Source organism: Nicotiana sylvestris, chromosome 6, assembly GCF_000393655.2.
Source record: "Nicotiana sylvestris chromosome 6, ASM39365v2, whole genome shotgun sequence".
Classification (NCBI taxonomy): Eukaryota; Viridiplantae; Streptophyta; class Magnoliopsida; order Solanales; family Solanaceae; genus Nicotiana; species Nicotiana sylvestris.
This window is the reverse complement of record NC_091062.1, coordinates 21,106,353-21,250,531: the sequence shown is the minus strand read 5'-3', so window position 1 is coordinate 21,250,531 and position 144,179 is coordinate 21,106,353. Positions and strand designations below refer to the sequence as shown.

The 144,179-nt window shown below is 39.0% G+C and overlaps 6 protein-coding genes across 7 annotated transcripts; 2 read left to right on the top strand and 4 right to left on the bottom strand.

Moving 5' to 3' along the window:
• The first annotated feature begins 34,319 nt into the window (after positions 1 to 34,319).
• Positions 34,320 to 46,473, top strand: LOC104245738 (peroxisome biogenesis protein 22-like). Its single transcript, XM_009801427.2, has 8 exons — positions 34,320 to 34,652; positions 37,220 to 37,456; positions 37,551 to 37,598; positions 38,847 to 38,903; positions 38,985 to 39,086; positions 39,931 to 39,987; positions 45,311 to 45,412; positions 46,119 to 46,473. The coding sequence occupies exons 1-8, from the start codon at positions 34,560 to 34,562 to the stop codon at positions 46,221 to 46,223; spliced, it is 801 nt and encodes a 266-aa protein (XP_009799729.1). The 5' UTR covers positions 34,320 to 34,559; the 3' UTR covers positions 46,224 to 46,473.
• Positions 46,474 to 47,335: 862 nt separating this feature from the next.
• On the bottom strand, positions 47,336 to 54,797 carry LOC104245861 (zinc finger CCCH domain-containing protein 13). The gene is made up of 11 exons (XM_009801653.2): positions 54,483 to 54,797; positions 52,659 to 52,769; positions 52,349 to 52,382; positions 51,628 to 51,763; positions 51,421 to 51,477; positions 50,394 to 50,491; positions 50,237 to 50,308; positions 49,894 to 50,102; positions 49,107 to 49,282; positions 48,207 to 48,413; positions 47,336 to 47,785 (listed from the first exon to the last, which is right to left on the bottom strand). The coding sequence occupies exons 1-11, from the start codon at positions 54,610 to 54,612 to the stop codon at positions 47,726 to 47,728; spliced, it is 1,290 nt and encodes a 429-aa protein (XP_009799955.1). The 5' UTR covers positions 54,613 to 54,797; the 3' UTR covers positions 47,336 to 47,725.
• Positions 54,798 to 72,601: 17,804 nt separating this feature from the next.
• Positions 72,602 to 79,524, bottom strand: LOC138870352 (uncharacterized). The gene is made up of 5 exons (XM_070148150.1): positions 79,049 to 79,524; positions 78,589 to 78,828; positions 77,270 to 77,300; positions 72,862 to 72,916; positions 72,602 to 72,741 (listed from the first exon to the last, which is right to left on the bottom strand). The coding sequence occupies exons 1-5, from the start codon at positions 79,522 to 79,524 to the stop codon at positions 72,602 to 72,604; spliced, it is 942 nt and encodes a 313-aa protein (XP_070004251.1).
• Positions 79,525 to 117,753: 38,229 nt separating this feature from the next.
• On the top strand, positions 117,754 to 124,098 carry LOC104245995 (uncharacterized). 2 transcript variants are annotated; one of them, XM_009801808.2, is made up of 10 exons: positions 117,754 to 118,125; positions 118,218 to 118,345; positions 119,162 to 119,209; positions 119,323 to 119,382; positions 121,048 to 121,131; positions 121,241 to 121,345; positions 121,804 to 121,917; positions 122,178 to 122,278; positions 123,216 to 123,327; positions 123,474 to 124,098. In XM_009801808.2, exons 1-10 carry the CDS (start codon positions 117,798 to 117,800, stop codon positions 123,600 to 123,602), a joined length of 1,209 nt encoding a protein of 402 aa, XP_009800110.1. In that variant the 5' UTR covers positions 117,754 to 117,797; the 3' UTR covers positions 123,603 to 124,098. The 2 variants fall into 2 exon arrangements, with proteins under 2 accessions (XP_009800110.1, XP_009800045.1); XM_009801743.2 differs by having other exon boundaries at positions 121,804 to 121,965.
• Positions 124,099 to 129,690: 5,592 nt separating this feature from the next.
• LOC104236914 (peroxidase 3-like) lies at positions 129,691 to 131,343 on the bottom strand. The gene is made up of 4 exons (XM_009790960.2): positions 131,069 to 131,343; positions 130,712 to 130,909; positions 130,466 to 130,628; positions 129,691 to 130,288 (listed from the first exon to the last, which is right to left on the bottom strand). Exons 1-4 carry the CDS (start codon positions 131,276 to 131,278, stop codon positions 129,873 to 129,875), a joined length of 987 nt encoding a protein of 328 aa, XP_009789262.2. The 5' UTR covers positions 131,279 to 131,343; the 3' UTR covers positions 129,691 to 129,872.
• A 10,792-nt stretch (positions 131,344 to 142,135) lies between these two features.
• On the bottom strand, positions 142,136 to 142,702 carry LOC138870351 (uncharacterized). Its single transcript, XM_070148149.1, has one exon. It carries the CDS (start codon positions 142,700 to 142,702, stop codon positions 142,136 to 142,138), a length of 567 nt encoding a protein of 188 aa, XP_070004250.1.
• Between the last annotated feature and the right edge of the window lie 1,477 nt (positions 142,703 to 144,179).

The window sequence follows — 144,179 nt, the reverse complement described above, 5'->3', positions numbered from 1 at the left end:
CTCGTCTAGGGAACACGTAATAGACATGTCGGAAATGGTTGTGCCTAAAGCCAAGGCTCCTTTGCCAAGGCCACCTCCACCTTATCCTTAAAGGCTCGCGAAGTAAAAAAATGAGAATTAGTTTAAAAAGTTTATTGACATGATGAAGAGCTTATCCATTAATGTGCCTTTGGTGGAGGCTCTAGAACAAATGTCGGGTTATGCTAAATTCATGAGGGACTTGGTGACAAAGATAAGATCCATGGATTGCAAAACTATCAAGATGACCCACCAAGTTAGTGCAATAGTGCACTCAATGGCCCCGAAGCTTGAAGATCCTGGTGTTTTCACCATTCTTGCACCATTGGGAGTGTGGACTTTGCAAAAGCTCTATGTGATTTGGGGGCAAGTATCAACGTGATGCCCTACTCAGTTTTCAAGACTTTGGATATTGGGCAATCGAAGCCGACTTCCATGAGATTGCAAATTGCGGATAGAATTATGAAGAGACCATTGGGTATTATTGATGATATTTTTGTCCGGGTGGAAAAATTTATCTTGCCAACTGATTTTGTGATCTTGGATTGTGAGGTAGATTATGAAGTTCCAATCATATTGGGAAAACCTTTCCTTACTAATGGGAAGGCCTTAGTTGTGTGGAAGCAGGGGAACTCACCTTCCGGGTGGGTGATGAGAAAGTGGTCTTTCATGTATGCAAGTCAATGAAGTATCCCAACAGTTTTGAGGTGTGCTCTTTCGTAGACCTTGTCACAGCAATGATAGTTGATGATACCCGTGCAATAATCAATGTGGAGGATCCTCTAGAGGCCGTATTGTTGAATCTTGATGTAAATTACGATGAAGGCCGAGTGGAGTGTGTGAATGCTTTACATGGAATGGGCTCTTACTCTAATGAGCCTAGGAAACTCTCTTTGGATCTTGAGAATATGAAGACTCCACCAAGAAAACCTTCAATCGAGGAACCTCCGGTGTTGGAGTTGAAGTCGTTGCCTCCACACCTCAGGTATGAGTTCTTAGGCCTTAGTTCAACTTTGCCAGTTATTCTTTCCTTTTGTCTTACTAACATGCAGGTTGATGCCATATTGGCGGTGCTTCAAAAGCAGAAGAAGGCAACTGGATGGACTTTAGCTGATATTGGGAGATAAGCCTCGCATTCTGTATGCACAAGATTATTTTGGAAGATGATGCAAAACCCTCCTTAGAAAATCAAAGGAGGTTGAATGAGTCAATGCAAGAAGTTGTGAAAAAGGAGGTGATCAAGTGGATGGATGTCGGGGTTGTGTACCCCATCTCTGATAGCTCTTGGACTTCGCCGGTGCAATGTATGCCGAAGAAGGGTGGCATGACTGTGGTTGCAAATTCGCAAAATGAGTTAATTCCTACCAGGACCATCACCAGGTGGAGGGTATGCATGGACTACCACAAGTTGAATAAAGTGACCCGCAAGGATCACTTTCCATTGCCTTTTCTTGATCAGATGTTAGATTGACTTGTTGGGCGTGCCTTCTACTGTTTCTTGGATGGGTATTCTGGACAAAACCAAATCTTGATTGCTCCAGAAGATTAGGAGAAGACACATTCACTTGTCCATATGGCACCTTTGCCTTTTCTAGGATGCCTTTTGGGTTGTGCAATGCACCGGCTATATTTCAGCGGTGTATGATGGCCATTTTCACTGATATAGTGGAAGATATTTTGGAGGTGTTTATGGACAACTTTAGTGTTGTGGGTGATTCGTTTGATGAATTGTTGAAAAATCGTGATAGACTGTTGGTCATTTGTGAAGAAACCAATCTTGTTCTTAATTGGGAGAAATGCCACTTCATGGTTGAGGAGGGCATAGTTCTTGGGCATAAAATTTCAAAGCATGGTATAGAGGTGGAAAAAGCAAAAATTGATGTGATTTTAAGGCTCCCTCCCCCTACCTCTCTCAAGGGAGTTAGAAGCTTTCTTAGGCATGCGGGGTTCTACCGGAGATTTATCAAAGACTTTTCGAAGGTAGTGAATCCCTTATGCAAGTTATTGGAAAAAGATGCCAAGTTCGTATTCAATGAGAGATATATGTAAGCCTTTGAACTTCTCAAGCACAAGTTGACCACCGCTCCTATTATTATCGCACCTAATTGGAGCTTGCCTTTTGAGCTCATGTGTGATGCGAGCGATGTTGCGGTTGGGGCGATTATGGGTCAAAGAGTGAACAAAATATTTCATCCGGTGTACTATGCGAGCAAGACAACTAATGATGCTCAAGTGAACTACACGGTGACTGAGAAAGAGCTTTTGGCTATTGTGTTCGCGATGGAGAAATTTCGGTCATATCTTATAGGTGCCAAAGTCATAGTCCATACCGATCATGCTGCACTCCGGTACTTGATGGTGAAGAAGGATTCCAAAGCTAAACTGATGCGATGGGTCTTGTTCTTTCAAGAGTTTGATTTGGAGATTGTGGACCGGAAGGGTGGTGAAAACCAAGTGGCAGACAACTTGTCCCGCTTGGAGGCCTAGAGATCAATGATTCATTTCCTGATGAGCAACTCCTTTCGGTGTCGGTGAATGGTATGTCATGGTTTGCGAACGTGGCTAATTTCCTTGTAACTGGTATAATCTCATGTGAGCTCTCTTATAACCAAAGGAAGAAGCTCAAACGGGATAGTTTGGATTTCTATTGGGATGAGCCGTACTTGTTCAAGATTTGCACGGATAGTGTGATCCGAAGGTGTGTCCCGGAGGAGGAGCAATTGAGTATCTTAGAGGCTTGTAATTCCTCTCCCTATGGTGGCCATCATGGTGGGGCGAGGACGGCCTCAAAGTTCTTAGTTGTGGGTTTTATTGGCCAACTTTGTACAAAGATGCAAGTGAACTTGTGAAGAGATGTGACGAATGTCAAAGAGCGCATGGAATTTCGAAGAAAGATGAGATGCCTCTCAATACCATTCTTGAAGTTGATATTTTTGATGTATGGAGCATTGATTTTATGGGCCCGTTTGTTAGCTCGTGTGGGAACACTTACATTCTTGTAGCAGTTGACTATGTTTTAAAGTGGGTTGAAGCCGTGGCTTTACCCAACAAGGAGGCCCAGAGTGTTGTTGCGTTTCTCAAGAAGAGCATTTTTACAAGGTTTGGCACTCCTCGTGCAATCATAAGTGATGGGGGTCTCATTTTTGTAATAGAGCTTTTGACACTTTGCTTGCAAAGTATGGTGTCAATCACAAAGTTTCTACCCCTTATCATCCTCAAGCGAGTGGCCAAGTTGAAGTCTCAAACAGGGAAATCAAGAGTACATTGTCAAAAAAGGTCAATGCAAATAGGACCGATTGGTCAAAGAAGTTGGATGATGCTCTATAGGCTTATAGGACTACTTACAAGACTCTGATTGGTATGTATCCGTATCGGTTGGTGTTTGGGAAAGCTTGCCATCTACCAGTTGAGTTAGAGCACAAGGCCATGTGGGATTTGAGGAAGCTGAATCTTGAATGGGATGTGGCAGCAAATCTTCGTGTGGAGCAGCTTAATGAACTTGATGAATTCTGATTCCATGCCTACTCCAGTTCGTCCTTGTACAAGGACAAGATGAAGTACCTTCATGATAAACATGCTCGTGCCAAGGAATTCAAAGTGGGTGATCTGGTTCTCTTGTTCAACTCTCGGTTATGTCTATTTCCGGGAAAGCTTAAGTCGAAATGGAGTAGACCTTTTGAAGTGGTGTTTGTGACTCTGTTTGGTGCACTCGACTTGAAGAACAAAAATGGGGAGGGTTTCAGAGTTAATGGGCACAGGGTCAAGCACTTCCTGGGCAAGATTGATGATAGCCATGTGGTGGCACTACTCCATCTAAAGTGATTTGATAGTAAACGGCGTCGTGCCGCGACATTAAATCAGGCACTTCTTGGGAGGCAACCCATGTGTCTTTCTTTTTGTTTTTCTTTGATTCTCTTCTTAGTGTAGGATTTATTTTTGGACTGACTGGTTGTGAGTTGTTGTAGGATTGTTTTGATGCAGTGCAGGACTAAGTTGGAAAAATGCACACTCTCTGAAGTTTGCACTGCGGCCATAGTGCATTTTGTGCGGACTGCAGTGGCCTTAGTGCGGGGGAAAAAATTCAATGCGGACCACAGAGTTGTTTGGTACAAAATGAGGAGTCTATGAAGTTTTCCACCGCGGCCGCAATGCATTTTGTGTGGTCCGCGGTGGACCACTGCGGCCGCATTGCATTTCTTGCGGTTCGCAATGGTCATCTCCCCAGTGCCACTTGTTTTTGAGTATCGCGGACCGCATTGCCATTTTGTGTGGTCCGCGGTGGGTAGGTGAGATGGGCCTCCGTTCCTTTTTCTATAAATAGGACATGAGGCCCTCATTTCAAACTTTTCGACCCTTTGAACTCAAAAGCTAAAAAAATCATTGTTCATCTCATCTAACTGCACGATTCAACTGCTAAGTCTCATTAATCAACATTGCATCTCACTTCTGGTAACTTTAATTCTTTCTTCGTTGTTTAATTTTGCTATTTTCTTTTAAATTTTATTTTTCTTAGTTTTTCTTTCAATTCTGTATGGTAGGTTTGTTTAATCATGTTTAAATTAGGACTAGTTAGCTAAAACACTGATTCAACACCTAGGGGATCAATAATAGGTGAAAAATTGGACTAAAAATGTGAAAAATGGAACCCTAGGTTGGTGTTGCTTGGTACCACTTACCGCAGACCGCGATGAATTTTGTGCGGGCCGCGGTGCTACTGTGCAGTCCGCAATGCTATTTTGTGCGAACCGTAGTGGTGAAACTTCTGAAAGCTGACAATTGAGGACCGCAGCCGCACTTCATTTTCTGCGGTCCGAGGTCTGCAATTCTGACTGTCTACAATATTATTCTGCAATGCTTCACTGATTCTACTGATACTAACAAAGCTCAACTAAATGTTCCTTGCAGATAATGGTGAAATCACGAGGCAGAGGCGATAAACAATAGGGAAAAGGAGAGTCCTCCCGGGGTAGAGGAAAGAGCATGATTAGATTGACCTCTCAAGCCCGGCAAGCCATCAAAAACACCAGAAAGATCATAAAGGCTGCTAACAGAGCTATTGACCAATTGGGGAGTAAGTATGTGCCTTCTGGGGAAGCGTCCGACTCAGATTCCGTGCCAGAATATGTTCCTGATTGGCCGGAGAGGAACAGATTAAGGGATACACCTCTGGGCTCTCCTACTGCCCAAGCATCAGTGCACATATCTACTGAGTCGTCTGAGGGCTCAGCTGCAGGCAGTGACAATGAAAATTCCACCTCACTTACAACTTCACTATCCGAGGAGGATCCCGTAGAAGAAGAAGGAGAAGAAGTAGGAGGGGGTGAGCCCCAAGTAGGAGGGGTAGAGAGCTCTAGGAATCCGGAGGCATGGCAGGACAGGTTTGTGAGTGAAGTGGCCTACCACAAGTTCAGAGAATGGTGGCCCGAGAGGAAGTTAATACCTAAGCGAAAATTCATCACACGGGACCTTTTGCCTTACAACCCCAATGTGTTGAGGCAGTTCAGAGAGAGAGCAGACTGGGACTACTTGATAGGCCACATGGAGGATGTCAATGAGCACTTAGTCAAGGAATTCTACACTAATGTTGCCCCACATCAAAAGGGTACCACAGTGACTAAGGTGCGGAACTTGAAAGTGAAATTTGATGGCAAAACTATAAATGACTACCTGGGCTTCCCAAATGAGGATGAGACCTTGTACTTAGACAAGGTAGCTTTGGGGAGGATTCCCATCATAACTAGCTGAGTACTTGGCAATCCCATGTACCACCCCAACATGGTTGACAGCGGGGATAAAAATTCTGAGGAGAACATTGAACTTTGAAGCAAAAGGGTAGGAAACATTTGTTTGTAGCCGGCTAGACCCACCACTCACGACAACTCCCTTCCTATCTCCCGGGCTATATTGGTGGCATCGATCATGGCGGGGTACCCAATCAACATCGGGAATGTGATGTTCAGGGTAATTACACGGGTCATGAACGAAGGCGATAAATCCTACCCCTTCCCCAATTTCCTGTCCATGTACTTTAAGGACCTAGAGGTGGAGAAGCAGAGATTTGATGTGAAAATCACCAAGGGTCCTGACAACCCCAAGGACCCTAAGGGCAAAGCCACTACTTCAACTGGCCAGTCTGAAGAGCCAGTAGTAGTAGTGGCTCCTACTCAGCCTCTCTCTGCCACTCCATATAGGGCCCCAGGACCCTCCACTTCTATAGTTCCGGAGATCCCATCATCCGCAGCATATCCTTTGACTACCCACCTCCTGAGCCATACCCTTGTCAGTATCAACAACTAGATGCAGACAACTACTTCCAAGCTGTATGTACTTTCTACTTCGGTGGCAGGCCATTCTGCACCTCCTCCGCCACAAGTTCCACAGTCCATGGAGAACACTCTCAAGGAGCTTCTGGACAACCAGAAGAAGCTCCTAGAGGACCAGAAATTGATCATGGATGATGTTGATTCTCATGGAAAGGCATTGAAGGAGCTTGCTAAGGAGGCAAAGAAAATGAGAAAGACTCGTGCTTCAAAGGAGTCGGTGAAGGAGTTAAGGGTGGAGCTAGAGAAGTTGAAGGCTGATCACTTGCCTCTGGATCTTCTATTGCATGACCCGGCTTCAGCATCCCAGCCCTAGCCAGATCAGGAGACAGAGAGGCCACCCAAGAGGAAGAGGGTAATTCCCCGTACTAATGATGCAGTTATAGAGTTGGAGGACCCGCAGGGAGGTTCCTCTAGCCAGCCCCAGATTCCAGTACAGGCCTAGGACTCGGTACAAGCCCAGGTCCCAGTGGAACACAGATTACAGGGAGCCAGTCACAGGTTCCCGAGCAGATCGAGGACCTAGGGGCCCAAACTCAGGATCCTATGCAGACGGAGGGCCAATAGGGAGTTTCTTTTTCCTCTCTTTCTTTTCTTGTGCTTATTTTGGTTAGTTAGCATTGAGAACAATGCTTGCTTTCATTTGAGGGGATGGCCCTATTTGGATGACTGTATATATGACATTACTTTTTCTTTATGCTTTCTTTTTACCTTTGGTTTGTACATAATTTTATCATTTGATTGCACTTTTTGTACTTTTTACTTTTGGTCTGTATAGAAAGTTACATTCTAATATATATATTCATTCTCCCTTATGTATATTTGACTAAATTCCCTCTTGTATATATTTATTTTACTTTTAGCATTTTTCCTTTCATAGCTTCTTATTTTATGTTCATAGCTTCTTGTTTTGAGTTTTTGCAATAAGCCTTTGGTTTTCTTAATGCCACGGTTCTTTCCAAAGGTGGAATTTGTGTGAACCGGGTGGCTCTTCCCGATGATAGACGGTATGACAACCTTCTTAAGGGTTTGAGTCTGTTTTCTTTTTGCTTTTAGTATAAATAGTAGCTAGTTGGTAAGGGTGCCTCAAACAAAGCTTCACTTGGGCCTAACACATTTGCCTTTGATCCTATGGTCAAAAACAAATTGTTGTGTATAGAATGGTGAAAGTTGTGACCTTGAGACTCTTGTGTTGGCCGATAATCCTAAAGTGGTTTTTCGGGACCATTGTGTTGCTCAAATCTTAGCTAAGGTTGTTGTGGGCCCCTGACTCTGTATCTTTAGCAATCCCATAGCTTGTGTGGTGAGAATTTGAATTGCAAGTCCACGTCCCGAGCCATTAGTCTATAACTTGCCCTGAATGTTTGTTTAGGCAAAATCCTAAGTGTAATTTGACTTGAGATGTGATTATAGGCTCTCCTTGATCCGAATAATATCTTGAACACTTCCATAACCTACCAATTATAATATCCCTAGTCAACCTTTTTGATCCATAGACCTTTTTCTTTCAAAAACCACGATACAAGCCTTTACCCGTTTTAAAAATACCCTCTCTTGGCACCCGATCTTTCCTTAACACAAGGCAAAAGCATAAGTTTGGGGGAAGAGACGAGGAATGCAACAAAGTGGTAAAAGCTACAAAATGAAAAAAAGGAAAGGCAATGAAAAAGAAAGAAAATCAAAAAGACAAAAAAAAGAAAAAAGAATGATCAATGTAGAAAAGAATGAAGGGATTCAATAAAAGTGAAGAGATGAAAGGTGTGGGAAGTTGAGAAAGGAGAAAAAGGTTTGAAATGAACAAGAAAGAGTGACAGTGTGTCTCTTTAACCCCTTAGAAAGAAGTTAAATGACTTAAAAAGTCAAGAGAATATGTGCCAAAATGAAGCAAAAGAAGTGCTGAAGGGAAGATTGAACCTACTTAGACCAAACATTTCCCCTTCACTATATCTCCACAAAATCCCTATATGATCTTGAGTTGAATGAAGCTTACATTAGTGGTGACTCACATAAGAGGCAATCTTATGGTACTTAGAGCCACACTTGTGACCTTTCTTTGAGAGAGATGAGTTTGTTTCCACTATCATTTTGAGTGCTACAATCTAAAAGTGAGGTTTGCTTAGGGAGAGTCAAGGATTGTGAGTTTGGGTTCCACAATGACCAAAGTAGTAGAAAGAGTTTCCCTTGATGGGTTGAGTAAATTCTTGATGATCTTGTGTCGCACTAAAACCATGGTGCTTAAAAGAGTGAATGTTGTTAATGATTCATTTGAATTGAGAGCAATTGTTAGTCCCAATTGATGCTAGATGAGGTCACTTTAGGTCGGCTGAATTTTCTTGGATTTACTCTTAAGGGGTGGGTCTTATTTTGTTTGCTTGAGGATAAGCAAAATCTTAAGTTTGGGGGAGTTGATAACTAGGGATTATGGTTCATTTTTACACTCCTTCTTACTTGAGTTTTGTTTAAAAATATATACAAAATAGTCTCAAAGGCTTACATGTTGTACTTGTTTGCATGGTTTGGTCAAAAAGATGACAATTAGTCAAAACTAGCTCAAAAAGGAGTGAAACATGCACAAGTACCAAGAACAAGTCCAGGCACAGTGCAATAGGTCCACTGCGGCCGCACTCCATTTAGTGTGGTCCACAGTGAGGAGCTTCAGAGAGGTGCTATTTCAGAGACTCAAGAATTACGGCTTCAAAGCATTTTATGCGGACCGCAATGGACTCACCGCGGCCACACTCGATATTGTGTGGTCCGCAATAATGGAGTTCAGAGAGTTGGAGTTTGGAGATTCATTGCCAATGCGGTCCGCAGTCCTTTTTGTGCGGACCGCAACAGAAGCCACCACGGTCGTGGTGCATTTTGTGCGGCCCGCAGTGGCCAAGTTCAGAAAGCAGAGTGTAAAGCCAAGAAGCTTCACTGTGGCCGCACTCGATTTTGTTTGGACCACACTACCCCTGCAGGGGTATTTTTGTCCAAACAATTCGGCCTAGTATAAATAGTTTCTTTTCCCATTTTTAGGTCATTAGTTGTAATTGAACGATCAGTTGTGCTCGTGAACAGGGTTTATTAACCTTTTTGAGTAATTTTAGAGTAGTTTTATCATTGAATCTTCAAGTATTAGTTTGTAATTAAATCTTATGGGTTTTTCTTCATCTATTTCTTTGTTTTCTTCTATTCACATGAGTAGCTAGACCCATTAACTAGGGTTGTGGCTCAACCCTAGTATGGGTATTTGATGGGTCTTGAGTTTTAAGGCTTGAATGTCTATGGGTGTTTGATATTTAGACTAATTTGTATTTTCCATGTTGAATTAGTGGTTGCAAACACTAATTTATGCCTATTTGACTTGGGTTCTTCTTGAGAAAGAGAACTTGAGTCTAGGAAAATTAGTCCAACAAGGAATTGGGGCGTATTCAAGAGATTGATAGCCTCAATTAAAGGGTTAAACCTAGAGATAGTAATACCCGACTTGAACCTAAATTGCTTGCACAAATTATCATACCCAATTGGTCTTAAGAAAGTCAATTAGGGCAAAATCACTCAAACTACCGAGAGGTATAGAGTGAGAAGTTTAGTGCATTGGTTATATCGTAATCCCCAACATGACAACCTTGCTTTAGACTCGAGAACCTGTCAAGTATCCACCTAGGAGAAAGTCACTTCCCTAGTGCCTCCTTAACTATTTAGACAACCTTTCAAGTATCTTACTCTTAGCTTAATTTAGCATCTTATTAGTATAATATTAGAAGTAATCAAAAGATCAATGATGTTTAGAAGAGTAATTAAGAGCAATTACGCATCTCTAATTTAGATAGGAACCCAATTCCCATTTCTAGCTCCATGTGGAAATCGATCCCGACCATCTCGGGTAAAAGCTGCTTCGACCACTCTTGCTACTTTGTAGTAGTGCAGGGTTGGCACCGATCAGGGACCCACCATTGTGGATCGCGAGGGGTGCCTAACACCTTCCCCTCAAGGTTATTTTGAGCCCTTACCCTAATATCTGGTAATACAAACTAATTACATGAGTTAACCGCTCTAGGTTCCCTAACGCACCATAATTAGTTAGGTGGCAACTCTTCAAATACCCAATTCCCAAAAGGAAACGAGTTGTTCCCTCATAAATGTCGAAACCCGGACTTTCCCGCAAAAAGGGAAAAAAAGGGGCGTGACAGCTAGTAGTTCAAGGCTATAATCAAGAAGAAGGGAATGACTATGATGAAACATTTGCTCCAGTTGCTCAAATGGAGGCCATCAGAATTCTCATTGTCTTTGCATCTCATATGGAATTCAAACTATTCCAAATGGAATGTCAAAAGTGCATTTCTAAATGGCTTTCTAAAAGAAGAGGTCTTCGTCAAGCAACCACCTGGATTTGAGAATCATGAGCATCCTGAGCATGTCTTTAAACTTGACAAGGCTCTGTATGGGCTAAAGCAGGCTCCTCGTGCTTCGTATGAAAGATTGTCAAAATTTCTTCTCGAAAATAGCTTTACAAGAGGAAAAATTGACAAAACCCTATTACTGAAGAAACAAAGAAGGAACCTGCTCATTGTGCAGATCGATGTTGTTGACATCATTTTTGGAGCAACAAACGATTCTTTGTGTGAGGAATTTGCAAAACTCATGGGGAGTGAGTTTGAAATGAGTATGATGGGGGAACTAAATTTCTTCTTGGGTTTACAAGTGAAGCAAACTCCCAAGGGGACAATGATAAGTCAACAAAAGTATATCAAGGAGCTGCTTAAGAGATTTGACATGGAAGGATCAAAGATTATTGATACTCCCATTGCCACATCCATTCGTCTGGACATGGATAAACTTGGTTCCTCTATGAATGAGACCATGTATAGAGGTATCATAGGATCACTCCTGTATCTCACAACAAGCAGACCATATATTATTTTTAATGAGGGTCTCTGTGCCAGGTTTTAATCTAAACCAAAGGAATCTCATTTAAAGGCAACCAAGAGAATCCTAAGATATCTCAAAGGAACATAGGACCTGTTTTCTACTATCCCTCAGGAGACAATTGTGATTTAATTGGATATGTCGATGCTGACTACGCTGGGTATATGGTGGACAGGAAAAGCACTTCTAGCATGGCACATTTTCTGAGTTCATGTCTGATTTCATGGGGCACAAGAAAATAAAACTCAGTGGCCCTCTCTACTGCAGAAACTGAATATGTGGCTGCTACATCTTGATGTGCTCAACTGTTATGGATTAAACAACAGCTGGAAGATTTTGATGTGTTCTCTGAGTGTGTGCCCTTACTATGTGACAATATCAGTACACTCAACATGGCCAAGAATCTAGTCCAACATAAGAGAACTAAGCACATTGATGTGCGTCACCACTTCCTTAGAGACAATGTTGAAAAATGACTCATCTACATGAAAATTTGTAGCACAGAAGATCAGATTGCAGACATATTCACCAAAGCCTTGAGCGGAGAGAATTTTGAAAGAAATCACCTGGCATTGGGGTTGCTAAAACCCAACTGAGAACCTAGTCCCTCAATGAATGAAAGAAATGTACATGTAACATTAGCTAAAAAGTGTTTTCTGGCAACGTCTAACTTATCGCTATATCATTACATGTAGACAGTTATGATGATTAGAGAGCAAATAAGCAACTAATGCATTGAACAATTGGTCAAAAGGGTGAAGCTTACACTTGCAAAATTTATCAGGGAACCTAGTTCTCCTGACACAGGTTAGTAGTTTCTCTGCTCTCTCATGAACAATTTTGAACGGTTAAAATAGTGCCACGCCATCATGGTGTTAGTTTCTTTTTTTTCATCATTTGAACCCAAGAGTCTCATCTGTTAGCAAGTGACACGACTCCCAAAACTGTCGCCTTTTCTTAACCGGTCTCTCATCCCTCTTAAATACATCCCTTCACCATCGCTTTCACTACTATTCACATCAAAACTTCAAATTTTCCCTTTTTCTCTTTTCAAACCAATATTCTCTCCTCTCCAACTCACCGCTTCCCACCATGTCTGAACACCATGTATAAGCAAGGAATATGTTCTTCAGTAAACCCCAATTCGGGGGTCCATTTGTGATTCCACGGAATAGAGAATTCAATGAAGAAGTATATCTAATCAATCTTTTCTAAATAATAGATATGATCTGTATGATATAAATCTGTTAAGAATGGAGAATTTTTTGTCCATTCTTTGTATAACTTAAGAAATGGCTCAGGAAAGATCTTTGTTGTGGGGTCGTGATGTACCCACCAGTTCAGAAACCAATTAGGGATAGGTTCTGCAAATATCTTTGCACATATTTTAATAAACCAAGTGTGTTTATGTCTATCATTGTTGTAATATAATACTATATCGAATGCCTGGATATAATCCCAGTAAGTAAAATTCATGGGTGATTTATTAAGACTTATTTGTCTCTCTTTCATTGTGGATATCCCCCATTCTTCAATAGATATAATCTGCTTGATAATAATTTTTGAGAAGTTATAAACGTTCTCACTTGTGTTATAACCGGAAAAGTGCTGGAATTCTGCACTACATGTGCTGATGAGGATGGTCTCATAATAAGCGCGGGTTTTATATGATTCACCCGGGTAGTATAACCCATTAATCAGGTATCTCTGGAATATCTTCCATGGTTCATCCTTTCGCTGAATCGCAGAGTTTTCTAGGAGAAATATTATTTCTTTCTTTGATAATTTTCGTAGGACTTGATATCATCGTTGTCCTCTTCTTTGGCGATTGAAGCAAATGTATTACTTTGCTTTTTGGCGGCCAAATATGTCTGTAGATGACCGTATAATGGATTATCTTCTGGAATATCATCCAAATGTATAGACGGACCTGATGAGGAATCTCCTTTATGATCTTTGAGTTTATTAAACTCTTTTTTCCTACGTGTATCACCGGAGAATTTGATGAGGATCCATATGACGATCCTTGAAAATATGATCTACTAGGGGAAGATCTTCCTCTACCTCTGCCTCTGGTGGCCCATGAAGGGTCCATTCTGTATAAATAACAAGTTAATTTATTCGAGGTAATCCAGCATATTATCCCTAACAATTTCAGCATAATCATGAATAGAAAAATTATTTTCAATCAGGTTATCAAGGATATCTTCAATTATCAATTCAATTATGAGACTTTGTAGATCTCGATTTAATCTAACCACCTTAAGGATAGTAATTAATAATTCTTCATCTAGAAAAGTCGTATAGAAATTCATAATTAATCAAGGTATTCTCGGGATAAGAAATCCGGAAGGGAATTATCAATTCCTTTCTTGTATTGAATTTCAAAATCAAAAGGCACCAGTTGAGCTTGCCATCTAGTAAATATTAATTAGACGCATCATGTTTTAAATCTTTGTCAAACATATATTTAACAGATTGAGCATCAGTTTTTATTAAAACTTTTGATTATATAAATCGTCTTGAAATTTTAAAACACATTTAACAATAGTCAACATTTCATGAGCCACAGTAGCATATTTCTACTGGGCTTCGGTCCATTTACCAGAGTGAAATCTTATCAGGTATTCACTCTTATTGTTGGGATTTACTTGTTTTAAAATCCCACCGTAGCCAACGTTGGACGCATCAGTCTCAATAATTTTTTGCCATGTAGGATTAGCAAGAGTTAAGCAAGGTAAAGACTTAACACGTTGTTTAATACTTTTGACTAACGCAGTATGCTGGTCAGTCCAATGCTGCTTATGATCCTTTTTTAGCCTGTCGTATAGAGGGGCTAGATCACGAGATAAACTTTTGTAGAAAGGAGATATATAATTCAAACTTCCCAAAAATCTTTGTAATTGAGTCCTGTCAGTAATAACATCAGGAAATTTTGAGGCAAAATCAATCGATCTTTGTATCGGGGTAATTTTTCCTTGGCAAATATTATGACCTAAAAATCGAACATTTGTTTGGAATAGACTCATTTTTTGTTTAGAAATTACTAAACCTTTTTGTATTACAATTTTCTTAAAAATATCAAGATGCTTAATATGCATCTCTAATGTTTTAGAAAATAGTAATATGTCGTCAATATAAACGATGATAAAATCTAGATAAGAGTTAAAAATATCATTCATAATTTTCTGAAATTCAGAAGGGGCATTTTTTAAACCAAATGGCATGACATTCCATTCATATTGACCAAATGGAACATTAAAAGCAGTTCTATAAGTATGCTCTTTAAAAATTTGAATTTGTCAATATCCAGATTTTAAATCGAATTTTGAAAATATATTGGCGTCATATAATCTAGATAGCAAGTCCCTTTTATTGGGGATAGGATATCTAATCCATTTCAGATGTTTATTCAATGGTTTGTAATTTATAACTAATCTAGGAATACCACGTTCCTTTTCTGCAGTCTTATTAACATAAAAGGCAGAACATGACCAAGGAGATTTTGAGGGTTTTATCAAACCCTTTTGTAACAAGCTGTCAATCTCGTTTTTGCAGAATTCGACTAATTCAGCATTCATCTAGCAAGGTCGAGATTTAGTAGGGATATCATCCTCGGAGAAGTTTTCTTCGTATGGAAGAGTTACAATATGCTTTTTTCGGTTCCAAAAGGCACTAGGGTGATCGGCGCAAACATCAACAGCCATTTGTTCAGCAATCAATTTAATCTTTTGCTGAACCTTAGCAGATTGTAAAGCATCGAATATATTCATGCTCAATATTTCTAATTGTAATGAATCAACATGCCTTTGTTTCATATTAATCAAGGCGTTAATATCTCTAGTTATGAGATCTGTAACAAAAGAATAAATTATCTCTTTATCTTGATAAGTAGCAGAAAAACCTTGTGCATTTATGTTATTAAAAGGGTAAATAGCATTAATAAAAGGGGTTCCAAGTATAATCGGAGGGTATAACTGGTTTTCTTACCAAAAAGAAGAAATGAGGAATACAAACTCTATTTTGGCAAATACGAGTATTTGGTAATTTATACTCTATATCTAAAGCATGACCAGAAGCAGATTTTACCAAATGAGTGGTCTTTTGAAAATATTTAGTAGGAACAAGACCCTCTTGAATACAACTTACATCTGCTCCACTATCAATCATTGAGAATTTCCGCGGCATTTTAGGATAATTATTTGTATTTGTTCATGCATGTTTATTTGTTAAAATTAATAAAAAAAAATACAAAAATATGTCGCATTTGCATTTAGGATTTAATTCTACAATTAGGAGTAATTAAGTTTGCTTTACAAGAATGAAAATTACAAAAAAATATGCATTGTTTGCATTTTTAGCATTCAATGTCAAATTGTGCAATTTTCTTTTAATTGGTGTTTAATTATGTATGATAAATGTTGCTAGGAATTAGTTAGTATTTTCGATAAGTTAATTTAGTTTATAACTTAATTTAGAATTTTAGTTTTATTAATTAGAAAGTAAAAGAAAAGAGAGCAAAAAATAAAGAAAAATTCAGAATTGGGCCTCTACCCAAACTAAATAACCCCTTATCCAACCCAAAGACCCACTGGGTCGACCCGACCCGGTCCGCCTCATAACCCCAAATGAACTAACCTCTCCTATCTTCATTTCATTTTTTCCTAACCCTAAAACTAAACACATCCGCCCCCCCCCCCTCTCTTTCTCTCCATCTTCTCCAAGATTCCAAGCTCTCAACCATGGCTGCCTCGTCTCCTTCACTATCTCCAAAACTCCAAAACACACACACACACTCACACCTCACGACCAAATGACCACCTGAAGCAGCCACCTGCTGCCGCTGCTTCATCTTCTTCGTCTTCGTCATGGACCTCGAGCTCCCATGGCCGCCTTCTTCGTCGAGCTCGAGCTCCCATGGATGCCTTCCTCGTTGACCAGTGGCGACGACCAGCACCCCGGCTAAACCTACTGCTTCTTTTGCTTTGTCTTCAGCAGACCAGCTGACCCCATTCTCGTCGAAACCAAACGACCACAGTCCTTCAACACCAAGCTCCACCGCTGTTGTTTCTTCTGCTATTAGTTCTTCATCTTCGTCGCACAGCCCCTCCATGAACGACCACTGCCATCTCCGAGCTCTAGCCATGGACGTGGGGTTTGCTTCATCTTCTCCGTCTAAACGACCAGCAGCTCCGCCAACAAACCTCACCTGCTGCGTTGCTGCTGCCTTCAATTTCGTCCAGCATCTGCTTCTGCTGCGTTGCTACTGCCTCGTCGAGCATCTGATTGAAAACCAATTCTCATCGCTACTACTTCACCTTTTTCGTCGCCTTCAGTCCAAAACGAGACCCCACCATCTCGTTTATTCGAGCTTTGGTCGGGGTCGTCGAAACAGTTCATACGCAGTCGAGGTCCGGATTGTTAAAGGTTTTTAAGGTCCGCCTCATCTCCCTTTATCATTTTATGATCTATATGTGAGTAAGATAAGAGCTGCTAAAATCTATTTAAATATTATGGGTTAAGGAGTTTGAATCTTTCTTAGTTGAATCTTGGTTGTAAAAAAATTCTTTGAATTCTGTTTAGTCGAATTTGAGTTCGATTGGTTTGTCATTCGTGATTATTAGTTGTAGAATGTATAATATCTTTGCTAATATTGAGTTGGTTCGGATAATTTCGTTTTGTGTATTGTTTGGTTTCCTGCTCTTTGTTGTTCATCATATGATTTCAGTTTGCATTTCGATTCGGTTAATTGTGATTCATGTTGTTTTAGTTCACTTTTGTTGTTAATATTGTTGTCTCCCTGCTCATTCATTTTTTGTCTAAGTTAACCAGGATTGGTTCCCAATATGGTTAACTTATTCCCATTAATCTGATGTTGTATGATTCAATCTGTGTTCATGGGATTTGTTGATTGAATTTGTTTAGGAATTGGTTATATTTGTTGTATTTTGGTTGGAATTGATTAGGTGAATTGGTTATAGCTGATGGGGGTAGATTGGTAAATTGCAATACTTTCAGGGGTAAAATGGTAATTTCAGTAAGGTCGGAGGGGTATTTTTGGAATTGAAAATTTGAACAATTATTTAATATGAGTGCTCCGTCCACTAGGCATTAATAATATTAAAATAGAACATGGTGGGGGACAAGACATGAGGTAGTGGGGGTTGATATAATTATTTAATATAGTGGGGGACAAGACATAAGTTAGTGGGGAATAATGTAGTTGTTTAATATAGTGGGGGACAAAACATGTAGGCATGGGGGACAAGGGAATTAAATAAGAAAAATATTAAGTAGTGGGGGCAAAGCATGCAATTAGAAAAATATTTCGGGTTAGTGGTTCAAGACAAGAGTCTTGCTATAAATAAGAGTCATTTTGACATAGAAAGGGAGGACATTTTAGGGGAGGACATTTTTAGGAGAGGTTTTTGAGAGAGGATTTTTGGAAGAGGAAGACATTCTAAAAATCTCAAGAGTGTCGGAGAGTTGAAAAAGAGAAAACAAAAACAAAGTGAGAAACGAGTTTAGTTTCGGGTTTAATACATGCTTGTTTCGTCTGTTTGTGGTAATATTGGTTATTGTTGTTTAGTCTTTTCACAAACTTTTGGGGTTGTTCTCTCGAGCTTGTTTGGTTTTCTTCAAATTTTTCTGAGCCTTGAAACTGGTTCGAATTGCGATTGTTGGGTTGCTGTTGCGTTGCTATGTTATTACTATTGCTGACTCCTCCTTCTCTTCTTCTTGTATTGCCATTTCCAGGTACACAGTTGTACACTCTTGGCTTGAAGCGAAATGAAATATTGACCAGGTTTTGTTCCTGTTGAATTCCTCCTGTTTAGATTTGTGCTTGAATAGAATTTTCCTTTCTTTGTATAAAAATGTAGTTGACTGATTAATGAGTAATGGAGTTGCATATGTATAATAACTCCTTCATCTAATAATGTTAGTTTAAATTAATCAAAGAATAGTTAATTTGTTTTGATATTATTGTGTGTCAATCTCATGTTCTAGTGTTATTAAATAATAGAATATAGAATGGAAGCAATCTCTCTTTGTACACACTCGATTGCAATTTTCCATTTGCATTAGCCGTAAACTAATAACTAATAAGTTACGTCTTTTTTTTATCATGTAATTAATTGGGAGATTTTCTTTTATTTTAGAGACGAACTTAATAGAAAAAATGTAGCCACTGTAGGTTTATCCTTTTAAATAAAAATGAGACGAGCCTCGCCAAATAAAATGCACAGATTGCGGGGCCCTCACAAAATGTATGTGTTAATTACTTAGAACTCGGGATCGGCCGCTTAGCGAACTTCACGGCCGTTTTCCCAAAATAACCACGCGTTAGTCTCTTTATGCGCGTATTTAATAATGTTACCTCCCTAAACTCGAGTGCACATTTATGTGACTCAAATCCAAATCGCAACGACGTTGAAATATGTCTCTAACCACGGGTACATTGATGGTGACGTGGTTCGAGATGCATTTTCACGACGTTGCAAATTCTTTAAAAGAATAATGAATGAGACGAGCCTCGACAAACAAAGTGCACAAGCTGCGGGGCCCTCCATACGTGTTGGTAAAAGTACTTAGACTTCGGGACGAGCCGTTTAGTAAAATTCCACGGCCCTACCCAGAATAATAATACGCTAATCGCTTTAGGCGCGCATTTTAATAATTTTACCTTCTCAAACTCGGGTGTGAATTTCATGCGACCCAAATCCAAATCCCAAAACATTGAATAAAAATGTGTTCCGGATTGCGGGTACATTTCATGTGACGCAATCCAAAGATATTTTTTTTAAACGATGTTCACATTCTTTTAAAAATATAATAATAAAAGCGGTAAAGAGTTAAAACTTGCACATGAGCTCATAATTGTATAAAAATCAGATAAACAAGCTGAATATGACAGTTGAGCGACTGTGCTAGAACCACGGAACTCGGGAATGCCTAACACCTTCTCCCGGGTTAACAGAATTCCTTATCCGGATTTCTGGTTCGCGGACTGTTAAACAGAGTCATTCTTTTCCTCGATTCGGGATTAAACCGGTGACTTGGGACACCCTAAATCTACCAAGTGGCAACTCTGAAATAAATAAACAAATCCCGTTTCGATTGTCCTTTAATTAGAAAAACTCCTTTCACCCCTTACGGGGGTGAAAAAAGGAGGTGTGACAGCTCTGGCGACTTTTCTGGGGACGTTAACCCAGAACCACTGGTTCAGGGTTAGAAATTCGAGCTTAGATAAATTGTTATATTTGGTTCTATCTGATTTTGTTACATGGTTGGGCTCAATGTGCTAAATGATGTTTTTACCGATTTTATATTATCTGAATTGTGTATAAAACTGCTACGAAACTCTTCTTCTTTCTGAGTCTTCTAAATTTATGGTGTACACGTGCGCGTGACCCACCTTTCTGTTAGAAGTCATACCAAATAAGACGAAGTTGGGACAAGTAACTAGGCCGGGCAGACTTTCGTGCTCCCGGTACGTTGCCCCCATTTCGGCTCAAGCTGTCCACTTGGGTAAGCCAGGGCTAGAACAATATGCCTCAGGTTTTTTTTCACTTAGAATAACTCAGCTTCATGCCGGATCCCTAGTAGGAACGTTTGTTTGCATCACGTGCATTTGACTTTGGAGGCTCAACACAGGGGTTGGGTCTGTCTAGGACAGGTGTACCAAAAAATGAAAATGACCATCCTGATGCATCTTACTTGCTGCTACTTGTGCATTTATTTGATTCGGACTTGTGTGTTGACCGGCTTTGGAATATAAGGAATATTGTGAAATTGAGGAAAAGAAAAAAAAAGAAATAGTGGTTAGGGAGTTAATTGTTTATTTTTGGAAAAAAACCCAATGCCCAAATACTGTCGAAACTCTGCCGAAATTTTGAGAAAATGAAAAAAAAATGTTTTATTAGTTTGTTTTACTAAAAGCAAAGGAAAAAAATGTTTTATTAGAAAAAAAAAGTCGTTGTTCTGTGTTGTTTTCAAAAATAGAAAAGGAAAATAGTTTGTCTTCCCATGAAAAATGAAAATGAAAAAGAGTCTTGTTTTTAAAAAAAAAATATAGTTTGTTTTATGCCCGAACTACGCGGGTCTGATTCTCACCGGATGTGAGATACGTAGGCAAACTTCTTCGGTTCCGGCCCACCATATTCCAAAAAATCCAAAAAAATATTTTCTATTACTCAGTCTTTTAGACCTCAATTAAAAAAAATAATACAAAAATATTTCCTTTTAATCTCTTTCAAAATCCAAAATATTTGTTTGAAAATTCAAAATTCAAAAATATGTTTTCTTTTCTTTTGTAGTATTTCTTTCAGAAATTCAGAGTAATAGTCCAAAAATATTTCCTTTTTCTTTAGAAGATTTTTTGAAACTTTCCAAAAAAAGAAGAAGTTAAAATCCGAAAAAAAATATTTCTTTAGTCGTCGTTTCTTTTCAAAAATAATAATAAAAAATAATAATAATAATAATAATAATAATAATAATAAAAAATCGAAAGTCAAAAATATTTTCTCTCTTCTTTGTAAGTATTTTTATTCGGAAAAAAAGAGTTAGTTTATTTCCTTTATTTCTGATGGGCGAACTACGCCGGTTTGATTCTCACCGGATGTGAGATACGTAGGCAGCCCTAATCGGGTCCAACCTCCCCTTATGCTAAATAGCCAAAAAAAAAAACATGTCAAAATTTTAATTTTGTCATAAATAAATCGGGTGATATCCAACCTCCCCTTTTGCTAAAATAGCCAAAAAAAAAACATGTCAAAATTTTAATTTTATCATAAATAAGTCGGGTGATGTCCAACCTCCTCTTTTGCTAAAATAGCCAAAAATATATATATATATGTCAAATTTTAATTTCATCATAAAGAAGTCGGGTGACGCTGTTTTGTCAAAATATAGCCGAATGTTCCCGAAAGGGACGCCGGAAGGCTGACTTTGCATAAACAGTCACCTTTGGGTCATTGTTTTAGATTTGGTCCAGTTGACCCACACAGCCTTAAAAATCTTCGTCCCCGAGGCGTTGAAAGGCCGTGTTTGCAATATTGAGTTTTCTATTTTGAAAAACAATAAAAAGAGTCATAAATAAGTCGGGTGATGCTGTTTTTGTCAAAAATAACCGAATGTTCCCGAAAGGGACGCCGGAAGACTGACTTTGTATAAACAGCCACCTTGGGTCATTTGTTAGGATTTTGGCCGGTTAGCTAACGTAGCCTTAAATTCTTTGTCCCCGAGACGTTGAAAGGCTGTGTTTGCAACACCAGGTTTTTTATTTTAATTTTAAAAAAAAAAGTCAGCGGCCAGGTGAATACTGTTTGGATTTTTAGTCAAGATAAGCCGAGCCAGCCTTGGCAGTGTCTTAAACCGTTCTTGCCGAAATAGCCTTAGAGTATCTTTCAGTTGTCGAAAGGCTATTTTCGTAAAAGAACGGACAAGTTTGCAAAGTGTCATAAAATAATCCTCCCCGACCTCAAAATTCATGTGAAATTTGGAAGGGGTCACATTAGCAAAAATAACTGTTTGGTTGCATTTGTCAAACGGAGAAAGGAAGCTGGCCGTTTGTTTTTGAGTTTGTAAATCTTTTGATTAGAATATGTGGGTTGTTTGATTTTCGAGTTTGTAGGTCATCTTTAAACCTTTGAAACGCAGTTTGTTTTATTATGAAAATTGATAATTCCAAAAAAAAAAAAAAATTGGCCGAACTACGCAAGGTCTGATTCATGCGGGGTCATGATACGTAGGCAATCTCCATAATATTTGACCACCACTGAAGAAAAAAAAAGGAATAATAGAAAAAAAAAAGAAAGAAAATAAAGGAAAGCGCGGGAGATTTTCAAAGGGGCACAATTACAAGAAGTCGGAACGACGCACGTAACTGAAGTGAATGCATGATAGAACGGTTTAACTGCTTAGGTGCATTGCATCTCTGATATATGATTATCTGTCAAATTCCCTAACACTAACGTGATGGCTTCACTTTGCTGTGTTCATATATAGAAAAGTGGTTGGTTGTGGTAACTCCTCCCTGCAAAGCAAAAAAGGACAATGACACAGAACCTCAGAACCGAGTGGGTCGGTACCGATGACCGACAACAACTGGTCGAACGGAACAACGGGTTGGTAGAAGAAGTGAAAATGCTGAGACAGCATGTGGCAGACATGTATCGGGCGTGGATGGCTTGGAAAGCACCACCCCCGCCACCACCTAGCTTCCTGAAATATGTCCTTACCCAAGCACCCAACACCATAACGGATGATCCCCCATACTCTCCATCCCAACCCACTTATGATAGCTTTCTCAACCACCCGAGTAGCTCCATCACTTGTCAACGCTACTCCCCTCCCCAACGCTACTTCTCTCCACGAGACTCCCAAAGACATGCTTCGCTTTCCCAATACCCAGCTCCACAAAATGCCTATCCACCCTCATAAGCCTACCGAAAGCCATCTGGATCAGGTTTTCGGCCCAATCAAGCATTCAAGAATGAGAGGTTGTTGAAAAAAAGAAAGGCTTTCACCCCTATTGGAGGATCATATGCCGGTTTGGTCCAAAAGTTGAAGCAATTGGACATGTTGAAGCCGATTCATATAAACATGCCAAACCCTCTGTCAAAAAAGCTTGATTTTTCTAGAAGGTGCGCATATTGCTCAGATGCACCGGGGCATGACACAGAGAAATGTTGAAAGCTGAAGGAAGCAATTCAGAAGCTTATTGATGCAGGTGACATTGTCGTGCAAAATCCGGATGCAACAGACACTAGCCCAAGTCCATCGCCTATTCGAAGTGAGATGCATAGGTTGAATATGACTTGTTTTGAAAAGGAGTATGAGAATTCTTCTGAGATCTTCGGAGGTCCGCGCATGGCAAAGTTTTCAGTGCTATCAGATGTTGTTCTTAAGAACAAGCCCGCAAAGGGAACCCAGAAGCAATTTGTTAAGAACAGTGAGACGAAAGTTGGTGGAGATCCCAGTAAGGTTGATGCCGAATTTAGTTGCTAAGATGCCGAGCTTGGCAATTGGAAAGACGCTCCATTCCTTGGTCCGCCGGAGTAGAGCTTTTGGTGGTTCATTTTGTTATCATTTATGTTGCCCGGGTTATTTGTAGGGTTGTAGTCCGGACATTGTCTTATGTCAAATCCTCTTATCTTTCCATTTTTGTCATAGCGGTTTGTGTAGTTTTGTCCAGGTTTGTTTTGGGATTTTATTCTGGTTTGTTTTTGTTTGTTTTGTTATTCAAACCATTTCACCGTTAGTCTAATGCAAAATCTGGTCTTTTATTATTTCCAGTCATCTTTTTGTTTAGTTCTTTTATCATTTTGTTCCGCGCCGATTCTAGTGACATGACATGCGCACACAGTTTGGGCCTAATCTTAAAAGTTAATCATAAAACCCTGGAAAGGTGATAGAACATTTAAAGGAAATAAGGACGGTTTGAGATTATTCGGAGCTCGAGTCATATGGAACTGGGGCAAGTAAAACATAAAGAAAACCGTTAAAGGCAAGATTCGCCAAATTGACATGAGGGTCGTTCATGATAATGAGAGTGAGAGTGTTGCCCAACAGTGCTTTAGAGGTGACAAATGAAAAGGCAAATGTGTGAATATAATTGTCAAGTCCAGCACCATCAGAAGAGGCTACAAATCTTTTGTGTTGTTTACACTTGACATGTTTTGAAGATTAGAATGACGAAGGCATTTTATTCTGCTATCTAAACACTTTATCCTTCGTTAACCCTTTTGAGCCTTATTATTTTTCTTTCGTACCCCTCGTTCGGAATCAGTAGCAACGACTAGAAAACACAAGCATGGAAGGTAAAGGAAAAGAAAAGAAAAAAAGAAAGAAAAGAAAACAACAAAACGACAAAAGAGAAAGGAGAAATGAGAAAAAGAAAGAAAAGAAAAGAAAATAATAGGTAAATGAAAAAAGAGGAATTGGGAACTACGTTTGACCTGATTCCTCAAAGAGGATACGTAGGCGCCTCACGGCTCGGTCATAATGTGCATAGTGTGCATAGTGCAACATAGTATAAAAAAAAATCCCCAAGCAAGAAACTGGGGTAAGGGTTGCGCTTGTTGTAAACAAATATGGTTCCGAAGGTTGTAATTTTGAACCCCAAATTGATTTGTTTTTGAGCCTTTAATACCCTTTCTTTCTAGCCTATCAAAAAACCCACATTACGGTCTAAAGAAAGACCTTCTGATCAGTCTTCAAAAGATGCCAAGTCAGACAAATGAGAGTCTTATCGGTGAACATAACACTCTGATACACAGCAGAAAGGACTCTGATCCCCAACAGAAAAGAAATAAAAGAGCGTCTTGTGGGTAACACCCCAATCCCCAGCTGGAAAGTAATACAAATGAGAGAGTCTTATCGGTGAAGATCTTCACGGGCACCATAAGGCGATGAAAACTGAGAGAAAAACCAAAATGAGAAAGGCTTGATAGTGAAAACCCTTCGGGCACTACAAGTCGAATAAGATTAAGAATAAGATGGGGAATCGCCAAATGGAGATCTTGAAAGATGATTGACGGCAGAGGATAGGCCACATGTGCATGTCATGACCATTAGAGTCGGTATCTGCATTTGATAGGTTTTTATTTATAGTCTCTCTTGTTAAAGAGTCATCTTTTTCCTTTGTCTTTTATTCGTTTCCCTTTTTGTTTATCTTTCTCCTTTCATAGAAAAATTCCCCAATAGAGTCTGTTTGGTCAGAACAAGTGAGAAATGACTTTAAAATCTACCATTAGCTTTCCAATTATGCAAGACAAGATCTGACTAGTACATCCTAGTGGTATAGTCAGTAAGGAACAAGCGCGAGGCCAGTGTCAAGAAAGATATCCCCCCAGCAAGAGGAGATTGACAAAATGATGGACGAGTGTCAAGAGGGATATCCCCGCCAAAATCAAAGGTTATAGACCTCAAGGCCAAGGCCCGTGGACAAATCAAGAAAGAACAACGCGGAGAGCAATGGGCATGATTTGGGAAATTCATATGAGACTAAAAGGTCGTGGAAATGACAGTTTCCGAGCTATGCCACAAAAGAAGATGGATATCCCCAGCAGAAAAGGTTATTTCAGTGACACGAATAGACAGAGAAAATGGTTAATCAATGAACATGCACGATCTTCAAGTTACATCAACTGTCATGAAAATGCGTGAGGTCAGATAAGGAGACCGGGAAAATGGTTAAGAGGTTCGGGAATAATGAATCGTCAAGAAGGGCGGAAGGTATCAACCCAAGCTTCAAGATGGACAGACAATGCATAGATGGAGAATGGTTGATGGCACCCCCAGCAGTAGTATCGCAACCAACCACCACATTCAAACTGACCAAATTTTCTTTGATTTGAAGCAGGGACAGGGAATGCTACAGATGACAGAAAGATGCGCCGTAAGAAAGATTGTCAAACTGGGGCAGAAATTTTTCGTTCATTTCGAAAATTTTCGAGAAGTCTAACACAAGCTTGGTGAAAATCGGTATCCCCAACAGTTTTCGGGGAAAGGCAAAACGAGTTTTAAGGGAGGTAGTCTTCGAAGGAGGAAGATAACAAAACAAAGAAAAAAATACTAATAATAAAAATAAAAAAAAATAAAAAAGAAGAAGAGAAAAGAGAAAGACCAGTTTTGCAAAAGGAAACAGTTTGCAGAGGAATGAAACATCCTACTTAAAGGAAGTAGTCTTGGAAGGAGTAAGATAACATATTTTGCTCAGCAGAGTTATCCTCAGCAGTGTTCTCCCCAGCAGTATTACTCAGCGGTTTGCAGTGTTATCCCCAGCAGATCATCGAGATGTAGAAGCATCCTCGACAGATTTTCGACCAAGTTCCAAGAGGGTCGAACAACACAGAGTGGGGAAGGAAGAAAAAAAAATCATCCCCAGCAGAAATATCATCCCCAGCAAGTAACGTTATCCCCAACCAGTTTTGGGAGCGCAGAGCAAGGGAAAGGGAAAGGAAAAACCATCCCCCAACAGGAGTGACACGATCACTCACCATGTTTTGAACTAACAAGGTTTTCTTTGGTTTCTATAGGAAAATAAAGGTTGATGATGGCAGAAAGACACGCCACAAGGAAGGTCACCCAAACTAGGGCAGAAAATTTTTTGCCGTTGTCGGAAATTTTCTCGGAGGAACGAGGAAACAAATTCAAATACTTTCATGTTTTTAGATAGATAGGCGCCCACCTGTATAACAAGAGGAATACTTTCATGGTTTTAGATAAATAAGCGCCCACCTATATAACGAGAGGAATACTTTCATGTTTTTAGATAAATAGGCGCCCACCTGTATAACAAGAGGAATACTTTCATGTTTTTTTTATAAATAGGTGCCCACCTGTATAACGAGAGGAATACTTTCATGTTTTTAGATAAATAGGCGCCCACCTGTATAACGAGAGGAATATTTTCATGTTTTTAGATAGATAGGCGCCCACCTGTATAACAAGAGGAATACTTTTCATATTTTTAGATAAATAGGCGCCCACCTGTATAACGAGAGGAATACTTTCATGTTTTTAGATAAATAGGCATCCACCTGTATAACAAGAGGAATACTTTCATGTTCTAGATAAATAGGCACCCACCTGTATAACGAGAGGAACACTTTCATGTTTTTAGATAAATAGGTGCCCACCTGTATAATGAGAGAAATACTTTTCATGTTTAGGCGCCCACCTGTATAACAAGAGGAATACTTTCATGTTTAGGCGCCCACCTGTATAACAAGAGGAATACTTTCATGTTTTAGATAAATAGGTGCCCACCTATATAACGAGAGGAATACTTTCATGTTTTAGATAAATAGGCGCCCACCTGTATAACAAGAGGAATACTTTTCATATTTTTAGGCGCCCACCTGTATAACAAGAGGAATATTTTTCAGTCCTTACATTTCAGGTCTTGAAACCAGCAACTCACCGGAAAGCAGAAGGTTGCAACAAGAGATCCCAGCGCAAATTCAAGCGCATGAGACAAAAGGAAGATAAGACAAATCTCGAGAGAAACGGCCTTTGAACATCAAATTATTCCCAGAATAACAAAAGCTTAATGAAGGAAGCCATATCCCCAGCAGACCGAACCAGACGGTGAGAATTGGTATTCAGAGAAGCAAAAGGCCGGTGTCATCCCCGTCAGTTCTCGGAAGAAAGAAGCACCGGGATAGACGCAAGCCGATAAGAAAGCAAGGCATCAAGAACAAATGGAAGATAGATGGGATCTTGTAATCCGTAGTCTAGCCTACCTTCTTGATTTTTCTTTTAAGCACGGTGTAATAAGGAGATCCGTAAGCAGTAATAACAGCATGCAACAGCAGTAACATTGCAGTCCCATGGTAGTCCCAGCTACCAAAACTTCCCGAACTACATTAACCTGATTCCCTTCTAGCCAGGGATATGTAGGAAACCTTTGAAGCAAAGGTTCGGTTAAATCTTTTTCAAAAAATGCTTCACACGGAGTACTCGGATGGGCAAAAATCGCTCACTTTATCTTTGCACGAAAACCCTTCGTGTCTTCGAACAAAGAGGGGCAGCTGTAGGCACGTGATTTTTGCCCTATGAAAGAATTACTCCCAAAAAATTCAAAATAAAACGATTTTCCTTTGTGTGCAATTTTGAGAATTTTCGCGGCATTTTAGGATAATTATTTGTATTTGTCCATGCATGTTTATTTGTTAAAATTAATAAAAAAAATACAAAAATATGTCGCATTTGCATTTAGGATTTAATTCTACAATTAGGAGTAATTAAGTTTGCTTTACAAGAATGAAAATTACAAAAAAATATGCATCGTTTGCATTTTTAGCATTCAATGTCAAATTGTGCAATTTTGTTTTAATTGGTGTTTAATTATGTATGATAGATGTTGCTAGGAATTAGTTAGTATTTTCGATAAGTTAATTTAGTTTATAACTTAATTTAGAATTTTAGTTTTATTAATTAGAAAGTAAAAGAAAAGAGAGCAAAAAATAAAGAAAAATTCAGAATTGGGCCTCTACCCAAACTAAATAACCCCTTATCCAACCAAAGACCCACCGGGTCGTCCGCCCCATAACCCCAAATGAACTAACCCCTCCTATCTTCATTTCATTTTTTCCTAACCCTAAAACTAAACCCATACGCCCCCCCCCCTCTCTTTCTCTCCATCTTCTCCAAGCTTCCAAGCTCCCAACCATGGCTGCCTCGTCTCCTTCACCATCTCCAAAACTCCAAAACACACACACACACTCACACCTCACGACCAAACGACCACCTGAAGCAGCCACCTACTGCCGTTGCTTCATCTTCTTCGTCTTTGTCATGGAGCTCGAGCTCCCATGGCCGCCTTCTTCGTCGAGCTTGAGCTCCCATGGCTGCCTTCCTCGTCGACCAGTGGCGATGACCAACACCCCAGCTTCACCTACTGCTTCTTTTGCTTCGTCTTCAGCAGACCAGCTGACCCCATTCTCATCGAAACCAAACGACCACAGTCCTTCAACACCAAGCTCCACCGCTGTTGTTTCTTCTGCTGTTGCTTCTTCGTCTTCTTCGTCGCACAGCCCCGCCACGAACGACCACTGCCATCTTCGAGCTCCAGCCATGCACGTGGGGTTTGCTTCATCTTCTCCGTTTAAACGACCAGCAGCTCCGCCAACAAACCTCACCTGTTGCGTTGTTGTTGCCTTCAGTTTCGTCCAACATCTGCTTCTGCTGCGTTGTTGCTGCCTCGTCAAGCATCTGATTCAAAACCAATTCTCATCACTACTGCTTCACCTTTTTTCGTCGCCTTCAGTCCAAAACGAGACCCCACCATCTCGTTTGTTCGAGCTTTGGTCGGGGTCGTCGAAACAGTTCATACGTAGTCGAGGTCCGGATTGTTAAAGGTTTTTAAGGTCCACCTCATCTCCCTTTCTCATTTTATGATCTATATGTGAGTAAGATAAGAGCCGCTAAAATCTGTTTAAATATTATGGGTTAAGGAGTTTGAATCGTTCTTAGTTGAATCTTGGTTGTAAAAAAATTCTTTGAATTCTGTTTAGTCGACTTTGAGTTCGATTGGTTTGTCATTCGTGATTATTAGTTGTAGAATATATAATATCTTTGCTAATATTGAGTTGGTTCGGATAATTTCATTTTGTGTATTGTTTGGTTTCCTGCTCTTTGTTGTTCATCATAAGATTTCAGTTTGCATTTCGATTCGGTTAATTGTGATTCATGTAGTTTCAGTTCACTTTTGTTGTTAATATTATTGTCTCCTTGCTCATTCTTTTTTTGTCTAAGTTAACCAGGATTGGTTCCCAATATGGTTAACTTATTCCCATTAATCTGATGTTGTATGATTCAATCTGTGTTCATGGGATTTGTTGATTGAGTTTGTTTAGGAATTGATTATATTTGTTGTATTTTGGTTGGAATTGATTAGGTGAATTGGTTATAGCTGATGGGGGTAGATTGGTAAATTGCAGTACTTTCTGGGGTAAAATGGTAATTTCAGTAAGGTCGGAGGGGTATTTTTGGAATTGAAAATTTGAACAATTATTTAATCTGAGTGCTCCGTCCACTAGGCATTAATAATATTAAAATAGTACATGGTGGGGGACAAGACATGAGGTAGTGGGGGGTTGATATAATTGTTTAATATAGTGGGGGACAAGACATAAGTTAGTGGGGAATAATGTAGTTGTTTAATATAGTGGGGAACAAAACATGTAGGCATGGGGGACAAGGGAATTAAATAAGAAAAACATTAAGTAGTGGGGGCAAGGCATGCAATTAGGAAAATATTTCGGGTTAGTGGTTCAAGACAAGAGTCTTGCTATAAATAAGAGTCATTTTGACATAGAAAGGGAGGACATTTTAGGGGAGGACATTTTTAGGAGAGGTTTTTGAGAGAGGATTTTTGGAAGAGGAAGACATTCTGAAAATCTCAAGAGTGTCGGAGAGTTGAAAAAGAGAAAACAAAAACAAAGTGAGAAACGAGTTTAGTTTCGGGTTTAATACACGCTTGTTTCGTCTGTTTGTGGTAATATTGGTTGTTGTTGTTTAGTCTTTTCACAAACTTTTGGGGCTGTTCTCTCGAGTTTGTTTGGTTTTCTTCAAATTTTTCTGAGCCTTGAATCTGGTTCGAATTGCTGTTGTTGGGTTGCTATTGCGTTGCTGTGTTATTACTGTTGCTGACTCCTCCTTCTCTTCTTCTTGTATTGTCATTTCCAGGTACACAGTTGTACACTCTTGGCTTGAGGCGAAATGAAATATTGACCAGGCTATCCTGTTGAATTCCTCCCGTTTAGATTTGTGCTTGAATAAAATTTTCCTTTTTTTGTATAAAAATGTAGTTGACTGATTAATGAGTAACGGGGTTGCATATGTATAATAACTCCTTCATCTAATAATGTTAGTTTAAATTAATCAAAGAATAGTTAATTTGTGTTTGATATTATTATGTGTTAATCTCATGTTCTAGTGTGATTAAATAATAGAATATAGAACGGAAGCAATCTCTCTTTGTACACACTCGATTGCAATTTTCCATTTGCATTAGCCGTAAACTAATAACTAATAAGTTACGTCTTTTTTTTATCATGTAATTAATTGGGAGATTTTCTTTTATTTTAGAGACGAACTTAATAGAAAAAATGTAGTCTCTGTAGGTTTATCCTTTTAAATAAAAATGAGACGAGCCTCGCCAAATAAAATGCACAGATTGCGGGGCCCTCACAAAATGTATGTGTTAATTACTTAGAACTCGGGATCGGCCGCTTAGCGAACTTCACGGCCTTTTTCCCAAATTAACCAAGCGTTAGTCTCTTTAGGCGCGTATTTAATAATGTTACCTCCCTAAACTTGAGTGCACATTTATGTGACTCAAATCCAAATCTCAACGACGTTGAAATATGTCTCTAACCACGGGTACATTGATGGTGACGTGGTTTAAGATGCATTTTCACGACGTTGCAAATTCTTTAAAAGAATAATGAATGAGACGAGCCTCGACAAACAAAGTGCACAAGCTGCGGGGCCCTCCATACGTGTTGGTAAAAGTACTTAGACTTCGGGACGAGCCGTTTAGTAAAATTCCACGGCCCTACCCAGAATAATAATACGCTAATCGCTTTAGGCGCGCATTTTAATAATCTTACCTTCTTAAACTCGGGTGTGCATTTCATGCGACCCAATCCAAATCCCAAAACATTGAATAAAAATGTGTTCCGGATTGCGGGTGCATTTCATGTGATGCAATCCAAAGATATTTTTTTTAAATGATGTTCACATTCTTTTAAAAATACAATAATAAAAGCGGTAAAGAGTTAAAACTTGCACATGAGCTCATAATTGTATAAAAATCAGATAAACAAGCCGAATATGACAGTTGAGCGACTGTGCTAGAACCATAGAACTCGGAAATGCCTAACACCTTCTCTCAGGTTAACAGAATTCCTTATCCGGATTTCTGGTTCGCGGACTGTTAAACAGAGTCATTCTTTTCCTCGATTCGGGATTAAACCGGTGACTTGGGACATCCTAAATCTCCCAAGTGGCGACTCTGAAATAAATAAACAAATCCCGTTTCGATTGTCCTTTAATTGGAAAAACTCCCTTCACCCCTTGCGGGGGCGGAAAAAAGAGGTGTGACAAGTGGTCTTTTGAAAATATTTAGTAGGAACAAGACCCTCTTGAATACAACTTACATTTGTTGCACTATCAATCATTGCTACATCAGTTAGAGAGAAAGTATTATCAATCAAGATAGTACATTTAATGTACCACTTATGAGTCGTAAAAACCTGCATCATTCCTAAAAACATATCAGAATTTTCATTAATCGAATCAATCTGATCAGAAATTTCTTTTCCTTTTTCATTTGAAGATTCGGAAATTCCTTTAGCCAAAAAATCAGTTGGAAAATCAGTTAGAGAATTATTTTTCTCAATTTGAGTAATCCGGTGATCACAAATCATTTGATTTTGTTTAAGAGACTTAATATCTCTTTTCAAATTCTCAATTTTGATTTTCAAATCATCAAAAGAAGCATCTCTGTTAGGTGTACTGGACTTATGAAGTCGTTTATTAATTTCAGACAAAGAATAAGGCGCAAAATGTTCAAATTCGTTCTTATATTTTTCAAAAGGTTTTGAACTACTAGAACTAGAACTTGCAGCTAAATTAATAATTTTTTCACAAAGTTTTTCATCGGTAACTTCTTTTAAAAGTTCTATTACATTATCAGATGTAATAGTTTTCATATTCAAATCATGAAATTATGATTGCAATTTATAAAATTCGTCATCATCACAAGTACAAATATCACCTTTGCAAGTTACGCAAGAAGTATCAACATTTTTATCACTATCAGATAAATCAATTAAATCAACTTCATCCTCAGATTCAGTCTCAAAGTAATAGTCAGATTCTGATCCTGAAGTGTATAACAAGCTATAAACCTTATCGCGTAACTCATCATCGAGTTCTAAGGTTTTTAGCTTTTGAAGCTTGCAATTTGGAGAAATATGACCAAACTTTCCACACTTATAACACTTAATATCAGCGAGATCTCTCTTTGATCTATTCTTCGTAAATCGAGTAGATTTCCGATGCGCTTTTCTAGTATCACGCTCTTCCTTAGACTTATATCTAGACCTCTTTTTCTTATACGGGCTATCCGGGTTAGGATACCTATGATATCTGTTTTTCTTCTTCTTCCTACTTTGAGTAGAGGTTCCGGGTAAACCGAACTGGGTACAAATAAAAGAACGAATGTTGAATAACTAATTTTCAACATGTTGAATAACAAATATAACTGATTTTTCGGCTAAAGGAATTTCCGAATCTTCAAATGAAAAGGGAAAAGAAATTTCTGAGCAGATTGGTTCGATTAATGAAAATTCTGAGTCGTGACTATGTCCGGCTAAGCGTTTTCATATCTATGTTGAAGAACTAGTTTCTCTTGCATATTAACCATGGAGAATCCAGACTCTTTCAAAATATAAAGGAATTTTAATATAGTTTCTTGGCTTGGTTCCAAGATTGTGGTACAGTCGACTCTGGTACTACTCTTATTGGTTTTGCCTTAGTGGCTACGTCTAGCCAGCTGTGACATTAAAGCCCGCTGAAGTTGTCAAAAGGGCTATCACTTTCACAGTTAGAACTGCTAGACACATGGGCTTAATAAGAGTATGTATTGGACCTAGACAGGCCCCTTGCTTGGGTAAAAGGATAGATCCTTCCATACAGTTATTAAAACTATAATAAAATCCTAGTATATTTCGAATTTACTAGTCGTGCGGTCTTCCGCCAACCTTTAAATGTACTAAAGCAGCTAGATCTGGATGGCCGTGCGGATTACCGCCAGCCAATTAGATCCTGGTGCAAATGGTATCAATAAAATAAAATAAAATAATATTTCAAGAGTAATAAAATATATATCTTCTATTATATTACAAAAGGAAAATAGTAGACAAAAATATTAAACAAAGTAATATGCTAATAAAAATTTCTATTAACAATACAATTATAAATATTGGATAATATAATAAAGAAAAGTATAGAATAAAAAAGTTATTCGATGGCTATATAAGTCCCTCTAATTTAATAGAGATTTCATTTATTAAACCTTAGATAATTGAGAACAACAGAATAAGATTTAAAATAAAAAATATTTCAAGATTAATAAAATATATATATCTTTTCTTATATTACAAAAATAAAGTGAGCAGACAAAAATATTAAACAACATAATATGCTAATAATAGTTTCTATTGACAATGTAAAAATACTAAACCTTGGATAATATAACAAAGAAAATATAGAACAAAAAATCTATTCAATGACTGTACAAATCCTTTTAATTTAATAGAGATTTTATTATTGAGTATATTGTACGGACAAATACCATTAAAATTTATAAAAGCAATACGATTTAATATGTTTAAATACGCCCGATTATAATTTTATTTAATTAATATTTTTTAATATTAATCAGCATTGGGCGAGTACGACTACTAGTTTAAGCCAAAAAAAAAAAAAAAAAGAGATTGTTGAGTAGACGTTGTGTTTCATAATGGAGTTTAACTTGTAACTCGAAACATATAACTATCCATAAAAACAAACCCCTTTAAAACATTTCTCTGTTTTTTCTTTCTTCCATAGAAGCTTCCTCTGCAAGATCCATTTCTACTTTCTATCAATCTAGAAGATTCTGGAACAGTGGAGAGCAATGAAAATGAACCCTAGAGCTTGATCAGTCGTTCATCTTCTCCGCAAAACCAACTCACTACCACGTCGAATCTTTGAATTCTATATCAATTTTGAAGTCTTCAGGAAGTTATGGCCGATAATTCCAAGGACGATTTCTTCCAGCTCATGAAACGATTTGGGTCTTTTCTCACCCTCAAAGTTTCTAATCTCTTCCAAAACCTGGTTATATTCTATCTCTTTCGAGTTTATTTTTGCCTTCTTTTTTGTTTAATTAAGGAATCGATTTATATTTTTGTCTTATGTTTAAGATTTTAAGTTCTATGCACTACCGGTGAAAAAAGTATTTACACAATCAGGTTAATTAAATTACGCCTATGATACCTATGCACTGTTAGAGCATATAACTTATTTGTGAGGATTCAGATAGTTTTACTGTGTTAAATTGGAGAAGTCGGATAGTTTTACTGAATAATTCAGTAATAATCAGTGTTATGAAAGGCTCGAATGAGGCATACTTAAACCCTGAAAGTAGACCCCAGATTCACCTTGTTTAGGTGATGATTTAGTGCTGGCATAGAGGGACTAATGAGTATGCTAATTGTCTGGACAAAAGTTGGTGGAATTGGACCTAAAAGACCCATTTAGGTTAGATATCAGTAGAAACATAAAACAAAAGAATTAACTACGTCAAGAACTTGTTGTTCACTTGGAATTATAGAGGGGAGAACAAAGGAAATATTCAAAATTGTAGAAACTATTGCGGCATTGATGATTGAACTTATGAGTCATACGATAAAACTTCGTGAAAGAGTGATAGAGTGTAAACTTAGGAAAATTACAAGATTGACCGAGAATCTGCTTGCTAAGAAGATTGATAGAATTTTATCGTGAAGGAAGAAAGATCTACACATGGTGTTTATTGAGCTGGAGAAAGCGGATGCAATATCAGGAAGGATCTTTTGATGGGTGTTGGAGAAGAAAGGAATTCATGTTAAATAGATAAATACCATAAAAGACATGTATGGAGGAATTCTTACTAGCGTAAGAGCAGTAGTATGAGATAAAAAGTTTCCCATAATCGTGGATTTACACTAGGGATCGCCATTAAGTCCATACAGTTTTTTTGAAGAAAGTGGAATATTATTAACAAAAAAGCATAAAAAGATGCCTGGGTTACGAAATGAAAGAAGATATCAGCCAACGATCAGAGTGAGCCCATACTCTTTTATACTAGTTATGGGTGATCTAACCAAAAGCTTGAATTATAGAGAAACACTTTAGAGAGTAAGGGTTTTATGAAAAAAGAAGATTGAATTATATGCACCGCAAATTAGTCAGCATAAAAAGAATGAAGTTCATGTGAGATTAGATGGGATTATGATGCCTAAATGTGTAATAATTCAGATATCTAGGCGCGTAATTCAAAACTTGAAATGATAGATGAAGCTATTAAACATAGAAGCAAAATTGGATGGTTGAAATGGAGAAGTCCTATTGGGGTGTTGTGATAGGAAAATGCCTACCAAAATGAAAGGTAAGCTTTATAGAATAGTTATAACTCCAGCAATGTTATATCTGGTGAATGTTGGGCTGCTAAAGTCCAACACATCCACAAGATGAGTATCGCTGAGATACGGATGCTAAGGTGGACATGCGCTCGTATAGATTAGTCTAAGGTTAAAAATCACAACATTCGCTAGAAGGTGCAAAATAGCACATATTAAGTATAAAATAAGAGAAGGTCGCTTGAGATAGCTTGGTCATGTCTAGTGTCAACATCTAAATGCTCTGGTCGTTAGATGCGAAATCATGGTTAGTGAAGGTGTTAAAAGGGGACGAGATAAAGCTTAAACTCACATGGAAAGAAGTGATAAAAAACCTAAATTCTCTTGGAATCAATGCAGACTTGGTGAAAGATAGGGCTCATTGGAGGACGAATAGCTCTATAGGTGGTATCTAGTAGTTAGAAATATATTTTAATCATGATAATACGTCTACTTTACCTCATATGCATTCTAGGAATCTTTTTCCCCTATTAGAGAATATTATATCAGTATGCAATAAAGAGAAATTATAGTTTCAGCTTTATTTTTATTTTCTGTAATGTTGGCTTGAGATAGATTTAACTTGGGAACATGGTTAATGAGGATTCATATAGCTGACTCTAACTTGTTTGAGATTGAGGCGTAGTAGTTGTTGTTGTTGTTTAGTTCATTTATCCATATAATTGTAGTTTCCTTTTGTACTTATTTTTCTTGTGTTACCTATATAAATCTTTTCTTTCCTCATTATTTCTTTACTAGCATCCGCTGTTTAATTCCTCTTAGTAGTTAAAGTTCCATCAAATATTAATTTTTTTCTACGCATTTAACTTTGACAACATAATGATACCTTTTTTTATCAGTTTGGGTCGAATTTTCTGAAAATCATTGACTTTGGCATTAGCCCAATATATTCCATAATTTTAATACAACTACCACACTGCCTGAGCAGTAGCAGAGTGTAAAATTAGATGACTGCACAATTTAGAGTTTCAGGGCTTCTAAAGTGTGATGCCTGAATCTTTTCCACCACTTACAAAGTTGAGGAAGGCAACATACGTTGAATCAGCAATTTGTGCAATCCACAACCAATAAACTGCCATTTATCTAATTGTTTGCAGATATAATCTTTCTCTTATACAAGAAGTAGTGCAATAATCGCTTTTTTTTATGGCATTCCAAAGAAAGATGTTTTAGATGTTGTACTACCTTCTCTTAGATGGTAACAGCTATTTGATGTAAATGCAGGATTCGAGATCTGTAGGAGCTATAGCAGGTCTTGCATTTGCAATAGTTTTTACATGGAGAATATTGAGATCGCCTAGTGGACCACAGAGGAGGCGTCCTAAACGACAAGCTGTTACACCTGGTAGTTCTGGTGTAAACAGTCATTTAAGTGCAAATGTAGAAACTTCAGGAGTTAGCCCTTCTTCAGAGGATTCAAGTACACAAAATGTTATTGATGAGTTCTTTCAGCCAGTAAAGGTAGAAAGAGATTATCCTTCGGCCCCTACCCCCTTAATTTGGATTATCCAAATATAATTGGTGGATAAGTGACCTTCTACTAATTGCTTTGCAGCCAACACTCGGGCAAATAGTTAGGCAGAGACTGAGTGAGGGGAGGAAGGTATAATGTTCTTTTGTTGCTATTTATTTAACATTTTTTTCTTCCACCATCCCCAAGGCTCATGGATGCCAAGTAAATATTTGATGTCTAACATACATAATATTAATCTAAGAATATTTTGAGATCATGGGTGGAATTTGTTTGTCTAAATTTGAAATTTTCCATTCTCTTAGGTGCCATGATTTTTTTTTTCCAGAACATGCCGAAAAAATTAGAAGTAAAGATCAAATTGTTGTTTTTTTCAAATATATTCAGGTTCTGTTTGCAAAAAGTCTTTTGCAATACTGTTTCTTTGAAGTGGTAATTTAAGTGTGTTTTTACAGAATGTTTTCAAGAAACTCTTCTCCTCTCACAAAACACAAAAAGAACCAGTCAAACGCATCTAAAGTTTTCGCAAACTATTTCCAAATGTTATTCAAATGGTTGCTTAAATTCTCGAGATAGTTTTTGATTTGTGTGCAAATAGGTTAAATTAGTTATTGAATAAAGGGCTTCGTTCTATCAAATTTTTGTGCCTTGAAGTATAGTTTGGAAGGTTCAACAGATTGGACGCCTTCTATAATTAGTTGGAGGCATAGCTTTATACTTCGTCTCATTTTATGTGAAGGTGTTTTGTTGGGCCCGAAGTTTAAGAAATTAAATAAGACTTTTGACATGTAAGGCAAATACAGTATTTGCAAAGTACCAAAATTATTCTTTTAAATGAGTGGTCGTGACTCGTGAGAGTTCCACCTATCTTTTCAGTTTTTCTCTCCTTGTAAAAACATAAACTTTTATATCAAGTGGGTCCCAACAAGTCATATCATTATGGATAAGACGGGAATGTTAAGTGGACAACATCGCCCACGCTTAATTTAAATTTAACAACAATAACGACGTCATATTATATGGACTCTTTGCTTTTGTTGTATTTTGTTCTTAACTAAGTTTGTGTTGAAGCCTACCCTAGCACGCGCAATGTGCATAATGGCGTGTTTTACCAATCTTATCCTTTAATTGGTAGTCTTATTAGAACCTAGTTAAAATAATGCAAGTAATTTATTGATAACCACAACGAGAAATATTTGAGAGCATGATGGTGGTCTCTACCTCAATTTAAAAAAGCATCTGCTACTCGACCAAATCGTATCTGGTCAAGCTTTCCCGATTCTTCTTGGCATCGTTAAAGTCCATTTATACCTTCTTTTTATCTTTGTATCACAGCAGCACAAATAACTTAGAAAATCTGGATATTGTTTCACTGTACAGGTAACATGTCGGTTGCTTGGAGTAATCCTGGAGGAAACTAGCCCAGAGGAACTACAGGTTATTATTATTATTTCATTTGTTGATAGTGCATCAGTTGCCAACATGCAGTTGACAAGGTTTATACTTTGTCCTTTGCAGAAACAAGCAACTATCCGATCCTCCGTGCTGGAAGTGTTACTTGAAATCACCAAATTTGGTGACCTTTATCTTATGGAGAGAGTACTTGATGATGAAAGTGAAGTTAGTGCGCTGCTCACTCTGTTATATTACATCTGTATGTCGATTAGTAATTGCTACTGATCCAGTCCCTTTAATTATTTAATATATTTATTGCCTGATTCAGAAAGAATAGTGGGTGGCAGAATGCCATTTGATGCCTCTTTCAAAATGAAAAGGGAAAGGCTGACATCGTTGATTGCTTTGTATACTAAATAAAACTCACTCTTTGAACTGATTGCTAAATTTAAAATCTAAAAAGACAAATTAGTCTCTTTGATGCCAAGTCTAGGTGACTCTAAAAATCGAGTTGCCAATATGTTGCTTTAGGCACCGATTACGCTTGCTTAATTTCTAAGAATCACGGATAAGCTCAACTTTGGTAGTATACCTTTTACTTAATAGTTCAGTCAAGTGGAATGTCATTCCCTGAGCAATTCACTACTCTCTTCTTTTGTTTTTCTCGGAAAACTGATGTCACATTCAATAATCATCACACATTAACCAAAATTCATCATTTACTTGTTTAGTACTATATTTTTACTTACTAATCTGCATAATTTAAAGCTTTCTTTGGTGGAAGTCAAACTAAACTCCTGAGCAAGAGCCAAGCTTTAGATACAATGACCATGTTTGAGTTTCCTTTGGACTTTCACTTCGTAATGCCTGGTTTTGTCTACTAGTTCTTGTATTCTTGAAGTTCTCATATTTGGTGCGCGATTCATTTCTTAGCACCCACTTATCATGGGTACAGTGCATCTTGATGGTGGGCGCTGTGTTGATCCATTCATTGTCTATGAGTAATCTGCATGTGTATATCAACGAACTTCTTTCTATACATATTCATGAAATGATCGAATATTTGCAGAAAAACGTCCTGGTGGCTTTAGAAGATGCTGGAGTGTTAAGCATGGTCAAAGACAAGGTAACAACTAATCATTGTTCAACTCCATAGGAAGTCGAAATCCATTTATAATACCTTCATGGAGTTCTTGTTAGTGTGATTGTTTTACAATGGGTGTTGTCTTCAACTTTTAATCTAAACCGTGCCTCCATAAACACTTTTCCTTCGTCTGCAAACTGGTATCCTCTTCCTGGAAAAATCAAGATGATCTATTCTTCCAATTGTTTTGCCTATAGATTTTGGATGTGTGCTCTTTATTCTCATAACCTGGGGTATTGACATTTCCTCTGCTCTGGAGAAAAAGATATATTTTGTCTCCTTTTGGTAGAAGTACTACGTTAATCCCCATTCTTTAAATTGTGTAACAAAGTTATAATTGAATTTATCGGTGGACAAGTTTAAGTTTAACCCATATATTTTAATTTTGTTCTTCTGTATGGCAAAACTACATTCTCATATTGTATTGGATCATGAATATAATTTTACCATCCTATTTGCAACTTTTTCATTTAGGCTTTACACACTTAATGTATAAACATAAAAATGCAAATAAAAACATGGAAGATTGCAAAGTGAAAAAGAAAGAAATTGAAAGGGAGTACTGAAATAGATTTCTCTATAGATATATATTGTATCATATTTTTTCATTTTGTTCTTTTCATCATTCTTTGTTAGTGGTGTATCTTAAATTTGCTGGGTGCATAAAAGAGTAAATGCATGCATAGACTGATAGTTTCTTTAAAATAAAATAAGGTACTTTGTTGCACACGTGGAAGAAAAAAAATTCTAAAATTAACTACAAAGGACAAACTTGTCTGTATGTATATAATGTAGTTTATTACACAAAATAAAAGAAAAGGGAAATTTTTGTAATATCTTTTTTAAGGATTAAGGTATGTTTCTCTCTAGAGCTTACTAGTATTCGTACCTGCGCGATGCGCGGCCGATATCAAAGAAAATTTATAGTAAAAAAGTTAGAAACTTATTTGTTTGATATAATAAAAAAAAAAGTTGTCGTATCGCGTTGATATATTTAAAATTATGTATACTTCAATAGAAATTTATATTGAAAATTTTAATTGACACTTAATATCATATCACGATCTTAATTACTCGTTTTATATGGAAACAAAAAAAGTTCTTGTCATATCTATGATATTGACATTAACAAAAATTAATAATCTTACATTATGTCAAAAGCCTTTAATTTCATATATGTTTGATAACACTATACTTTTAATACAAAATTTCATAAACAAATAGAAGCCATATTTACCGATTTCCAAAAAGCCAAAATAGTAATAGGATTCTTTAAACTTCAGTTAATTTCGTTAAAACTGAACATCCAACTAAACTGAAGCATATCATATAAAAAGAAGCTGACCGAATATGAAACCTACTCAAGTTCTAACTATATATGTTTGAACTCTTTCTGCACCACAGCAAAAATTATAGTGTCGAAGCCTTCCAGACTTTCTGTAAGTATAAGCAAAACGAGTCTTAACGCAAAACATAAAAGGAAGAAATAATAACACAAATAAAATAGTTTCATGAAAAGAGAGTTGTATTTCAAAATGAAAGGGATAGGAACTCTAGTTAGGACCTCTAATCCCCTAATTCAAAAAATGATTTTGGATACTCCTTGATCTCCAAGAGACTAACCACCACTTTCTGTTCAATTAACTAAACAAACCCAAATCTAAAAAAACATAACCATCCTTCTATATGCACCACCATCAAATAGTAATTAACACCAAATTAATTCAACTTCTAGCAGAAATGGCTCCCTATGTTAGATTAACTAAGCAATTAAGGTAGCCCCTTCAATCCAAGCTACATCATCTTCTACCGATGATTCTGACTTTTCGGACCAACCAACCAGGACCTGCCTTCGCAAGTCTCTCTGCATTTTAGGAGCAAAATATGCAGCAAAAGCGTGCAATGAATCTTAGAAGAATTCCACATTTCCAGCGTACTTATATACTTAGAACAAAGATCCTTCAGCACAATATCCTATCAAACATACCTGCAACGGTTTCAACAGGTGAAATATTGCCTCATATTATGTATTATTATATAAGAGGAAAAATAACTCATCGTTTGCTAAATCTCAAGTATGGAGCAACTAAATCACCATTCCTGACTTTCAGAAGGAAAGCATCACATTAGCTAGGTAAATGGCTCAGACCAGTGAATGGATTGGCATTATCGAGAAATGCAAAATCTGGAAAGGAAGTTAATCAATTAATTAAAAAAGGAAAATTTGACCAATTTTTTAAAGTTGCATAAAGATTGCCGACCTCTGTAAGTTTAACCATACATGATGGATATTTATTACCATGGACTTAGAGCAGATGTCAAAATAGGTTATAATGAAGGAAGAACAGATAGTATATCACTATGAGCCATGAATTTACCAAGTTTAAGGTGAACATGTGTGTAAACCTCCAATTCAACAACAAATATTTTGTTGATTACATATCCATCTTGCTAATCGCAACTTTCTGCATATTGTTGAGATATAAAATAGATTAGCAACTTGCTCTTCTACTTGCTCTATTTCATCTTTCAATGAAACCATACCCTGTTGAATGCTCAAAAAGATCGTTACATGATTATACCAATATACGTTGCAAGTTACTTCATAAAAAAGAAGTAAAATATGTGGGAACAACACAAACCTGTTCACCCAAATTTCAAAGTTTATTGGTTTTGAAATTCCAAAACCTTAGAACTCTTGAAGACTGTTCACCCACATTCCAAAAGGAAACCCAATGACCCATAGCTGATAAGAATTGTGCTCCTCATGCTTCATCTTGCTTATGATGTCTTCCACATACGAACTTGTTTTCTTATTCTAGCTTAATCATTAAAGCTCTCTTACCAACAATGGGTCCATGAACATTAACTTGCAAAATATTGACGACCTTTACAACTCTAAAACTGAACATATGCGAAACAAAATCCCAAACAAATTCCATAAAAGAGCTAACAGATAGAAAGCTACACAGAAAAGGTACAAATGTGAAAACTACCATGAGAGTTCCAAACAAAATCCCAAACTGAGCATAGCTAACTGCCATAAATGTCTTCTAGAGGTTTACACACATGTTCCCTTTCCATTCACATTATATGTTTGATAACATTATACAAATAGAAAGCTTCAAGGGCCTCCCCATTTACTGTAGACATATAATGAAAATAATGAAAATGTTCGAATATTGCTCCGACCACATTCAATGTCTCCGAAATCAATCTAAAGTGAAGACTGAAAAACACCTTCAATTTATTGCCAATAGAGAAAAAAATTACATAAAAAGTTTGATAAATTTTTTTAAAATGGACCACAAAATAATAAAAAGATGCAAACTTTATTGCTATTAGTCAACACAAATCAAGAATAATGGATAACATAGATAAATTTTTCAAATCAAATAATTTCTTCTATATAACAAACGCAAAAACAAATCAAAAAGTCATAACATCAAGTGCAGGAGAAAAAACCTAAATTAAGAAAAAGGTAAAAATTGGGGGTGTATTTTTTACCGATAGCAAAAGCAACAATAGTAGAGTGGTTTATAGTGAAGCAATAATTGTTTGCATCTTTCAAATTCGAGTCTTCTCTCTTAAAAACTTGTATATAACCATGCCACTTGAATGACATTACAAACGAATGGATTCATCGCAACTTCTGAAACTGAAAACCCAACATCAAAAAGGGTCTATAAAAGCGAACCATTCTTCTATACCCTTTTAATTTGTTTGACGCATTGTAACGCACCAGTATTTAGGTTGTTAAGCAGAAAGATTTCAAACATATATACCAACGTAAAAACAACAATCTTAAACAAAGTACTCATTGCTACTAACAGAAAAATTCATGACAATCTCATAAATCAAATTTTGTCATCAAAATCGAAACCAAATAAAAAAAATATGGAATAAGAATAGTAATTGATCCTGATTACTTTAAAAACGTGGTTAACATGTTAACAAATATATAAAAATTTGATAGACCCAGATTTTAGAATTGATTTTTCTATGTAATAAAAAATGGCAAACGGAAAAATTAGATACCTTCCATGATTATTTTCTTTTGATATAAATTCATGTATAGAGGAGATGCAATCAAAGTTTGATTCAAGACCAAATTTTGAAACTCTTCAAAAATGATTTGCATCGCTATTTTTGTAAGCTTTTGGTGGATTTTGATTAGAATTTTGGAAATCGAGAGACTGATTTTTGGTGGATTCTATTTTTGATTAGGGTTATGTTAGAATTTTGGAAGTTGAGAGAAAGAAAACTGCTTCTTCAAACGTAGTGATCTGAAAAATTGAGTTGTAAGGTTTGGCGGAGGCGTTTGAGACATTATTAGTTTAGGAGACAGTTTCTAAGTTATGGAGTTAGGTTTTGATGCCCACGTTTGTGAAGAGGATGGTGGGGTATTTTTCATCCGGATAAAAGAAACGTGGGAGTCCAAAAATTTGAATAGATGATCGTGGATGAAGAAGCATGGGAGTCCAAAAAACGTGGGACTCATGGATATGCACAAACGTGGGACTCTTAAGGGAAATAACTGAAACATATTAATGCTTTAAAAGCTTCAAAATAACTTTTTAATTTTATAAATTATAATTTTTTTGAATCTCCAAGCTTATTGGAATTTTGTCTTAAATCTTGACACGTGTCGATTTTTCGGTTTGACACTTGGCACAATATTATGAATTTGCCTCTCCTTTTCTATATTAATAGATTGTTGTTATCTTCTCCAACGCTCCTAAAGCTCAATCAGTATTGTAGAAGATGGTAAGAGTAAGTGTGCTGAATGATGCAGAGCATGCGCAGTGTTGCACCTAAGGGTGTAGCTTAGTCGTTAATCCGTTAATGAAGCAGGTATCAAGTTCATATCCAGTGGAGATCACTTCTTCCTATTTGTCCAAGCCTTGATGGGCAGAGTTATCCATGTACTGGTGTGAGGTAGCAAGTTAAAATTAGTTGAGGTGCGCGCCATCTAACTCGGACGCCATGGTTATCCAAAAAAAAAAAGAGCGTGGGAAATGCTGAGAAGAGGGGAAAGCGTCAGGTCATGATATGAATATGTTCATCACAAGGGGGGGGGGGGAAATTGTGGTTGAATGAATGGCAGGCGGAGTAACGTAATGACTGGTTAATTGAGTTGTACAAAATTGATTTAGTATCCCAGCTGTCAAAGTTTGAATGTTTGATATAAGATGCAACAGTTGAATTGATGTCTCAGCTTCCTTTTTAACCTCTATTATTTTTCTAAAGATCCTCTTTCTTCTTGTAGTATGCATTATAGATTACTAAGTTGATTGTTATGCAGGTTCTCTTTTGTAGCACTGAGAATGGGAGAACATCATTTGTCCGACAACTGGAACCTGATTGGCATATAGATACAAATCCGGAAATCATTTTTCAATTGGCGGTACTCCTTGTTTCCTTTTGACTGATAACATGAGCGTTCCATTATCTTAGTTTTTTTTGTTATATATCAGAAACGTACTAATATTTACTTGTTTTTCAATATAACTTATTTTTCGCTCTTAATTTTATTTGGTATGATGATGACATGAGTCGAGCTTAAATGGAGAAGTGAGGATTTATGTAGTGGATCCAACTTGTTTGGGATTGAGGCATAGTTGTCAGAAAATGTACTAATTCATGAGTTGAAAAAGTAAGAAGTATCATCAAACACTGAATCCATCCATTTATCTATCATGCATTAGGTAGATCTCTTTTCCCAAGGAAACAACTTCACCGTCTGTTATACACTTATATTAATAATAATGATTCAAAGCAAATTGCTTATCAATTTTATGTTCTTTCTTCTTCGCGTTTTAGAAAAGGTGCAAGTTCAGCCTTGTAATTTCCAATCTGTCAATGTGGATGTCTTTTACGAACACATACAGTTACTTGTCTCTTGCCTGTTTATAACTCAAGTTTAGACCTATAAGATATTGGATTTTCAGACCACTGTTTTCTACACAGGACATTCCATTAGGGTAGTGAGATGAAAACAGAATTGGAATGTCAAATGTTATATAGTCATTTAAATGGCAGTGGGGCTTTGCAGATCCTAGTTCGTTTTATTTTATTTATATATTTAATGTGTTAATACAAACTGATTGCAGAGATTTATCAAATATGAGCTACACATTTCACCTACCAAGCCAGAAAGAGCAGCCATGAATGTCTTCAGTTCAACATCTTTGGAGCAGTTTTTTGGAACTGTTTAGATGCAAACCCAGAAGAGCTCTAACATGTTTTCGTTTATTTTAGGTCTGTCTTTTCGCCCTTCCTCTTCAACTTTGGGCTGTTAAAGTTCATATCTAATCGCATTTAAATCCTTTTCTGGTATATGCTTCAGTTTTGAGGTTCAAGGGGCATACTTTGTATATTACTATGTTATCTTCAGAATAGATCACCTTTTATGGTTGTATTGTATTACTCTTTCCTAAGTCAAACCTGGCGCTGTATTGTATCCAAGTACTTCTCCACATGGTAGGCTCATCGCATGGTAAAGAAAAGTATGACAGATCAGAATCTCTGCACGAACTTAATTCAAGTTTTGTCGGTTATTGCCTGAATGAAAATCTCTTGAACGACGAATTCCGTCGAGTATATACTCGCTCCGTTTCAATTTATGTGAACCTGTTTGACTGGGCATGGAGTTTAAGAAAAAATGAAGACTTTTAGAATTTGTGGTCCTAAACAAGTCAAAAAGGGGCTCAGATTAGTTGTGTGGTTATAAAAGCTTCTCATTAGGGGTAGAATTGTACGCTTAAGCTAAATTGTTACCAAATTTAGAAAGGAGTCATTTTTTTGGAACGGACCAAAAAGGAAATAGGTTCACATAAACTGGAACGGGGGGAATAATATTTATAATCCTTCTTTTCGTGTGAATTTTGTGTTATCCAAATATACATATGAACTTCTGCCATATATACGTATATATAGATGATTGTGCAAGTATTCAATATTAAGCCAAAGCAAAACAAATAAGGAACATATGAGCCAGATTCTGATTTGCCAGATTAGTTTATGCTTCTTAACTCTTTGCTCCTATAACCCCCGAGAACCGAGACCCATGGAATTGGTACAGTAGTTGATATTCTCAAAATTATGTAATTTGTTAATGTTATTTGTTTATGCTACGTTACTCCTTCCGAGCAACATTGTTGGAGTGTGACATTTCTGTGGCTATAACATCATGTTATTGAAGATTAAATTGTTCCCTAATCAAGAATTATCCTTCCCAAATAGTGTGACATAAATTGAGGGAGGGGAGGAAGGTGAGGGGAGGGTGGGGGGTCTAAGGGAGTATTAATTTGTTCCTTGCAAAATGATATTTCAAAAACAAGGTAAGCGGACTTGATCACTCGTCCTACCTATACTAGAAAGATAGTAGTATATCGTTTTCGGGATTATTTAGCATGTCTCCTGTTAAGACTTCAGAGTAGCACATTTTAAACCAACAAACCCCAGCAACATTCGAGGAGCTTGCTGCATAGGCGAAGATTAAGAGACTCTAAACTATTATTATCAACCTGCTATACAAAAAGAAATCTGCTCTCCTCATCTAAATCAAGCTCAAAAGCGTTATCTAAGTTATTTTTCCTGTTGATAATAATCTTAAATTTAAAATCCTGAAAACTTGTATGTATAAGCCGATCATCATTTCCAGCTCATTAGCTCTATTCCTCTACATCTGTGCACCAGCTGCTTATTGATCGTTATGCTAAACAATATCCACTTCCACCGTCTCTTCATCAAGCCTTTCCGCAGTATCACCCTTATACTGCAAGCAAAAGTCAAGTGGCTCACTTCAGATTAAAACTTCAGGCTTATGGATACAACAATATACAAAAGGCAAGATCCAAAACAACCTGACAAAAGATGTATCTAGATTAAGGACTAGGAGATAGTCAAGCACTAAAGAGTATAGAAAATGCTGGCAGCTTTTGGCAAGAATCTGTGGACTACAATGCAGTATGCCTGCCCTTTTCTTCGTGGTGGGGGTGGGGAGGAAGTCCAAGAGGGAACAGTATACTTTTTTTCCGTTCTCGCAGTTTTCCTGCTCACCCCTTTATTATTTTGCATAATCCAACGAAAGAGAACTTTAATCACTGATAGTTTTACACAAAGTATGTTTCAAACAGAAAGAACTCACGAGTCCATATATTCGCATGCTACATATGTAGTTCACTATTGGATCGTACCTTCAAATAAGCACCCGGAGGGAGAGGAGGAGGAGGTGGTAGAAAAGGATACTCTGGAATACCAGAAGGAGTTCCCTTCCCAGCTCTTGTAGCATTTCCAGCTACTTCAACTTTTTCCTCCATCTCAACAACTTCAACATCTTCATCCGCTGCATGGGCGGCCATGCTGGTTGATGGCAAAACAACAGCAACATCAGAGGCTTTGGGCTGCAGAATTTGAAGAATGCATTTTTCAGTTCCACAACAGCAATTGAAAGAGAACAAAATGTTCTAAGATGCTATATCTTGCATTGTTGTTTGCAGCATAGAAATTGGGTCAACTACCATCAGGGATAAGCTGTAAGACACCTTTTGCTTTTCAATCTAGAAATGCCAAAGGCAAAAGAATAGTGTCACAAAATTAATAAAATAATAAATGGGACACAGTTGCATTCTTCCAACGAAAAATGATAGCCAAATTCAGTCGTATGCATATTGAGGGAAGTACTGATGCACACTCCATATTTTTCAGCCAATTACGATTTTTTTCCCTTTCTCTTTTCTGACAAGTGATCCTCTCATATTGTCACTTCATTTTACTTCCCATTATCTGAATCATCACATGTCATTCCATATCATTTTTGTAAATTTATTGTAAAGCACTTATCATGACGAACATGCAGATTTCAGAACGTCTAGAAAGATGCTTATGAATGTAACGGAAAATTTTGAAAGAACAAAATGAGAAGCCAACAAAACAAAGAGCATCAGAAAGTTGTCCACGTAAAAATGAAATTGTATTCATTATCCAAGATAAAGGAGACATCCTATCTCTTTTTAAGTGTCTGCGCCAATTTTCCTTTAACTTTCTTGGTTGGGGGAAAGGGTCAGGGCTACACGAATGTTATGTAAAAGGAGCACCTTGTTTGGGAAAGTCATGTCACTGGAGAAGTTTATTCCCTTCTTGGACTTCTCTTCACCCACTAGGGTCTTATACCCATTCTCCCAATTGAACTCTGTGTTTTCTTTCTTCTCGTTATTCAGCTGAGTAGGATAAGCAATCCTCTGCGAAGCATTTCCTTTTCCTTTTGTTGAAGCTGTTACAGAGCGAGTTGCCAAAGGTAAAACGAGTCAGAGAAACCAAATTCACAATGAGGGACTTCATGAACTCTGATTCAAACTTTTGCATCATAACGTAGGATCTAATATTCACAAGGACGGGAGCTTTGAGGACTGTGAATCATATGTTGTGCACGGTTAAGTAGGACTGCAAAGAACACTATTTTCAGTCGACTGACTTTTGTGGAGATGAGGAAGAAAAGAAATTTGTAAAAGCTGAGCAGGAAGCAAATGCTGATTATTAAGTATTTCAGCCCAAGATAGGGTAAGACCTGCACACACACTACCCTCCCAGACCCCACTGGTGGGAAATCACTAGGTTTTTTGTTGTTGTTGTTCTTCAGCCCAAGGCTGCGACAGCCACTTCGACTATATATACAGAACAATAAAACAGGGTACCGATACATACACTGAGGTCTTTGGCAGTTTTGTTCAGGAAAACCAATTATATAAATAAGCAAGCACACTCAAAGTTGATAAATCAGAAAAGTCAGCTTAAGTGCCCTGGATTATGATAAGATGCACTAGTACAGTTATTTTATTCATGTCTGAAAAGCTACGCTCTTATACATAAATTGTCATTTATTACCTTGATTTGAGGTTTCATCAGCTTCACGATGAATTCTCGGCCTTTTCTTGGTGGGTGAAGTATTCTTCTGCGGCTCATCCAATGAGCTAAATTGATTACCAGCCATCCCTCCATCACTCATATTGATGGCCGAATCCTCTTCACTTGCAACGGGCCCGACCAAATCTGAGCTGAGTTTATTAGCGAGCTTTTGAAGCTGAGCTTCTGACCTACAATTGCACTATCTCCACTGAGTGTTCGTAGAAAGCGAAAGAAACAGAAATAGACCTAACATATTAGATGACAAGAATCTGAAGTGGAGGTGGAGAGAGAGTCAATAGAAGGAGAGAGATCATTAAAATACCTTTTTAGTTCACCTTCTAACCGTGAGTGATTGTTGTATGCTTCCACGAACTTCTTGATCTTCGAAGTAATCCTGGGGGGAAAAGCCAGGGATTGGGCAGACATAAGGAAAAGGTACATCCAGACTCAAAGTGAAAATATTTTGAACAGATAACAACCTTTTACATTCCTCTTTTTCCTTGACAAGTTCCATCTCAAGGTCCTGAATTTTTGAAGCTAGACTGTCTGCCTGACGAGTTGTCTTTTCAAGGTACATCTTCCATGTTCCAACCAAAATTGAAAAGTATTGATGATAAACTTGATATATTAGAGCAAAGAGCAAAAGAATGTGTTAAAGAAAAGGGAATAGGAACTGAGAAAGAAAGTAGAATAGTCTGTTGAAGAAAGAAGAGAGTGGAATATGGAAATATAGCAAGTAAACGGCAATGAGAGCCTCTATATGTAGCTGATGACAAATGAGTAAAAAGATAGAAGAGGAAGTCTTTCCTAATATCTATATCACTGCTATAAGTTAGAACAAAAGATTGAAGGTTTGAGAAAGAGAAGATAGCTTATATAAGAAGGAAAAAAAAACAAAAGCCAAGAGGGTCATGCTGGACTGTCAAGGTGTTCTTTGGCAGCTTAGTACCCTTCCTCTTTCGTTTTAAGCAGCTAATATATGACATAACAACCAACTTTACTAACAAACCCTCTATTTGACATCGGGTTTCTTTGCCCGTAAGAAAATAAGAGCTAAAAACTGCCCTACCTAATGTTCATAGTTCCAAACTCTAAAGAAGTGAAAATAGATGCCAAGACTAATACCCCCAAACAAGGAATGAGTACAAGTTTAGCAGTAGTCTATTGGAACTTAGTTCCTTAAGATCATCAAATTTTATTAAAGTTCTTCCGATTAAAGAGTCCCACTTCTCGTTAACATTTGACATTTCATTTCTTCGAGACCAAAGCAACAAGGAAATATCAGCATTGCCCGATACATGGATGGTAAAATCACTTACTTCATTATCTTAACCTTACCTTAGCGATACACATGTGAAAAGGAAAAAACATATATATTTTATCCGTAGAGACACAAACATGTACATGCTTAGACACATGTTACATCTGAGCTGTGATACTACTATTCATTAACAAAATAGGTATAAGTTTTTCATACTCCGATTGGACAAGAAAAATGAAACCAACCTCCAGTTCGCGTTTTTGGTCATCCAACATATCAATTTCGGATTGCAACTGCCTAAGCTGCAACATGAAAAATAGACAGAAATCACAACAAAATATATATCAGATACAAATATAAAATGTATAAAACAGAGCCCACCAAAAGAGCAGAAAAAAGGAAGGGCTGATCAACTCTGCTATTCGCGAGCTAGAGTTATCTACTCCCTGTACCTGAAGGACATCTTCGGAACTGGAAGATAAATGTTTTTTCTCCTTCACATGATCTTCTGTCTCAGCCGACATGTTCAAACTTCCAGACAAATCACTTTGACCTTCCGAATGATGTTTCATCTTCCGCTTTCTATCACTGCAGTATACCAATTTTCTAGTATTAGTCAGACATTATGATTATAGACAAAGTATCAGGTCAAGATAATAGAAAGATTAAAGAAAATAGATTAATCATATGAAAACTCGCATATTGTCTTTATCACGAAATACCATCACATTCTCCAATGATGCTCTCTGAAGGGGTTCAGAAATCCCAAGAAATAAGGAAGATCCAATTAACCTCTCTACTGCTAAATATTCTGCCTTAGGAAGCTGCTAAGAGAGTTCTCCTTCATAAAATAAAACCTTAGGTCTCTTTACAGTGATCTCATTAACTGTATGAAAACAGTTATCAAAACTGGATTATAGCATTTCCTCCGAGACAAAGCTAACTGACGCACAGAATAAGTTGCCATTTTACCTTTTTAAGTAGCAATTACGATTTCCATATCTAACATTAATCATAAGCAAATGGATTCAAGCTCAATCAGGTTCCAGCTCATTTCTAAGTGCTGAATTCAGTTCAAGGTTTCTATCTAAAGCCTGAGTATGTAATTTGTCAACATGGACCTGTCTGACTAAGCCCTAAAATAAAGTACGCACAAGATATTGATACACTTACCTCCTCCTCCCAAGAGACTCAGTAGGACTGCGCCCTGCAAAATAAATCGGAAGGAAATATTATGTGAATGAAACAGACCATGAAAGAAGGCCGAGAAAGAAAACCAGAGGAATGTATTAGCTCCAAAATCTCCATGAACCAAAGGCTAGATCTAGCCAACATATTCACATGATCCTGTGACATAAGTACACTTCCATGGAAATGAATATCCTTAATCACGTAACTCATCCTTTCAGATGAGCTAGACTAAATAAGTCTATAAGGATTGGAGCAATGACAGGAAAGTGATCGTGAAAGAAGCAAGCCTAACCATGGGATGCATGTCTCTCTCTTGCATCTCTATCGGAGGAGTATCTGCCCACCGGAGAACGCCTTCTATCAAGCTTCTCTCTCAAGTCATGACCGCGAAAATCCCGCCTCTCTGAAATGAGAACACTGAATTTTTACACTAAACTGGAGACAGTTGTTGATTCAAAACATTGATGAAATCCGCACCAACTAAATCGCCAATAATCAATAATAAAGCTAATCTTACCATTACATCGAACTACAAGAGAAACATAACAGTGAATATTTATACGGCCTTCCTGCGAGTTCCAAAAGGAGCCATAGAAACTACTGCTCTCATATAATGCACATATGTAGAATACCAGTTTTTGAGCTTTTATCCAGAAAAGCTTCAAATATCATAGAACCAACTGAACAGCTAGTAGACATCCTTGCATCTTGCTCAGTAAAAAAAATATTGCTATAGATTTCTGCTTGCAGCCGTATCAAATGGACAAGTATTAAAGCAGCCACTGGATGATATATAGGATAATAAGCCTTCTTGGACCAAAATACCCATCCAAGAGGTCTCTTTGAAGATTCATTCAAACAGACGTCACAAGAAGGGAACACCATATTCTCAAGGAATATATGAGTGAAGAATTTACTAGGATAGAGCATTCATTGGTTCATCAAGCTGGCAGATGAGTAAATATAAATATGGAAGAGACTATGCCCAGAGAAACATATTCTGATCCCTCATACACTGCTGCTTCAATATGCAATATGATAAACCAAGATGCTGAGAAAAATACCATAAGCAGCACAAAGATAAAGCAACCAGCAAATTCCTTTCTGATAAGAAATACTAAAACCTGTTAGTTGATAGGCAGTTATTCACTGTCCAATAGAATAACCCGAAGTGTGAAATTTCTCCGTTCAACTCTGTAACATTGCTCTCTTAAACTGAATGATAACCAAAACGCATAGCAGAGAAGTGCCAAACAAGCTTCGGAATAAAATGAAAACAAAAAGAATTGCAAAAAAGAAACTACATACATCCAATGAGAATTTGAATCGAGATATGGACAGGTCTCTGCTCCCGTATTAGGTGACTCAAGTATTTCCATTCATTTTAAATTTTTCAGTCTTTTCCTAGTTCCCAATTATTTGCAAATGATTGACAAACAAAATGGGAACTGACACGAATAGGGAGAAAAATATCCTAATGTCCGATGTAATTTTCACCTATTTTGTTTCTCTTAAAAGAAATTAAGCATATACAGTTCTACAACATACTACTCTAAAGAGTGTTAACCATAAGAAACAAACATGAATCAGCAAATGAAGCAAAATGCAAAATGAGCTTCTTCATCTCTTTAATCTAATATTAATGAACCAGTAGGCACAATCAACAAGAGAAAGCACCAATTTCAACCAACCAGCAAAAGCTAGTTTTAAAGTATATTCTTCAACTCCAAAGACTCACTTTTTTTAACTTGATCTCAAACACCCCCTCTGTCCCAATTTATGTGGCAAATTTTCCTTCTTGATCTGCCACAAAAAGAATATCATCTTTCTATATTTAGCAATAATTAAACTTCAAAATTCCCCTTCTACCCTCAATGAGTTGATTAACACTCGTACAAATATCTAATGCTAGTTTAAAACCACAAGTTTCAAAAAAAAAAAAAACTTAAACTCCGTGCCAATCAAACCGTACCTGATAAATTGGAACGGAGGGAATATTGTTCAACCACATACAGAATAGTCAATAAAAATAGAAAAAATACCAACCTTTATGGAATGAAATAAAATATGGTTAAAGTGTTAAACAAGTGGTGATGGAGAAGTGTAACAAAATTACCGGCGGCAGGGGAATCGGAGAAGCGACGGAGCTGCGCATTGCCATGAGCGAAAGAACAACTCTGGCGATGACAACGGCCTCTTTGATAAAGCAAGCATAGTTTCGTTTTGTACAGCTTCCTCTCCACCATTTTTTTCTCTATTTGGATTTATATCGTCGTTGTATACGCAGCAGACTAATTAGCTCCAAAAATTAAATCAATAAAACATAGATAAATCGAGATTGTTAGCGTTCCACAAACCCTAATTTTGGATAGCACCACCGCAATCACTTGCACGTACGGATGGATATAAATGGATACCTTCTGAGGAAACAGATTTTCTAGGTATTGAAATCGTTTTGTTAAACAACGCACGTGGTTTTTTTGCCTCGTATTTTTTTTTTCGGCCTTTTTCTTCCTTTCTCCTTGTGCCAAAAAAAAAAAAAGGATTTTGTTACTTTTCGTCCGCGCTAAAAATTATTAATATTTAGTACTCAAAAAAATATATAAAATATTTAATATCTTTTTATATATTATTTTGAGAACGCCTATATAATATTATTTTCTCAAAAAAGTAGACCTTTCTTTTGCTTTTATTTGGATTTTGAACTTGAAATCATAGTTTCTTTGGCTTGGTGGACTAATAGATTACATTAGTAGGTATTATGTGATGGGGTATTATCACTTTAAGCCCCTCGTTAGAAATTATTTATATTTGGTAGCAAAAAAAGTGTATAAAGTTTGTATAATTTTTGTGTGTGTATATATATACACACAAAAATATACAAATGCTAAACATTTTTCGACTATTATTTTTACAACGGCTATACAGTGTCAATCGAGAGTCTGAAGTGTTTATTACCTACTAGGATCAAATAAAGGGCGATGTGCACAAATAGCCATTAAGAGCACATATCTTTACTTTAAAGCCAGTGTTTTAAATGTCTTTAGTCTTTAGCCACTGGTTTAATAAACTTTTACCTGACTGGACGAAAATACCCTTCTGCTATAACTTATACCTACATTTTTATTAACTTTTACCTGACTGGACGATCAGCAGCAACAGACTGTGATCGTCGAATTTCAAACTATAGAATTGCATAAGCTTCTATTCCGATTTGAAACTATAGAATTCAACGTTCTCGTCCAAAAATCTACATAAATTTACAGTAAGTTATGCTTTTGTGTGTTTCTATTGATTTTTATTTCGTTACTAGGAATTTGATGCTAGGGATTTGATTTTTTTTTTTTTGAATTTCTGGATTGATAAGGTTAAGGACATCACGTCCTGTGATAATTCTATAAAAATTGAGCACATAATGTTAAGGATTTTGTGTCCTTAACATGACCGTTGTTACTAATATTAAGGACATAGTGTCCTGATTTTGCAAATTGAATTGAAAAAGTTAAGGACACAATGTCCTTAACTTTTTTGTTGTTCTTCTGAATATTAAGGACATACTGTCATAGTTTTGCAAATTGTTTTGAAAAAGTTAAGGACACTTGGTCCTGAAGTTTGAGTTTCAAGTTGAAAAGTTAAGGACACTTGGAGCCTGTTTGGATTAGCTTGTTTTAAGTGCTTTTAAGCCAAAATCGCTTTTAAGCCATTTTGTAGTGTTTGGATAAAGTAAAAAAGTACTTTTAAGCACTTGTTTTTAAGCTAAAATGACAAAAACAAGCCAAACGCCAAAAGTTAGAATTCCTAACTTATGGCTTAGAAGTCACTTAAAACAAACCCATCCAAATGGGCTCTTGGTCCTGAACTTTGAGTTTCAAGTTGAAAAGTTAAGGACACTTGGTCCTGAAGTTTGAGTTTCAAGTTGAAAAGTTAAGGACACTTGGTCCTGAACTTTGACTTACATGTTCCAAAATTAAGGACATTTGGTCCTTAACTTAGAGTTACAAGTTAAAAAGTTAAGGACAGGCAGTCCTTAACTTCAAGTTTCAAGTTCAAAAGTTAAGGACACTTGGTCCTTAACTTTGAATTCCAAGTTCAAAAGTTAAGGACACTTGGTCCTGAACTTTGAGTTCCAAGTTCAAAAGTTAAGGACACTTGGTCCTGAACTTTGAGTTCCAAGTTAAAAAGTTAAGGACACTTGGTCCTTAACTTTGAATTTCAAGTTCAAAAGTTAAGGACACTTGATCCTTAACTTGGTCTTGAACTTATAGTACCTGTTTTTAATTATACAAGGATTGCTCTATAAAATATGTTCTGAGTTTCCCATTCTCTTGACTTGCAGAATGGAAACAATATGCATTATAGTTGATTTTAATGGTAGATGGACTGAAGACTATAAGTATCTTGATCATCAAACAAAGCTTGTTCTAGTACCTGAGGCAATTCGGTTTGAAGATTTCATTAAACAGATCTTTGAAGTTATTGAATTGGATAGAGACAAGTTTGAAGCGGTGATATGGTTTGATATCAACCTGGAACAAGCAAGGAAATGCTTGTATCCAAAGATTTAGATCTTCACATATGTATAGAGTTACTAAAAAGTCATTCACTCTTCAAGGGTTGTCGTTTCATTGTTGATATTTCGGAAAGAGTTTTTGGATCAACAAGCACCTTTGAATATGTCAACAGAGAAACTCAACATGACAATCAAAACAAATGCCAACAGATAATGGAAATAGATATGGTTGAAGCTCAACCAATAACTGAAGAGGTGCTTCAAACATTTGATTCTATACAAGTAGAAGGACAAAGCATTATAGAGATTAACAACGAACAAGCTTTGGGTATTCAAGTCTTAGAGAGTGCACCGGTAATCGAAGAAGTTGCTGAAAAAACTTCTACTCAACTAACTAGACGAAGGTCAAATTTGAAGAAAAAAAAGAATCCCCAACTACGATATTAAGAGAAAATGCTTCGTTAGATGAAATAAAAGTGGGATCAATATTTGACAAAAAGAAGAGTATAAATAACTATTTTTTGAATATAGCAATTAAAGGAAATTTTTAATTCAAGGTTGTTAGATCAAGCTCAACAAGATATTCGTTGAAATGCAATGATGATAGGTGTGGGTGGTGTGTGCGTGCTTTTAGAATTAAAGATTCAACATTGTTCAAGATAGTAAAGATTGAGAAAAATCATGATTGCTCTGTTAACACTATGAAAGTTGATAAAAGGCATACAACTTCAAAGTTGATTAGTGGTTACATTATCGACAATCTTCGAGACCCAAGGTTTGAAGTTACACCAGCTTTTGTCATGGCATAAATGCAAAAATTGCATGGACGAGACATTGGGTATCACAAAGCGTGGTGTGCTATTCAATGTGCTTCCACTTTAATAAGAGGAACTCCTTAAGAGAATTATGAATTATTATATTCATACTTGTATATGATGAGAAGTAAAAACCCAGGAACTTATACTAATATAAAGATAGACGACAACAACAAGTAAACAATCAAAAAAGAATTTATTAGTCTGCTTTAAAAACTTTAGGACATAATGTCTTTAACCAGTTAAAAAGTTAAGGACAAGTTGTCCTTAACTTTCATGTGTGCGGTCAAAAAGTTAAGGACAATTGGTCCTTAACTTAGAATTGCAAGTTATAAAATTAAGGACATGGTGACCTTAACTTTTGACCTTGTTAGTCTAAGTTAAGGACTCCATGTCCTTAACTTTTGAATTTTTAACTCAAAGTTAAGGACTTCATGTCCTTAACTTTATAACTTGTAACTCTAAGTTAAGGACTGCATGTCCTTAACTTTATAACTTGCAACTCTAAGTTAAGGACTGTCTGTCCTTAACTTTTGACCTTGTTAGTCTAACTTCAGGACTACTTGTCCTTAACTTTTGGCCTTGTAACATGAAGTTCAGGACTGTATGTCCTTAAATTTTGACCTTGTTAGTCTAAGTTAAGGAATGTCTGTCCTTAACTTCTGTTAACCTTGTTTTATATTGTATTTTCAAGTTTCTTATATGTTTTATGCATATGGATCATCAATATCTGGTTGGAATCATTGTAGACCAGTGATTGTTGTTGATGCAACTTTTTTGAAGTCAAAATTTCGTGGTGTTTTAATGATTTCAGTTTCAAATGATGCAAATAACCAAATTTCCCCACTAGCCTTTGGAATAGCAGAATTTGAAAATAACAATTCCTATGAGTGGTACTTTAGTGAGCTTCGCAATGCAATTGGGAGTGGTGAGAATTTAATTTTCTTATTAGATAGGCATCAATTTATTGCATATGTCATCGCAGAGGTATATCCCAAAAGCCACCATGGAATTTGTATCTATCATTTGGAGCAGAACCTAAAGCGAAGGAAAGTGAAAAGTTCTCACGACCCTAAACCCGAACCCGGTCGTGATGGCGCCTCTCGTGAAGACGAGGCCAGCTGTAACGACTTGACCGGTCGTTTTACCTTTTAGAACCTCGTTCCCTTAAATAAAACTTCCTGCACTTACTTTAACTAATTTACGACTTGCGGGGATGGTTGATTCGGGACTTGGAAGAGTTTGGAGTGAAATATGCTCATTTGATTCTTAAAGATTTTCTTGAAGGGCTAAGTTTGACTTTGGTCAATATTTTGAGCAAACAGACCCAGATTCATGATTTGACGGTCCCTAAGGGTCCGTAGGAAAATATAGGACCTGGGTGTATGCTCGGAATTGAATTCCGAGGTCCCTAGCCCGAGTAATGAATTTTTATTAAAAATTGTCAAAATGAAATTCTAAGGATTTAAAGAAACTAACTAATGATTGATCACATGGGTATCGGGACCGTATGTTGGTTCTGGAGCTCGATATAGGTCCAAAATAACATTTAAGACTTGCCCGCAAAATTTGGTTCCAATCCGAGTAGTTTAAGGGCGTTTCAGCTCGTTAGAGGAAAGTTAAGAACTTGAAGTTCATAAGTTTGATTCAATTGGTTTTAGGGGGTGATTCTTAGATTTAGCATTGTTTCGAGCGTTCTGAAGGTTCGAGTAGGTCCGTTTCATGATTTCAGACTTGTCGGTATGTTCAGGCGGGGCTCGGGAGCCCCTAGCGTCAATCGGACGAGGCTCGAATGAAGTTGGAATTTTTGAGAAGTGCTGAAGCATCTACTTCTGTCATAACCGCACCTGCGGTTGGTCGACCGTAGGTGCGAGACCGCAGAAGTGATCCATCTATCGCAGATGTGGCCTAGGGTAGGCCAGGCCAAAACTGCAAAAGCGGCTCCCCAACCGCAGAAGCGGCTTCGAGACCGCAGAAGTGGTCGCAACCCGCTTGGCCAGTTTCGCAAGTGCGTCCGATTTCTCGCAGAAGCAGGACCACAGATGTAGTCATCTGGCCGCAGATGCGGAAATCGCTAAAGCAGTGAGCTTCATTTAATACGGGTTCTAAGTCCCTTTTTGCCACTTTTCACTCTTCTATTGGCGATTTTGGGAGCTTTGAGAGAAGACTTTCACTTAGCATCTTGAGTTTTGGATTGTTCGGCTCCAAATTGAGAGTTTGGGCTCGTTCTTGGCATTTTGAAGTATACTTGGAGCGAGGTAAGTCTCCTTTCTAACCTTGTAAGAGGGAATTGTCCCCATAGGTGTAATAATTATATAAATTGTACTATATGCGGGGGCTACGTACGTACTAGGTGACGAGAGTCCGTGCGTAGCTACTAATAAGTACGGGTAGTTAGGACCCATAAGCATGCTCTATGTGATTATCTTGTAACTTGATGTTTAATTCGGATTCGTATAAATCATGTTGATAAGGTAAATGAGACTAGTAAGAGGAATCTTATTTTCCTTGACCTTTTAAAGAGAAATTGAATATTTCTGTGAATAACTGCTCCTTAGATATACACTATTGTCTGCTTGTTGTTGAGTTTATTTCTATTTGACCACGTCACACGTGTGATTCGCGAGCGGGGTAATAGATGCATCTATGGTTCATGCCATTCGACCCTCGGTAGTGCACAATTTACTTTTATGTTGGATCGGGCCGTACGACCCTCGGTGTTACTTGCGCATGCTTTACTTAGTATTTTCCTATGGATTGAACTTCGTATATGCCTTGAAATGTAAAGGGATACCCATGATATTATCTGTAAAAAGAACTGTTATTCCTTGCCATAAAATGCTAATTAAATGTGCTATCCATGCTTAGAATAAATTCTTTCTCATATTATTTGACCCTAATAAGTATCAAGTCGACCTCTCGTCTCTACTTCTTTGAGATTAGACGGGATATTTACTAGGTACATATTGTTTATGTACTCATACTACACTTCTGTACTTAATTGTACAGGATCTGAGGCAGGTGTTTCTGGCTATCACTTTGGTGCGCATCTCTGAGCAGATTTCGAGACTTCTACGGTGAGTTGCTTCCCTTTACCATGTCATTCAGCAGCTTGAAGGAGTCTCTCTTATTTATTTTTGCTATCTATTCTATTTCAAACAGTAGGATAGATTGATTCTTTTGTATATTCTACTAGTTGCCCACAACTTGTGGCACCAGGTTTTGGCACACACATTAGTAGACTAGTATTTTGGGGTTGTATGATTATTTTTGGCACCTTACTATTCATTTCTGGTTTTTACTTTAACTTAAGGAATTATTGCAACTATTTTGGTAAAAGTAAGTGAGAACTTAATTAGTATTTTCCGCGTTGGTTTGCCCGGTAATGGTGTTGGGCGCCATCATGACCTATTATGGAAATGGGCCGTGACAACATGGTATCAGAGCACTAGGTTCACGTAGTTCTCACAAGTCATGGGAAAACCTAATAGAGTATTGCGGATCGGTACAGAGACGTCTATATTTATCTTCGAGAGGCTATAGGGTGTTAGGAAAACTACTCTTTATTCATTTCCTATCGTGCAGTGGTTGGTATACTAAATTTCGCTCTTCTATTCTCTCACAGATGGTGAGGACATGCACGGCTGATATTCCAGACCCGGGAGGAGCTGCTCCCCCCATTTCTAGAGGCTGAGGCTGAGGCCGGGGGAGGGCACCGACTCGAGGTAGGGGATGAGGGCGTCCCAAAGTTATCCCAGTAGTACCACCAGCAGATCTTGTGGGAGATCCTATCATCGAGGAGCAGGTCGAGGTGCCCGCAGCTGAGCCTACCCCAACGGACTTTATGACAGCACAGGGCTTCCAGGAGGTCATGGGCCGTATGCTGCGATTCATGGATTCTATAACTCAGGCTGGTTTATTTCTAGTGGATCCAGCTACATCACAGGCAGGAGGGGAGTACAGACCCCTACTGCTCAGGCTCCTGGACATGCAGCTATAGTGTATCAGACTCCGGGTACACTACCCGTTGATGGGGCCCAACCAGTTGCTGTAGTGGCGCCCCAGCCCAGACCAACTGCAGACGGTTACCCGCAGAAGTTATTGGATAGATGGACTAGACTTCACCTTCCTATCTTCGGGGGTGAGCATTATGAGGATGCCCAGAATTTCATTGATAGGTGCTGGGACAGACTGCACAACATGAGGATATTGGAGTTGCATGGAGTTGACTTTACTACTTTTCAGTTGGAGGGCAGGGCCCGTAGATGGTGGAAGTCCTATGTTCTTGGCAGGCCAGTAGGTTCTCCTTCCCTCACCTGGGGTCAGTTCACCCAGTTATTCTTGGATCGGTATATTCTACCCTCGGAGAGGGAAGAGATACAGTATCAGTTTGAGCATCTTGAGTAGGGTCAGATGTCTGTAACCGATTATGAGGCGAGGTTCTCTAAGTTGTCTCGCCATGCACTCATGATACTTCCCACAGATGCAGAGAAAGTGAGGAGATTTGTTGTGGGGTTACACCCCGGTATTCGAGCTAGCATGGCCCGAGAGGTGGAGATGGGTACTAAGTATTAGCTAGTGGTAGAGATTGCTCGCATGATTGAGGGGTATTGCCAGAGGGGTAGAGACCAGATTTAGCAGGACAAGAGGGCCCGATTTTCGGGAGAGTTCAGAGGTGTCCCAACTAGGGGTAGAGGTCACTCTATGAGGGGTCAGCCCAGCAGACCCCGTATTCAGCACCACCACCCCCTCCCCGAGGTGCTCCAATGAGACCTTATTTCAGTGCGATGTTGGAGAGTTCTTACCGCCCACCAGCTATTCAGGGTTCCTCTGGTGGGTATTTTGGCCATCAAAATTCTTTTAATGCCCATTTCAGTGTTGTGCTAGAGAGTTCATATCGCTCGCCAGCCATCTAGGGTTCTTCGAGTGGGTATTTGGGTCAACAAGCTTAGACATCAGGGCGACAGGCTATGGTGACGAGAGCGTGCTACAAGTGTAGAGATCCGGGTCACATGAAGAGGAATTGCCCTAGATTTTGGGGCAAGGCAGTGCAGTAGGATCAGTAGCCTATGATTTTAGCACCGACTTCCCCGCCACCTAGAGGTGGAGGGCAAACTTGTAGGGGCCATCCTAGAGGTAGAGGCCATGTAGGGAGAGGTTAGCCAGCTACTGCTTAGTCAGGTAGAGGCCAGCCAGCTAGCGCTCCAGCCAGATTCTACGCCCTTCCAACAAGATGCATTGGCCTCAGATGCCATCATCACAGGTATTATTTCTGTCGGCGGTAGAGTTGCTTCGGTATTATTTGATCCAGGGTCTACTTATTTATATGTATCATCTTTGTTCGCTCGTTTCCTGGTTATTCCTCCTGAGCCTTTGGGCACTCATGTTCATGTGTCTACTCTTGTGGGTGATTCTGTGGTTATGGATCAGATCTACCGGTCCTGTGTGGTCATATTCTGTGGTTTCGAGACTAGAGCGGATCTCCTGTTGCTTGACATGATCGATTTTAAGGTCATCCTAGGCATGGATTGGTTATCTCCATATCATGCCGTCCTAGATTTCCATGCCAAGACTATTTCATTAGTGATACCATGGATACCAAGGTTGGAGTGGAAGGGTTCCATGGTTGATACAACTAGCCGGGTTATTTCTTTCCTGAAGACTCGACATATTGTCGAGAAGGGGTGTTTGGCTTATCTAGCATATGTTCGGGATACCACCATAGAGTCTCTGACGATTGATTCAGTTCCAGTAGTTCGAGAGTTCGTCGATGTGTTTCCTTCTGATCTCTCTGGCATGCTATCGGATCGTGATATTAATTTGGCTTCAGGCACCCAACCTATATCTGTTCCACTGGCTCCTAAAGAGTTGAAAGAGTTGAAAGAGTTGAAGGAGCAGCTTGAGGAGTTGTTAGTAAAGAGGTTTGTTAGACCCAGTGTATCACCTTGGGGTGCGCCAGTATTATTTGTGAAGAATAAGGATAGAACTATGCGGATGTGCATTGATTACCGTCAATTGAACAAAATCACCATCAAGAACAAGTATACATTGCCTCATATTGATGATTTGTTCAACTAGTTACAAGGTGCTAGGGTGTTCTCTAAGATCGACTTGAGGTCAGGGTACCATCAGTTGAAGATTCGGGACTCGGATGTTCCGAAGATTGCATTCCAGACTAGATATGGCCATTATGAGTTTTTGGTGATGTCCTTTGGCTTGACTAATACCCCAGCAGCATTCATGGACTTGATGAATAGGGTATTCAGGCCTTATATTGATTCATTTGTCATCGTCTTCATTGATGACATCTTGGTATACTCCCGTAGCCTGGGGGAGCACGAGCAACATTTGAGAGTAGTGCTTCAGACCTTGCGAGAGTAGAAGCTATATGCTAAGTTCTCCAAGTGCGAGTTTTGACTGGAGTCAGTGGCATTCTTGGGGCATGTTGTGTCAGGAGAGGGTATTAAGGTGGATCCCAAGAAGATTGAGGCAGTTCAAAGTTGGCCACGTCCTACCTTAGTGACCGAGATCAGGAGTTTCCTGGGGCTAGCAGGTTATTACAGATGATTCGTGCATGGCTTTTCATCTATTGCATCACCTCTGACTAGATTGATCCAGAAGGGTGCTCCTTTCGTTGGTCCAACGATTGTGAGGAGAGCTTTCAGAAGCTCAAGACAACTTTGACCACGACACCAGTTCTTATGTTGCCTTCCAGTTCGGGGATGTATACGATATATTGCGATGCCTTACACGTTGGCTTGGGCTGTGTATTGATGTAGGAGGGGCGAGTTATTGCATATGCTTCGCGTCAGCTGAAAGTTCATGAGAAGAATTATCCTGTGCACAATCTAGAGTTGGTTGCGATTGTTCATGCTCTTAAGATATGAAGGCATTATCTGTATGGGGTACCATGTGAGGTTTATATTGATCATCGCAGCTTACATCACTTGTTCAAGCAGAGGGATCTTAATTTGAGGCAGCGCAAGTGGCTTGAGTTACTGAAGGATTACGACATCACCATTCTTTATCATCTAGGCAAGGCAAATGTGGTCGTGGATGCCTTAAGCAGAAAGGTAGAGAGTATGGGTAGCTTGGCATTCATTCCAGCAGAGGAGAGGCCACTAGCTTTGGACATTCAGTCTTTGGCTAACAGACTTGTGAGGTTGGACATTTCAGAGCCCAGTCGAGTTCTTGCGTGTGTGGTTGCTCAGTCTTCATTATTGGGGAAGATAAAGGCCCGGCAGTTCGATGATCCACATTTGGCGGTCCTTAGAGAGGCGGTGCTCCAAGGAGGTGCCAAGGAGGTTTCTATTGGCGAGGATGGTGTTTTGTGACTCCACGGTCGTCTATGTGTCCCTAATGTTGATGGTCTGAGGGAGAGGATTCTAGAGGAGGCATACAGTTCATTGTATTCCATTCACCCAAAAGCTACGAAAATGTATCGCAACTTGAGGCATCATTATTGGTGGCGGAGGATGAAGAAAGACATAGTAGAGTATGTGGCTAGGTGTTTGAATTGCCAGCAGGTCAAGTATAAACACCAGAGGCCGGGTGGCCTACTCCAACAGATGCGTATACTGAAGTGGAAGTGGGAGTGCATTACCATAGATTTCGTAGTTGGGTTGCCGCAAACTTTGCGGAAGTTTGATGTAGTATGGGTCATTGTTGACAGGTTGACCAAGTCGTCCCACTTTATTCCAGTTGTGACTACTTATACAACAAAGAGGTATGCTCAGATTTACATTGGGGAGAGAGTCCGGTTGCACGGTGTGCCTGTTTCCATCATATCAGATAGAGGCCCTCAGTTCACTTCCCATTTCTGGAGAGTTGTTCAGAGTGAGTTAGAGACCCGTGTAGAGCTCAGCACAGCATTCCATCCTCAGACTGATGGGCAGTCGGAGCGGACAGTTCAGATTTTAGAGGATATGCTCAGAGCATGTGTGATTGACTTTGGAGGGTAGTGGGATCAATTCTTGCCCTTGGCGGAGTTTGCGTACAATAACAACTATCAGTCCAGCATAGTGATGGCTCCATACGAGGCTTTATATGGTCGACGTTGTCGTTCTCCTATCGGGTGGTTTGAGCCTAGTGAGGCTAAGTTATACGGCACAAATTTGGTAGAGGATGCCTTGGACAAGGTAAAGTTGATTCATGAAAGGCTTCGCATAGCTCAGTCCAGACAGAAGAGCTACGCGGATCAGAAGGCACGCGACGTATCATTCATGGTTGGCGAGAAGGTTCTCTTGAAAGTCTCGTCAATGAAAGGCATTATGAGGTTCGAGAAGAAGGGCAAGTTGAGCCCTAGGTTTATTGGCCGCTTTGAGGGATTGAGACGAGTTGGGGAGGTTGCTTACGAACTTGCTTTGCCCCCCAGCTTATCGGGAGTTCATTTGGTTTTTCATGTATCGATGCTTCGGAAGTATCATGCCGACTTGTCCCATGTGTTGGACTTCAACACTATTCCGCTGGATGAGAGTTTGGGTTATGAGAAGGAGCCAGTTGCCACTATTGATAGGCAGGATCGCCAGTTGAGGTCCAAGAGGATTTCTGCGATGAGGGTCCAGTGGAGGGGCTAACCAGTCGAGGAGGCGACCTGGGAGTCCGAGGAGGACATGCAGATCAGATATCCACATTTATTCAGCAGCTCAGGTACTTTTCTATGTCCGTTTGAGGACAAACAGTTGTTTAAGAGGTGGAGAATGTAATGACCCAACCGGTCGTTTTGCCTTTTAGAACCCCGTTCCCTTAGATAAAAATTCCCGTGCTTGCTTTAACTAATTTACGACTTGCGGGGATGGTTGGTTTGGGACTTGGAAGAGTTTGGAGTAAAATATGTTCATTTGATTCCTAAGGATTCTCTTAAAGGGCTAAGTTTGACTTTGGTCAACATTTTGAGCAAACGGACCCGGATTTGTGATTTAACAGTCCCGGAGGGTCCTTAGGAAAATATGGAACCTGAGTGTATGCCCAGAATCAAATTTTGAGGTCCCTAGCCCGAGTAATGAATTTTTATTAGAAATTGTTAAACTGAAATTCTAAGGATTTAAAGAAACTAACTAATGATTAATCACATGGGTATCAGGCCCGTATGTTGGTTCTGGAGCCCGGTACAGGTCCGAAATAACATTTAAGACTTGCCCGCAAAATTTGGTACCAATTAGATTAGTTTAAGGGCATTTCGGCTCGTTAGAGGAAAGTTAAGAACTTGAAGTTCATAAGTTTGATTTAATTGGTTTTAGGGGGTGATTCTTAGATTTAGCGTTGTTTTGGGTGTTCTGAAGGTTCGAGTAGGTTTGTTTCATGATTTCAGACTTGTCGGTATGTTCGGGTGGAGCCCGGGAGCCCCGAGCGTCAATCGGGCAAGGCTCGAGTGAAGTTGGAATTTTTGAGAAATGCTGAAGCATCTGCTTCTATCATAACCGCACCTAAGGTTGGTCGACCGCAGGTGCGAGACCGTAGAAGCGGTCCATCGGTCGCAGATGCGGCCCAAGGTAGGCCAGGCCAAAACCACAGAATCGGTTCACCAGTCGCAGAAGCGGTCGTGTAGCCCGCTTGGCCAGTTCCGCAAGTGCGTCTGATTTCTCGCAGATGCGGTCCCCTGGCCGTAGATGCAGAAATCGCTGAAGTAGTGAGCTTCATTTAATACGGGTTCTAAGTCCCTTTTTGCCACTTTTCACTCTTCCATTGGCGATTTTGAGAGCTTTTGAGAGAAGACTTCCACTTAGCATCTTGAGTTTTATATTGTTCGGCTCCAAATTGAGAGTTTGGGCTCGTTCTTGGCATTTGGAAGTATACTTGGAGCGAGGTAAGTCTCCTTTCTAACCTTGTAAGAGGGAATTGTTCCTATATGTGTAATAATTGAATAAATTGCTACTATATGCGGGGCCTACGTACGTACTAGGTGATGAGAGTCTGTGCGTAGCTACTATTATGCTAAGTCTGGGTAGTTAGGACCCATAAGCATGCTCTATGTGATATTCTTGTAACTTGATGTTTAATTCGGATTCGTATAAATCATGTTGATTAAGGTAAATGAGACTAGTAAGAGGAATCTTATTTTCCTTGACCTTTTAAAGAGAAATTGAATATTTCTATGAATAACTGCTCCTCAGATATACACTATTGTCTACTTGTTGTTGAGTTTATTTATATTTGACCGCGTCGCACGTGTGATTCGCGAGCGGAGTAATAGATGCATCTATGGTTCGTGTCATTCGACCCTCGGAAGTGCACAATTTACTTTTATGTTGGATCGGGCCGTACGACCCTCGGTGTTACTTGCGCATGCTTTACTTAGTATTTTCCTATGGATTGAACTTCGTATATGCCTTGAAATGTAAAGGGATACCCATGATATTATCTGGAAAAAGAACTGTTATTCCTTGCCATAAAATGCTAATTAAATGTGCTATCCATGCTTAGAATAAATTCTTTCTCATATTATTTGACCCTAGTAAGTATCAAGTCGACCTCTCGTCTCTACTTCTTCGAGATTAGACGGGATATTTACTAGGTACATATTGTTTATGTACTTATACTACACTTTTGTACTTAATTGTACGGGATCTGAGGCAGGTGTCTCTGGCTATCAGTCTGGTGCGCATCCTTGAGTAGATTTTGAGACTACTACGGTGAGTTGCTTCCCTTCCCATGCCATTCAGCAGCTTGAAGGAGTCTCTCTTATTTATTTTTGTTGTCTATTCTATTTCGGACAGTAGGATAGATTGATTCTTTTGTATATTCTACTAGTTGCTCACAACTTATGACACCGGGTCTTGACACACACATTAGTTGACCAGTATTTTGGGGTTGTATGATTATTTTTGGCACCTTACTGTTCATTTCTATTTTTTACTTTAACTTAAGGAATTATTGCAACTATTTTGGTAAAAGTAAGTGAGAACTTATTTAGTATTTTCTGCATTGGCTTGCCCGGCAATGGTGTTGGCGCCATCATGACCTATTATGGAAATGGGTCGTGACACTAGCCGACACTTCCCATTTCGGTATTTAACAATTAAACAGTAAGAAACAGTCTAAGCATGATAAAATAATCCAAAGATTAAGTAGATAACAACATAATTTGCGGAATACAACCCAACACAGCCCGATACCGGGGTGTCACTAGTTACGAGCATTTAAACAATCCGGAATACTTAGAGAAACTACAAGGTTTAATACAGAAACTAAGAACGTGAAGAAATAAGATAGGGAAGAGCTCTGGACTGCGAACATCGACAAATACCTAGAGACTCCTCTGATCCGCCTGAGCTGGAAAAGATCAGCACTCGAGAGCGCGACCAAATGCGATTGAATCTTCACACGGGGTGCAGGGAGTAAGTGAGTACTCCAACTTAGTGAGTAATAATCATAAATAAGGACTGATAGCAGGAAATCACGTAAAGCACATTTGCAGACTATAATGAAGCAGTAAAACCAGTGAAAGATATGTGAAAGTCATTTAACTCGAATTAAACTTCACAAAAACCTTTTTCAACAATTTAAGCAGGTAAATGACAGACAATTAAGGAAAATAAACACATAAAGGTTCGCCCCTGGGGCACAATATCAACAAATCTGCCCCTCGGGCAATATCTCAGGACAATACCAGCCCCTCGGGTTGTATCTCACATCACAATGGGTACCCGCGCTCACTGGGGGTGTGTAGACTCCTGGAGGGGCCCGTTATGGCCCAAGCGCAATATCAAGCCATCTCGTGGCATCATTACTAGGCCCTCGCCCTCATATAAATAAGCCACTTCATGGTGTACATATCTCAGGCCCTCGGCCTCATAATCAATATCAAATGTTTCTTCACAACATAGGCCCTCGGCCTTACTAAGTCAAAATCCTCACAAGCCACTCGGGCAATAGTAAAACATGATTCTCAGCCCAAAATATCATTTAAAAGATCATTTAAGTGTTAAAACAGAGTAAACATGGCTGAGTATGAAAACAGTGAAATATAACATGACTGAGTTCAAGTATAAAGTAAAAATAGTGAGGAAATATCAATAAAAGTCCCCTAAGCATTCAAATAGTTGGCATTTAGCCCAAATATGGCATTCAGCCCAAATAATGATGATAGCAAATAGATTTCAATCAAATACATGGCAAAATAGTCATTCAGGACGGACTAAGTCATAATCCCCAACAGTGCATGACCCCACGCTCGTCATCTAGCGTGTGCGTCACATCAATATAGCACAACGATATGCAATCTGGAGTTTCATACCCTCAGAACATCATTTACAATCATTACTCACCTCAATCCGGTCAAATCTCTAGCTCGCGACGCCTTTGCCCCTCGAATCAGCCTCTACTCGTGTCGAATCTATCCAAAATCAGAATCATGGCGTCAAAATATGCTAAGGGAACGAAACCCAAGTGAAAATAATCAATTTACAACACAAATTCCGAAATTACCAAAACCCAACCCCCGACCCCACGTCTCGAAATTCGATAATTTTTACATCAATGGATTCATTATCTTCCTACGAGTTCATATATATCAAAAGTACCAAAATCCGACCATAATAGGTCCCTCAAATCCTCAAGTCTAGGTCTCCAATACCAAGCCCTAGTTTCCCCAATTTTTAACCTTAGATTCCATTAATTATAGACCTAATCCGTGAAATAACAGCATAGGAACGAGTTTTAGGTCCAAATTCCTTACGTCAATGAAGTTCCCTTGAAAACCCTCTTCAAATCGTCCAAAAAGCTCCCAAGCCGAATTAGAAATGGTGAAAATAGCTTAAAATCGCGAAGGACACAATTTATACCTTCTCTCCAGGTATTTTCGCATCTGCGGTCATATACCCGCTCCTGCAGTACCGTATTTGCGGTCCTTGAACCTCTTCTGCGGAAATCACTTAAACGGTTAACTCTGCATATGCGATCAACAATCCGCACCTGTGGCGCAGGTGCGGTTCCTGCCATCTTTCCAACTTCTGTTTCTGCGACCGCTTTTCCGCATATGCGGCGTCGCACCTGCGGTCCCCAATCCACAGGTGTGGAAATACCAGAAGCAGCAAAAATCTGCAATTTCACCAAGTTTCAAACTCCTCCGTGTCACACCTCCTTTTTACACACCCGAAGGTATATATAAGGGAGTTTTTCCAATTTAAGTGACATTATTCGAAATGAGATTATTTATTTATTTTGTTCAGTGTCGCCACTTGGGATGGTTTGTTTTTGGTGTTCCAAGTAACCGGTTTATTTTAAAATCCCAAATCGAGGAAAATTCGACTTTCCTTTTGAAGTCTGCGAACCAAAAATTCTGAATAAGGAATTCTGTTAACCCGAGAGAAGGTGTTAGGAACCCCCGGATTCCGTGGTTCTAACACGGTCGCTTAAACTATTATAATTGGCCTATTACCTGATTTTAATACATGTTTTAGCCTATGGTATAATTTGTTAACTTATTAACTGTTTTTCATTATTTTAGAAAGATTCAACGTTATTTAAAACACGCCTTGAACCACGCCACATGAAATGCACCCGCGATCCACGATACATTTTATTTAATGTTGTTGAGAATTGGAGTTGGGTCACATGAAATGCACACCCGAGTTTAAGGAAATTAATTTAAATTGCGCGCCTAAAGCAACTACGCACTTTCAAGTTTGCGAGGGCCATGGAAAATTCACTAATGGCACACCTCGATTTCTAAAGAGTTAAAATTAAATAAGTGAGGGCCATAAGTTTTGAGATTTTATTTGGCATGACACACCTCAAATTATTCTATTAGAAGGGTTTCTAAGTTTAGTTTTGAGGGCCATAAATTATATGTTCGACTAAATGGCATGCCTCAAGGTAAATTGATAAGCTAAATTGATAAGCTAATAAAAGGGCCTATTTAATTAATCCAAAGGATAAGGGGATTTCAAATTTATTTAAAGCAAAAGCTTAAGCTCAATTTTAATAACGAGTAAGATAACAATAAATGAAACCAAAGTTGAGTTGCTGAAGGAGCCCAGGCAGGCTGTGAGCCCAATGGCCAACTGCCTATTACATGAACGAGCATGGAGACACAACTAGGCTCAATCACGAAGCCCATATCGAGAATATGCCTTCCAAAGGGAAATTAGGCACAACTGGGCCAATGCTAATAGCCCAGTTCAGCAATTTAAGTATTAACACTTGAAAGTAAACTACATTGCTATGAAAATTTAGAGTTTGAACAAACACTAACGACCTTGAACCAATGCAAAGCACATTCTTGATGCTATCATTCATGCTAAAATGAAGTTACAATTCCTGATTGGTAACGGCTCATATGCAGGTCGTTTTATCATTTAAAATCGCCAATTCGAATTTCCAGCGAGAAGAAAAACAATTTATAATTTCAGAAAAACTTCATTTATTAACAATGGACTCGGAACTACCTGACTCTAGACCTTGAAAAGAAAGCAAATACTGGTTGATTTCATCTAAACCAAATGAGCGATTTTCCTGTATTACAACATAGAACACTTTATTGCTCAGAGAACAACCAATCTTCTGCATCTTAAAGTCAGAACTACTACGAATCATCATTGAAACTAAAACACTTAATGAAACTACCATAGAGTATTATAACCAATCACCCTATTGGTATCACTATCAAGACATAGCCAACTTTTACTTCAGTTTTCATCAGAACACTTGATGGATTTCAAAACATATGCATAGGCCTGGTAACATGGATTCAACAGGTGATTCTCAATCAAATCCCATTTAGCAAATCAAATGAGATTTCTAAATCCTACATTGACCTCATTAACACTTAAATATAAAGAAGAATTAACAGTCCCCACACTTAAACAGTATTCCAGTCTTTTTACAAACTAGTTATCCAAACTAGAGTATCTATCTAAAACTTTCAAAAACTTAGCAACAAAAATGATCAAAATGTACACAAAATGGGAACTAAACTAAAATGCAGAAATCAGCTAGTTTCAGGAGTGCAGAAATAGCATTTAACCAAGCTGATGTGTCACAGATTTTCAGCTCACTCAAACAAACTTCACGTTCTTCCATTTCATACATCAAAGGAGTGTAGTGAATACCTGGATACATCAATCAAAACAGAAAAAGAAAATGTGCTTAAAGGTCAGCAAAAATGAGAAGTTTAGTCGACAACAACAGTATTTCAACAACAATGGAATAGTGCACAACAACCTTTAAACCATCTTTGAATCCAAAATAAGCTAGAAATCCTTTGAAGGTTTCAGAATTCAAAGACTAATTGCAGAAAGTAGATCAATTTTCTACCAAATATGCAAGAGTTTTGGAGTTCTTCTTTTTGCTCAGCCGTTTGAAAACTTTTCAGTGTTTATTCGTTTTTCCAAACTCTCCTTTGTTAGTGAAAAAACAATGCCCTTATAGGCAAGCCTTAGGGGCAGCAGAAATGGGTCAGTTTATTGCCCTTTTCCACTTCTCAAATTTTCATTTCTGCTATTCAATCCCTAATTTAAAAATCAGATTTTCAAAACAGTCCCAAACCCACCTTCCTAGAAGTTTCCCCAGTCAGTTATACAAAACTCCCTAGCCTAAATTTCCTAAACTAACCCTTACACCCCTTGTATTTACTTCAAGAACCAAACGGGTCAAATTGACCCAAGGCATAGCTCCAAACCAATGGGCTTGCCACTCGGATTGAATCCCCTTTTGGGCTTCGGATTTTTAGGGTCCAAGTTCAATTGAACTCAACAAATCCACACAACCAAAAGCTTGCGGAGTCACAAAGACTCACGAAGCCCTGAGCCCCAAAGAAAGAATGGAAACAGAAAACTAAACTACTCAAAAAGAAAACTCAAGACCAAAAACAATGCTAACCAAACTAACTCTAAAACTAACATGCATACACAGATGATTTGAAGGAATAGAAAAATAAGAAATAAAAGAAAGAAGCAAAAGAAGAGGAGAGGATAACTAAGAATGAAAAACGAAGAAGAAGAAAAGCAAATAGAGAAAACAAAAGAACAAATACCTTGAGAGACGGTTTGGGATAGCGAAATTGAAAAATCTTCACACCTTCGAATTTCGACCGATATTGACATTAATCGTGTGTTCTTGTCAAGAACACACGAATAAAATCAACCTTGACCCCAATCCTTTACTGAAACTCGACGATTTGGGGAGATTTGGGTTTTAGGGTTTGGGATCGGACCATTTCGATTGAAGATTCGAGAAATCCTAGAGTGCTTCGAAGGAAATCTGTTAGGGATCGGGAAAGGGGAGGTTGTGGAGGTGTTGTGGTGTTAGGTTGGGGTTGATTGGAGGTGGTGCCACCAGCTACAATGGCGGAGAACTCAAGGGCGGCACTAGGGTTAATGGTCTCTCTGAAGGAGACGAAGTGAAACAATTCAGTGTACTGGGTTTAATGAAGGAAGTTCGGACATTTTTATGTAATTAGGGCAAGTAGTTTGATCCGTTGGATGTGAATAAACGAAAGGCTGAGATGGATCCGGACTAGAATAACTCGAAGCTACGTCGTTTGGTTAGGCTAAGGCTTGGACTGGGCAAAGACACGGGTTTGGGCCGGAAATTGGACGGGTTTCAAGGCATAATTGTTTGGGCCTTGGGAATTTTAATTAAAAATGGCCCAAACAGACTTCTCATTCAAATTCTTTTCTTTTTATTTCAATTTCAAAATCTTCTTTTCTTTCAAAATTAAAATAACCTAAATTAATTACTAAATCAAATTATCCTGTCAAATTAGACTAATTACTTAATATAGTACTTACAAAAATTAATTAAGTCCTAAATTAAAAGAAAAAGCTATGAAATTCAAAATTAAAGAGTTAAAATGCAACATGAACTGTTTTGGGATTTTTCATATTTTATAGAACAACTAATTTACTAATTAAATTCTAAGATTCAAAATTATATTCTAAATGCAAATGCAAAGTATTTTTTTGTTCTTTCGCGAATTAAATGAAATTAAACATGCACGCAAATATGCAAACAATCAGAAGAATTCTACAATAATTCCTAAAATAACAAATAATTAAAAGAAAAATCTAAATTTTGGAATTCTGTAGGAGTAATTCATGTGAGGCAAAAAATACGTGCTCACAGCTGCCCTTCTTTACTCGAAGACACGAAGAATTTTCGGGAAAAGATAAAATGAGCAATTATGAGGGATTTTTGCCCGTTTGAAACTCCATGAGAAGCATTTTTTTGAGAAAGCCTAACTGAACCTTGCTTCAAAGGTTGCGTACATATCCTTGGCTATAAAGGAATCAGGTCAGTGTAGTTCTGAAAGTTTTAGTAGTTGGGACTACTGGGAAGCTGTGATTTTACTGTTGCTGCTGCTACTGCTTGCTGAACTCCTTATTACACCAAAATGAAAAATAAAAAGCTAAACTAGCTAAGCCTATCAACTACGAGTTACAAGATTCCTATCTATAAATCATTGAAGCATGATCTTGAGTCTTAGCTGGTTCTTGCTGTGGACTTCGATCTGAATCTTGATGCTTGTCAGCTATAGGTGCTGGTTCTTTCTTCAGCTTTGGATCAAGGCGGGACATGCGAGGCCTGTGATTTCATTCATATCTTGGGCAGTCCGCGTCTTTCTCCGCTTCAGCACTCTAAGTTTACTTCTTTTTGTTCCTTTCTCTTCTTTTCTTTATTCTAGATTGAGACTCATTCTTTTGGTCATCTTAAATCCTGTGTCTCGAGGTAAAACCTGCTCAGACACCAAAACAAACAAACAAACGGAATTTTTCTGCCCCAATTTTCACTAGGAAAATTTCGTGAGTTATTTGTAACTAAAATCTAGACATTTTTTTTGATAACATAAGGATTGTGTGCTTAAGAGGGAGAAAGATTAGGTAATGGAGGCCTATATCTAAAATTCTCAACTAGGGAATGGAGCCCCATGTTGGCAAAAAGCAACTAGGGGATGAAGGCCCTATGTCTAAAAATCTCAACTTAGGGATTGAAGCCCTAATGTTGGCAAAAAAGCGACTAAGGAATGGAGGCCCTTTGTATAAAAATCTCAACTCAGGGATTGGAGCCCTAATGTTGGCAAAAAAGCGACTAAGGAATGGATGCCCTATGTCTAAAAATCTCAACTCAGGGATTTGAGCCCTAATGTTGGCAAAAAGGTGACTAGGGAATGGAGGCCCAATGTCTAAAAATCTCAACTTAGGGATTAGAGCCCTGATGTTGGCAAAAGGCGACTAGGGAATGAAGGCCCTATGTCTAAAAATCCCAACTCAGGGATTGAAGCCCTAATGTTGACAAAAAGGCGACTAGGGAATGGAGGCCTTATGTCTAAAAATCTCAATTTAGGGTTTGGAGCCCTAATGTTGGCAAAAATGGCAACTAGGGAATTGAGGCCCTATGTAAAAAAACTCAACTTAAGGATTGGAGCCCTAATGTTGGCAAAAAGGCGACTAGGGAATGGAGGCCCTATGTCCAAAAATCTCAACTCAGGGATTGGAGCCCTAATGTTGGCAAAAAAGGCAACTAGGGAATGGAAGTCCTATGTCTAAAAATCTCAACTCAGGGATTGGAGCCCTAATGTTGGCAAAAAAGGCGACTAGGGAATGGAGGCCCTATGTCTAAAAATCTCAACTCAGAGATTGGAGCCCTAATGTTGGCAAAAGGGCGACTAGGGAATGAATGCCCTATGTCTAAAAATCTCAACTTAGGAATTGGAGCCCTAATGTTGGCAAAATGCGACTAGGGAATGGAGGCCTTCTATCTAAAAATCTCAACTCAGGGATTGGAGCCCTAATGTTGGCAAAAAGGCGACTAGGGAATGGAGGCCCTATGTCTAAAAATCTCAACTTAGGGATTGGAGCCCTAATGTTGGCAAAAAGGCGACTAGGGAATGAAGGCCCTATGTCTAAAAATCTCAACTTAAGGATTGGAGCCCTAATGTTAGCAAAAATGCGACTAGGGAATGGAGGTCGTTTGTCTAAAAATCCTAACTTAGGGATTGGAGCCCTAATGTTGGCAAAAACGGCGACTAGGAAATGGAGGCCCTATGTCTAAAAATCTCAACTTAGCGATTGGAGCCCTAATGTTTTCAAAAGGCAACTAGGGAATGGAGGCCCTATGTCTAAAAATCTCAACTCAGGGATTGGAGTCCTAATGTTGGCAAAAGGCGACTAGGGAATGGAGGCCATATGTCTAAAAATCTGAACTTAGGAATTGGAGCCCTAATGTTGGCGAAAAGCGACTAGGGAATGAAGGCCCTATGTCCAAAAATCTCAACTTAGGGATTGGAGCCCTAGTGTTGGCAAAAAGGCGACTAGGGAATGAAGACTGTATGTCTAAAAATCTCAACTTAGGGATTGAAGCCCTAATGTTGGCAAAAGGCAACTAGGGAATGGAGGCCCTATGTATCAAAATCTCAACTCAGGGATTGGGGCCCTAATGTTGGCAAAAGCGTAAAAGATTGAGAATCCTAAGCTATCATTTTTTTTGAATTTTCTTCTTATCTCTTCTTTTCATTTCATTTTGCTTTCATCTTTAGTAAAATGCAGGAAAGAATTTAGAGGAAACTTCCCTTTTGGGTTGATTATTGCTACAAAGTTGTTTGCTAGCTCTTGCGCATCTCTTTTTCCTTTTTGGTTGCACCTGTTTCTTGCACGGTTGCTTTGGATTACACCTGTTTCATTTTTTCAAACAAAGAACAATTGTTAGTTTGAAACGGTGGTTGGTTTTGTGGCCTTGATTATTTTTGATCACATGATCTCGGCCCAACTCTTTTGGTGAGAACCCCTGCTACTTGCTGGCTTTTCTGAAGATTGATCTCTCTCCTAAAACCGAGGAACTCAACTTTCTAAATTTCAAGATGGTGGTTCTACTGTGTGGGGCTTTTATCCCTTTCACCTTATTTTTGCCTCTAGGGGCTTTTGAATTTTTATTTCTTTCCATTTTCAATAACTCTGATTTCAAAGCATCAACCATCATGGCCAGTCGAGATCGACTTGATACACCCGCTGAGGCTGGGTACTTTTCTTTGGACTTGGCTTTTATTAAGCAGAACCCTGTAAAACCAATCTTGCCACCTTTTCTTTGTATTAGTTTTGGAACAGAGTTAGACCGAAAGGGATTCAAGGAAAAGTAAACAAAGGACAAGAACATGAATTTAAGAAGAAGTGTCCTTTTCGGGGAGGAAAGAAGGACTTATCTGGGGTGCATGCAGACTTCAATAGACATGACATGCTTCTTGGACTGGATACCCGATCTGCACAACTATCCAACTTCTCATAAACCCATTGTGACCCGTGTTTTAAAACCGAGAAACCTTGCCAGGACTCTTTCAAATACCAATGGTGGTGAGGTGTTTCTTCTTTTCGATCAACGACGCCCTTTGCGGGTTTTCGCCAATCAACCTCTCTCATTTCCCTTCTCACCATCGCCTTATAGTGCTCTTTACGAGTTTTTACTAACAAGACTCTCTCATTTTATTTCTCTCATCCTGGTTGTGTTGGATCCAAACGACTGCGTTCTTCGATTTTGAAAACCTTTCGCTGATTGATCGGAAGGACTTAAACAAGGTTTGGGTAAAAAGAATTTGGATCGAACTACAACTTTGGAACTATTCAGGCGGGATCATCATAGAACCATTACAACATCTGCCCCAGTTTCACTTTTGGGGGGAACTTGGGTTTTTGTTTTGGTGTGACTGAACCCCAGAGAGAGGCTGCCTACGTATCTTTTTGGAATCAAGTCGAACGTAGTTCAGGGAAACATTTTGTTTTGTTTTCTCTTTTTTTTTTCATTTCATTTTTTTTGTTACAAGCGTCTTCGAGTTCTAAAGAGGGTAATGAAAGAAAGGTAACCGGCTCAAAAGGTTAGCAAAAGATTGGAGTGTTTGGGGTAGCGAGAATGAAAGCCTTCGTCATCCCAATCGGATAATGCTATTGCTGCAGAAGGATTAGACATAATACCTTTTGACTGCATATGCATTCACAGCTGTTTCAGGATACAATTCCCCTTTTGGCAACAATTTTCTGATAATGTATGGACCTTTCCAGTTGGGAGCAAATTTTCCTTTTGCTTCCTGATGATGGGGAAGAATACTCCTTAAAACAAGTTGCCCCACTTTAAAGTTTCTAGGCCGCACTTTTCTTATTGGAGGCACGGGCCATTCTTTGTTGATACAACTGCCCGTGGCAGACTGCGACCATCTGTTTTTCATCAATCAGGGTTAACTATTCCAAATGGGTTTTGACCCACTCGCTGTCTTCAATTTCAGCTTCAACAATGATCCGGAGAGAAGGGATTTCAACTTTCGTGGGTATTACGGTTTCAGTGCCATAGACCAAAAGGTACGGGGTTACTCCAACTGATGTGCTCACCATGGTGCGATACCCAAATAATGCAAAAGGCAACTTTTCATGCCACTACCTTGAACTTTGAATCATCTTTCTTAAAATCTTTTTGATGTTCTTGTTTGCTGCTTCGACGACACCATTGGCTTTGGGATGATAAAGAGTAGAGTTCTGATGCGTTATCTCGAATTGTTCACATATCTCCCTCATCAAGTGACTATTCAAATTTGCAGCATTATCCGTAATGATAGTTGCATGAATACCAAAACGACAGATAAGGTTGGAATGTACGAAGTCTACTATAACTTTCTTGGTGACAGATTTGAGCGTAATTGCTTCAACCCACTTTGTGAAGTAGTCGATAGCGACCAATATGAATATATGCCCATTTGAAGCATTCGACTCAATCGTCCCAATGACATCCATGCCCCAAGCAACAAACAGCCAAAGTGCTGACATGGGATGCAGTTCCGTAGGCGGTGCATGAATAAAATCACCGTGCACCTGACATTGGTGACATTTCCGGACGAAACTGAAGCAGTCTTTTTCCATAGTCATTCAGTAATAGCCCACTCGAAAGTTTTTCTTTGCCAAAAATACTCGTTCATGTGGGGTCCGCACATTCTTGCGTGCACTTCATACACGATTCTTCCGGGCTCTTCGGCGTCGACACATCTTAACAAGTTGAGATCTGGAGTCCTTTTGTACAAGACATCACTGCTCAGGAAGAAACCGCCTGCGTGCCGTCTAAAGGTTCTCTTTTGGTCTCCACTAGCTTGCTCGGGGTATTCGTTAGTTTTCAGAAATCTTTTGATGTCATGGTACCATGGCTGAATATTTGGTTCTACCTCAACCGTATTACAGTAACCGTGCCTTTCCCGGATTTGGATTTCCAAGGGATCAATATGGGCATTGCCTGGGTATGGCAGCATCGAGGCTAAAGTAGCAAGTGCATCAGCTAGTTCATTTATGACAACGAGGGATATACCTAAACTCTGTTGACTGAATCGCTTGCTAAGATCTTCCACATGTTGCCTGTAGGGAATAAGTTTGACATCTCGGGTCTTCCATTCTCCTTGAGCTTGTCAGATAATCAGATCTGAGTCTCCCATGATTAACAATTCTTTGACATCTTGGTCAATTGCTATGTTCATACCCATAATGCAGGCTTCATACTCGGCAGTGTTGTTTGTGCAGAAAAACTGAAGTCGGGTTGTGGCTGGATAATGCTGACCAATGGGTGAGATCAAGATTGCCCCGATTCCAACACTTTTTGCATTTACCACTCCATCAAAGAACATTTTCCAAGCATTAGTATCTTCGGATATTGCCTCAACTGAATTTACCTCTTCATCCAGGAAGTAAGTGCTCAAAGGTTGGTATTCATCATCAACCGGGTTTTCTGCCAGGTGATCTGCTAACGCCTGGGATTTCATTACCATGCGAGTGACCTAGACTATGTCAAATTCAGTGAGTAAGATATGCCACTTTGCTAACCTTCCCGTGGGCATTGGTTTCTGGAATGTGTACTTTAAAGGGTCCAACCTGGTGATGAGATAAGTGGTGCAGGCCAACAAGTAATGCCTCAGCTTTTGAGCTACCCAAGTTAGAGTGCAACAAGTCCTTTCCAACAGAGTATATTTAGCCTCGTAGCTTGTGAACTTTTTACTCAAATAGTAGATCGCCTGCTCTTTCCTCCCAGTCACATCATGTTGTTCGAGGACACAACCAAAGGAGTTTTCCAAGACTGTCAAATATAAGAACAAAGGTCTTCCCGGTTCAGGTGGGACCAAAACTGGCGGGTTCGACATATATTCTTTGATTTTGTCAAAAGCTTCTTGGCACTCGTCTGTCCATTTGATTGCTGTAACTTTCTTTAACAGATTGAAAATGGGTTCACATGTAGACGTCAACTGAGCAATGAATCAAGCTGATGTAGTTCAATCTTCCCAACAAGCTCATAACATCTTTCTTGGTTCTTGGAGGAGGCAAAACTCGAATGGACTTTATCTTTGTTGGGTCCAGCTCGATGCCCCTCCGACTGACTATGAATCCCAAAAGTTTGCCAGATGAAACCCCGAATACACATTTGGCTAGGTTTAACTTCAGATCATATTTACGCAGCGACTCAAAGAATTTTCTCAAATCCCGAACATGGTCATCCTGGGTCCTAGACTTGATGATCACGCCATCCACATACACCTCTATCTCTTGATGGATCATGTCATGAAAAATGGTAGTCATGGCTCTCATGTAAGTTGCCCCGACATTCTTCAGACCAAAAGGCATGACTCTATAACAGTATGTGCCCCAGGGTGTGGTAAAAGATGTCTTTTCGGCATCCTCTTCATCCATCAACACTTGGTGATATCCTGCGTAACAATCCACAAAGGACTGTATCTCATGTTTAGCGCGGTTATCAACAAGGATGTGGATGTTCGGCAAAGTGAAATTATCCTCAGGACTTGCTTTGTTCAGATCTCTGTAATCCATACACACTCGGGTTTTCCCGTATTTCTTTGGTACTGGAACTATATTGGCTAACCATGTGGTGTATCGAACCACTCGGATCACCCCCGCTTTCAACTATTTTGTGACCTCTTCTTTAATCTTGTCACTGATATCGGTTTTAAACTTTCTTTGCTTTTGCCGGACAGGCGGACAATCGGGGTAAGTTGGCAACTTATGAACCACCAAATCAAAACTTAGTCCTGGCATGTCATCATATAACCAAGCAAACACATCTTTGAACTCAAACAAAAGTTGGATCAATGCGTCCCGGGTTTTTTCATCTGTGTGAATGCTTATCTTGGTTTCCTTGATTTCTTCAGAACTACCCAAATTAATCAGCTCAGTATCATTTAAGTTCGACTTAGGTCTATTCTCAAATTGTTCCAATTCTCGATTTATTTCCCTAAAAGCCTCTTCTTCATCATATTCCGGTTCTTGGTTCAGTATTTCATAGTTAGACAGCGTGTTTGAATTTGGGCATGAAGTCCACATACATGTCATGTTATTTAAAACCGCATTATTAGAACTAAAAGAAGAAATAAAAGAGAAAAAATAACAAAAATCAGAAAGAATAAAGAAAGATGAATGATGAAATATTGATTTTATTTCTTTGAATTTGAAGATAACAGAGTTTGCACTAGAAATTAAAGACAGGAAACTAAAGAAAACATCCGAGTTACACCCTGAAATAACTCGTGATGTAGAAAAAGTGGCAGGACTAGACTACCGGGATTCCCTCCTGATTAGGAATGGAGTAACCTTTCAATTTTGTAGTTTGGCACTGGGTCCCATGTATAGAACCTCAGCGGTGCTTGAGCCTTCCCCTGGTTGGACCATGTGGGTTTCATACAACATTTGCCTCATAGCCCCATAGATTTCTTCAATTTCCTCGACCGTAAAGGCCTCATCTTCCTCTTCCTCATTGTACTTAGGCTTGACAAATGTCCTATAAAGATGTGGAATCGGCTGAGGCAAAACCCAACCATTGTTCTTTCTTTCGTCTGCCCATTTTCCATCAGCTGATATGGGTTGGAAACCTACCCCAAAGAACTTCTCACTAGCAGCCAGAGTGATTGGTTCAGCAATTCCTTGCAATGACTTCCCGAGCCCCTTCCTGGGTTTGTAACCATGCCTGATCATTTCTTTGGCCACCATAATTGATGCATTTGAAAGAAAGGATTGGGGGCAAGGTTTTCCTTCTTCACATTGGTCCACGACCACAATCTCAAAAGCCTGATAGACTATATATTCACTTCCTTCTCTAGCTTCAAGACAAGGGACCGATGGGTCCCGATAAATCGATTGCTCATCTTCCCCGTGAACTACAATCTCCTGATCTTTATGTTCGAATTTCACCATCTGGTGGTGAGTAGAAGTCACATCCCCTACTGCGTGAATCCACGGCCTTCCCAAGAGAAAATTATAGGAAGTATCCATGTCCAAGACCTGAAAGGTCACCTCGAAGTCCACCGGGCTGATAGTTAGAACCAGATCAATCTCGCCTATTGTATCTCTCTTTATGCCGTCAAAGGCATGCACACAAACATTGTTGGGTCTGATTCTCTCAGTACCGATTTCCATTCGCTGCAGAGTTGAGAGAGGGCAAATATTTACCCCAAAACCACCATCTAACATGACCCTTTTCACATAATACCCCTCACATTTAACTGTCAGGTGAAGGGCTTTGTTGTGTGCGGCCCCTTCCGGGGGCAAATCATACTTGCTGAAAGAGATTTGATTGACTGCAAAAAACCTCTCCGCCATCCTCTCCAACTATTCTACAGTGGTTTCAATGGGTACGTATGCTTCATTAAGAGTTTTTATCAACACTTTTTGATGTTCAGTTGAATTCATTAGCAAAGACAACAAGGAGACTTGGGCAGGAGACTTTCGGAGCTGGTCGATTATCTCGTAGTCTGCCATTTTCATTTTCTGAAAGAACGCTTCTGCTTCTTCATCACTCACTGGCTTCTTAGGTGGGAAACGCTTCTTTGTGGTATTATTCACTTCCTCCAGATTGAGGTACTTCTCAGTCGGGTTATTTTCCTTAACTTCTCCTGAGATCTCTTTGCCTTTGTAAGTTACTACTACTTTGTTATAGTTCCATGGAACGGCAGTGAGGTTTTGTCATGGGCCTTTTCGGCGCGCGACCAATAACCACGGGCTCATTCAGCCTTAGTGGAATTATTGTCCCCCACACCACATATGTCCCCTTAGGCACATACATTTTAGCTCCCTTGTTTAGCTCAAACCTTCTAGAAGGACTCAATGACATCTGTTCTTTCTTTTGGCCTCGAGGAACATAGAGAACGACATCTTTGGAGGGCACTGCCCCAGTTTCAACTTTCACTTTCTTTTCTGTATTCTGGGGGGTAAGTTTTCTCTTCTTCTCCCCCTTGTCTTGTTTCGCGATAGCTTTTGGCTTCTTTTCCACATCGGCTATGGCAATGATGGCTTATAGAGCTGGGTCAAACTCTCCATCTTCACAAATCATTCTAATAATCGAGCCGTTGTTGTGGGCTGGTAATGGATTGTTAGTTACATTAGGAACATCTTCATCCTTTAGCACTATTCTCTATTGTTCTATCAGATTTTCCACAGCCCTCTTCAGGGTCCAACAGTCATCTGTATCATGCCCTTCTGCCCCTAAATGGTAGGCACATCGAGTACCAGCTCTATAAGCGGGCGACGTTAGGTTCTGCCTGGTTTGGGGTACATGCCATAACAAACCCATCTGGAAAGGTTTGGGGAACAAGCTGGAATAAGACTCACCGATGGGTGTGAAGTTTGGTATCTTGGGTGGTTCCCGAGTATGGAAGTTATTCTGCAGAGGTCGGGGATTATAGTGATCTTGGTGAGGAGGTTGATTTCTGGGAAATAGAGCTTGGTTTTGATTAAATTGTTGTTGTGGCCTAACGTAGGGTTGGGCATTCATCACTGCGTATGGCTGAGGAACCATAGCATAAGTCATATCTTGGTAGGGATAGTAATGTTGTGGGGTTCTTTCAGAGAAAAGAGATATAGAGGGACGGGGTTTTCTTGCACTTGAAGTTTCCATTGCTGCTTCTTCCTTCTTCTTTCGATTTGCTACTCCGCCAGACCCACCTTGGATTGCTTGGGAGGTAGCCCTTATAGCATACTGACTCAAGATTCGCTCTGCTTTCAACCAACTTTCAACCATTTCACCGATTTTGATGGCTTCAGCAAATGGCTTACCCATCGCAAACATCATATTTTGGTAATAATCAGCCTCTTGGGCTTGAAGGAAGACACTAACCATCTCTATTTCGTCCATTGGAGGTTTGACTCTGGCTGTTTGTTCACGCCATTTGACAGCATACTCTCGGAAGCTCTCTGAGGACTTCTTAGATTTGATAATGAATTCCTATCAGGGGCAATGCCGATGTTATATTGAAACTGCCTGACAAAGTTCCGTGCCAGGTCATCCCAAATATGCCAGCGAGATATATCCTGATCCATATACCAATCCGAAGCGATGCCGACCAAACTCTCTCCAAAGTACGCCATGAGAAGTTCTTCTTTTCCGCCGGCTCCCCGCAGTTGGTTGCAGTACCTTTTGAGGTGGGCAATGGGATCCCTATGCCCATCATATTTTTCAAACTTCGGGGTTTTGAAACCCAAGGGTAGATGTACGTGTGGGAACATGCACAGGTCAGCGTAAGATATGCTCTTTTGCCTACTCAGACCCTGTATATTTTTGAGACTTTGCTCCATGCTTCTCATCTTTCTGGTAATCTCCTCTTGTTCAAGGTTTTTTGTAGTTTTCTCCTGCCCTGCAGTAAACTCGTACCGAGGCGGCTAAGAGTAAGCATTGGTAGTAAACTAGGTAGGTTCCAGTGGGAAAAATGGTGTTTGAAATGTGAAGGAAGATGGATCGAAGGTAGGTCTGGGTAAAGCAGGTTGTGCCGTAGCTGAACAAGGTGGCGCGATGAATATGTTTGAAGCCGCACCTGAATCTAACACCTGGGGGCGGGCCTCAGAAGGTGTTCCAGCGAAGTAGGCTGAAATGGTAGGATATCCAGTGGGGTATTTGGATAACTTATGGGGATGTTGAAGGTCCCACTTGCCTTGGGAAACAACTCAGGGAATCCGGGTATTGCACTTGGTGGTTCCTTTCTGTTTTCCCAGGTGTCCCACATTTCCATCACGCGGAAATGCAAAATCTTATTTTCCTCAGAAGTTATTGACTCAGAAGTTGGAATGGCCGAGATCGGACTATCCTCTGGAATAGGAACTGTTGGCAGAGGAATTTCCGAAGACATTTCAACACTTCCTTTTGACCTCGTGAAGTATGGATGTGAAGCCAGACTACCACAAAACCAACCACCTTACTATAGAACCTGGACTTAACAGTAGACAACAAACCGGTCAGTTTGGAGCAGTTAATCACATAGGTAATCGCACGTTGGGGGTGTGATGCACCTATACATTTAAATGTGTTTCTACATGTTTTACAGTTGCATGTTTCATCCCGGCTTTGCTTACTTTTTTCCCAATTTTCTTTTTTTCCACCTTAGCTTTTTGTGCTTCTATTCCCATTTTCCGCTCTTTTCTTCCCTCTCTTCCCTTGCTTTTTTTCGTTTTTCTTTTGGTTTTTCTTTGGCTTTCTTTTTGGGTTTTCTTACGGTTCTTTCCTTTCATATCCCTCTCTTATCTGAGGTATTTACAAAAATCATGACCGGATCCGATAAAGATTGCCTACGTATCATGACGCCGCATGAATCAGATCATTATGTAGTTCAAGAAAATAAATGCGAAAATTAAAGAAACAATTTTTTGGGAATTTTCAATTTCCATTAATAAAAACTCCTAAACCTTTCTATTACAAAAGACTTCAAACTACTCAATTTCTTGGAATTTTAAAAAACTACAAACAGACTCAAAAATAAATTCTAAACTAAAAACTGAAATACAGACTCGATAAATGAAATATCATGAGTACATAAGTGCTTCGACTCATGGGGCCCGTGGGACATCATTCGGTCTTGCCACAGGCCTACAAGCGAGATCCCCTTGAAGCCGCTCAAAATTGCTCATTATCTGGCGGACAAATGTCATTACTGCAACGAAGAAAGTGGTCTGAGTCATGTATTCACAAGCGTGGCATTTCATGATGATGTAGTCGGCAATGGCTCTAACCCTCTCTCGGACGATACCCTTTTCCTGAAGCAAATGCCCGATTTGTTGATTCCGGGCTTCTAGCACCTGAGTGTCATGATGGCTTTGATTCTGCAACTATTGCATATCTTCCTCCATCTGAGCCATCAAAGCATAACAATGTTCCATGTCAGCTTTAAAGTTCCTAGCCTGTTTGGCCGCCTCATTTTCAGGGGTAGTTAGCTTTCTCTTCATATTGGTGATTGTCCCCTCATATTTTCTTTTCATTTGTCGCACAAACTCTGCCCGCCCTTCCGCATTCTTTGCCAATTGTGCTCGGACTTTTGCTAGACTGGCCTCAGATTTTTCTAGGTCGTCTTGACACTCAAGTACTTTCTTTCTCAGACCGCTTATAAGCCTTTCATCTGCTTGGCTTCTTTCCGGGTTTCTAGCAGCTAGTGTCATTTTCTGGATTTGAGCTTTGAGGGCTTCGTTCTCCTGAGTTAGCTTCTTCTTTTCCTCTTCATCTGTGACAGCTTGGATACTATTGCCAAATTTGAGGTCCCTGATTTGTCCCTCTAATTTACTTATCTTGGCCCTATAGATTTCTTCTTTTGCCAACCAGTCCCATTACTCCCGCGAGTCGTTAGTGAATTGTTGTACATGGGTTCTCTTAACAGGTCTCTCGGGGGATCTGAAACCTTTTACCGAACCAAATCATGTAATTGGGGTCTACCTCATCTTTAGCTAGATCCCGCACCATAGTCTTAGATTTGAGAAATCTGCACTCATTCCAAACTTGGCGAACTCTTCCTTCTGGAAATACAGCCTTTGGGCCTAATTCGACGACATGTCCACTCAAATCTTCGTCATGGGGGACGGTTTGAAACCTGCCTAGTTGGCGCAAAACCCTATGAGGAGCATATGGCTGGATGCTCCGGATGCCCATTAAGAGAAGATAGCACACTTCGTCTGACATGCATACGACTTCGGTGGCAGGGAGCCATCCGAACGTCCACTCAATTTTATCCGAAGTTAAAGAACTTAAGTGTGCAAACCAAGCCTCGGTACCCTCTGGAAATTCAACACCCTCCACTCGACTTTCAAATTCTTCGATGCAATTCAAACTGGTTATGCCGTAGTTCATATACCCGACACGGTGGTAGAGATGTTCCTGTATCCACAATTGTAGTAGTAGGTTACAGCCTTGGAAGAATTTTCCCCCTTCTCGACAGATGGTCAAAGCTCGCTAAATCTCAGACAAGATCAGGGGAACCAAGGTGCCATTAGCTTTCTTGATTGCGACATCAACCATCCCCACGAGGCCCAATTCTATGTTGCCATCTTTTCGCGGACAGATTATAACACCCAGGAATGCTACTATAAAAACCAAACCCCGCCTTGCCTCCCATTTATCTTTATTTCCGGCATGGGTCAGACCAATATTCGGTGTTTCAAAACCTTGGGGATTGCCATAGCGTTGGTACAAGAACTGGAAAGTGCAAAACCCTTCAGATAAATTCCCATCCTGAATATCCCGGCAAATAATCAACATATCCAGAAACTTATGAGGAGATACTGGTCTCGGTGACACCAGGTACCGACTTCTAAGGTTTCTGCTAAGGCCGGTGTAACCCGCAATTTCCTCTAGCGTGGGTGTGAGCTCAAAATCAGAAAAGCGGAACACATAGCGAGTCGGATTCCAAAAAGGTATCAAGGCTTCAATCACGTCCAATTTTTGCTTGATGTTCAAAAGTCTGACAAGACCACCCAAAACTTTTACCACGGTTCCTCGGCTGACTTTTCCTAAGTCATTCCACCACATGTGGAGCTGTAAGGGGATCTCTTTAAGAGCTGCGAAGGGTTCATTTTCATCTAGGCTCATCGTGCACATTTATTAGGGTGATTTAATTAAAAATGATTACGACTTATTTTGACTCAAGAAAAAAGTTATCACTATATTTTTTCAAAATTTTCATAAACAAATCGGGCTTTGCAAATACAGCCTTTCAGCACTTCGGGGAAGAAGATTTTAAGGCTGTGTTTGCTAACCGGCCAAAACATTGAAAAAGCGACCAACGGTGGCTATTCTTGCAAAAAATGGCCTTTCGGCGCCCTTTTGGGGACATTCAGCTATTTTAGACAAGAATGACATCACCTTACTTATTTACAATAAAACAATAAAAAAATTTGTTCTTTTTAGGCTATTTTTGCAAAAAGGGAAGTTGGACCCGATGGGGGTTGCCTATGTATCCCACATCCGGTGAGAATCAAACTGGCGTAGTTCGGGCAGATTTGACAAAACCAACTATTTTTAAAAACAAAATTTTCTCTCTTTTTTTTCTTTTTTTTTTCAAAATTTCGGCAGAGTTTTGGTATATTGGTTTTTTCAAAAACAGGCAATTATCTCTCTTAGCCCTCACATTGACTCTTCTTTTTCCCAACTTTTCTCCTATTATCCATAAGCCGGTCAACATGCAAATCCGAAGCAAATAAATGCACATGTAACAAGTAAGATGCATCAAGATGGTCTTTTCATTTCGGGTACACCTGTCCTAGACAGACCCAACCCTTGTACTGAGTCTCCAAAGTCAAATGCACGTGATGCAAACAAACGTTCCTACTAGATTTAAAACTTGGGTGTATTGTTCTAGACCTAGCTTACCCGAGCGGACAACTCGAGCCGAGGGGGCAGCGTACCGGGAATACAGAAGCTTCACCAGCTTTGAAATTTGTCCGAACCTCGTTCTAAAATTGGATAAGACTCTAACAGAAGAGAAGTCACACGAAGTGCACACTCCCTAGATGATTTAGAAGACTCAGAGATAAGAAGGGTTTCGTAACAGTTTATATATAGTTCACGCAATATCAAAACGGTAAAAAGCGACATTTAGCACATTAGGCCCAACATGTAAAAATCAAATAAAACAAGCCAACTACAACAGTTATTCTAAGCTCGAATTCTTAAACCAAAGTTCTAGGTTTAGATCCCCAGCAGAGTCGGCAGAGCTGTCACACCTCCTTTTTACACACCCGAAGGTATATATAAGGAAGTTTTTCCAATTTAAGTGACATTATTAGAAATGAGATTATTTATTTATTTTGTTCAGAGTCGCCACTTGGGATGGTTTGTTTTTGGTGTCCCAAGTCACCGATTTATTTTAAAATCCCAAATCAAGGAAAATTCGACTTTCCTTTTGAAGTCTGCGAACCAGAAATTCTGAATAAGGAATTCTGTTAACACGAGGGAAGGTGTTAGGCACCCCCGGATTCCGTGGTTCTAGCACGATCGATTAAACTATTATAATTGGCCTATTACCTGATTTTAATACATGTTTTAGCTTATGGTACAATTTGTTAACTTATTAACCGCTTTTAATTATTTTTAGGAAGATTCAACGTTATTTAAAACACGCCTTGAACCACGCCACATGAAATGCACCCGTGATCCACGACACATTTTATTTAACGTTGTTGAGAATTGGAGTTGGGTCACATAAAATGCAAACCCGAATTTAAGGAAATTAATTTAAATAGCGCGCCTAAAGCAACTACGCACTTTCAAGTTTGCGAGGGCCATGGAAAATTCACTAATGGCACACCTCGATTTCTAAAGAGTTAAAATTAATTAAGTGAGAGCCATGAGTTTTGAGATTTTATTTGGCATGACACGCCTCAAATTATTCTGTTAAAAGGGTTTCTAAGTTTAGTTTTGAGGGCCATAAATTATATGTTCGACTAAAATGGCATGCCTCAAGGTAAATTGATAAGCTAATAAAAAGGGCCTATTTAATTAATCTAAAGGCTAAGGGGATTTCTAATTTATTTAAAGCAAAAGCTTAAGCTCAATTTTAATAACCAGTAAGCTAACAGTAAATGAAACCAAAGTTGAGTTGCTGAAGGAGTTCAGGCAGGCTGTGAGCCCAATAGCCAACTACCCATTACATGAACGAGCATGAAGACACAACTAGGCTCAATCACGAAGCCCATATCGAGAATCTGCCTTCCAAAGGGAAATTTGGCACAACTGGGCCAATGCTAATAGCCCAATTCAGCAATTTAAGCATTAACACTTGAAAGTAAACTACATTGTTATGAAAATTTAGAGTTTGAACAAACACTAACGACCTTGAACAAATGCAAAGCACATTCTTGATGCTATCATTCATGCTAAAATGAAGTTACAATTCCTGATTGGTAACGGCTCATATACAGGCCGTTTCATCATTTAAAATCGCCAATTTGAATTTCCAGCGAGAAGAAAAATAATTTATAATTTCAAAAAAACTTCATTTATTAACAATGGACTCGGAACTGCCTGACTCTAGACCTTGAAAAGAAAGCAAATACTAGCTGATTTCATCTAAACCAAATGAGAGATTTTCCTGTATTGCAACATAGAACACTTTATAGCTCAGAGAACAACCAATCTTCTACATCTTAAAGTCATAACTACTACGAATCATCATTGAAACTAAAACACTTAATGATACTACCATAGAGTATTATAACCAATCACCATATTGGTATCACTATCAAGACATAGCCAACATTTACTTTAGTTTTCATCAGAACACTTGATGGAATTTCAAAACATATGCATAGGCCTGGTAACATGGATTCAACAGGTGATTCTCGATCAAATCCCATGTAGCAAATCAAACGAGATTTCCAAATCCTACATTGACTTCATTAATACTTAAATATAAAGAAAACCAACAGTCCCCACACTTAAACAGTATTCCAATCTTTTTACAAACCAGTCAGGCAAACTAGAGTATCTATCTAAAACTTTCAAAAAACTTAGCAACAAAATGATCAAAATGTACACAGAATGGGAACTAAACTAAAATGCAGCAATCAGCTAGTTTCAGGAGTGCAGAAATAACATTTAACCTAACTGATGTGTCACAGATTTTCAGCTCACTCAAACAAACTTCATGTTCTTCCATTTCATACATTAAGGGAGTGTAGTGAATACCTGGATACAACAATCAAAACAGAAGAAGAAAATGTGCTTAAAGATCAGCAAAAATGAGTTCAGTCGACAGCAGCAGTATTTCAACAGCAATGGAATAGTGCACAACAACCTTTAAACCATCTTTGAATCCAAAATAAGCTAGAAATCCGTTGAAGGTTTTAGAATTGAAAGACTAATTGCAGAAACTTGATCAATTTTCTACCAAAAATGCAAGAGTTTTGGAGTTCTTCTTTTTGCTCAGCCGTTTGAAAACTTTTCAGTGTTTATTCGTTTTTCCAAAATCTCCTTTGTTAGTGAAGAAATAATGCCCTTATAGGCAAGCCTTAGGGCAGCAGAAATGGGTCAGTTTATTGCCATTTACCCCTTTTCAAATTTTTATTTTTTGCTATTCAATCCGTAATTTAAAATCAGATTTTCAAAACAGCCCCAAACCCACCTTTCTAGAAGTTTCCCCAGTCAGTTATACAAGATTCCCTATCCTAAATTTCCTAAAATAACCCTTAAACCCCTTGTATTTACTTCAAAAACCAAACAGGTCAAATTGACCCAAGGCTTAGCTCCAAACCAACGGGCTTGCCACCCGGATTGAACCCCCTTTTGGGCTTCGAATTTTCAGGGTCCAAGTTCAATCGAACTCAACAAATCCACACAACCAAAAGCGTGTAGAGTCTCTAAGACTCACGAAGCCCTGAGCCCCAAAGAAAGAATGGAAACAGAAAACTAAACTACTCAAAAAGAAAACTCAAGACCAAAAACAATGCTAACCAAACTAACTCTAAAACTGACATTCATACACAGATGATTTGAAGGAATAGAAAAATAAGAAATAAAAGAAAGAAGCAGAAGAGTAGGATAGGAGAACTAAGAATTAAAAATGAAGAAGCAGAAAAGCAAACAGAGAAAACAAAAGAACAAATACCTTGAGAGACGGTTTGGGACATCGAAATTGAAAAATCTTCACACCTTCAAATTTCGGCCGAGATTGACATTAATCGTGTGTTCTTATTAAGAGCACATGAATAAAATCAACCTTGAACCCTATCCTTTATTGAAACTCGGCGATTTGGGGAGATTTGGGTTTTAGGGTTTGGGATCGGACCACTTCGATTGAAGATTCGAGAAATCCTAGGGTGATTCGAAGGAAATCTGTTAGGAATCGGGAAAGGGGAGGTTGTGGAGGTGTTGTGGTGTTAGTTTGGGATTGATTGGAGGTGGAGCCTCCGGCTACAATGGCAGAGAACTCAAGGGTGGCGCTAGGGTTAATGGTCTCTCTGAAGGAGATGGAGTGAAACAATTCAGTGTACTAGGTTTAATGAAGGAAGTTCAGACATTTTTATGTAATTGGGGCAAGTAATTTGAGCCATTGGATGCGAATAAACGAAAGGCTGAGATGGATCCGGACTAGACTAACTCGAAGCTACGTCGTTTGGTTAGGATAAGGCTTGGACTGGGCAAAGACACTGGTTTGGGTCGGAAATTGGACGCGTTTCAAGGCATAATCGTTTGGGCCTGGGGAATTTTAATTAAAAATGGCCCAAACAGACTTTTCATTCAAATTCTTTTCTTTTTCTTTCAATTTCTTTTCGATTTCAAAATCTTCTTTTCTTTCTAAATCAAAATAACCTAAATTAATTACTAAACCAAATTATCCTTCCAAATTAGACTAATTACTTAATATAGTACTTACAAAAACTAATTAAGTCCTAAATTAAAAGAAAAAGCTATGAAATTCAAAATTAAAGAGTTAAAATGCAACATGAACTATTTGGGGATTTTTCATATTTTATAGAACAACTAATTTACTAATTAAATCCTAAGATGCAAAATTAAATTCTAAATGCAAATGCAAAGTATTTTTGTGTTCTTTCGTGAATTAAATGAAATTAAACATGCATGCAAATATGCAAACAATCAGAAGAATTCTACAATAATTCCAAAAATAACAAATAATTAAAAGAAAAATCTAAATTTTTGAATTCTGTAGGAGTAATTCATGTGAGGCAAAAATCACGTGCTCACACTCCGTCAACCATCCGAAATCACCTCGAGGTCCCCCGGACCTCAACCAAAAGCACAAACATATCCCATAACCTTATTGAAACTTGTACCAATCTTCAAAATACCTCAAACAACACTGAATCAACCAAAACACATCGTATTCAAGCCTAAGTTTCCAAAAATCTTCTGAATTCCGCTTTTGATAAAAAACCCAAACAAAACATGTCCGAATGACCTGAAATTTTGCACACACATCCCAAATGACATAACGAAACTACTACAACTCTCGGAATTCCATTCCGAGCCCTATATCAAAATCTCGCCTACCAACCGGAAATCGCCAAAATATCAACTTCGCCAATTCAAGCCTAAATCTACTCCGAACCTCCAAAACTCATTCCGATCACGCTCCTAAGTCCCAATTCACCTCCCGAAGCTAACCAAACCATCAGAACTCACATCCGATCCCTCTAACATATAAGTCAACATATGGTTGACTTTTCCAACTTAAGCTTCTTCAAAAGAGACTAAGTGTCTCAAACCTTATCAAATCCTTTCCGAACCCGAGCCAAACAACCCGATCATACGTAAAACCGATAGACAAAGCAGTAAGAAACAGAAATGGGGAAAATAAAGAGGTAACTCATGAGACGACTAACCGAGTCGTCATAAAAGTGAGGTCATAAAACTTTTTCAAACTGCTGCAAGAGTATACAGGCACAAAGAATTTGATCTTTATAGGTCAGATATAGCAAAAGTAGATAAGAAGACTTATGAATACTTAGTGGAAGAACCACCAGAAAGGTGGGCACGTTCTTGTAGTTTACGATGAAGATATGACATGCTCACAACAAACATGTTGAGTCAATGAATTTTGTCCTATTAGAGACAAGGGAGATGCCTATATTAAGAATGATGGATTTCATTCAAGTGAAGCTATAATGTTGGTTTTATGAAAGAAGAAATGAAGCAGAAGGAACTTTTTATGATGTTTCTTGTTGGGTAGAGGAGGAATTGAAGAAAAAGATAGATTTAGCATTTTTCTTTGAATGTAAGTATTATGTTATATGTTTAGGTTATTATTTTAATATAATTTAACATAATGTACTAACTTATAATTTTTCAACATTGAAGGTCTTCCCTGTTGATTCATGGCATTCTAGAGTTGAAGAAGAAGGAATAACTTTCTTGGTGGACTTAAACAAAAGAACATGTGATTATTTTCAGTTTCAATTTGATGAATTACCATGCATACATGCAATTGCAGCTATCGAGAAGAGAAACATCAAGAAGTTCAACTTTTGCTCGCACTGGTACTTAAAGGAATCTTGGCTGAAAACATAGGAAAGACAAATACATCCTGTAGGACTGTCACGACCCTAAACCCGAACTCGGTCGTGATGACGCTTCTCGTGAAGACAAGGCCAGCCAATTAAACCCAATTCACTTTTAAAATAGTTAATCAACATAAATGTAGTCTAAAGCATGATTTAATGATAATAAGTAGCGGATAATATCAATAAGGTGCAGAAGTACAACCCGACACAGCCTTAACCGGGGTGTCACAAGTCACGAGCATCTAACAACACTAAGTCCTCAAATGTAACTACAGAGTTTAAATACTGAACTAAGGATATTAAGGAAAGAGATAAGGAGGAGCTCCGGGCTGCGAACGCCAACAACTACCTAAAGACTCTTCGAAGATCCGCCTGAAGCTGGATTGAATCAGCACTCGGGAGCGGGATCAGCTACGCCTGAATCTGCACATAGGGTGCAGGGAGTAAAGTGAGTACTCCAACTCAGTGAGCAACAAATGTAAATAATGACTGAAAGTAAGAAAACACGTAAGGCACAAGGCATTCTATAATAAAGCAGTAAGACCATTTAAAAGTAGTAAACAGTGAAAAGTCAAGTAAAATCCTCTTTCAACAGTAAGCAAGTAATTGACAGGTAATTAAGGTAAAGTAACAAATAGAAGTTTTCCCCTCGGGCACAGTATCACCACATCCACCCCTCGGGCAACATCTCAGAAAAATAACAGCCCCTCGGGCTCGATCTTACAACACAATGAGTACCCGCGCTCCTTGGGGGTGTGCAGACTCCTAGAGAGGCCCCTTACGACCCAAGCGCAATAACAAGCCATCTCGTGGCATCAAAACTAGGCCCTCAGCCTCATATCAATTAGGCCACCTCGTGCCGTACATATCTCAGGCCCTCGGCTCATAATCAAATCAGTGTATCACCGCTGTGGCATGCAGCTTGACCCAAAAGTATCCTCACAACACAGGCCCTCGGCCTTACTCAGTCAAAAATCACATAAGCCACTCAGGCACAGTAAAACATGATGTTGAGCCCAACATATTATTTGAAATATCTTTTCAAGTGTTAAAGCAGAGTAAACATGGCTGAGTTTTGAAAACAGTGGAAAATAACATGACTGAGTTCAAGTATAAAGACAAAACAGTGAGGAAATATCAACAAAAATCCCTGAAGGGTTCACATAGTTGGCACGAAGCCCAAATATGGCATTCAGCTCAAATCATGATGATAGCAAATAGTTTTCAATCAAATACGCGGTAAAATCATCAATCGGGATAGACCAAGTCACAATCCCCAATAGTGCTCAACCCCACGCTCGTCATCGAGCGTGTGCCTCACCTCAATATAGCACTACGATGTGCAATCCGGGGTCTCAACCCTTAGAACATCATTTACAATCATTACTCACCTCGAACCATCTAAATCTCTAGCTCGCGACGCCTTTGCCCCTCGAATCGGACTCCACGCGCGTCGAATCTATTGAAAATCAGAACAAGAACGTCAAAATATGCTAAGGGAATGAATCCCAAGCGAAAACAACCATTAAAGGGCACAAATTCCGAAATTACCAAAACCCGACCCCCGGGCCCACATCTCGAAATTTAGAAATTTTTACATCAATAGGTTCCTTATCTCCCCATGAGTTTGTACATATCAAAAGTTCTCAAATCCGACCCCAAATTGTCCTTCAAATCCACAATTAAAGGCCTAAGTTCTCAAGCCCTAGTTTCCCCAATTTTCACCATTAATTTCCATAATTTTTAGCTTTAATCCGTGAAATAATAGCTTAGGAATGAGTTTTAGGTACAAATTCCTTACCTCAATGAAGTTACTTGAAATCCCTCTTTTAAATCGCCCAAAAATCTCCAAGGCCGAAGTAAAAATGGTGAAATAGCTCAATTTTGCGAAATGAAATAACTGATATGTTCTGCCCAGGACTTTCCGCATCTGCTGTCCAAACCCCGCTTCTGCGGTACCACATTTGCGGTTAATTTCTCCGCTTCTGCAGAAATCACTAACAGCCCAAAAGTCGCATCTGCGATACGCCTTCCGCATCTGCGGCTCCGTAGATGCGACCATCCTTATCGCTTCTGCGGTCACTGACAAATCCTCACAATTCGCTTTTGCGGCCATTCCATCGCATATGCGGCGCCGCACCTGCGGCCCCCAAACCGCAGGTGCGAAAATACCAGAAGCAGCAATATCAGCTACCGCAACAAGATTCCAACCTCTCCGTTAACCATCCAAAATCACCCCAAGGCCCCTGGGACCTCAATCAAAAGCAAAAACATAACCCAATACCTTATACAAACTTGTTCCATTCATCAAAACACTTCAAACAACATCAAATCAACTAAAACACCTCGGATTCAAGCCTAAGTTTCAAAAATCTGCCGAATTCTGCTTTTTGATAAAAAATCCAACCAAACCACGTCCGAATAACCTGGAATTTTGCACACACATCCAAAATTACCCAATGAAACTACTGCAATTCTCGGAATTCCATTCCAACCCCTATATCAAAATCTCGCCTACCAACCGGAAATCGCCAAAATACCAACTTCGCCAATTCAAGCCTAAATCTTTTCCAGACCTCCAAAATCCACTCCGATCAAGCTCCTAAGCCACAAATCACCTCCCGAAGCTAACCGAAGCATAGAAACTCACATCCGAGCCCTCTAATACATAAGTCAACATTCGGTTGACTTTTCCAACTTAAACTCAATCTAAAGAGACTAAGTGTCTCAAACCTTACCAAATCCTTCTTGAAATCGATCCGACCAACTCGATACCACATAACACGGATAAATAAAGCATAATGAAGCATAAATGGGGAAAGTGGAGCAGTAATTCATGAGATGACTGGTTGGGTCGTCACATCCTCCCCAACTTAAACAAACGTTCGTCCGCAAAGGAATCAAGAAACATACCTGAAGCCTCAAACAGGTGAGGATATCTGCTCCGCATCTCCCACTCAGTCTCCCAGATAGCCTCCTCTACCGGCCAACCTCTCCACTGCACCTTCACTGAAGCTATATCCTTTGACCTCAACTTCTGACCTGACGACCCAAAATGGCTACTGGATCTACATCATAGGTAAAATCATCATCCAACTAGACCGTGATAAAATACAGAACATGAGACGGACCTCCAACATACTTTTGGAGCATAGAAACATGAAATACTAGATGCACACTCGACAAGCTGGGTGGCAAAGCAAGCTTGTAAGCCACCACCCCAATCTTCCGAAGCACCTCAAAAGGTCCAATGAATCACGGACTCAATTTCCCTTTCTTCCCAAATCTCATAACACCGTTCATGGGTGAAACCTTCAACAGAACCTTCTCGCCAACCATGTAGGACACATTTCGAACGTTCCTGTCAGCATAACTCTTTTTCCTCGATTGCGCTGTACGAAGCCTCTCCTGAATCACCTTCACCTTCTCCATAGCATCCTGCCCCAAATCTGTCCCCAATAGCCTAGCCTTACGGGGCTCAAACCAACCAACTGGAGATCTACACCGCCTCCCATACAAAGCCTCATATGGAGCCATCGAAATACTCGACTGTTAGCTGTTGTTATAAGCAAACTCCGCAAGCGGTAGAAACTGATCCCATGACCCTCTAAAATCAATGACGCAAGCACGCAACATGTCCTCTAATATCTGAATAGTGCGCTCGGACTGCCCGTCCATGTGAGGGTGAAAAGCTGTGCTCAACTCAACCTGAGTACCCAACTCTCGCTGCACAGACCTCCAAAACTGCGATGTAAACTGAGTGCCCCTATTTGAAATGATGGAAATTGGGACACCATGCAAACGAACAATCTCCCGGATATAGATCTCTGCCAACCGCTCTGAAGAATAGGTAGTACACACAGGAATGAAGTGCGCGGACTTGGTCAGCCGATCTACAATCACCCAAATAGCATCAAACTTTCTCAAAGTATGTGGAAGTCCAACAACAAAGTCCATAGTGATCCTTTCCCACTTCCACTCGGGAATATCCATCTGCTGAAGCAAGCCACCCGGTCTCTGATGCTCATATTTCACCTGCTGACAATTGAGACACCGAGCTACAAATCCCACAATATCTTTCTTCATTCTTCTCCACCAATAGTGCTACCTCAAATCCTGATACATCTTTGCGGCACCCGGATGAATGGAATACAACAAGCTATGTGCCTCTTCAAGAATCAACTCCCGAAGGCCATCCACATTGGGCACACAAATCCGGCCCTGCATCCGCAACACCATATCATCACCAATGGTCACTTCTCTAGCATTATCATACTGAACTCTGTCCTTAAGGACAAGCATACGCGGATCATCATACTGGCGCTCTCTGATGCGATCATATAAGGAAGACCGAGAAACCACACAAGCCAACACCCGACCGGGCTCCGAAATATCCAACCTCACGAACCGATTGGCCAAGGCCTAAAATCAACCGCAAGAGGTCTCTCCCCAACTGGAATATATGTCAAACTCCCCATACTCACTGCCTTTCGGCTCAAGGTATTGGCCACCACATTGGCCTTTCCCGGATGACACAATATAGTGATATCATAATCCTTAAGCAACTCCAACCATCTCCGCTGCCTCAAATTAAGATCATTTTGCTTGAACAAATGCTGAAGACTACGATGATTAGTGAACACCTCACAAGATACGCCATACAAGTAATGCCTCCAAATCTTCAATGTGTGAACTATGGCAGCCAACTCCAAATCATGAACAGGGTAGTTCTTCTCATGGGGCTTCAACTGACAAGAATCATAAGCAATAACTCTACCCTCCTGCATCAACACACAACCAATCCCAACTCTCGAAGCATCACAATACACGGTATATGAACCTGAAGCTGATGGCAAAACCAACACTGGAGCTGTGGTCAAGGCTGTCTTGAGCTTCTAAGAGCTCTCCTAACACTCGTCCGACCATACAAATGAAGCACCCTTCTAAGTCAACTTGGTCAAGGGCGATGCGATAGATGAGAATCCCTGAACAAACCGGCAATAATAGCCTGCCAAACCAAGAAAACTGAGAATCTCTGTGGCTGAGGATGGTCTAGGCCAACTCTGAACCGCCTCTATCTTCTTTGGAACAACCTGAATACCCTCGCTGGACACACGTGCCCCAAGAAAGCCATTGAACTGAGCCAAAACTCACACTTGGAAAATTTTGCATAAAGCTTCTCCTCCCTCAATCTCTGCAACACAACTCTCAAATGCTCCGCGTGCTCCTTTTGACTACGCGAGTACACCAGAATATCATCAATGAAGACTATGACAAATGAATCGAGATAAGGCTGGAACACGTTGTTCGTCAAATGCATGAACGCTGCTGGGGCATTGGTCAGCCCAAAATACATCACCAAGAACTCATAATGACCATATCGGGTCCTGAAAACTGTCTTAAGAATATCCGAGTCCCTAATCTTTAACTGGTGATAACCTGAACAGAGATCAATCTTGGAGAACACCCTCGCTCCCTGAAGCTGGTCGAACAAATCATCAATGTGAGGCAAATGATACTTGTTCTTAATTGTTACCTTGTTCAATTACCTATAATCAATGCACATTCTCATGGTGTCATCCTTCTTCATCACAAATAGAACAGGCGCACCCCAAGGTGACACACTAGGCCAAATGAACACTTTATCCAGGAGTTCCTGAAGCTGTTCTTTTAATTCCTTCAACTTCGCTGGTGCCATATGATATGACCGAATAGAAATAGGCTGAGTACCCGGCACCAGGTCAATACCAAAATCAATATCCCTATCCGGTGGCATGCCCGACAGGTCTGCAGGAAATACATCTGGAAAATCCCTCACAATTGGAACAGAATCAATACTAGGAGTCTTAACACCGACATCCCTCACATAGTCTAGATACGAAAGACAACCCTTTCCAATAATACGCTGGGCTTTCAAGAATGAGATTACTCTACTAGGAACATAATCAGTCACACCTCGCCACTCAATCCGTGGCACACCTGGTATAGCCAACGTGACTGTCTTAGCATGACAATTCAGAATAGCACGACATATATATAGCCAATCCATGCCCAAAATGACATCGAAATCCACCATACACAATAATAAAAGATCCATACGGGTCTCCAGACCTCCGATAGTCACCACACACAACCGGTACACACGGTCTACAACAACAGTATCGCCCACCGGGGTAGATACATGAATAGGTGAAGCAAGAAACTTATAGGGTGTACCCAAATAACGAGAAAAGTATGATGACCTATAAGAAAAGGTGGAACCGGGATCAAATAATACAGAGGCATCCCTGTGGCAGACTGAAACAATACCTGTAATGACAACATCTGAAGCAATAACATCGGGTCTGCCTGGGAGTGCATAGAAATGGGCCTAACTGCCCTCTGATCGACCTCAGCCTCTGGGGAGACCCCTGGATGACTGACCTCTACCCCTAGCTAGCTGAGTAGGTGGTGGTGAAGAAACTGGTGCTGAAGCCGATGACTGACCCCTCTGCTAGGACAAACTAGCAACACGACGAGGACACTGCCTCCACATGTGGCCTATCTCGCCACACTCATAACAACTCCCAGGTGCTGGAGAAGGGGACTAAAGGGAACCCCTCGCACCAGAGTGACTAGTAGATGAACTCAACATAGAAGAGCCCTGAACTGATGGAGAATGGGTCGAACTCTGAGCTAGAAGGGCACTAAGTGATGATTGGCCATGCTGAGAACCATGATAACCATGACCCAAAGAAGCCCCACGATAACCTGAGCGAGCTAGCTGAGCAGACTTGAATGAACAGCCTCTACCGTGCTGAAACTGACCCCTCGAAGGAGCACCACTATAACTAGCAGATCCTCGAGGCCTCTTGGCCTTCCGTTCCTCTCGCTCTTAGCGACGAACAGACTCAATCTCACGGGCAATATCCACAACCTCCTCAAGTAGCACCATTCACCCTCTCCCTAGTCATCAGAATACGGAGCTGATAAGTAAGACCATCAACAAACCTCCTAATCCTCGCTCTATCTGTCGGGACCAACCATATGGCAAGATGAGCCAACTCAGAGAACCTCAACTCATACTGCGACACGATTATCTCCCCCCTGACGCAACCACTCAAACTGCCTACGTAGCTCCTCTCTGCGAGACTGCGGCACATACTTCTCCAGAAAGAGAACGGAGAATTTCTGCCATGTAAGGGGTGCTGCACCAATAGGCCTACGCCTCTCAAAATCCTCCCACTAAGTGAAAACAGCTCCTAAACACTGATAGGTGATAAAAGCGACCCCGTTGGTCTTCAGAATACCCGCTGTATGAAGCATCCTCTAACACTTATCCAGAAAACCCTGGGCATCCTTGCCCTCTCACCATTGAATGACGGAGGACGAAGTCTACCAAACCTCTCCAACCTACTCTACTCGTCCTCCAGCATGGCAGGAACTACATAGTCCTGAGAAGCTGCAACCAGCTGGGCTGGATGTGCCCCCGACGTCTGGAGTCCCTGCACGACCTGCTCAGGTGTGCAAGCGGCAGGAGTTTGATTGCCTCCCCCGACCTGAGAAGTAGCTGCGGTTGTAGCGGCTGAAACAGCCAGAGCTAGGCCAGTGTGAACTGATACGATCTGAGCCAAGGCCTCTTCAAGACCCGGAATCTCGATGGGCACAACTGGTGCTGCAGGCGCGTCCATAACTGGGACCTGATCCTAAACTGGGGCAGCTGGTGGATCTGCAGGTGCTGCTCTAGCTGCTCTGCCCCTACCACGACCACGGCCGCGTCCTCGGCCTCTGGTGGCCACAACTAGTGGTACTGGGGGTCGTCCACCCCGACCAGTAGCGCATTTTCCTTACCATCTGTGAGAGAATAGAACAACAGAAGTTTAGTACTCGGATCAACAAGTTCTCACGACAATAATTTCAAGAATATGAAGTTATTCCTAAAGGTTCTGTAGCCTCTCGAGGATAAATACATACGTCTCCGTACCGATCCGCGAGACTCTACTGAACCTGCTCATGACTCGTGAGACCTATGTAACCTAGGATCTGATACCAACTTGTCACGACCCTAAACCCGAACCCGGTCGTGATAGCGCCTATCGTGAAGACAAGGCCAGCCAATTAAACCCAATTCACTTTTAAAACAGTTAATCAACATAAAACTAGTCAAAAACATGATTTAATGATAATAAGTAGCGGATAATATCAATAAGGTGCAGAGGTACAACCCGACACAGCCCTAACCGGGGTGTCACAAGTCACAAGCATCTAACAACACTAAAGTGAGTGCAGGGAGTAAAGTGAGTACTCCAACTTAGTGAGTAACAAATGTAAATAACCATTGAAAGTAAGAAAACACGTAAGGCACAAGGCATGCTATAATGAAGCATCAAGACCATTTAAAAGTAGTAAACAGTGAAAAGTCAAGTAAAATCCTCTTTCAATAGTAAGCATGTAATTGACAGGTAATTAAGGTAAAATAAACAAATAGAAGTTAGCGCCTCGGGCACAGTATCACTACATTCGCCCCTCGGGCAACATCTTAGAACAATAACAGCCCCTCGGGCTTGATCTCACAACACAATGGGTACCCGCGCTCATTAGGGGGTGTGCAGACTTCTAGAGGGGCCCATACGGCCCAAGCGCAATAACAAGCCATCTCGTGACATCAAAACTAGGCCCTCGGCCTCATATCAATCAAGCCACCTCATGGCGTACATATCTTAGGACCTCGGCCTCATAATCAAATCAGTGTATCACCGCTGTGGCATGCAGCCTGACCCAAAAGTATCCTCATAACACAGGCCCTCGGCCTTACTCAGTCAAAAATCATATAAGCCACTTGGGCAACAGTAAAACATGATGCTGAGCCCAACATATTATTTGAAATATCTTTTCAAGTGTTAAAGTAGAGTAAACATGGCTAAGTTTTGAAAACAGTGGAAAATAACATGACTGAGTTCAAGTATAAAGTCAAAACAGTGAGGAAATATCAACAAAAATCCCCGAAGGGCACATAGTTAGCACGAAGCCCAAATATGGCATTCAACTCAAATCATGATGATAGCAGATAGTTTTCAATCAAATATGCGGTAAAATCATCAATCGGGACGGATCAAGTCACAATCCCTAATAGTGCTCGACCCCACGCTCGTCACCGAGCGTGTGCCTCACCTCAATATAGCACTATGATGTGCAATCCGGGGTCTCAAACCCTTAGAACATCATTTACAATCATTACTCACCTCAAACCGGCTAAATATCTAGCTCGCGACGCCTTTGCCCCTCGAATCGGCCTCCACGCGCGACGAATCTATCCAAAATCAGAATGAGAACGTCAAAATATGCTAAGGGAACGAAGCCCAAGCAAAAACAACCAATAAAGGGCACAAATCCCAAAATTACCAAAACCTACCCCTGGGCCCACGTCTTGAAATTCAGAAATTTTTACATCAATAGGTTCCTTATCTCCCCACGAGTTCATACATATCAAAAGTTCTCAAATCCGACCCCAAATGGTCCTTCAAATCCACAATTAAATGCTTAAGTTCTCAAGCCCTAGTTTCCCCAATTTTCACCATTAATTTCCATAATCTCTAGCTCTAATCCGTGAAATAATAGCATATGAACGAATTTTAGGTCCAAATTCCTTACCTCAATGAAGTTCCCTTGAAATCCCACTTTCAAATCGCCCAAAAAGCTCCAAGGCCAAAGTCAAAAATGGTGAAATAGCTCAATTTTGCGAAATGAAATAACTTATATGTTCTGCCCAGGCCTTTCTGCATCTGCGGTCCAAAACCCGCTTCTACGGTACCTCATTTGTGGTTAATTCCTCCGCTTCTGCAGAAATCACTAACAGTCCAAAAGTCGCATCTGCGATACGCCTTCCGCATCTTCGGCTCCGCAGATGCGGCCATCCTTACCGCTTCTGCGGTCACCTATAAATCCTCACAATCCGCTCCTGCGGCCATTCCATCGCATATGCGGCGCCGCACCTGCGGCCCCCAAACCGTAGGTGCGAAAATACAAGAAACAACAATATCAGCTGGTGCAACAAGATTCCAACCTCTCTGTTAACCATCCGAAATCACCCCGAGGCCCCCGGGACCTCAACCAAAAGCACAAAAATAACCCAATACCTTATACAAACTTGTTCCAATCATCAAAACACTTCAAACAACATCAAATCAACTAAAACACCTCGGATTCAAGCCTAAGTTTCAAAAATCTGCCGAATTCCGCTTTTGATCAAAAACCTAACCAAACCACGTTCGAATAACCTGAAATTTTGCACACACATACCAAATGACCCAATGAAACTACTGCAACTCTCGGAATTCCATTCCGATCCCTATATCAAAATCTCACCTACCAACCGGAAATCGCCAAAATATCAACTTCGCCAATTCAAGCCTAAATCTTCTCCTGACCTCCAAAATCCATTTCGATCACGCTCCTAAGAAACAAATCAACTCCCTAAGCTAACTGAACCATCAGAACTCACATCTGAGCCCTCTAATACATAAGTCAACATCCGATTGACTTTTTCTACTTAAACTCACTCTAAAGAGACTAAGTGTCTCAAACCTTACCAGATCCTTCCCGAACTCGATACGACCAACCCGATGCCACATAACACAGATAAATAAAGCATAACAAAGTAGAAATGGGGAAAACGGAGCGGTAATTAATGAGATGACTAGCCAGCCATATAAAGCTTCATAAGGAGCCATCTGAATACTCGACTGGTAGCTGTTGTTGTAGGCAAACTCTGCTAAGGGAAAAAACAGATCCCACGAGCGTCCAAAATCAATGGCACAAGCTCGGAGCATATCCTCAAAAATCTTAATAGTCCGCTCGGATTGTCCGTCCAACTGAGGGTGAAACGCTGTGCTCAACTCAACCCGTGTACCCAATTCTCGCTGAACCGCTCTCCAGAAATGGAAGATAAACTGCGTACCTCGATCCGAAATGATAGATTCAGGCATACCATGAAGGCGAACAATCTCCCAGATATAGATCTCAGCTAACCTCTCGGAAGAATAGGAGATTGCCACATGAATGAAATACGCTGATTTGGTCAGCCTATCAACAATAAGCCACAACTACATCGAACTTCCTCTGAGTCCGTGGGAGTCCAACAACGAAGTCCATAGTGATACGCTCCCACTTCCACTCAGGAATCTCAATCTTCTGGAACAAACTACCAGGCCTCTGATGCTCATACTTAACCTGCTGACAATTCAAACACCGAGCCATATATGCAACGATATCCTTCTTCATTCTCTGCCACCAATAATGCTGCCGCAAATCCTAATACATCTTCGCGGCGCCCGGATGAATAGAGTACCGGGAACTATGGGCCTCCTCTAAAATCAACTCTCGGAGTCTATCCACATTAGGCATACAAACTCGACCCTGTAATCTCAAAACTCCATCATCACCTAAGGTAACCTGCTTGGCACCTCTATGCTGCACCGTGTCTCTAAGAACACACAAATGAGGATCATCATACTGCCGATCTCGGATACGCTCCAATAATGAAGAACGAGTGACTATGCAAGCTAACACACAGTTGGGCTCAGAAACATCCAACCTCAGGAATTGATTGGCCAAAGCCTGAACATCCAAAGCAAGCAGTCTCTCACCGACCAGAATATAAGCAAGACTGCCCATACTAGCTGACTTCCTACTCATAGCATCGGCCACCACATTGGCCTTTCCCAGATGATATAAGATAGTGATATCATAATCTTTCAACAACTCCAACCACCTCCTCTGCCTCAAATTCAACTCCTTTTGCTTGAACAAATACTGAAGGCTCTTGTGATCCATGAACACCTCACATGCCATGCCATACAGATAATGCCTCCAAATATTCAATGCGTGAACAATGGCTGCCAACTCTAAATCATGAACCATATAGTTCATTTCATGAATCTTTAACTGCCGTGAAGCATAGGCAATGACCTTGCCATCCTGCATCGATATTGTACCAAGTCCAATACGAGATGCATCACAATAAACTATATAAGGCCCTGAACCTGTGGGCAAAACCAACACCAGTGCCGTAGTCAGAGCTGTCTTGAGCTTTTGAAAGCTCGCCTCACACTCGTCTGACCATCTGAACTGGGCACCCTTCTAGGTCAACCTGGTCATTGGGGCTATGATAGATGAAAACCCCTCCACGAACCGATGATAGTAGCATGCCAATCCCAAGAAACTCCGAATCTCTGTAGCTGATGCTGGTCTAGGCCAGTTCTTGACTGCCTCAATCTTCTTCGGATCAACCTGAATACCCTCTGGTGATACAACATAACCCAGGAATGCAACTGAACTCAACCAGAACTCACACTTCGAGAACGTAGCATATAACTGACTATCCCTCAAGGTCTGAAGAACCACTCTAAGTTGCTGCTCGTACTCCTCTCGGCTGCGGGAATAAATCAAAATATCATCAATGAAGACTATCACGAATGAATCCAAGTAAGGCCTGAACACTCGGTTCATCAGATCCATAAAAGTTGCTGGGGCATTTGTTAACCCGAATGACATAACCAAGAACTCATAATGCCCGTACCGAGTGCGAAAAGTTGTCTTAGGGACATCGGATGCCCTAATCCTCAACTGATGGTAGCCATATCTCAAGTCAATCTTCGAAATACCTTGGCACCCTGAAGCTGATCAAACAAATCATCAATCCTCGGTAATGGATACTTATTCTTGATGGTAACCTTGTTCAACTACCAGTAATCAATACACATTCTCATCGATCCCTTTTCTTCTTAACAAACAACACCGACGCACCCCAAGGCAAAACACTTGGCCTAATGAAACCATTCTTAAGCAAGTCTTGCAACTGCTCCTTCAACTCTTTCAACTCAGGCGGGGCCATACGATACGACGGGATAGAAATGGGCTGAGTGCTCGAAGCCAAATCAATGCAAAAGTCAATATCTCTGTCGGGTGGCATACCCGGTAGGTCTGAAGGGAAAACCTTAGGAAAAACACGAACAAAGGGCACAAAATCAATAGAAGGAACCTCAACATTAGAATCACGAACATATGCCAAATAGACCAAACACCCCTTCTCGACTATACGCCGAGCCATCACATAAGAGATAACACTACGGGTAGAATGACTAGGAGTCCTTCTCCACTCTAAACGAGGTAAACCCGGTAAGGCTAAGGTCATAGTCTTGGCATGACAGTCCAAGATAGCGTGATAAGGTGATAACCAGTCCATCCTTAATATGGCATCAAAATCGACCATGTCCAAAAGAAGCAAATCTACACGAGTCTCAAGACCTCCAATCACAATTATACATGAACAATGGACACGATCTACCATAATAGAATCACCCACCGGCGTAGACACATAAACATGATCACTCAAAGAATTACTAGGCATGACCAGATACGGTGTAAAATAAGAGGACACATACGAGTACGTAGACCCTGGATCAAATAACACTGAAGCATCTCTATCACAAACCAGAACTGTACCTATAATAACTGCATTAGAAGCCTCAGCCTCGGGCCTGGCTGGAAGAGCATAACATCGGGGATGGGCCCCACCACCTTGAACTACATATCTGGGACGCCTGCTGTTGGCTGGCCTCCACCTCTAGCGGCTTGAGCTCCACCTCTAATACCTCTACCTCCACCTCTAGCACCTCTACCCCCACCTCTAGCTGGCTAAGCGGGCTGTGGAACACCTAGCGCCTGAACCATGGCACGGGAACCCTGATGCTGAGAGCTACTCGGTGCTTGAGGGAAATAACTAGCTATGTGCCTCATGTCACCACAAGTAAAACAAGCCCTCGGCTGCTGGGGCTGACGACCCTAGAAACTCTAAAGCGGTGGTGCACTGATAGGAGCTGGTGGTGCACTGTAGGACTGATGATCAAAATATTGCATCTGAGGACCACGACCACCTGAAGCACCGTGAAAAACCTGAAGTGCCAACTGAAAAGGCCTAGGGGGATGGCCTCTACCATGCGAATCCCTACCTCCAAACGAGGTACCACTGAATCTGCCTGAATGATGAGGCCTCTTGTTCGACCCATGACCACCTCCCTGTGACAGAACCATCTCCACTCTCGTGGACACATTGGCCGCCTCTTGGAAAGATATCTCACTCCCAGTCTCCCTAGCCATCTGAAGACGAATTGGCTGAATAAGACCATCAATAAACTTCCTCACCCTCTCTATCTCTCGGTGGGAAGTATGACAAGATCATGACGAGCCAAGTCGATGAATCTGGTCTCATACTGGGTAACAGTCATAGAACCCTACTGGAGACGCTCAAACTGCCTTCGATAGGCCTCTCTCTGAGTGATGGGGAGAAAATTCTCCAGAAATAGTTGCGTAAACTGCTCCCAAGTCAAGGCTAGCGATTCGGTTGGTCTAGCCAAACAGAAATCCCTCCACCAAGTCTTGGCGGATCCAGACAAGCGAAAAGTGGCAAAATTGACCCCATTGGTCTCAACTATCCCCATGTTCCTGAGAACCTCGTGACAGCTATTTAGATAATCCTGGGGATCCTCAGTAGATGCACCGTTGAAAGTAGTAAGGAAGAGCTTGGTAAACCTATCTAACTTCCACAAAGCATCGACATACATAGCCGCTCCATCATCGGTCTGAGCTACCGCACCCGACTGAACTGCTCCAACTGGTTGAACTAGGGTCTGCACAAAAGAGTGTAGAATGTAGTATTAGCACAACCGACCCCATGTGCTGGTAAGTACCTAGCCTAACCTCGGCGAAGTAGTGACGAGGCTAGGACCAGACTACCAAATAAACCTGTGCAGTTATATAATATACAATGGAAAGTAAAGCAGGAATAAACAAATAAGGATGGGCGGCGGAAACATGCTTCAGGGAATAACAGGTAAAAACAGAATATCAAGAGAATTATAAAGGGATCCAAAATCCAACCACTAACAAGAATAAGGAAAAAAAACAAAGGCAGATTTCACTTTCTTTTCACATCTTGTTGCAGGTGTGCAACCCGATCCCATTTCCTGTATCTTGTGGTAGGCGTGCCACCCGCTCCCATTTCATTTATTTTGTGGCAAGCGTGACACCCGCTCCCATTTCACTTACTTCGTGGTAGGCGTACCACCCGCTAACATTTTATTTATCTTGTGGTAGGCATACCACCCGCTCCCATTTTATTATATCTTGTGGTAAGCGTACCACCCGCTCCCAGTTACAAGTAAACAAAAATCACAAGGAATCCCGAAAAGGGAACCAGAGCAATATAACAACTTTCCGGCAAGGGAAAAATGATATTTCAACAACATCCCGGCAAGGGAACAATAATATCAAAATAAACATCCCGCCAAGGGAACATTACTATCAAAACAAACATCCCGGCAAGGGATCATTAATGTCAAACAAACATCCCGGCAAGGGAACAATGGTGATAATAACACATGAAGCGCAATAAACCACAACTGAGTCATAACAATTATAATACAAGACTCACGGGCATGCTTGACACCAACATATAGATACTCGTCACCATGCCTATACATCGTACTCCACAATTAGCAAGTAGCAAATAAGACACAACTCCTAATCCCTCAAGCTAAGGTTAGACCAAACACTTACCTCGATACCACGAACACAATTCACGATTCAACTATAGCTTTACCCCTTGATTCCACCACCAATTCGCTCGTATCTAGTCACAAGTTACTTAATTACATCAATAAATGCAAAATGAATCAACCCCAATGCATGAGAATGAGTTTTCTAAAGTTTTACCCAAAAGTCAAAAATTGCCCCCGGGCCCACATGGTCAAAACCCGAGGTTCGAACTAAAACCTGATTACCCATTCCCCCACAAACTCAAATATATGATTTGTTTTGAAATCGGACCTCAAATCGAGGTCCAAATCCCCAATTTTTGAAAAACCTAGGTTCTACACAAAACACCCAATTTCCCCCATGAAAATCATTGATTTTAAGTTGAAATCATGTTAAAAGATGTTAATGATTGAAGAAAATGAGTTAAAATTAACTTACAATCAATTTGGAAGAAGAGTTGTTCTTGGAAAATCGCCCAAAGGAGTTTGTGTTTTGAAAATGTGTGAAAAATAGGTTTAAAATTGTCTAAGTATAAAGTTGCAGGTCGCAGGTATGGGAAATGCAAACAGGGGTTCGCAACCTCTGCTAAGTTGGGAAATGCGAAACAGGGGTTCGCAACCTCTGCTAAGTTGGGAAATGCGAAACAGGGTTCGCATTTGCGAACCCTTCAGGAAAATAGGATCTTCGCATTTGCAAACAGCTGGTCGCATTTGCGACTTGGGAATTGCGACAACTTCATCGCATTTGCTACTCAAGGCTGGGACAGGGATTTTCGCATTTGCGAAAGAAATTTCGCATTTGCGAGACTGATCCGGCCTGGCTTCCTTCGCATTTGCGATCAGCCACTCGCATTTGCAAAGCCTGCAGGCCTGCTATGCACAGCTGAAATCTACAACTTTTCTAAGTTCAAAATGCACCTCATGGCCTATCCAAAACTCACCCGAGCCCTTGGGGCTCCAAACCAAATATACACACAACCTCAAAAACATCCCACGGACTTATTCGTGTACTCATATCACCAAAATAACATCAGAAACATCGAATTAAATCTCAATATCAATGGAATTTATCAAAACTTCTTAAACATCAAATTTTGAATTTAAGGTCCAAATCATGTCAAATGGATTCCGTTTCTTACCAAACTTTACAGAATCATCTTAAATCATATATAAGACATGTACCGAGCGCCGGAACCAAAATACGGGCTCGATACCAACATGTCTAATCAAAATTCATTTCAAATTCCTTTAAACAATTTTAGAAAATAATTTTCTTTAAAAATTTATTTCTCAGGCTTGGGACCTCGGAATTCGATTCCGGGCATACGCCCAAGTCCCATATTTTCCTACGGACCCTCAAGACCGTCAAATCATGGGTCCGAGTCCATTTACCCAAAACGTTGACCGAAGTCAAATTAACTCATTTTATAGTCAATTTGTTTTATTTTTCACAGATTTTTATATTTAGGCTTTCTGGCTATGCGCTCAAACTGCGTATGCAAATCGAGGTGATACTAAGAGAGGTTTTAAAGGCCTCAGAATGTGGAGTTTCATTTTTAAACACATAGGGGTGTCCTACGAGGTCGTGAGGGTCGGCAAGGAGGTGGTCCCCAGCAAGGGGGCGTTGAGGTACCTATTAAGGATATTGGAGTTGATCAATCGGGTGACCACCCTGATCCTAATAATATGCCCTCATTTAGCCTGGGGCTTATTCCAGGGATTTTGCAGGTGACCCCATTAGCTCCTTTGTTGATCGTGGGCACGACCATTACCTCACATGACTGGGATGCGTATTTTCCTGACCCTCTAGAGGCATCGAACGGTTGCTGATGTTCGTCTGGTACGAGATGTGGATAGTGGGCACCGGTTGAGTTATGGCTCATCATCGAGGAATGTTGGGATCTTTCACAGGCGCAGGTATATTTGTATTACTATTAAATTTAAATTTGTTTTTATCTTATTGATTAGCTATAAATATCTTTATGTTTTTTTTATTAAGGCTTCATGCTCGCCCATCACAGAGGCTAGTGTGTTCGATACTGACTTGGCTGCGACGGATGATTATATTCAGGAGCTCGAGGAGACCATGGTAAGACAATTTTAATTTTATGTGACTTAACACGTACATTACTAATATATATTTCATATACTAAATATCTTATTATTTTGTAGGTTACTGCTAGACCGACGACCCCTTATACCGAGCCTACCAGCCCTACTAACGATCATACTGCAACGCATCCTCCGATAAAGAGGCGACGTGATGAGGATGATCCTGATAACATAGACGGGCGAGATGGGATGTGCCTCAGGCCAATGGTTGCATTAAAGCATACAGGATGTGGGACACATTTGTTTTTTTTTTTTGTAATTTATGTACATATGACATTCGGTAAATAATAACAACACTTTTTATTGTTTACATTATATGTGCATTATGTTTTTATTTCTCTGATTCTTCATTATTTTAATACTACAATACAAACACAAACATAGCAACTTAACATAATTTAAATTCAGTACAACTAATGAAAATACATGACACAGAAAACATAAAGATAAAACAGTACACTCAACACATACATGTGTTTGTTTAGTCACTGCCGCCTATTATTCTCTGCTCCAACCACTTAAATTTCTCTTCCATTTTATTTTTTCTTCTTCCACCTCTTTTAGTTTCTCCTGCAGTGCCGCAATTTCTTGTTGTATTTCAAAGATCTGGCGTTGGTATTCAACGTTCATATTCCAAACATACTGCAAACTTAATTTATAGTATTACTGGTTAATGGGTTTATCATACCTACTGCAAACTTAATTTATAGTATTCCTGGTTAATGGGTTTATCATACCATTCCTCAAACATACAATGATTTTCGTCATTGCGTCCAAACAATTGTTGACACATCCAGTATTTGCGCCCAACATTACCATCAGACCAACATACCTTCAAAATCACACGTTTGCCACAATAGCACCTTAGTTGGTCATTGCGTCCAGACATTTGTTAATGCAAGAAAAATAAAAAATTTATGGAAAATTTTGCTATTTGTTTTGGTTAAGCGCAGATAATAACTAAAATGCGCTAGTCATTTATAGGCAAGAAAAAACACATACCGTGGTATTTAACCACACTATGTTTCGCGTGCTAATAATTCTTTATGGTACAATACAACTTTTTTAGAAGATAGCTTTTCCATAACGACAACTTTATCAGGTTGACAAGACAATACACACAACGTGGTATGTAACTGCGCTATGCTTCGCGTGCTTATGATTCTTTAGAGTACAATAAAGCTTTTCTAGAAGACAGCTTTTCCAGAGCGACAACTTTTTCAAGTCGACAAGACAATACACATAACGTGGTATTTAGCCGCGCTATTCTTCGCGTGATAATAATTATTTCGAGTGTAAGAAAGCTTCTTAAACTGAACCAAGTCATATATATTTCAACGACCTTTTGAATAAATATTACAACATCTATTAATAGATCCCCATGGATCACATCTTAACACTATCGATCCCTACCTTGAAAAAAATATGGCGAATGACAATTGTTTTTTTAATAGATTTATGTTAGATTGTTGTACTGAAGTATTAATGTTAAATATAAATAAGATTTAACAGCAATGAAAACATAATTTTATTTCATACATTCTGCAAGATAAACAAGTACATACACTTATTACAACCATATTACAGAAACAAAACACTACGTGTATCTTGATAGTTGGGAGCATTAGATGAACTTCCACCAGGAGATGGATTACCACCGCCATCCAAACCAGCTGAAGGACATTTACGACGGTTTTGTCCTGTTTGCGAGCATATTCCATATTTACGCGCATAAACGGTATCACCAACATCCATTTGGTTCCGTATATGCATTCTTTTTTGCACTTGTAGCTTACACAAATACTCCTTGTTACACACCATTTTAAATGGTTCCAATGGCCAATAATGCTCAGCACCCACTGGCTGCAACTGTCCACTATAGATGTTTAAGTATGCAGTAATACTATATTCCTTATCAATGTACCGGGTTGCCGCGAAACATGTATGTTGAAAGCACTTCATGGCATGTGAGCACGTCCACAAGAACACAACTTTTTGGTTTCATTTAAGGTATGTGTATTATTTTCCCGATTTTGATGGATAGCGGTGCGAACTTCAAAAATATTTCGCTCATTGAAATACTGTAAAAATGAATGCCAATGTGCTCGCCTCCTATATTTCTCAAATCGTTTTATTGGTATTGCCATAAATTCAACACCCTTCTCCATCAATGACGATGCACCTCTAGCCCTTTCAACAAACCTCTCCGCCATTTATTTGAATGACTTCCGCACCATGGTAGTGACAGGAAATCCACGTGCAGACTTCAATAACCTGTTAAAAGACTCTGACCCATTTGTAGTCAGGATTCCCCATCGTCTGCCACCATCCGCATGCAATGTCCATTTGTCAAGCTCATGCCGCATCAACCAAAGATAGGCTTCTTTACTGTACATAACTTAAAATATAGCCATGTCGATCAGATATCAGACAAATACCTGAACGTTGTCTGACAACATGCTCATTCAAGTGGTTTAAAAATAGCGTCCACGTCTCTTGGCTTTCATTGGTACAAATACCAAAAGTTAGGGGAAATATACCTCCATTACCATCTACTATAACGACGATCAACATCATACTTTTCATAGACATGAGTGCCGTCTATGGATATTACCGGCCGACAATGCACAAAACCATCAATTGCTGGTTTGAAAGCCCAGAACACATATATGAATATATGTTAATGTATTCCAGAACTCCACTCAAGCTTCCATTCAACAACAGTCCCGGGGTTAAAGTATTGCAATGCGGCCATGTACCTGGGTAGAGATGCAAATGACTTATCCCAGTTACCATAAATAATTTCAAACGCACGTTTGCGCTCGAGAAATGCCTTTTTGGTAATGGTACACCCATATTCCTGGTGGAAAGATTTAATACACTCTTTGATCTTGTGCCTTATGGAGGCTTCAATGTGTAGAATTAAGACAAGAGAAATCAAGTCAACATCCAAGTTAAAGTGATTCCCACCGAATGTGTCCATTTTACAATTGTGGGTGCCAATGTATTTATCTACAACCCACATATTTGTTTTCTTCTTCCTCGCACACAACATCCAATTACAACCCATAAACCATCTACGGTAAACAATCTTGTATACATCTGGAGATGACTCCCATACCATCATCTCACGACACTCTTTTATGCTAAATATTTACACCACCCTGCTTAGGCGCGCTTTATCAAAAAAAACATGACCTTTGATAGAACCGTTGGTCTAGATTCATCCCATATTATTGTCCGAATTTTGTTAATATCCCTTGTGAGGGCATCCACATCTGGCATACTTGGCAAATGATCAAGGTAAGGAATACGCCTTGAATGAAACGACACGTGAGACTCATACACTCTTGGTCTAACGGGAGGTGGAACATGATCCCTCGTCAAATCAGGTTCAACATTCTCTTCCTCCTCCTTATTACCCTCGTCAGGGAAGGGTGTGTCATCTCCAAACTCATCGGCGTTGTTGTTATAATCACTATTATCTTCCTGACTCTGCGCATCTGCTAGATCCCGATTAAATATGTCGTCTTCGGGCAATTGAGTAAGGACAGGACCATCAAGTTGCTCATTTTCACTACACAATCAAAGAAATAATGAGTTACTCAAATTAGTCCAAATAATATATATAACTTTATATATTCACTTACAAATCATAATGTGTTGATATCCTATGATGCATATTATCTTGTTGATGCTGACTCCCAGATGGACCATCATGATCGAACACATCAAAACTTGGCATATTCCAACTGGCCGTTGGTTCATAACTTGTAAAATTCATATCTGGTCGGTACCTCCTGTGGAATATATGAGTGTTAATACAAATATAATACACAAAATATACATCTTAACACAAAGTAAAATTGAATTTTACCACTCGGCTTGTGGATTATGTAAACTAGGGGAAAAATTATTTCCTCGCTCTTCATTCGCTCGTGGAGATAAGTTTAGATCCGGCCAAACTCTTTCAGCCGGAACCTCTTCGGCTAAAGCTGCTCCAAAATAATCACCCAATGATTGAGAGATATCCCTACTTTGTGCAACCTCATTATTGCGAACGTCTTCAGCCTTGACGTATATTTCCAACAGTTTTATCACAATAAATTCCCGGTATTCATCCGGAGTCCTCAAAAAATGTCTCAGAGTTTAACCGTCTTTGATGTTAAACTCAGCATAACGAGCAACCCCTTACGAAGTCACAGAATACGGATATCTTCTGATCACTTTAAGATTTACCGAACGTTTGCTCACACTCATTTAATTACATAACAACAATACCAATCTATCGTGCTCCATTTTAAGTGGCAACTTAACATAACACTGTGGAGATAAACTATAGCTTACTGAGTTATTCGCCACCACAACCTCACCCCCTCCCCCCAGTATAATGAAATCCTAATTCTCCGCTCTTCAAACAGTATGACAAAATGCGAAACAACTTAACAAAGAAAAATTTCACAAGACTTGAGAATATTTCTAAATGAGTTTTTACAAAATCCTTAATGTCTTTAAATAAGGCAATACCAATCCGGGGGGTCGAATTTTTTGAGGTATAGCGCCTTAAATAAGGGAGCTATACCCATTTGAATTATGTTATGTCAGTTAAGCGCAGAAGAATTATTGGTGAGCCCACAAAATATGTATAGCGCGGTAATAAAAAGTGCTATACCTCCTGTCTTTTCAAATTCAGGTATAGCGCTTTAATAAAGGGCGCTATACCTCCTGTCTTTTCAAATTCACGTACCCTTTTAAATGACGCTATATCTTAACGGGCAAACGGCTGTTAAGGTATAGCGCCCTTTAAAAGGGCATTATACATATTTTGGTCACTATTTCCCTCCCTCCCCCCCCACATATTTTGGTTGTTTAAGTCCAAAAGAATCACATTTTGATTCCGGACGCGTGATTTCCGGTCATCTATTTAAGCCTCAATCGAAGTAGCATGTACTTGTGAAATTTGGTCGAAATATAGAACTTCATTCGGACATCACAATTATTAAAAAGAACATCAAATTAAAATACGCAAAACTTAAGACTAAAGGAAAGGTCTACAAAGCAAACAATCCAGTGAAATCCCTCTTGTCACGTGTAATCAAAATGTCCAGTGTGTCCAAACTCCAAAGCAAGGTATAACGTATAAATACAAAACCACAAATAGAATCACGTAAACGGTTACACAATTTAAAACCCTCCATGCTGCGTCGCTTGCCTCGCCATCGCCAACTCACCTTTCTCAACTCGACCGAGTCAAACCGGTTCAACTCCTTCACCGGCTCAGCTCACCGGTTCAAATCTCTCCGCGCTAAATATTTCGTCGTAATACCTACCAGAACTCAAAACTATAAATCATTCTCAACAACCGGGAGCCGTACGCCGGCGAAAATGGGCTCAATTCCGATGACGGCGTCGGTGCTGGAGGATTTTGTTCACGTTGATGGAGGAGAAAGTGCTAATTCGAGTGTAGAAGGCTCGGAGGCGAGTATTGAAGATGTAACTTCGGCGAGTGTAGAAATGACAGCAGGTGGCCGCTTTGAGCACCCTTATTTAAATATAAGTTGATTTTGAGGCGGCTAAAGTTTGAATAATTTCGGCTAAAAACGACTAATTGTGCAGGTGAAGGATATGAAAGGAAGGTTTTTCCGGAGGGATTGTCGAGGAGTGTAATGAAGCTCACTTGTGAATCTTCTACGGACGCAGGCATTTGCGATGTATATGTTGTTGGCACTGCTCACGTTTCTGCGGTAAATTCCCTACTTTTTTTTAATCGTTTTATTAGAAATAATGCTAGAATAGAGAAAATTGAGTGAGAAATGTCCATATTCATCCTTTATAAGTTTATTTCATGCAACTAGCAATCACAAAGAGAGGTGAAAAGTAAAGTGTCAAGAGCGAATGTTTTACATATTTTTCGTCTTTTAAGTTGAAGGAGTGATAGAAATCGTATTATCTGTTTGTTTGTTGCAATTATTAGGTATTTCTACTAGCATTATTTTATAAGGAGGTCCAGGTGATTTTTGTATTCAAACTTCAAGAACTTTTTTACGGCATAAAGTTTCTTAACTCTAGAATTTTATTTTGATATAATTCATGCTTCCCGTAGTAGAGACTGGATCAGTAGTTCATCCATAATTGTTTGCTGAAATGATGCTCTAACAACATAGGATTGTTAGATATTTTGTGAGCATTGCTTGAGATGTCTCTTAGTCTTGGATTTGACTCAGCATCTGCTTTACATGGCTAAATTGAAAAATATAATTAAAATTCTTGAAGTTGAATGGGAGAAGACGTGATATAAAGTGATTTTGATTAAGTTCCCATGCCTCTATAAACTTTTCTCGCTACAAACTGAGCTTGTATAAATATGTACTTTCTCCATTTTTCGTGCCTCATCTTTCCTATTTTCTCCTTTCTCTTTGCTTAGGTTGATCAAGTTTGAAGCTTTATATGATATGGATTTTTTATTGGGTTAACCATTCATATTAAAGAAAAAGATGTTGTAAAACAGACTGACTTATAAAGGGTGTATGATCATCTTACTTTACTATGCATGGTTACAGGAATCCTGCCAAGAAGTTGAAGCAGTGATCAATTTCTTGAAACCAGAGGTCATACTTCTAACAATCTGTTGATGCATAGCAGCTTGTGGTGCATGCTATATATTTCAATCCTTTTTACGTTTTGAACATCAGTCTGATTCATGCTGGGTTGTTGATGATAGGTTGTCTTCTTGGAGTTATGCTCAGGTCGAGTGGGTGTACTCACACCTCAAGAATTAAAGGTCAGTCTTACAATCAGTAGGCACTCTTTTTATCATTTCACTAGTCATGTAGTTTGCACAGAACTTTGGGAAACAGAGAATTTATTTGTGTTAGGAGAAAATCCAGCAGTTAGTAGCTAGTGTTATAAGTATTGGAATTGTTTATTCTGTTAGTAGGCTCTCCTTTTATCATTTCAGAATTTACGTAGTTTGCAGAAACTTTGGAAACAGAGAATTTGTTCGTGCTAGGAGAATATCCATCATTTTGGGTAACTAATGTTTAAAGGTGTACATATTTAGCACATACAGACATATGTAGACAGCATTAGGACTGTTCAAAATCGAACCGAAACCGTTTAACGAAGAACCGATAGCTTATTGGCTTATTGGTATCGATTATTGGGGTAATGGATGGTGAACGATTGAGATTTTATAATTAACGGCTTAACGGTTTGGGAGCGGATTACTCAATTTTCTTATCGGGTAAATCGTTAACCCGTTAAGAATTTTTATATTTACACTTTTACCCCTATGTATATAAAGTACTATTGAAACCCTAAACGGCTAAATCCCTAATTTCTATTTTCTAATTCTCAATTGTCTGCATCCACTAGAGGCAGAGAAGTAGTCAGTCTCGTCTCTCTCTTGAAGTGTGAACTAAGAAGTCGAAAAATCGAAATCTCAATCATTAATACGTGTATGTCTGTATGAGCAGTCTTGATGGTATTAAAAATTTGGTTAATACGTGTATGATAGTATGAGTAGCCTTGAAGACTCTTCAATTATAAAATACCGTTTCGTTAGATCTTAGATGTTATTAAAATTTTGGTATTGATTTGAAACTGTTTGGTATTGATTGAATGATTGTTCAAAAAATTTCTATTTGGTTTAGGCGATAAGCCGCCCGATAATTATTAATCCGATACCGATCCGCCTGTTGTCTTACTGGATGGCTAGCGGATTACTACATTTATAATCCGATAACCGTTCAGCCGAACCGTTAAGCGTAATTATCCGCCCGATCCGCTCGATAAGCACCCCTAGACAGCATATGTTCGTCTCAACTGGTGTCATTTTTGATCTGTCTCACTTTAGTACTTCATATAAACATGTTATATTGCCATTTTTCTCTGTCTCTGATCTTTTGCAATTTGTTTGTTTATTAGAAGTTTTAGGTTTAAACATGTCTGTCCTGACTTTACTAAGGCACATCAAGCACATTAGAGTAATGCATGTTCCAGTGGACTGGCCATGAGTCATGGAAAAAGTCCAGATACATTCAAGGAATCAAGGGTGTATCAGATGGTGGGTATGTTGTTATGTCATCTCGGTCATGGACACAGATGAAAAGTGAAATGACCTTTTGATATAAGCTATGCCAGAGAACACAATTCTCTGTCTCTCTCGCTCTTCTGTGCATATGTTTTTTCGGCATCATGGTATTAATGTCTTAATTGACAGACATTTCAAACACCTACCTTTTCTAAATTTCTATGTTATAGAAACAAATAAGTATATTCTGTGATCCTGTCCTTGCTTGATTTATCATTTATTTGAGTAGTTTCATGTTACCTAGTTTTTGTATCATTTAGCTGTATTACTTTGTACCATGCGAGATGTTATAGTGGATCTTCACTTTCTCCTCTTCAGGTGAACTTATAATATTCTCAATTCTGAGATGGCCAGGTACCAACCATGGGAGAAATGGTGGAGATGTGGAAGAAAAATCAAAATCCATTTGGGATACTGTACAGCTGGTTTCTCGCCAAGGCATGACCTATCTCAAAAGTCATCTTTACAGTTTGGAAGTGCTACTTTGCTCCTTACCATTGGTGCTCTGGACATGCTGATCACTCATTGGATCTATGTTGCATTTTAGGTTGCTAGCAAGCTTGAGGCATTTCCTGGGGCAGAGTTTCGTGTGGCGTATGATGAAGCAATGAAGTACGGTGGGAAAGTGATTCTTGGTGACCGTCCTGTGCAAGTAAGATGTTTTGATTCATTCCATTGTTGAATTTGTTTGTTTGCTTCTGTGACTAAAAGTTATCACGTGCATCCCTTCTGTAATTGGATAATATTTTTACATCACCACATATCTCTTGTGATCATGGCACAATTGAGGTTGCATTCATGTTGTGTCTGGTGAACATCAGAATTGCTAAAGTAGGAAAACTATTGTCCCTTCTCATCTCTCTCTCTCTCGTTCTTTTTGACACACTAGAGTACCACTTTCATGGAGTGCAGGATCTGTATAAAAATATGAAGTTTCTTAATGCTTTTATGATGTTATCAGCTTACAATTACACTTTCTTTGGTAGTGTTTTCTACCTGAAAAAAGAAGAAAAAAGAAACAGTTTCACATATTCACTGTTCCTGCTCCGTATCGTTGGTTTTCCTTATGTTTTTCAGTTTAATGAATTGTTATATCTATTTTAAGAACAGGTGACATTACGAAGAACATGGGAAAAAATGCCACTTTGGCACAAGACAAAATTGTTATACTCTTTATTATTTCAAGCAGTGTTTTTACCGAAGCCTGGAGATCTCGTCAAAATGGTAGGTTCCTTGCAGAAGATTTTACGAGGTTGCCCCTCTCTGCATAAAGTAATATTCTCCCCTTTTGTTTTTCTGGTTTTTCTTATTATCTTGAGCCGAGGGTCTTTCGGAAACAGCCTCTCTACCCCTTTGGGGTAGGGGTAAGGTCTGCGTACATACTACCCTCCCCAGACCCCACTTGTGGGATTTTCCTGGGTTGTTGTTGTTGTTGTTGTTGTAGTATCTTATGTTGCTTATACCAAACTATTTTTGGCTAGCAGTTGAAGAAAATGGATGATGTTGACATGTTGACTCTTGTAATTCAAGAAATGAGCAAGCAGTTCCCAACTCTTATGGATACCCTAGTTCATGAGCGAGACCAGTTAGTGCCTCTGACCCCTCCCCCCTCCCCACCCCCCCACCCCCAAAAAAAAAAAAAAACCACATGCATGATCTGTTGGTATGATACAAGTTCGGCCTGCTGCTTTCTTGTTTTATGGTTTTGTTTTGTGAATTCAAGGTGTTATGAAATCTGTTTTTACTGGCTTTGAGTCTGAAATCAGGCACTTACTGTCAAGTTTGGTATCTGTACTTAGGATTTTAGAATTATATGGCTTTTGTCTAAGTTATTCCAGATCAAAACTTTGAGAATACACTGATTAATTGCTTCATATGTCTATGGATATTCTCTCTTAGTTTGATATGGATACATTTTGTTATAGGCTGTTCGACGATGCCTTTTCATATATGTCGTGCAAGGTCTAGAGCATGAGGGTGGTGCTCTATCTCTCAGTTGTGCTCATTTAGTATAGGGATAATGAGAGAGTTTTCCCCAGGAATCCTCCGTGTTTCATGCTTATCATATATTCCCCCCCCCCCCCCCCCAAAAAAAAAAAAAACACCCAAAAGAAAAACACAAAAAAAAAAAAAGAAAAAAAAGAGAAGGTGGTAACAAGAGAAAGGTCGTTGACATACTAACTTATGATTGTTTGCTGGGACTAAGGAAAGATGATATAAAGCTTATCAGCTTATTTAAGCTTAAATGTCATCAGTCTTCAGCTTATTCAGCTACAAAATGGTAATTACCAATGAGTTAGAAGTCCAATCTTGGCACAAATTATTTTATTATCTAATTAAACAGTCTAATGGTAACTTCATTCTTCCTGCCTAGCAAATAAAAACAAAAGTACAAAGAGTGATTGAACCGACATTTTGGTTTTGACATTTGACAGTCTTGAAAGTCATTACTTGTTCCATTTAACAAATCTGAAGAATCCGTCTCTCTCTCTCTCTCTCTCTCTCTCTCTCTCTCTGTGCAGGTTTATGTCATCAATGTTACTAGAAGTTGCCCGTGAACACAACTCTGTTGTCGCAGTTGTTGGTAAGGGTCACCTGCCAGGAATCAAGAAGAACTGGAAGCAACCTATTGAGGTAACAAGCATTTATTCATAGTGACAATATTAGTAAGACTTGAATGTGCCCTGTTGTGCATTGAGAAATATATGAATTTGCTTTCCTATTCGTTTTCTAAGACTTAACTTCTGGAAGGAACATAGTTTACTGATTCGCTGCCACAGGTTAAGGAACTGCTATCAATACCCTCGCGCAAGCCTGTCATTACTGTTGCGAAAGTTTTGACAACCATTGGAGCTGCAGTTGCAGGAGTGACCATAATATCTTGCATCTATGTTTCAAGCAAGAAATAATCATGAGAGATGTCTCAGATATATGTGTCTTGGCTTCCAATTTAGACATCACCGAGGCTAATCTATTGCGACTTTCAGCATCTGAGGTGGCCGTACATTGCTGCTGCTCTTCTACATTTTCAGCAGTTGAGGGTCATTACATTGAGGAAAGGGAAATTGTCATCTTGCAAAATTTCCTGTGGACACCAGAGGAAGCTTTTCTAAATTCTAAAAAATTGCATGCAGAGCGATAATAAGAAGTAATTTTCCCATAGCCCTTAACTTGTTCAATTCACATCTTTTATGATCATCCCCCCTTTCTCTCCAAATTTCACTTGATCTCGCTGTTTCTGTCTTCCGAAAATGGTGCATTGGCTCCTCAGCTTGTTCTCTAATTTGATATATTTAGCCTGTCGTTTTGTTATGCAGCAGAATCTTGGTCATATAACAGAGCAACATAAATTGAACACAAATTTAAATAGTTGCATTCCTATACAATGGACTTTTGACTGTTCAACATATTGTGAGGCCCATATATTGGGCAGATATATCAAACCCCCTGTCCCCTAATTTCCAGTTGTAGTTTTCTTCAAACGCATTAGCACATTAGACAGCTTTCTCGAGTTTTGGGTGCAGAATTGGCCTTCCAATTTGGCTGAGTTGAAGTCGAACATTATGATAAACTAGCAATAGAGATAATCTGATATCAGGAGCAACCCTCTTTTCTTTTGGGTTTTTGGCTGGGGATTTGAAGTCAGTAGTAGCTAGTTTAACCTGAGGTGCATGTCTTTTTTCCTAGTACTTCATTAGGTCCATATTGGCAGGAATTGCTTGATTGCTTTGTTTATTTGGCCCAGATTGTCGCAAAATTGTGTTATTAGCTACCAGTAGGGAATTATCAGTAGAGTAGTTTTTGATTTACTGTTGTTATTGACAAGATTTATTTGAGATACTATAGTTGGCGCCAGGGGCGGCCCTTCCATAAAGCAAGTAAAGCAACTGCTTTAGGTCCCATATTTGTGGGGGTTCCATTTTTTATTACTTCTACTAAGTTATGTATAAGTTTAAAAAAAGGTTCTGTGAAGTGAAAAAAAAATAATTTCTTTCTTTAACAAGAATAGAGAAGAAGGATTTACAACTGCTATGATTTTTGCCACGAAAATTACACTTGAAATTAATATCGAACCCGAATTTTGTAAGAAATGTATGATATATAGAAACAATTTGATGAGAATGTTGATAATAAAATCTCAAAATCTTTCGAAGAGTCCTTTGGAATTGATTACTTTATACATAGTAGACAAGACTATTTTTTTTTCACTTCAAAATAGATTTGATCATTTCAAAGCATATGAAAATATTTTTGCTTTTCTATTTAGCGGTAAAAATTAAAATCACTAGATGATGGAAATTTGGAAAAATATTGCCTTGATCTTGAATGTTCCTTAAAGCATAATAATCAATTTGATATTGATGATTTAGATTTATTTTCGGAATTAAAAATATTAAGAAAATAGTACAATTAGAAGATAACAGTTTAATTGATACATTCGGTGAAATAAAAAGATTTGATTATTTTTTCAATGCCTATATTACTTATGGAATAATGTTAATAACTCTTGTTACCGTCGCTTCAGCGAAAAGAAATTTTCAAAATTAAAATTGATAAATTCTTACCTAAGAAAAACAATGTCTCAAGAAATGTTAATTAAGAAAGACTTATTAGGATTTATTGATTATAAGAAAATTATTACTAATAACTTTGTATCTAGGAAACGCTAGAGAAATAGACTTCAAATAAATAAATAAATAATTTTTTTTTTAAAAAAAGTTAAGTATATAGATAAATTTGGTTGGCGCAAGTGGAAAATGTAAAGCTTGCGTTCCCAGGATTTGCAATGTCACTGGTATATAGATCCATTTGTTAGGCAGTAGACTGCACTGCCACACTGGAGGTTTTTTTTCTCCTTTTTTTTGTGTTTTTGTTTTTGCCTTTGTGGTTGATGCTTCTTTTTAAACCTTAGACTATCCCAAACTCATTCTTCCTCATTCATTTTTTGGCATCAGTTAGGCCCTTAATTATTTTTCATGTAGAATTTTGTTTGCTAACCTAGTACCGTCACATTTGTTCCAATATTATATATGCCTAAAAACCTTTTTTTTTTAATTTTCTAAATAAGATTTATTTACTCTATAGATAAGTCCATAATATAGAGTAAAAAGAAAAAAATATAATATATCAAGAAAGGATAAAATAGGTATTTGACCACCGAAAATTTGAGAAATCTGGTTGAGTTTAATACTAAAAGAGATAAGAGTTAATAATTTAGAGGATAAAATAGGTATTTGACTACCGAAAGTTTAAAAAGTCTATTTGAGTGACCTTTTAAGTGTTATAGAAATAGTTAAGTGATTTTTCTGCTATAAATAAAAGAAATATTGTATGACTTTATTAGGTAATTTGAGATAGTGGAGTGATTATTTGAGTAATGGAATATCTTTGTTGTCGAATTTGCTAAAGTTAAGAATGGCGTCTACACTTTAGCACAATTGTCAATAAGTCCTCACATGAGATGCTTGACAAAGTGAGTATTTCTCCATATTTTTTGGGTTTGGCCAGGGAGGGTGAGAGGAAATTACAAGTTGAATCATTGACTCTTATCAAATATTTAAAATAATACTTCCTTCTATAACGAATTGTACTTTATCTTTATATATTTAGAAATAATTTAATTTTAAAAGATTATGTTTATACTTAATGAAATGATCATTAATTTATAGTCACAAATTTTTAGAACTTATTTTAGTCTGGCCACAAGTTCAAAAATCTTCTTTCTTTTCGTCAAACTTTATGAGATGGAAGGAGTAATAATTATAATAAATAAATAAATACATAAATAAAGATTATGCTACAAGAAACTGGATTGATTTTCCATTTTCCTCTCACCCTCACCCAAAAGCAAGGAGAAAAACTTCTTTCGACAAGCAACTCGTGGGAACATACTGACAATGGTGCTAATAGAGTAAACGCCATTTTTTTTGTTTTATTTGGTTTCCATCCGATGTTCAGTATTCGCATAGGGATGTTGATTGATTTGTTTTTTGCTCCATCAAAGAGAAATCGTTCCTTATCAAGATTTTTTCAGTCGTAAAACACGAATCCGTAAAATTTTTGGTTAACAATGAAGGAGTTCTATCATATTTATCGCACCATAATCCTTAGTGGTGAGTATACGCCATTCTTAACTTCAGGTAATTCGTTAATAAAGAGCATGCGGCTGGTCGTCTCTTCAGCTTATTCTATATCAAATATATTTATATATAGCCTTTTAGGAAAAAGAAAAATCTCAGCAACAACAACTGAATATTGAAACAACTAATTAAGTTTGGCGCATGCTTTAAACAATGACTTTTTATTTGGAAAATTAAATCTAATACGTTCATAATAATGGTGCATACGAGGTCTAAGGCCTTCCAATCATAGGTGATAATACCTGCTATACATGGCTGCCAAACTCATACATGTGCTACGACATTGTTTACAATGGCTGTTTTATGGGTTCAATGATTAAGATTAATTTTTAGTATTTTTAGTATTGAACCCATTGTATTTTTTTAAATTATGGGTTCAAATGTTCTATTTATTGCCTATTTTTTATATTATTTTATATATAATTAAACTCATATTCCGCATCGAAAATATTAGATTCATATGAACTTGATGCAACAATACTATTTCTGCCTCTGCATTGAAATGCATGCTAAATAAACACAGTTGATGCAGTTCTGCTAATTGTTTTTTTTTTATCAAAATCTACTCACTGAGATAACGTATTTGATATGAACAGCAAAAAGTGGATGTCGAAATAGTAAAAATAAATTCGAAGTCAAAGCTAATTAAGAAAAAAACAAAAGTTTTTTTGTTTTCAAAATTGGAACCTAATCAAAATATTCACCAGAAATTAGGCAGAAACCACCAATTTATTGGTACCTAATCTCTGGTAATCCTAAAACCATAAAGTACAACAAATAGACTTAGTCACTATCCACAACAGTAGAGAAATAAGTTATAGTATGAAATTAGTTACTAGCATTAATTAATTAAATTTTAGATATTTTTTTAACCATAATAAAAAGTTGATGTACGACAATACATATAATTGTCAATATTAACTATAAGTCTTGTTTGGTAACATAAAAAATAATGTAAATAGCATGTGATAACAGATTAACAACAATGGTAGCATACCGTTTTTTATACTATCAATATATATAAGTTAAATACTTTAAGAATTTATAACTTATGATCGTCACGAAGTATCACTTTGGTGTGTCATAATTAGGGGTGTACATGGGTCGGGTTGATTCGAATTTTTCAATTACCAAACCAAACCAATTGTCTCGGATTTTTAAATTTATAAACCAAACCAAACCAACAAAAATCGGGTTGTCCAGTCACAGGTTTTTTCGGGTTTTCCAACAAAATTTTCATAGCATAAAATTTATAATTTGTTCTCTAATATTTCTTAGATCCTAGTAGGATAAAACTATATAAGATGTTACCCAATAAAATAATATAAAATAATGTGAGACGAGTCATAATTATACTAAAATACTTAACAAATCGCATAAGATAAATATGGTGTTAGAGCTAAGTATTAATTACATGACGAAATAGTGTTAAAAGTGAGTTATGCATTTTCACTATCTAAATCAATACGAAATTAAAAAAAAAAATATCCAAGCTTGAAATAATACATTAAAAGAAAATTATTGTTATGTATAAAATATTTTAAAACTTGTATGTATGTAATGTCGGGTTTGTTTAGTTTCGGTTTGACTTTTCTTTTAGTTAAAACCAAACCAAACCAATTATGGTCGAATTTTTTTTCTAACACCAAACCAAATCAAACCAAACTATAGTCGGATTTTTTTTTCTCGGCTTGACTCGGATTATCGGTTTGATGCGGTTTGTCGCTTTCCTTTGTACACCCCTAGTCATAATGATTATGTGTTAGTACATAGTTATTTAATTACCATTTAAACTTATTATTTTGGCATTGCTTGTTGAGTCGATCATTTCAATTATTTGGGGGGTGAAAATCGTTTACACCAACTTTGCTTTCAAAACCAAATTCCTCCAGCAACTTTAAACACATTATTCTTTTCTATTCAATGCAATATTTAATTTGCCTTTTGATATTTTTAATTTCATTTATGTAATACCTTATTATATTATATATGAAATTTTATTTACTGCAAAATCTGTCAGTTTTTTATGATCATTAGTTTAATATTACGTGCATTATGCAGGAATATATATCATATATGAGAGGAAAATATCTACCGCTCAAAGTTGGAGGCGTAAGTGATTTTCACTCAATGTTTGGGTGCAAAAGTATTTATAGAAAGCAAGATTAATTAACTCTTGATTAGAATAACATTCGTGGAAACATATTAACTGCCCTATCCTGCAATTGGCTGTTATGGACATAAACATCCAATTAAGGGCTTGCTTTGGGCTGAAAATGTGGTGAAAGAACCTCTAGGACTTTGGGGTTTCCATATTTATTTTGTTTTCTACCCGTGTTCGGTATCCGTATTAGGGCCCGACTAAATCCGGATTCACACGGAAAGTCCCACATTTGATTGGGGGGAGGGGAGGGGGGTTAAAGTGCTTCCAGAAGGATGTGACTCCATACCAGAGCTCGAGCTTGAGACCTCTAGTTAAGGATAAAAAAATATTTATCACTCCACCAATCTTTTTTGGTAAATTGAATTTCATTTACTCAAAGAACAATAATGAAGAAGACCAGGAATATCGTGTTTACATGTTTCGTAGATACTCCTAAACTTCGTCTAAAGTATTTTAAATTTTAAGTCATCAACGTGTTCACACAGAGGAAAGAGAGACTAAACAAGACCAAGGTCTAAAGTCAACTTTGTCACATTTAAGACATTTTGTGGTTTACATTAAGTTAATTATTAATAAAAGTCGTCGAGGAACAAGAATTTATCTTATGTACATTGACCGTATGTATAATTTTACAATATGAGTTTAAGTTGACTTACAATAATTACGTGACCGTTCTCAACTTGAAGCTGTAGGTTATGGAAACAGTACCATCTTGGTTTTATTATCAAGAAAAAACCATACAGTTACAAAAACAGTAAGGAATAGATACAAAAAAAAAACATGATACATGTACCTCAAATCATTCACACCGTCACACAACACACATAAATACAAAACACAAAATGATTGAAACTAATTAAGAGTCCTTTGGACTATTAATTTACAAGTGCACATTGCTTTCTAATTTCACCATTAGAACCTGTCTTCGCTTCAATTCTCCCCATTTTTTCCATGGCTTGAGCAAATTCAGCATAGAACTCTTTGAGTGATCCTTGGACAAGTTGGTTGATGTATGCTTTTGTCGTAGAACTCGTCGTTAAGGCTGCATCAGATTGGAACAAACCTCTCCTCTTGAGCAAAAGCTTGAAGTAGCTAAGATCAAATGTCCTAAAACTACCAGGGTCCATCTCGACTATTGTGGTATTATCATTAACGGATTTGCATTTTTTGGCCTTAAGATTGGCCACGTATTCACTGTCCAAAGATGGATCTTGAGTACCAAAAGTTCCAGTGAAATTGTACAGACGTGAGGAAAATGATGGGCAATGAGAAACTCCAATAGTGTGAGCACCTGAAACATGTTAAAATATAGTAAATAAAAGTCGGCTAACTTTTCAATGAGATGGCCACGCAATTCATCATGATATCAGAGACAGAGATCCCGAGGTCAAGTCTATATTAATAAAGCCTATATATATAAATGTGGACTAGAAAAATTAATTGAGTATATATATATTTTTTGAGTTACCAGACAATAGGACCAAGTCCTTTAGATCAAGTCCTTTCTTGGCAAAAGATGACTGAAGTCTGGTGAAGTTACTAGTTGGAGCTGGAATGTCTGCTAAGGCTTCTGATGCATTTGATATTCTTCCATCTCTTCTACCCGTTGGAACATTCCAATATGGACCTCCCTATTAATATGCCAAGAAAAGGATTAATCAGAATAGAAAATGGTGCTAGAATTTGAGAATTATTTATTCAATATTTTGCTTACTGTTACAACTACAGAGTCCCTAGCAACCAAGGCAACAATATCAGCACAAGAGACAACTCCAGGACATTCTGCTTCAACTATTTTCTTAACACCATCAATAAATGAGAATCCTCTCAGTGTTTGATTTGGGATTGCAACTTTTTCGGTCTGATTTCCTGTACTCTTTGTGGAATTCAGGAGCACAGAAGCATCACAACCCTGCCAATACCCAAAAAGAGAGAATAAATCACAAAAATGAAATATAGCAAATGAGTTACTGCATGTGAACAACAAAAATTACGCATCAATCCCGAGCATGTTATGTCTCGCGCTATTTAAGTCCGTCTCAATCCAATTACGTTAAATGTATATACTTACCCTGACAAAGCAATCATGAAAATGCATTCTGAGTAAGGCAGCTGCAAGAGATGGAGCGTTAGGAATGTGCTTCTGGACATAGTCTTGAATGATCTTCTCTGCTTTTGGGCAACTCTTGCTATAGAAGTTGAGTTGTAACTGGCCATGGCTAGACCCTAGGATTCCTACAAAAATCAATACTAGAAAACCCAAAGAGCTAATTCTAGCCATTATTTGCTGCTACTTGATTCTCAAACGTGATACTTAGAATCTTGTTTATGTTTTGTTGTGTTTCTGTAAACACATTTCCTCCAACAGCATTAGAGCCAATTTATAGGCAGTTCGCGTCTTAGCTCTAACTTACATATGTTTAATTTTCGATATATTTATCTTTCTTTTGTCATTTTTAGTTTTTTTCTTATACATTACATAAGTGATTAATTATAGAGTCTGGCACTTATTGTACGTGTTCAATCAGATCATATGTCATAATCACGTTGACCGATCTTCCCTTTTTGTGTTCTTGTGTACTGGAATCGACTCCTTGTTGGATTTAACTTAAAGATAACTAAGAGAATAATGAAGCTAATGGCATATGTAGGAATTTACGCAAATGATGTTCAAAGCGGAAAATTGTACTGCAAAATTGTACTGCTTAGAAAATTGTACAAGTGAAGTTCGAGTTCTTTTAACAACAGGAACTAATATCTGCTAACATAGCAGTTAGGACAGCCCCAGTAGTGATGCTTGTCACACCCCCTTTCTACCCCTCAAACTAATAATAATATGTGCATGGGCCAAAGAGTTTTTCCAATTAAAGTGACAAAATTTGAATAGGGATTATTTTATTGTTCAGAGTCGCCACTTAGAATTGATTTTTTCGGTGTTCCAAGTCACCATTTATTTGGATCCCTAGTCAAAGGAAAGTTTGACTCTATTTTAATCGGTCTGCGAAAACAAAGTTCGGGTAAGGAATTCTGTTGACCAGGGAGAAGGTATAAGGCATTCCCCGAGTCCCGTGGTTCTAGCACGGTCGCTTTATTGACTTAAACTTGGCTTGAATTAATTTTGGACAAACTGTGATTTATATTATTTTCATGTTTTACCTATCCTCTTTTATCTCTTGATTATTAGAAAAAATTAAAGAATATTTTTGAATAATAAGATGTCATAACCACACTACGCAAGCGAATGCGTGATCGACGAAATTTATTATTTAGTCATAACGGCGCTACGCAAGCGAATCCGCAGTCATGACAGACGATTGTTAGCACATTATTTACTTTTGAAAAATTGCTGCAATTGTGTTGGAGGAAACATTAACCCTCTTTTTTCAGAAAATTTATTAAATGTCACTACCACGTTACGCAAGCGAATCCGTGATTATGACAAAAGATTTATAAATTAATTAAAACTATTGAATATGACATGAAATTGGTGAATTAACTTATTAAAAGTTAAGCGTCACGCTACACAAGTGAGTCCGTGAAGTTAAAGCGCACCTACTATTTGCCTAACGTTTAAATTAATTAAAGGAAAACTAGTTAATTAAAATAGTAGAAAAATCTGATATTATTATTATTTTTTCGAGCTTTATAGTTGGGAAAAATTATGCAAATAAATGTTGGACCAACTTTATCTATTTTAAAAGAAATGAGCCAACTTCTTGTTAAAAAAAATGGGCCAGCTTGTATGGAGCTTTTGGGCTGCTGGAATTTATTATTAAAATGGGCCAAGAAATAAATTTCAATTGGCCCAATGCTATAGAAAACCTCTTATCAACTAAAGTCTCATTCCAGCACTTTCATATACTGCCAATGATAATGAAACACGCAATAAGCCATAACCATTTCCCAGATCAACCATTCAAGAAATTCATGACCACTGTCGAGACAACGATTCGTTGGTTCTATACTCCTGGCAAGAACTATCACCTCATTTTGAGAAAAATCATGGTCTTAGCTCCTTAATTTACTTCATATACTCAGATTGCACTAATCTCAAATTCAATGATCTCGTCTCACCCAGTACGAACTGCTCAGGCAATAAGCCACCCTAGACATAATCAAAAGTCGCATATGATGCCTCAATATGCCAATAAGCTACCAATTCGAACGCGGTACAAAAGGAAAACAAACCCTGGAAGGAATTACCAATCTCACACACTAATATAGACTTTCCTTAGAAAATAGGAAGCAAGGCATACAAAATAGCATATAGAAAACTATACTCAACATCATACTGTTGCGGCGTGCAACCCGATCCAGATAACATACCCATGGCGGCGTGCCACCCGATCCACACATAGATCTCACATAAGGAGATGCACATCGAGCCAAATTTGCTCATTACAACAAAATACCGAGTATCGGTCGTAAGCATGCTAAGTGCATAATAATATCTCTGAGGGACATATAGCATTATAAGCTACAAAACTCAAGCACAACTGAGGTGCGATGTACAATCTGAATTTCAAGAGCCAAGATGCTCATATAACGTCATTCCTACACAGATTCTCAACACATAGCAATTTCTCAAGTCATCTCACAACTCATACGGCGCAATGTATCACTACGCGAAATATCTGACAATGAAACATCAACCTAACTACTCCTCCATGAGGACCACGTTACTAAAATGCACACATCTGGCCTGATATAGAGCCATTATTCATATTAAATCTATCCATCGACTTCAAGCCGATTCTGATCACACTGAACTAGTCTGATAACCTTTCAAAGATCCATAATAACTACCATTTTTCTCATAACACACAAGAACAACCATCACAATCGGGGTAATCCTCCCCAGTTCACAACCCAATATGCCAAGTGCCCTCCAGGCAAGACCTTGGAATTTAACGACACCATCACAAACTTCATACTTGGTTTACATCTTTAATCAATCAAGTGATCACATGCCACACTTATATAATCTTTCCGTGGGACACACTCCCACAACCTACCACAACAATATCTAGAGCGTACCTCCAAACCATCGATCACACTAACGCTGAAGAGCAATCAAGAGTCATTAACCGGGACGCAAAACCCTTTTTACAAAACACCGATCTTAGGTGACGCTGAAGACAATTTCAACTTACCGTAAACATCGAAACTTATCTCCTGCTCATCCGAGCTCATGACATCTTGTCAAAAAATTTCCTTCACTCGTGCCATTCTCGGCCTAATTTCCACAACCAGAACTGATTCACCAGCATGCATCAAATCGGAACTAACATAGTACATAACCGTACAATCCGCTAACCAATAGCAAGCTCCCCAACTTGGCTCGAAGCCATAGATCACAACACATATACTCTATTGCTACCGTAATACCATGGTGAGATTAAACTCACTCCTTCATAAGCTTGTGGAAACACGAATCATCGGAAATTTTAACTCTTCTGCAATTTTTGCATTCACTCACACAACAGTTAAGCCCACTCTTTAGGCGACAAATTTTTTTACTAAGTCCCAAATTTTTTCAAAAATTTCGGTAGAGTTTCCTTTGTAATTGGGCATATCCACTTGCCAGAGAATCACCAAAACCATCCTAACAACACGTCCACAACTTGACAAAGCATCACAATGTATATCAACAACATTAATCTCAATATTACATGTATTATATTATCAAAATTGATACATGGACATGCGTTGCACCTATTTGAATCATAACACATAGAAAATACCTTTCAATCCTCCATTATTGGGCTATTCAACCGAGTAAGAACATATTCTTTCTTTAATGTTTTCGACCCTCAAGGTGGTCTCCTTGACTCAACGATTTCGTCATAATACATTTACAGAAGCGATCTCAGCTCCCAGACTTATCTAACTAGTATGACAAATAGATTCCCCTCATAAGCCAATTACCCACTAGCTTTACCTTTAGTTAATATTTTTTGTATACCTTCCACTGCCATACACATTACACAATCACTTAATCTTCCTGAGTCTAAACTCATACTGTAACATGAAATTTACTTCACTCCAAATAGGAGAAATAAAAAGATTCTTCACGCACCCATAACTTGGGACTACACATCCTATCACAATGGAAATCATACACTCAATAGTTCATCTATCATCCAGTAGACCTTCCTCGTCACTTCCAAGTCATATAGATACATCTCGCAGTACTATCATACTCCTCACGTAGCTATCCAGCCATGATTCCCACTAATAGAGACAATACCGAACATAAAGGTTCAAAATACTTGCTCGCACAATCAGCACCTCAGTGCTCAAGCCATAGGCAAGATCCGGCCTCAAGTCCTTCAGACTGGCCCAACATCAATTTATAGAGATCGCATCTCGCCCCTTGATCGGGGAATTACAATCCATCGAGGCACATCTGATACTGAGCGCTCATGCGCGTGTACGAATGCGTGGAAGGAATTTCAAAAGTTTCTTTTCAAGATGAATCAAGGACGCACGATAAGAATTCAAGAATGTGAAGTTTTCCTAAAGGTTCTGCAGCCTCTCGAATAAATACAGACGTCTCCGAACCGATCCGCGAGACTCTACTAAACCGGTTCATGACTCGCGAGACCAATTAACCTAGGCTCTGATACCAACTTGTCACGACCCAATTCCCGAACCCGATCGTGATGGCACCTCTCTTGAAGGCAAGGCCAGCCAGTCTAACCCAATTCATCTTTTAAAGCAGTTAATTAACACAAATATAGATAATAATGCGGAAGTCCAGCCCGACACAGCCCTAACTGGGGTGTCACAAGTCACGAGCATCTATAAGAATGAAATTTCCACTTTATAGTCTAGAAATACACTGAACAAGAATAATGAATAACATAGAAAGACAGTGGTACTGCGAACGCTGACAGTCACCTCGCTAAAACCTCTACAACTCTGCCTCCATGCAGCCAATACCCGCTACCGGGTGAACAAATACCAACAACTGCACACAAGGTGCAAGGAGTAAAGTGAGTACTCCAACTCAGTGAGTAATAAATGGTAAATAATAACTGAGCAGCAAGAAAACACGTAAAACAACCAACATGCTATATAGAAGCAGTGTAAAACTCCTTGAGAAAAATCAGTGAAACTGTGAATTCTTTAGAAAATACCTTGGCTCAGTTTTAAACCTCTTTTGAAAATGATTTTTTCAACAGTTGTGAAATAATTTCAAAACAATTAGTGCCGCTATGCACAGAAATCCGCCCTTCGGGCACAAATACCACAATTAAACAAGTAAAAGACAAGTGAGTATGCAAAATGAACATATAAACCTCGCCCCTCGGGCAATCATATAGAATAGTACCAGCCCCTCGAGCACAAATTAGTTCCTGGTCAGCCATTGTTACCTGACCTCACGGTGTTATTCCTGATCAGTCATTGTTACCTGACCAAATTGCATCATACAGTGTCATTGTTACCACTGTCCTGGTCAGTCATTGTTACCTGACCAAATTACATCATACAGTGTTATTGTTACCACTGTCTCAAATCACATGGGTACCCGCGCTCACTGTGGGTGTGCAGACTCCGGAGGGGCTCCTATAGCCCAAGCGCAATAATAACATAAGGCCTGAAAGCCTTCTCACTTCACTCATAAGGCCTGAAAGCCTCCTCACATCACTCATATGGCCTGAAAGCCTCCTCACATCACTCAAGCCACCGCGTGGCATAAATAGTAACTCAGGCCCTCGACCTCATATCACTCAACATATCCTCACATATGGCCCTTGGCCTCACTCAGTCCGAAAATCATCACAAGCCCCTTGGGCATTTGTAAAACAGTAGTTCTCAACCCAAAATATCATTTAGAAATATCATTTGAGTTTCAAATCTGTATAAAAGTGGCTGAGTTTGTAAAACAATAATCATCAACAGGACTGAGTTTAAATATAAGTCAAAACAGTGAGGAAATAGTGATAAAAATTCACGAAGGATTCAAATAATTGGCACGAAGCCCAAATATGACAAACAACCCAAATATGATGATAACAAATCAGTTTCAATCAAATATGCAGTAAAATCATCAATACGGGATGGACCAAGTCACAATCCTCAGTAGTAAAGGAACCCGCGCTCTTCATCCAGCGCGTGTCTCACCTCAATATAGCATTATGATGTGCAATCCGGGGTTTCAAACCCTCAGGACATCATTTACACTCATTACTCACCTCAAACCGGCTACTTCTTTAGCCCGCGACGCCTTTGCCCCTCGAATTGGCCTCCACATGCATCGAATCTATCCAAAATCAGAACGAATATGTCATAATATGATAAGGGAACAAAGCCCAATCAAAACAATCGAAAAATACCAAAATTCTCGAAATTAGCAAAAACCCGAGCCCCGGGCCCACGTCTCGAAATTCAAATTTTTTTACATCAACGGGTTCCTTATCTCTCCACGAGTCTAACCATACCAAAATTATCAAATTCCCATAATATTTCGACCCTCAAATTCTCAATTCTATCCGAGAGGGTTTCTAACTTTTCCCGCTAAATTCACGAATTAAATGCCAAAACTTGTAATAGATTCGAGTAATCTAACCAAAATTGAGTTAAGAATACTAACCCCATTGTTCTCTCCGAAAATCTCCCGAAATATCACCTTATCCGAGCTCCAAATCGTTAAAAATGGAAAATCTCCCAAACTTAACATTCTGTCCGGTACTGTTCACGGGGTTACTGTACACTGCACTGTTCACAGGTATTGTTCACGAATCACTGTTCACCCCGCGTGGTTACTGTTCACGCGCGGTTACTGTTCACGGTACTGTTTACTGGGTACTATTTCTGCAATTTTTCTCTAAATTTTCCTAAGTCCGAAATCACTCCGAGACACCTCCGAAACACTCCCGAGCCCTCGGGGCTCCTAACCAAACATATGCACTAACTCAACAACATCCTACGAACTTAACCGTGCAATCAAATCGCCAAAATAACGTCATATACCATGAATTAAGCTTTAAAATCCAAGAATTCTTTCAAATTTCATAAAACATCAAATTTTTCATTTTGAGTCCGAAACACATCAAATGACGTCCGTTTTCAACCAAACTTTACAGAAAGTGCTTCAACCATATATAAGATCTGTACCAGGCACCAGAACTAAAATACGGGCCCGATATCATCACTTTCTAATCAAATTTCATTTCCATTTTCCTTAAATATTTTCAGAAAACAAATTTTCTCAAAAATTTATTTCTCGGGCCTGGGACCTTGGAATTCGATGATTCTTGTTCCTGTGAGTCACAAATAATGATACAAACATAGAACTTCAGTCGAAACTCAATTCGGAGCTCATTTGCTCAGTTCAATACCCATTTCACTCGTTAAACAATTAACTCATGTTTCGTGTGAAAAACCCAATCGCGACTTAATGAAATTAGACCAAACTTTTCAGATCAGTCCTATAATTCATTATCAAAATTCTAGAAGTCTCGAAATTATATTTCGATCTCTAGAACTAAAAATGGACCTTTGGATCATTACATGCTTATGCTCAAAACGATAAAATCTTCCAAAAACTCTTCCAAAACTTATCCGAGCCTCATGTGACCCCGACTAAACATGCCAACACACCCCATAAAATCATTCAAACTTTTTCCAATCAACAAAACATCTCAAACAACATCAAAACCATCAATTCACATCGAATTCAAGCCTAAGTTTTCCAAAAACTTTCGAAACACGCATTTGATCAAAAACTTGACCAAATCACCTCCGAATGACATGAAATTTTGCACACACATCCCAAATCATATAATGAAGCTACTGCAACTCTCAGAATTCCATTCCGACCCTTGGATCAAAATCTCACCTATAAATCGGAAATCGCTAAAATACTACTTTCGCCAATTCAAGCCAAATTCCACACCGGACCTCCAAAACCAATTCCGATCGCGCTCCTAAGTTATAAATCATCTAATGGAGCTAGAAAAATCATAAAAATTCCGATCCGAGATCAACTACACATAAGTCAACTCTTGGTCAAGCCTTTCAAATTTAAAGCTTTCAACTGAGACTATTCTTCCAAATTCATTCTGATTAACCTGAAACCCAACACCAATGATTTACATAAGTCATAATACACCACACGGGGCAAGTAATGCCCAAGAACTGGCGAGCGAAGTGCAAAAGCTCAAAACGACCGGTCGGGTCATTACAGTTTCCAAAGGAGTTGCAGCTGGCTTGGTTGCACTAAGCCCCATACTTGATATGAGCTCTAAGACATACTTCCTTTGTTTTAAGATTATTCCTTCCTTGGACCTTAGCACTTTAATTCCTAAGAAATATTTAAGCTCACCTAGGTCCTTCAACCTGAATTTTCTGATGAAGAACATGTTTTGCTTTAGTTATCAGCCTCTCATCATTTCCAGTTATAAGTAGATCATCAACAGACACCAAGATACTCACCAGACATGTACCCTTTCTTAAAGTGAACAAGGAGTAGTCATGATTGCTCTGCACAAAACCTCTCTCTGTTAAAGCAACAAACAACTTGATATTCCATTGTCTTGAAGCTTGCTTAAGCCCATATAAGGACTTAGTAGCTTGCATACCTTCTGCTCCCCCTGTCTTCTAAACCCTTCACATGTCCATATATACCTCTTCACAAAGATCTCCCTGTAAAAAGGCATTGTAAACATCCATTTGATATATGTTCCAACCTTTTGAAATAACTAAGGCTATTACTGATCTTACTGTGACCATTTTCACCACTGGTGAAAATGTATCATGGTAATCAAGCCCCTCTTGTTGGATATATCTTTGCAACAAGTCTAGCCTTGAATCTTTCAACTTCACCATTAGCCTTATACTTAATTTTATACACACACTTGGATCCTACAGTATGTTTTCCATGAGGTAAGTCAACTACTTCCCATGTTCTGTTGTCTTCTAGTGCTTTGACCTCTTGTTTCATAGCTTCTATCCACCTTGGATCCTACACAGCCTGCCTGAAGTTTTGAGGTTCTATCAGATTAGAAAAATTTGCTAAGTAGGAATGGTATACAAGAGTAGTTCTTTTATAAGACAAACTGTTTGTTATGGGATATCTGCTATTTGACTTCCCATGTGCTATGTATTCCTTTGTTTAGATGGGCTCTCTAGGTGCTCTAGTTGACTTCTTTATGGGAGGCTGAGACCCTTCTTCTTGCATGCTTTCATATGATGGATCAATCATAGTGTTCATGGGATTTGTTTCTTGTGCAGCTTGTTGAGAGATCACGTTTCCTTCATTTGTGGCTGCTTCTTGTGCTTCTGTATTATGTATCACATTTCCTTCTTCTGTGGCTGTTTCTTGTGCTTCTGCATTCTGATCATGTTCCTCATTGATATGAATGACTTCTGAAGTAGGGACATCATAGTTAGGTTGCTCTAAGAAACTAAGATCTTCTAAATCAGTTTCAATAGTAGACTGACCAAAAGGAAATACTGATTCCTTGAAGACTACATCTCCACTGACAAAGAATTGTCTTGTAGTTAGATCCATCAGAATATATCCCTTTTGTCTCTCAAAATATCCTATGAGCACAACTGCATTTTCCTTTCTGCAAATTTATCCCCTTTTGGAATGACTGTTGCATAACATAAACATCATATCATCCTCAGATGTGTTAATGATGGTAGTTTGTTATGCATTACTTCATATGGACTCTTTCCTAGAAGTGCAGCTGATGGAAGTCTGTTTATCAAATACACAACAGCTGTAACAAACATGCCCCAATATCTAATGGGCAACTTTGACTGAAACCTTATGACTCTTGCCACATCCAGAATATGTCTGTGCTTTCTCTACATAACACCATTCTATTGTGGAGTATGAACACAACTACTCTAATGCAGAATTCCTAGACTTTGCAGTAAATCCTTGCATTGAGAGTTAAAGAACTCTATGCCAATGTCTAATCTTAAGACTTTAACCACCTTACCAAACTGATTCTTTACCATAAGTAAAAAATTCTTAATTGCAACTATAGTTTCAGATTTAAGTTGTAGCAGATAAATCCATGCATATCTACTGAAATCATCAACAACAGTTAAAAAATAGTATTTTTTTATCAAAGGTGGGATATCTTATAAGGTCCCCAAAGATCCATATGAACAAAAGAGAAAGGAGCCTCAGCTCTGGATGTACTATTAGGAAACATCAGTCTAGTATATTTGGCTAATGGACAGACTGGATAATTATTCAATGACTCACTATTTACATTCTTGCTTAGCAAGGTGATATTCTTCATGACTAAAAGGGATGAGTGTACAAGTCTTTGATGCCATAGCCTGCAGTCTTCCTTCATTGCTGCAACAACTACTATGCCCTGCTGTACCTTATTGATGCCATTGGCCCCTCTAAATATGTACAAGCCTCCTATCTCCTTACCAATCCCCTTCACCCTGCAACTATAGAGGTCCCGAAACAACACAAAGTCAGGATTTCACTGAACACCAGAGTTCCTTGGTTAGTTTGGATACTGAAAAGAGGTTAAATTTGAATCCTTGGACATAAAGAACATCATGTATCGTTTCATTGCCAAATATGGTAGCCCAACCAGTAAGAGCAATAGGAATTCTATCTCCATTGGGTAAGTGAACTGCTTTACTAGGAGCTCTAGAGGTTTTCTTGTCATTTATTAGTCTATCATTGGAAGTCACTATGTGATGGCTAGCACCAAAATTTACAATCCATTCCTCAAAATGATCTTTAGGCAAAAATTCACTTGTTATACCTGCCATGTTGACTTGATAGTTAGATGTTGTGTCCTTGTTCAGTAGCTCAAGAATCTGTTTGTATTGCTCCTCCGTGAAATATGGTGCTTTTCTAGTTATTCCTCTTAAGGCATCACTAATTTGATGAAGATCCTTGATAATTAGCATCAATGTTTCCAAGCACATTGTTGGCTGCAGTAATGTGTTGGTGAGATCCACGCCCAAAGCCAAATTGACCCCTATTGCCATGACCATATTGTCCTCCATTGTTGTTGCCAGGCTTCCTCCTTCCCTTGAAATCTTCAGGATATCCAACAATCTTATAACAATTCTCCTTAGTGTGACCTTTTAGGCCACATTGCATAAAAGGCTTGTTGCCTTTCTATCCTTGATTTCTTTCTACCTACATAGCCATTGGATCACTCTTCTCAATTACTGAACCTAGCCCTGGAGACTGTTGAGACTCATTTTCTATCATCATAGCATAAGCTTGGTTCAGTGAGGGTTCATTAGTCTTCATGAGGATCTGTCGTCTAGTTTGATCATATGAATCATTTAAACTTTTGAGAAATTGCAGAAGCCTTTGTTGTTGGAGATGTTCCTTGTATTCTCTTGAGTTTGAAGCTGGCACTAATGCATCATAATCATTCCATAGACCTTTCAGCTTAGTAAAATAACTCAAAACTGAGTCAAGTCCTTGTGTCAAATTGGCAATGGCTCTGTGCAATTGGAAAATGCGTATTCGATTCACCTTATCAAATCTTTCCCTCGGATCTTCCCAAACAAGGTGTGCATTCGAAGCATATGCAATTTCACTTAAAAGTTCAGTGAAAATTGTATTCATAAGCCACGACAAAACAATAACATTACAAGTTTTCCACTGCTCATTCAATTCAGCTGTGAATGACTCCTTTGTACAAGTCTCAGTCACAAACCCTAACTTCCTCTTTCCTAGAAGAGCAATTTTCATCGTTCTACTACATAAATCATAATTTTTTGATCCTATAACCTTCAGAGAAATTAGAACAATTCCAGGAGTATCTGATGGCCCAAGGTACAGAGGATTAGTATACGGAATTGAGTTTCCGCCATTAATGAACACAGAAATGGAATTAAGCTAATTGAGTAGAGGAAACAGATTACCTAGATAGAGATAATCCTCAGAGATTAACTGTGACGACCCGACCCGTCGTCTCATGAGTTACTGTCTCGTTCGTCCCATTTTCTACTTCCTCATGTTCATTATCGGTATTGGGTGCATTAGAATTTATTATTTGGAGCGATTTTGATAAGAAATGAGACATTTAGTCTCTTTTAAGAAGGTTTAAGTTGAAAAAGTCAACCGGACATTGACTTATGAGTTAGAGGGCTCGGATGTGAATTTCGACGGTTCGGTTTGTTCCGGGAGGTGATTTGTGACTTAGGAGCAGGGCCAGAAGTAATTTTGGAGCTCCGGTGTTGAATTAGGCTTGAATTGGCGAAATTAGTATTTTGGCGAATTCCGGTTGATAGGTGAGATTTTGATCCGGGTATCGGAATGAAATTCCTAGAGTTGCTAAAGCTTCATTGTGTCATTTGGGATATGTGTGCAAAATTTCAAGTCATTCGGACATCGTTTGGTCGGGTTTTTGATCGAATGTGTGTTTTAGAAGTTTTAAAAGAACTTAGGTTTGAATTCGATATAATTTGATGATTTTTGCATTAGTTGAGGTGTTTTGACGATTGGAACAAGTTTGAATAATGTTTTAAGACATGTTGGTGCTTTTAGTTGAGGTCTCAGGGGCCTCGGGTGTATTTCGGAAGGTTAACAGATCGATTTAGGCACGAAAAAAATAAAGTTGTTGCATTTTTTACAGCACTGGGAACAGTAGTTATGAACAGTACCCATGAACAGTATCCGCGAATAGTGCCGTGAACAGTATCCCGCAACAGTATCCGTGAATAGTGTCGTGAATAGTACCCCGTAACAGTATTCGTGAACAATACCATAACAGTATCCGTGAACAGTACCCCGTGAACAGTAACACGGGGGAACAGTAACACGGGGTGAACAGTAATTCCGAAAAATTCTGGGCAGAATGTTTACATTTCATTCACGAAAAACACCCCATTTCTCTACCATTTTAGTTATTTTGAGAGCTTTTGGACGGGGATTGAAGGGAGTTTCAACTAAGATCGATTGGAGGTAAGTTTTATGAGTTAAATACATGATTTTATTGAAGAATCATCCTAGAAATCCATGAAAATATAGCCAAATTATAAGAAATTAGGGCTTGAGATTGAAATTCTAAATTTGGGATTTGAGGGGTCAAATGGACTATGATTCTTGTGAATTTGGTATGTATAGACTCGTAGCGAGATAAGGAACATTTTGATGTAAAAATTTCTGGATTTCAAGACGTGAGCTCGGGGCTCGGGTTTTGCAAATTTCGTGATTTTTGATATTT

Coding starts and splice junctions, on each gene's coding strand:
- LOC104245995 (XM_009801743.2), top strand. CDS start 117,798: ATGCTGCGTCGCTTGCCTCGCCATCGCCAACTCACCTTTCTCAACTCG. Junction 121,132..121,240: donor ACAGCTGGTTTCTCGCCAAG/GCATGACCTATC, acceptor GTTGCATTTTAG/GTTGCTAGCAAGCTTGAGGC. Junction 121,966..122,177: donor GTTGCCCCTCTCTGCATAAA/GTAATATTCTCC, acceptor TTTGGCTAGCAG/TTGAAGAAAATGGATGATGT.
- LOC138870351 (XM_070148149.1), bottom strand. CDS start 142,702: ATGAAAATTGCTCTTCTAGGAAAGAGGAAGTTAGGGTTTGTGACTGAG.
- LOC104245738 (XM_009801427.2), top strand. CDS start 34,560: ATGGCCGATAATTCCAAGGACGATTTCTTCCAGCTCATGAAACGATTT. Junction 37,457..37,550: donor AGTTCTTTCAGCCAGTAAAG/GTAGAAAGAGAT, acceptor ATTGCTTTGCAG/CCAACACTCGGGCAAATAGT. Junction 45,413..46,118: donor AAATCATTTTTCAATTGGCG/GTACTCCTTGTT, acceptor AACTGATTGCAG/AGATTTATCAAATATGAGCT.
- LOC104236914 (XM_009790960.2), bottom strand. CDS start 131,278: ATGGCTAGAATTAGCTCTTTGGGTTTTCTAGTATTGATTTTTGTAGGA. Junction 130,629..130,711: donor GGGACTCTGTAGTTGTAACA/GTAAGCAAAATA, acceptor GCATATTAATAG/GGAGGTCCATATTGGAATGT. Junction 130,289..130,465: donor GGACTTGGTCCTATTGTCTG/GTAACTCAAAAA, acceptor AACATGTTTCAG/GTGCTCACACTATTGGAGTT.
- LOC104245861 (XM_009801653.2), bottom strand. CDS start 54,612: ATGGTGGAGAGGAAGCTGTACAAAACGAAACTATGCTTGCTTTATCAA. Junction 52,383..52,658: donor AGAGAGACATGCATCCCATG/GTTAGGCTTGCT, acceptor TTTATTTTGCAG/GGCGCAGTCCTACTGAGTCT. Junction 48,414..49,106: donor ACATGACTTTCCCAAACAAG/GTGCTCCTTTTA, acceptor CAAATTCTGCAG/CCCAAAGCCTCTGATGTTGC.
- LOC138870352 (XM_070148150.1), bottom strand. CDS start 79,524: ATGGAAAAAGACTGCTTCAGTTTCGTCCGGAAATGTCACCAATGTCAG. Junction 78,829..79,048: donor AAGATGATTCAAAGTTCAAG/GTAGTGGCATGA, acceptor GATGAAAAACAG/ATGGTCGCAGTCTGCCACGG. Junction 77,301..78,588: donor AATGCATATGCAGTCAAAAG/GTATTATGTCTA, acceptor AAAATGAAACAG/GTGTAATCCAAAGCAACCGT.